The 144,179-nt window shown below is 49.1% G+C and overlaps 2 protein-coding genes, 2 non-coding genes and 2 pseudogenes across 4 annotated transcripts; all 6 read left to right on the top strand.

Annotated features, from left to right (window-relative positions):
- Window positions 1-55,474: 55,474 nt before the first annotated feature.
- On the top strand, window positions 55,475-57,232 carry LOC103642712 (glutathione S-transferase omega-like 2). The gene is made up of 6 exons (XM_020545463.2): window positions 55,475-55,684; window positions 55,801-55,974; window positions 56,091-56,371; window positions 56,519-56,599; window positions 56,717-56,817; window positions 57,192-57,232. Exons 1-6 carry the CDS (start codon window positions 55,475-55,477, stop codon window positions 57,230-57,232), a joined length of 888 nt encoding a protein of 295 aa, XP_020401052.2.
- A 1,198-nt stretch (window positions 57,233-58,430) lies between these two features.
- Window positions 58,431-59,745, top strand: LOC103642711 (mitochondrial-processing peptidase subunit alpha). Its single transcript, XM_008665919.3, has 5 exons — window positions 58,431-58,648; window positions 58,743-59,039; window positions 59,117-59,284; window positions 59,380-59,547; window positions 59,635-59,745. Exons 2-5 carry the CDS (start codon window positions 58,833-58,835, stop codon window positions 59,743-59,745), a joined length of 654 nt encoding a protein of 217 aa, XP_008664141.3. The 5' UTR covers window positions 58,431-58,648; window positions 58,743-58,832.
- A 443-nt stretch (window positions 59,746-60,188) lies between these two features.
- On the top strand, window positions 60,189-140,041 carry LOC103642710 (hydroxyacylglutathione hydrolase 2, mitochondrial-like; annotated as a pseudogene).
- LOC111590438 (uncharacterized) lies at window positions 62,321-62,448 on the top strand (annotated as a pseudogene).
- LOC111590373 (small nucleolar RNA Z43) lies at window positions 121,808-121,905 on the top strand. Its single transcript, XR_004853501.1, has one exon. It is a non-coding gene; the product is annotated as a small nucleolar RNA Z43 (small nucleolar RNA).
- On the top strand, window positions 122,130-122,208 carry LOC111590380 (small nucleolar RNA U83). Its single transcript, XR_004853508.1, has one exon. It is a non-coding gene; the product is annotated as a small nucleolar RNA U83 (small nucleolar RNA).
- Window positions 140,042-144,179: the final 4,138 nt, after the last annotated feature.

Here is a 144,179-nt window from a genome sequence, read left to right as displayed (position 1 = left end):
CTTCCTCCAAGGCAACCACCTCTCAGACGACGAAGCTTACAATAAGAGAATGGAGGCTAGAACAAGACCGTATGTAATAATTGAGGGGGATTTATACAAGTATGGAGTTTGTTCCCCATTACTTAAATGCCTCTCCAATAATGAAGGACATGAATTAATGAAGGAATTACATGCAGGATTGTGTGGAGCCCACATCATATCCAGGCCTCTACTGGGAAAGGTCTTTAGACAAGGTTTTTATTGGCTAAAGGCAGCTTCGGATGCAGTGGACTTAGTCCAGAAATGTGAAAATTGCCAAAAGTGCGCCAGAGACCAGAAACAACCTTCGTCTTTAACACAATTGATCCAACCTACTTGGCCATTGCAAAGATGGGGCCTCGATTTGTTAGGACCGCTCCCACCAGCACAAGGAAATTTAAAATATGTTGTAGTAGCGGTGGAATATTTCTCGAAGTGGATCAAAGCTAAACCTTTAGCTACCATAACTTCGGCCACAGTCCAGAAGTTTTTCTGGCAAAATATTGTTTGTCGCTTCGTTGTGCCGAAGGCTATTACAGTTGTCAATGGAACTCAATTTGATGCCGAAATGTTCAAAGTTTTTTGTGACCGAATTGGTACAAGAATACATTTTGCATTAGTAAGGCATCAAGAATCAAATGGGTTAGTAGACAGAGCAAATGGAATTATAATGACAGAAATAATGCAGTTAATCTTCAATCAGCCTAGAGGAAAGTGGCCAAATGAGTTGTTCAAAGTGGTGTGGAGCCACAACACTATCGTCTCAAGGTCAACAGGTTTTACTCCCTTGAAGCTCTTGTTCGGTGACGAAGCAATAACACTAGAAGAAGCAAGAACAGGACCAATAAGAACCACAGCTTCAGCAGAGGATGAAACTGATTCTCAAATAACAAAAGACACTATAGAAGGGACCATACTTCAGGCCATAGAGCACATCAATAAGTATCAGGCCGAAACAATAATGGCGTGATAGGAAAGTTCGATTGAAGAATATCACGCCAGGCCATTTGGTGCTTCGAAGGATAGCCAACCTAGATACAGTGGGCAAGCTATAGCTGAAATGGGAAGGTCATTTTCTGGTAGTATCTTCGTCAAGACCTGGTTCTTATAGATTAAAGGATATGGACGGCAACGACATACCCAGATCTTGGAATGCGGATGAGCTTCGGCGATATTATGTGTAATTGATGTAATTTTTTAATTTTTCCTATGGCCCCCTTTTCCTTTCAGGAGGGGAGAAAGGTTTTTAACTGGGCCATAGTTTGTAATTTTCATTTTTATTTTGCCCTATACAACAAGGGACAAAATCCCCCAAGAATGTAACATGTAATATCAGAATCTGCACCATCGAGTGCAAAAAGAGAGCAGGGAAAAGCTCAAAAGACGTCCCTAAGGGGATGCAGAGCTGTAATCACTCCAAGGGTGACGAAGCTACAAAAGTCATTCCTAAGGGAGCGCAGAGTATGTCCTGAAGCTCAAAAGTCGTTCCTTAGGGAATGCAGATCCAAATACCACCAAAATAGAAGGTGAAGAAGCTCCAAAGTCGTTCCTAAGGGGATGCAGAGCTTAAATGCCACCGAAATAGAAGGTGAAGAAGCTCCAAAGTCGTTCCTAAGGGAATGCGGAGCTTAAATGCCACCAAAATAGAAGGTCAAGAGACTCCAAAGTCGTTCCTAAGGGGATGCAGAGTCTGGGTATGGCTTCGTGTGCGTTTTGGTCATACATTTGCATATTACATTACATCATTCATTGCATTCATACAGACATTCATTAGACATTCGTAGGATCATCATCATCATGACATGAAGCACAAACGATAATATGAACAGAAATAGTCCGGCTTCGGCGACAAAGTGCTTCGTTGAACACGAAGAAGCTTCGTTTCAAACATGAATACATGCATCTTGTAATACCCAATCTGTAAACAATCTGAAAAGAGTAGATCCCACTATGTGTTTTTGCCCATACTCATTGCAACCCGGAAATAAACCATTGCATCATATTGGATCTTTGTTTGTGCATTTAAATAACCTAGTAAATGGGATAAAAATATAATAATAGGTTGAGAATTGGGATTTAACCCAAAAGTGCAAATTGGAAGAATTTGAAATAATATAGAAAGAGAAATACTATACAAAACCAAATAAAATTTAGAAATAAATAAATAATCACCATACCATGTTCAAGTTGAACATTTGAGGTGAAACAAATTATCATGAAACTTGAACTTTAAATAGAATTTGAATTTTGAATTTGAAAATAAAGAGGAAAGAAACAAAAAGAAAAGAAAAGAAATAGAAAAGAATAAAACAAAAACCGACCCAGCTGGGCCCTGATCTCGAATTCGGCCCACTATCCCTTTAACACCCGCGCGGCCCATCTTCCAATTTTCTCCGCACGTCAGCCGCTCATTCTTCACAACGCGTGTGCGTGTCTCCTACCCGAGCCACTGACCGGTGGGTCCACATCGTCAGCCGTCTTCCTCCTCAAATCGGACTCACTGCTAGCAACAAGATCCGCGGAAGCCGCGTGCGCGTGCGATTTGGTTGGGGATTTCCGATTCCGCCTTGGCTCTGATATCGCGCTGTCGTTTTACCCAATTTCCCCGATCGTAGCGCATCTGGGTGTATAAATCGTGGGTACTTGACCGCCTCATCCGCTCCTCAACCCAGCCACCAGGATCTGAGGTTTTCACGCCGCCCAGGAGAGCTCCGTCGTAGAGAGAGTGTCGGCCACCGTCAGGTTGCAAGCTTGTGAAGTCACGGTTCGTGCTTACTGGTGGATTTTGGGGGCATGGATGCTTGGGTCCATGGCGGATTGCTCACCGAGGTCCGCTTCGTCCGTCGCCGGGTGTACCCACACCATAGTCAACAGGCGCCAGCCATTTTTCACCGGTAAGCAAACCACCTCCGAGTTCGCCTCAACCCGCTCCACGTGTAGAACCCATCCATGCTCGATTCTGCCCCCTCGTTCGTCCAGCTCTCCTGCTCACCGTCGCGGTGCCGCGAGGCGCTGTGGACGGACTGTCACCGCATTCGTCACCAATGTGGAACCCTCCCGTAAGGTTCGCCTGGACCTCCTCTCCACCTTTTGCGAAGAAATAACTAGTATCGAGCCCGGCTCCCCAGATCGCCTGAACACCGGCAATGGTGCCGCCGCGTAGAGCTACCCCGGCGGCCGGTGTTGGGCATGTGCAGCTGGGTTAGCGCCTGGGCCATTGATCTATTGACGAACGGTTCTGATTAGATCGGGGATACCCCCTTCGTTCGGGCCGTCGATCTCAACTCGGACGGATCCAGGGCGACCGTGTGTATTTAAAATGTAAACCGTGGATCTCTGATCCAACGGCTTGGGTGGCATACCGGTTCACTTTATGTCTGGATCTGATATGGACCTTGGATTTCTAATCGGACGGCCTATATCACCCCGTACCCTTTCGCCATGCGCATTTTGCAGAACAGACTCAGTTTTATCAAAAACAACCCGCCATCCTATACACTGTTCCCTGAGTCATAGGCGTTTTACCCAGAACCCCCTGCAGTTTTCTGTAAATGAGCCCCAGTCCAGTACAGTCTGAAATTGAATAAATAAATTGGAAAATAGATTTTTAGTATGGAAATAAATGCTAGGGATTGTAAAATTCATAGAAAATTCAAATGAACTTCAAATTCCTCCATTCCAGTTCCTAAATTTTCATAATATTATTGTCTATCCATTTGTGCCACTGTTCTGACATGAAAGACTCATTAAAATTTATCTAGTACTTAATCTTGTTTTAATTGCATAAAACCTTCATAAATTCATAACTTAAAATATATAACCCCAAATCGATTCATTCCAGTGGAATTTATTTTGTTTAAATAGTGTTTATCACCCTGTATCTTTGTCTTACCATGAAACTTGATTTAAAATTATCCACATGAATAACTCTATTCTAGGCATTAAATAACTTCAGAAAATCGTAACTTAATAATCGTAACTCCGATCTTAGTGGTTCTCGTTCCCACGAGCTCGTAGCAGCGCGTAGATCATTATTACTCAGTTTGTTCTTATGTTTGGTGTGATGTTAATTTTATCTATACCATGTTTGCTTGTATTGCTACGACTAGCGCGAGGACACGTGTCATCTGAAAAGCAAGTTGGTACCTGGAATCTCAAGTGCCAGGCAAGTTGTGCCCTTGATCACTTCTTTTACCCACTCATGTTCTAATTAATCGTAATGATCTGCATAGGTTAATTTTGATGGGACCTAATAGGTTACCTAGTTTGTCTATCTTTATGCCTTGTTTACCACTGAACTTTTTGGGTAGTACTTGCTAGTGCTATATGTGGTTTTGGGCATTGAGATACACATTATTCATGATTATACTTTTGTTATCCGTTGTTATTTACTGTTCATGTCAAGATCATTAATGTTAATTGGAACATAGAGCTTAACTTGAGAAACACGTGCCACCACAAGGGTTTATGGATGCCCTTGGCTGATTAATTAGGAAGGCTAGTGGAGGACTACCTTACCCGAAAGGGGCAAGGGCAGTAGGGGAGTGGTCAGTGTAGGGAGGTCCTTGCTTGATTTTGCTGCGATGGCGGTCAGGCAAGAACCCTGCATTGGAGCTTCCTATAAACTGTAGCGGGTTTTCTGAAGCTAGTGGAACTTTGTAAAGGCCTCGTAGTGTTACCCTGCCTCGCCTCCTCGATAGAGGTGTATGGGAAGTCGCGATCCCTTGGCAGATGGGTAACATGACTTGTGGGTAAAGGGTACCACCTCTGCAGAGTGTAAAACTGGTATACTAGCCGAGCTCACGGTCATGAGCAGCTCAGGACTCTCTAATGATTAACTTATGGAACTAAATTCAATTTGTCATATGCATTGCATCGCAGGTGATGTTGTTACTTTTGTTCTACTACTTAATTGGGTTGGTATTTACTTATACTTAGTAATTGCTAATAAAATTTTGACCAACTTTAAAAGCAATGCTCAGCTCTCACCATCCTCTTTGGTAAGCCTTACACTTCACGTGAGCTCCCACCTTTGGCGAGTTCATGCACATTATTCCCCACAACTTGTTGAGCGATGAACGTATGTGAGCTCACTCTTGCTGTCTCACACCCCCCCACAGGTCAAGAATAGGTACCACAGGATGAGGCACATGGAGGATGCTGCGATGAGTTCGTGAGAGATCTAGGCCGTCGTCTCCCAGTCAACTTTGGGTTGCTGGACCGTTGTCTCCGTATAATGTAATTATTTATTTATTTTGTATAGAACTCCTGTTATGTAGTAAAGATGTGACATTCGATCATGTGCCATGATTCATCATATGTGTGAGACTTGGTCCCAGCACACCTGGTGATTATGTTCGCGCCCGGGTCTTGGTGCCATGAAACCCGGGTGTGACAGAAGTGGTATCAGAGGAATGTTGACTGTAGGACGAAACCTAGATAGAACTGGACAACCAATACTTACTTACCTTTGCTACTCTGATTCTTTTCTAAACTTAACTTAATCCTTTCTCATTTATTTCCACTTTACTCTGATTATTCTTACCTTTTCCTTCTAAAGACAAATGTGGATTTCACACTTTGAAATCCTGTACCTAAAGTGACCTTTAGGAATAGGAGCCTACTCTTAGGAACAAAATCAAAACTATTTTTTTAATATTTGTATGCTTGAATGTTTGTTCTTGTGATACATATCTGATTTGGATCTTTGATTGAGTGCGATGAGTTGTGGAGTAATGTCCACAATTACATATATATATATATATATATAGGCATAAATATAAATAAATAAAATTCATAAGATAACCAAACAACCTAGATTATTCTCCATTAAAGTGTATCTATTTTAAATAGATCCCTCTTAACTTAAAGAAATCCATCTTATCCTAATAGGTTCATCTTATGTTAAAAAATTATCTTATAAATTGTTTATAAGATAAACTAGACCAACTAAGAATATCCCTTATTAAAAAAATATGTAGCTTAATAGATCCATCTTATCTTAAAAAAAATTTCTCTTATCTTAATATATTCATCTCATCTTAAAAGATTCTATCTTATCTTATCCTTTCCTATCCTAACCACTTTGCTTATCTCGCACTAAGTGTAACAACCATGATCTATTCTAAAATAAGTAGATCTTATCTAGTCTAATCTAGATATATCAATTTAATCTAGATCCAATCTAAGTTAATGTGACTTAAGGGGACCTGATCTAATCTAAATAAGATAATTACCAAATTAGTTAATACTGATGAAATAAATGAGACCCTACTCCTATAGAACATGTTTTAACTTAGTTCACTCTGCACTAAATTAAGAACGATAGACCAACTTGACCTACATAATAGGTTACATGACCTATCCAACCAATCTAGAGGCAAACAACCAAACCAAATTTTGACCAATCTCATTTAACTTCTAAGCCACCCACTAAACTAGCTGCTCTACCTACTTGTCACCCACAAATCTATCTTAACCATAGGTCCCTAACTCTGGTGGCAACCCCAAGAATGAAGACACCAAGGTCTGAAAAGAACAGCTCAACCCCGACAAGGAAGGAGATGAGTCAAATCCAACTCCAAGAGGAATCAAGATCCACAGTTCAGGATGAAGTCTTTCCTTATTATACTCTTCCTTCCCACGACCATACTTGCTATAACCGTACCTCATCTGACCTAATAATATGGCTCGGCATACTATGTCCATGTTTTCCCAATCATCTACTAACTTTAAAGAACTTGGGACAAAACCTTTGGTCCCTAAACCATATGGGAAACTAAATTTTAAAACCAAACTTGTTACATCCCTGTTCTTACTAATCTCGAGGACGAGATTATTTTTAAGGGGGGTAGAATTTGTAATACCCAATCTGTAAACAATCTGAAAAGAGTAGATCCCACTATGTGTTTTTGCCCATACTCATTGCAACCCGGAAATAAACCATTGCATCATATTGGATCTTTGTTTGTGCATTTAAATAACCTAGTAAAAGGGATAAAAATATAATAATAGGTTGAGAATTGGGATTTAACCCAAAAGTGCAAATTGGAAGAATTTGAAATAATATAGAAAGAGAAATACTATACAAAACCAAATAAAATTTAGAAATAAATAAATAATCACCATACCATGTTCAAGTTGAACATTTGAGGTGAAACAAATTATCATGAAACTTGAACTTTAACTGGAATTTGAATTTTGAATTTGAAAATAAAGAGGAAAGAAACAAAAAGAAAAGAAAAGAAATAGAAAAGAAAAGAATAAAACAAAAACCGTCCCAGTTGGCCCTGATCTCGAATTCGGCCCACTATCCCTTTAACACCCGCGCGGCCCATCTTCCAATTTTCTCCGCGCGTCAGCCGCTCATTCTTCACAACGCGTGTGCGTGTCTCCTACCCGAGCCACTGACCGGTGGGTCCACATCGTCAGCCGTCTTCCTCCTCAAATCGGACTCACTGCTAGCAACAAGATCCGCGGAAGCCGTGTGCGCGTGCGATTTGGTTGGGGATTTCCGATTCCGCCTTGGCTCTGATATCGCGCTGTCGTTTTAACCGATTTCCCCGATCGTAGCGCATCTGGGTGTATAAATCGTTGGTACTTGACCGCCTCATCCGCTCCTCAACCCAGCCACCAGGATCTGAGGTTTTCACGCCGCCCAGGAGAGCTCCGTCGTAGAGAGAGTGTCGGCCACCGTCAGGTTGCAAGCTTGTGAAGTCACGGTTCGTGCTTACTGGTGGATTTTGGGGGCATGGATGCTTGGGTCCATGGCGGATTGCTCACCGAGGTCCGCTTCGTCCGCCGCCGGGTGTACCCACACCATAGTCAACAGGCGCCAGCCATTTTTCACCGGTAAGCAAACCTACTCCGAGTTCGCCTCAACCCGCTCCACGTGTAGAACCCATCCATGCTCGATTCCGCCCCCTGTTCGTCCAGTTCTCCTGCTCACCGTCGCGGTGCCGCGAGGCGCTGTGGACGGACTGTCACCGCATTCGTCACCAATGTGGAACCCTCCCGTAAGGTTCGCCTGGACCTCCTCTCCACCTTCTGCGAAGAAATAACTAGTATCGAGCCCGGCTCCCCGGATCGCCTGAACACCGACGATGGTGCCGCCGCGTAGAGCTACCCCGGCGGCCGGTGTTGGGCGTGTGTAGCTGGGTTAGCGCCTGGGCCATTGATCTATTGACGAACGGTTCTGATTAGATCGGGGATACCCCCTTCGTTCGGGCCGTCGATCTCAACTCGGACGGATCCAGGGCGACCGCGTGTATTTAAAATGTAAACCGTGGATCTCTGATCCAACGGCTTGGGTGGCGTACCGGTTCACTTATGTCTGGATCTGATCTGGACCTTGGATTTCTAATCGGACGGCCTATATCACCCTGTACCCTTTCGCCATGCGCATTTTGCAGAACAGACTCTGAGTTTTATCAAAAACAACCCGCCATCCTATACACTGTTCCCTGAGTCGTAGGCGTTTTACCCAGAACCCCCTGCAGTATTCTGTAAATGAGCCCCAGTCCAGTACAGTCTGAAATTGAATAAATAAATTGGAAAATAGATTTTTAGTATGGAAATAAATGCTAGGGATTGTAAAATTTATAGAAAATTCAAATGAACTTCAAATTCCTCCATTCCAGTTCCTAAATTTTCATAATATTATTGTCTATCCATTTGTGCCACTGTTCTGACATGAAAGACTCATTAAAATTTATCTAGTACTTAATCTTGTTTTAATTGCATAAAACCTTCATAAATTCATAACTTAAAATATATAACCCCAAATCGATTCATTCCAGTGGAATTTATTTTGTTTAAATATTGTTTATCACCCTGTATCTTTGTCTTACCATGAAACTTGATTTAAAATTATCCACATGAATAACTCTATTCTAGGCATTAAATAACTTCAGAAGATCGTAACTTAATAATCGTAACTTCGATCTTAGTGGTTCTCGTTCCCACGAGCTCGTAGCAGCGCGTCGATCATTATTACTCAGTTTGTTCTTATGTTTGGTGTGATGTTAATTTTATCTATACCATGTTTGCTTGTATTGCTACGACTAGCGCGAGGACACGTGTCATCTGAAAAGCAAGTTGGTACCTGGAATCTCAAGTGCCAGGCAAGTTGTGCCCTTGATCACTTCTTTTACCCACTCATGTTCTAATTAATCGTAATGATCTGCATAGGTTAATTTTGATGGGACCTAATAGGTTACCTAGTTTGTCTATCTTTATGCCTTGTTTACCACTGAACTTTTTGGGTAGTACTTGCTAGTGCTATATGTGGTTTTGGGCATTGAGATACACATTATTCATGATTATACTTTTGTTATCCGTTGTTATTTACTGTTCATGTCAAGATCATTAATGTTAATTGGAACATAGAGCTTAACTTGAGAAACACGTGCCACCACAAGGGTTTATGGACGCCCTTGGCTGATTAATTAGGAAAGCTAGTGGAGGACTACCTTACCCGAAAGGGGCAAGGGCAGTAGGGGAGTGGTCAGTGTAGGGAGGTCCTTGCTTGATTTTGCTGCGATGGCGGTCAGGCAAGAACCCTGCATTGGAGCTTCCTATAAACTGTAGCGGGTTTTCTGAAGCTAGTGGAACTTTGTAAAGGCCTCGTAGTGTTACCCTGCCTCGCCTCCTCGGTAGAGGTGTATGGGAAGTCGCGATCCCTTGGCAGATGGGTAACATGACTTGTGGGTAAAGGGTACCACCTCTGCAGAGTGTAAAACTGGTATACTAGCCAAGCTCACGGTCATGAGCAGCTCAGGACTCTCTGATGATTAACTTATGGAACTAAATTCAATTTGTCATATGCATTGCATCGCAGGTGATGTTGTTACTTTTGTTCTACTACTTAATTGGGTTGGTATTTACTTATACTTAGTAATTGCTAATAAAATTTTGACCAACTTTAAAAGCAATGCTCAGCTCTCACCATCCTCTTTGGTAAGCCTTACACTTCACGTGAGCTCCCACCTTTGGCGAGTTCATGCACATTATTCCCCACAACTTGTTGAGCGATGAACGTATGTGAGCTCACTCTTGTTGTCTCACACCCCCCACAGGTCAAGAACAGGTACCATAGGATGAGGCGCATGGAGGATGCTGCGATGAGTTCGTGAGAGATCTAGGCCGTCGTCTCCCAGTCAACTTTGGGTTGCTGGACCGTTGTCTCCGTATAAATTATTTATTTATTTTGTATAGAACTCCTGTTATGTAGTAAAGATGTGACATTCGATCCTGTGCCATGATTCATCATATGTGTGAGACTTGGTCCCAGCACACCTGGTGATTATGTTCGTGCCCGGGTCTTGGTGCCATGAAACCCGGGTGTGACACATCTTATGCAAGGAAATGCTTCGATGTGTACGAAAAGAAGGGAAGGTGTTTTTCACCTTTGGCTCAAAAGTCACATGGATTTCATCCACAGCAAAGCAATTCGCACTTGGATGGAAAGGTAAAATTATATTACAAGGTATGGACGAATATATACAGTATTGAGTTCAACTCTCGATTACAATTTTTTTGCAAAAATAATACAAATATATTCTAAGCTCTATACAGGAAGACATAAAAGGAAGCTTCAGCTCAGCAACCTTTGGAATGTGCTTTGGATTATCAACCTTCGGCACCGCTGCAGACAAATAATGGTATAAGGTAAAAGTGATGACAAAAATCAAGGCAAACAACAGGTACAAGTTTCGTACCGATTTAAGCAGATTTCGAGCTTCGTCTCCAGCCAACTCTCGTCCGCCTTTAGCACAAATTTGAGTAATGAATCTATTTCCGATACTTCGGGCCTCACCAGGCATATTAATCAAATCTGATGGCGACAAGCTGAAGTTTGGCTTGTTTACTGTTTTCGCATGCGTGCATCCGACCTTCAAGAATGCAGCAGCCGTGCCGCGAGAAGCTAACAGAGCACAGAAGTCACCATGTGCCAAGTTATTACTACATCGAGTGCATCAACTTCATCTTCAATGTGCTTGAAGGTATCTGATATATCTTTAGCCGAAGGGGCAATTTCTTCAGAACAGGCCCCAACCGAGTTGAAGACTCCTTTTAACCGTTGCACGCAACGGCTAGCAAATTCCAAGCATTTGTTCCGAAGATCCCTCAGAGATTCCTGCAGATTCGCGTTTTTATCAGCTTCGGCTTTATATTTCGCTTGTAGTTCCTTCTCTTGTTCAAAGCACTCTGATTTTTTCTTTAAAGTTGTTTGAGCTTGGAGAAGCTCCTTGTTTAACCTAGCATTTTCAGCTTGAAGCTCCACAAGGGAACCCTCCGTTGCTTGAAGCAAGAAGTCCTTCTTTTCAAGAGAAGCTTCACAATCTTTGATCTTGCTTTCCAAGCCCTCAATTATGATCTCATTTTTCTTATCTTCGAGGTCTTGTTGCATTCTTAATGCTTTGCTTAGCAGCATACTCTGTGAAAATAAGCTGACTTCAGAAAATTTTAATTCATCATAGAGATAGCAAAAATTTAGGCAAAAAAATTTTACCTTGAAATTGGAGTAGAAGAGGCTGCCGACGATATGTTGCCACCGGTAACCACTAATATCAGACTCTAGCTTCGGGAAACCGACACTCTTTGATAAAGTGCCGATTATTTTTGCCTCAGCTCGGTCGCGGATACACCCCAGGATTTCCTCATCAACTCCACCGAAGAGCATGGTTCCCGGCTGGTACCCGCAAGATTTTGCATATTCTTCCAGCTCCTCTTTCTCTGTCTCAGATAATTCTTGACCCCCCAGGTGACGAAGGTCAATTTTTTTCCTTTTGACGAAGCATCAACAACTTCTTTATCTTTGCCAGGCACCGCGGCCACAATTTCCTCTGCGGTCGCAACTGCCTCCTCTGCGACCATATCTGATATCAGCTTGTCAATTCCTGACATTGTGCTCATAAGATTAGCAGCTTCGACAACAGTTTCAGCTTCGGTAGTGGTCTCAGCCCTGGTACTTGCAACAGGCATTATTCTAGAAGCCGAGGCTAGAGGTGGTGTCCGCTCAATAGCGTGCATAACATTGACAATCCTTCGTCTCTTCTGACCTCCAGTCTTCTCCTTTATAGCCGAAGGTTGATCCTTCTTCTGTAAAAGTTTCGTCAGTTCTGGTCTCAGAGGACTTAGCAGCTGGATGGGCAAGGATTCAGTCATTACCTTTAGAATTTTTGCTACTTCAGCAGCAGAGGGCGTTGGAGTTTCTTCCCTTGCCTCAGCTACCTTCGGCTCCGGTACTTCAGGCTTCCTCTCAGGCTTCCTCTTTTTTTAGACGGCCGCCTTCGGCTCAGGAGCATATTTTGTCTTCTTTGAAATCTTCTCATCCTCCTTAACCAGTCTGGCAGCTTGTTTGTTTAAAATACTAACAATTCTCTTCCTTTTCAAACCTTCAGCACCCTTGTCAAATCTTTCATAGTCCGAATATTCAAAATCTAGCGCGTCCATCACGCGATTCAACCTTTGTTTTGGCCGGGTGCCGAAGGCAGCAGTCATTAGTTGGTCCTCCTTCTTGGTATAATTACCAAGGATTTCGTTGCACATAGTTTCAATCATTTCCAGCCACACTTGGCATGGCTTCTTGAACTCTTTCTCAAACTTGAACCGGTAGGGTAGCTGAACAAGTTCGTGTTTCTTGCCCGCATCCTTCTTGGGCATCCCCCAGCCACTAGAGGTCGGGAATATCCTGTTTGCCAAGAACTCTTGCACCAAATCCCTAGTACTGACCTTGGCCGCCACCACTCTAAACTCCACTTCGGCTACTTGGCATGGGGAGCCAAGCTGCATGTGGCACAAGGGCCTCGTCATTCCGAAGTTTAAAGTCAGTGGACTCATAACCATACTCATTAGCTTCTCCCTCTTTTTCTCGTCTGCTTTCATGTAAAACCATTCACTCTTCCAACCAATTGGCCACTTGGTGCGGTAGCTAAGAACTGGTGCCTTTGTATCCCTATGATACGCAAAATTGTAGCAGCCAAAATTTTCATGAAGGCCATCTGCCCTGGCCTTCGTCTGGTAATGCAGCTTGTGCACCTGGTAGAAAGCTTCAGCATTAGGACCCATCCCCTGGCTTCGGAGGGCCCAGATGTAGACACTAAGCCTAACAATTGCGTTAGGTGTCAATTGATGAAGGTATATTTCAAAATTCTTCAAAACCTCTCCTATCATATCATAGATAGGGAACCAAGGCCCCGCCCTGAAGAAGCTTTTAAACACAATAACTTCATCATCCTTCGGCTCTGGAACCACTTCTTCACCAGCAAAATGAACGAGCCTACTCTTGGCTTCTCCAAAGTAACCCAATTTTTTCATTATAACCATATCATCTGCCGTCACAGCAGATCTACCAAAGTCAAGGTGACTAGGTTTTTCTGGGATCAAGATGGTGTAATCTTCTTCGTCTTCATTACCACTTCCCTCTCCAACTGTGATTCCCTCAGCTTCAGCAGTCGGAGTACCTTCGGCAATAGGCTCTTTTGATACAACAAGACCCGACTGCCTCATCACCTCTGATGTTGGTGCTGTCTCAGTTACTTCGACATCGTCTCCCTCGCGAGACACTCTAGCAGTTGATCACACTCTGACCATTTCATTGTTTTCACTTTTTGATGAAGCTAATCTCAAATGATGAAGCGTTTGCTCGAAAGCGCAATGCAGAAAGCTTCGGCTATGGTTAAATTTTTTAACAACGCAACAGTGCAATGGCAATGAATGTTGTAGTAACTCCTCACCAACCTATCTATTTATATAGTGCTGCAGGGGGAAGGTGAACCGCCAGGCCACTCGCACTCGCTGAACGGTGGACCGTCCGGCGCCTGGAATATTATAATAGTTTCTCGGCAACGAGCTTAGGGAAGGTGTTTTTCAGACCTTCGACATTCCGAAGCCTTCGTGTTTTTCACGGATCGAGCTCGTTACGAAAAACGATCTAGCACCATGAAGGGACAACTGTTGGGGGCCTTCTTCTCCGTCGAAGGTCCTCTAAGCAAAAACACCTTCGGCAGGACAATACATAAGCAGGTGTAACATGAAGATATAAGCCGAAGCTACGATTGAAGGAGCTTCGGCATGGTGACATGCTAAAGACGAAGGACAATACTGACTTAAAGGGGAAAATATTGTGTAGTCCCTGATGATTTGCACTGCAAAAATAATTAGTTATCAAGGACATGGATGTAATTTTGTCCGGGATGTGTCCCGTGCTTATAAATAGATGAACAGTACCCCGTACTGTTCACGCTGAATTGTAATCACTCTTGCATCACTCCTGCTTTTTCACCTTCCGTCAAGTCGAAGGTACAAATGTAATATAAATACTATTGATGTTTATAAAATAAGAATATAAATACTATTGATGTTTATAATCTAATGATTTGGAATGATTGTTTATATTCTTTTTATGTTTTCATATGTCTCTGTTTACATCTTTGCTCACTGAAATGATGAAGGTATGCCCTTCATGACCTTCGTCCGAAGATCATTATATCCCAAGGGAGATAATGCTTCGAAGGACGAAGGTCACTAATCATTAACAATTGTGTTGCTTTGTTCTTGGTGTATAACATCCGAGAACAAGGACCAACAACAAATAATGCACATGTTTAGGGGGAGATGTGCTACAACTTGACTCCTTTGAGACTAATCTGTTTGTTTGAGTGCACTTGAAGTAGTCTCAAAGGAACATTGAAAGGGAAAGTGAACTTGGACAAGGAAAGAGCTTCCACTGCATTCCGGTAAAATGCATCTTGTCCTAAGTTCCCTTTTGTGTTCTCATTGCCTTTTCGCTTCAATTTGACATTTTGGTGAGGCAATGGGGTCAAAGGGCCAAAAGTTATCCCATTTTTATGCTTAATGCCAAAGGGGGAGAAAATTAAGGCCAAAGCAAATGGATCAGCCATCCACTTGTGAACTTTGCAAATAGTAGAGTTAGAATTTGTATTTTGTCCAAAATACTCTTATTGCAAAATTTGGTCTCTTATGGGGGAGAATTTTGATTATGGGAAAAGGGGGAGTTTTGCCACTTGATCAAAATTACTCTTGAAACATCTCTCTATTTGCCCGAACAAGTGGGTTTGACTTAGAGATAGGAAAAAGAATTTGATTTGCGAAAACAAACCAAGTGGTGGCAAAAGTGATCCAAATATGCCAAATCCTAAGTGAAGTGCTTTTTAATGTGTTGGCATAAATCACCAAAAAGGGAGAGATTGAAAGGGAAATGTGTCCTTGGTCCATTTCTAAAAATGTTTTGGTGATTAGATGCCCAACACAAAATACGTTGGTTCATAACTACTAAGATGCAAATCAAAGAACAAGGTATGTATCCAGCCTTTGTAAATTGTTTTTGGGTACTAATATATTTATCTAAGTGTCAAGTATCTTTCCAAGTCAAAAGAAACTAAATTGGAGAAAAATTGGCTGAGTTCAGCCAAACCAGCACCAGCCTGTGGTGCACCGGACTGTCCGGTGGTGCACCAGACAGTGTCCGGTGCCCAGGCTGGCCCGGCGACGAACTCGTCGCTCTCGGGAAAAAGCAATGGCGCCTCGACTAAAATTTATCGGACTGTCCGGTGTTTACCAGACTGTCCAGTGAGCCAAAGCCACCTGCGCCAACGATCGGTAGCGCAATCAGCAGGCGACGTGTGGCCCGCGCCAACGGTCGGTTGGTCACACCGGACTGTCCGGTGTGCACCAGACAGTGTCCAGTGCGCCAACAGGACCGGAGATCCAACAGTCGGCTGCGCCTAATAAGGAAGGAGATCGGGCAACGGACTGCTACAATTCGTGTTCGGTGGTGCACCGGACTGTCCGGTGCGCCACCCGACAGAAGGCGAGAATTGCCTTCCAATTGGAACATCAATGGCTCCTAGCTGCCTTGGGGATATAAAAGGGACCCCTAGGCGCATGGAGCACTACACCAAGCATTCACTAAACATCCTAAGACGCCTAGACTCCACAATCACGCAATTGGTTCATCGTGTTAGAGATTTGAGCATCATTTGAGTTGTAAACTCCCTGCGCAGTGTTTTTTGCTCACATCTTGGCTTGTGTGCGTGTGTTTGCTGCAAATTGAGTCTTGCGTGTGTTGCTTTCCCTCCCTTACTCTTGTGCTTCTCTTGTGATCAACATTGTAAGGGCGAGATGCTCCAACTTGTGGAGATTCCTCGCAAACGGGAAAAGAACTCTGAAGAAAAAGACTGTGGTATTCAAGTTGATCATTGGATCACTTGAAAGGGGTTGAGTGCAACCCTTGTCCATTGGGACACCACAACGTGGAAGTAGGCAAGTGTTACTTGGCCAAACTACGGGATAAAACACCGTGCCTCTTGTGTTGCTTTTCTCTGTGATTGATTTCTTCTCAAGAGCTCGCTCTATAGCAACTTGGTTTAATCTAACTAACATTTTATAAACCAAGTTTGTGCTATTAGTGTTGAATATTGTAGGATCACCTATTCACCCCCCTCTAGGTGCTCTCAGGATTGTCCATATCTCTCCATCATTCATTCGTCCTTCCTCCTTTGTTGCTAATCTTTGTGTTTGTGTGGTTGTATTGATAATGCACTCATCAAGGAGGAGATTGTGAACACAAGGTTAAGATGTGCCCTTCTGGTTTGATTTTGTGATGAGTGATTATCAACGGAGTAGCGTCTTAGGTTGAGTCGTGTGAACTAACCAGGGTGTGAATGTGTGTATGCAACTTGTCACTTAGCTTGTGTGGTGCACAGGTGTGGAGTCTGGAGACGGTGGTCAACGGTGAAGGTAAAGGTCATGCGGGTTCGTGTCGATGGACCGGGAGCAGTGAAGGACGAGCACTAGGTCTTGACTAAAGGACTGGAGAAGCTAGATGACTAGTCATGGTGGCTAACACCTAGGGACACTGACAAGTGCAAGTACATGGATGAGTGGTTCATGTTGATGATGCGGTTGAGGACCAGCAGAACACATGTACAATATATGGGGGCACGTATGGAGTATGCTACCTGCAAAAGTTTGGTGGTTGAGCCTCAAAACCACCGAGCGACAATTTCACGAGTTTCAATGAGTTTAGGCCTCAAAACCTAGTGACAAGGCTTTAGAGGGAATCAAAGGTGGCACGTGGCATCATTGTGGAGGGTATGTTAAGGCAAAGCAACTTTATGAAGAGAGTGTGTCCATCAGATCAATGTATCAAGAGTTGGTCCATTTTGCCCCGATTGAGTGGATAATATCTATGTATTTAGGGGTAGTTTAGGAAAGAGAAAAAAATCTATAATTAAGAGGAAAGAATCACATAACTAGCCATCTATCTAGCTATGTATTTCATTCCTCATTTTATCAATTGTTAGGAGATTGCTAGGAACTTTAACTTGATCCTTCTATTACACAAGATTTTGGAGAAATGTGGCCTTAACCACAAGGTGACCTCTGGGTTTTGAATTCATGTGCCAATTTGGTGGGTTCTTGTCACACCCAAAATTAAGGACAAATATGGGTGCATCTCATATGTGCGCCAAAGCAAGATCCACACATACAATGACTTAGTGTATAGAGACGAATGCCGTAAATTTTATTACATAACGATAATGTCTTACAAAATAACTAATAATAAATAAATCGAGCTTAGATAACTATCTCCACGGTGCATAGTTGACTAGGAGACGACGCCTAGATCTCATCAAACTCGTCGTAGTAGTCCTCCTCTTGTGATACTTGCTCTTCACCTGGTGTGATTATAGCAAGAGTGAGCTCACATACGGTCATCATTCATCAAGTGTGGGGAAAAGTTTAGTGTAAGGCTTACCAAGGAATTTGGTTAAGACCGAGCATCGCTTTTAATTTGTTTGTCAAAATGTTATTAGCAATTACTAAGTATAAGTTTATACCAACCCAATTAAATACTCGATCAATATAAAGTAACATATAGAAAAATCCCTCAAATACAATGCATGACAGGTTTAATGTTTAATTCCATAAATTACTCATGTGAGGGTTCGAGCTGTTCATGGCCGTGAGCACGACTGATATATTAGTTTTACACTGTACAGAGGTGGCACATCTTTATCCACAAGTCATGATTTCTTATTTGCCTCGGATTGCGCAGACCCTTAAACACTACCAAGGTATGTAGACAAGGGCTTACAACGAGGCTTTTACAAAGTTCCACTACCATGAGAAAACTCACTAAGGTTTCAGGACGAAGGAAGCATAGGCCTTTTTTCCATGGTCTATAACCCCATTGCAATAATTACAGCCAGCATTATACTCTGCAGCGACGCCTCCCCACTTGCCCATTTCGGGAAAGGATTATCCCACACTAGTTTTTCTAATTAATTGGCCAAGACCATAGCCATATAGTCCTTGTGGTTCCACTGTTGTGTCGGATGGTTCTCCATGTTCCAATTAACAAAACAATCTTGTCATGAACAATAATTAAGCCAATAGTAATGACAAAAGAATGATCATAATTCATATGTAATATTAATCCCAAAACCAGGTAGAACATAGCAAGACTACCAAATAATTCATTGTATGCAAGGTGTAGGGTAAAAAGAACTAGGTAACCTATTAGGTCCCATAAACTTAACCTAACAGTACCACAGTGATTAAGAATCATGAACATTATTAGGCAAAGAAAGTGATCAAGGACACAACTTGCCTTCTACGAGCTCCTGCTCAGAATCTTCAACCTGCGATGCTTCAGGTTCCTCGATCGCTTGCTCGTCTACTCGCAACAATACAAACAAACATTGTATAGGTAAAAATTAACATCACATCAAACAGGAAAACAAACTGCATAACAATATTCTATACATCGAGACAAAACTCTAGGTTCAAGAACCACTAAAATCAGAGTTAAAACGACGAAATTATAAATTTACTAAGCATTCGAGTCAATTGTTATACTACAAATTAATTTCTAGTTTGATTAATAAAGGCTCAAGGCGGGGTACTACTTTATCAAAGCTCAGGGTCAATTATACAACCTCGAGGATCTGGTTGCTATAATCTTTAAACTTCATAGGATGGCGGGTTGATTCCTAGGAAGAGCGTGGATTCTTAAAGAAAATTGCCACGACCGAGCAGCTAGATGCGTCCAGAGCCGACCGATCATGGTTTAGTGGCTTGGATCAAATGGTCAAAGTGGTATGTATCTAATCTAATCGCATCCGTTGATTCATGATTCAACGGCTCGCGCCTCCCATCACTCTCCTAGCATCGTAGTACGACACGCTATGCTGTCCCCGGCGGCAAACATTGTCGATACGCACGCCACGCACTCTGGTGCTCTGTTCTCCATGATGAATGATACTACATAGTGCGGGGATCAACCTAGTAGCATAGAAGCGATGTACCGGCGTTTTAGGCGACTCTGGTGCAAGCCTGCGGCACACAGAAGTCCGGCGACAGCGACCCAGTGCAGACCCAGCAATGGCGATTCACCGATGAAGTTCATACCTAAGTGAAAGTCTCCTAGAGGGGGGTGAATAGGCAAAATCTAAAATTTATAAACTTAAACACACACTAAGGCTAGAATTAGCGTTAGAATTAAATTCAAGTCCGAAAGATTGTTTCTCTTGCTAAGAGTTGCTCAAAGGATGCGGATGACGTATGGGAGCAAACTCAAATCAATGCTAGCAAGGAAACGTTAGAGAGAAGAAATAAAGAGGGCAAACAAATCAAGCGAGAATCAAAGCGAGTATACACGATGATTTGTTTTACTGAGGTTCGGTTCCAAAGAACCTAGTCCCCGTTGAGGAGGCCACAAAGGCCAGGTCTATTTCAACCCTTTCCCTCTCTCAAACGGTCACTTAGACCGAGTGAGCCTTCGCTTAATCACACGGGTCACTAAGACCCCGCAAGGACCACCACACACTTAGGTGTCTCTTGCTTAGCTTTACAAAGCACTCGAGAAAATGGAATGAGAAAGGAAGAAGGCAATCCAAGCGACAAGAGCAACAAAATAACACAAATGACCCTCTCAAAAGCCCTTAAGCACTAGAGTTGATTTTGGGAACTTGGAGTGGATTGATTGATTTGATTGTGTCTTGGAGTGTTGGACTTTGCTCTTGCAATGAATGAGAAACTCAGAATACTTGGATGGCTTTGAATGAGGTGGTTGGGGGATTTATAGCCCCCAACCACTTCCCAGCCGTTGCTGGCGATGGGCGCACCGGATAGTCCGGTGGCGCACCAGACAGTCACTGTTCACTGTCTAGTCCGTGCCACGTCAGCGCGTCTGTTAGGGTTTGGAGCCGTTGATCGTTGGAGCCGTTTGTCTTTTTGCTGCACCGGACAGTCCGGTGTGGCCGGACTGTCCAGTGACCTCTGACTTTTGCGCTCTAACTTCTGACGCGGCACTGTTCATCACTGTTCATCTAACGAACCGATCGTTGGCGCGCAGGAAGCCGTTGCTCCGCTGGCTCACCAGACAGACCGGTGAATTATAGCGGAGCGCGCATCTAAATTCCCGAGGGTGGCTGGTTTGAGTCTGTACGGGCCTGGTGCACCAGACAGTGTCCGGTGCGCCAATTCTCAGCACAATCTAAGTCCTTTGCTCCAAATTTGATTGTGTCACTAACTGAATTTCTTTATTGGTTTGTGTTGAACCTTATGCACTTGAGATAAATGATATCTAGACAAACTAGTTAGTCCATATGGTTTGTGTTGGACGTCAACCACCAAAATCGATTATAGGAAATGATTTGGTCCATTTCCTTTCAATCTCCCCCTTTTTGGTGATTGATGCCAACACTAACCAAAGCAAATATGAAGTATAGAAATGTAACTAGTTTGCAATTTGAGATAGATGTGCATAGGTTACTTAGAATTGAACCAAAGAAAGTCTTTATACATATGAATGGATTGCTTTTCTCTTATTTAACATTTTGGACCACATTTGCACCACTTGTTTGTTTTTGCAAATCTCTTGGAAAATCCTTTCAAAATCTTTTGCAAATAGTCAAAGGTATAGAAATAAGATTGCAAGAAGTATATTTAAGATTTGAAATTCCTCCCCCTGTTTCAAATGCTTTTCCTTTGACTAAATAAAAGCTCCCCCTGAATGAATTCTCCCCTTAGCTTTCAAGAGGGTTTTTTTTGAAATGGATACTAAGTGAATTTATACCAATTGAAATTTTTCATACTAATGTGAAGTTTTGAAGATACCAAATTGAAAAACAATTTTGTACCAAATGAGATACCAATTGAAAATTAGATACCACTTGAAAATTCATTTTGAGGCTAACTCAAATACCAATTGAAATAAACATTAGTGAAAATTTTGAAATGGTGGTGGTGCGGTCCTTTTGCTTTGGGCTTAATACTTTCTCCCCCTTTGGCATTAATCGCCAAAAACGGAGATCTTGAGATCCCTTTTGCATTTTTCTCCCTTTGGGGCCTGATACTTTCTCCCCATTGGTAAAAGAAATATGAGTGAAGGGTTATACCAATTGAGATATTGTGAGTAGCGGCAAAGGATAAATGATACCGTCAGAGTTGGAGTGGAAGCCTTGTCTTTGCCGAATACTCTATTTCCCTTTCAATCTAAAACTAGGTATAGAAATACACTTGAAAGCACATTAGTCTTAGCCTTGTCACAAGAAGAATAAGAAATATGTATTTGCACCACATGAAAGAGACATGATCAAAGGTATATAAATTGTCTATGTATGCAATGTTTCAATCGAAGTTTCGAGAATCAAGTATATTTAGCTCATTCCTAAGTTTGCTAAAGGTTTTCTCATCTAGTGGCTTGGTAAAGATATAGGATAATTGGTTGTGGGTGCTCATATAAGCAATTTCGATATCCCCCTTTTGTTGGTGATCTCTCAGAAAGTGATATCGGATGTCTATGTGCTTAGTGCGTCTGTGTTCAACGGGAATATATGTCATGCGAATTGCACTCTCATTATCACATAGGAGAGGGACTTTGCTCAATTTGTATCCATAGTCCCTAAGGGTTTGCCTCATCCAAAGTAATTGCGCACAACAATGACCTGCGACAATGTATTCGGCTTCGGCGGTGGAAAGAGCTACTGAGTTTTGTTTCTTTGAAGCCCAAGACACTAGGGATCTTCCCAGAAACTGGCAAGTCCCTAATGTGCTCTTCCTATCAATCTTACATCCGACATAGTCGGCATCGAAATACCCAATTCGATCAAAGGTAGATCCCTTGGGATACCAAAGCCCAAACTTAGGAGTATAAACTAAATATCTCATGATTCTTTTCACGGCCCTAAGGTGAACTTCCTTAGGATTTGCCTGGAACTTTGCACACATGCATACAGAAAGCATTATATCCGGTCGAGATGCACATAAGTAGAGTAAAGATCCTATCATTGACCGGTATACCTTTTGATCTACGGATTTACCTCCCGTGTCGAGGTCGAGATGCCCATTAGTTCACATGGGTGTCTTGATGGGTTGCCATTCTTAATTCCAAACTTCTTAAGTATGTCTTGAATATACTTAGTTTGGCTGATGAAGGTGCCCTCTTGGAGTTGCTTGATTTGAAATCCAAGGAAATACTTCAACTCCCCCATCATTGACATCTCAAATTTCTGTATCATGATTCTATTAAACTCTTCACAAGATGACTTGTTAGTAGACCCAAAAATAATATCATCAACATAAATTTGGCAAATAAACAAGTCCTTTGCAATAGTTTTATTGAAGATAGTAGGATCAGCTTTACCGACTTTAAAGCCATTAGTGATAAGGAAATCTCGCAGGCATTCATACCATGCTCTTGGGGCTTGCTTGAGCCCATAAAGCGCTTTTGAGAGTTTATATACATGGTTAGGGTACTCACTATCTTCAAAGCTGGGAGGTTGCTCAACATAGACCTCTTCCTTGATAGGGCCATTGAGGAAGGCACTTTTCATGTCCATTTGATAAAGCTTAAAGCCATGGTAAGTAGCATAGGCAAGTAATATACGCATTGACTCAAACCTAGCTACAGGTGCATAGGTTTCATCAAAATCCAAACCTTCGACTTGTGAATAACCTTTTGCTACAAGTCGGGCTTTGTTCCTTGTCACCACACCATGCTCATCTTGCTTGTTGCGGAATACCCATTTGGTACCTACAACATTTGGTTAGGACGTGGAACTAAATGCCATACCTTATTCCTCGTGAAGTTGTTGAGCTCCTCTTGCATTGCTACCACCCAGTTTGGATCTCTTAATGCATCCTCTATCCTGTATGGCTCAACAGAAGACACAAAAGAGTAATGTTCTTAGAAATGAGCAACTCGATATTCACCAAGTATGGAGTTGATGGGGTGATCTCTTTGTATTGCTTGGTGGACCCTTGGGTGTGGCGGTCTTTGATCCCTAATTTCTTGATCATCTTCCTTGTCTTGATCATCTTCATCTCCCCCTTGATCAATGTCCTCTTCTTGAGGTGGATCATTGTCTTGATCTTCATCCTCTTCTTCTTGAGCCTCGTCCTCATCTTGAGTTGGTGGAGTTGCTTGCGTGGAAGATGATGGTTGATCTTGTGCTTGTGTGGGCTCCTCGGATTCTTTTGGACACACGTCACCAATGGACATGTTCCTTAGCGCGATGCATGGAGCCTCTTCATCATCTAGTTCATCAAGATCAACTTGGTCCACTTGGGAGCCATTAGTCTCATCAAACACAATGTCACAAGAAACTTCAACTAGTCCAGTGGATTTGTTGAAGACTCCATATGCCCTTGTGTTTGAGCCATATCCTAGTAAAAAGCCTTCTACTGATTTAGGAGCAAATTTAGAACTTCTACCTTTTTTTAATAAGAATGAAACATTTACTCCCAAAGACTCTAAAATAAGAAACATTGGGCTTTTTACTAGTGAGGAGTTCATACGATGTTTTCTTGAGAATTCGGTGAAGATATAACCGGTTGATGGAGTAGCAGGCAGTGTTAATCGCCTCAGCCAAAACTGGTCTGGTGTCTTGTATTCATCAAGCATGGTTCTTGCCATGTCCAGTAGAGTTCTATTCTTCCTCTCCACTACCCCATTTTGTTGAGGTGTGTAGGGAGAAGAGAACTCATGCTTGATTCCCTCCTTCTCAAGAAATCCTTCTATTTGAGAATTCTTGAACTCCGTCCCATTGTTGCTTCTAATGTTTTTTATTCTTAATCCGAACACATTTTGAGCCCGTCTTAAGAATCTCTTTAAGGTCTCTTGGGTTTGAGATTTTTCCTGCAAAAAGAATACCCAAGTGAAGCGAGAATAATCATCCACAATTACTAGACAGTACTTACTCCCGCAAATGCTTATGTAAGCGATCGAGCCGAATAGGTCCATGTGGAGTAGCTCAAGCGGCATGTCCATCGTCATTATGTTCTTGTGTGGATGATGAACTCCAACTTGCATCCCTGCTTGACATGCTCTACAAATCCTGTCTTTCTCAAAATGAACATTGGTTAGTCCTAAAATGTGTTCTCCCTTTAGAAGTTTGTAAAGATTCTTCATCCCAACATGGGCAAGTCGGCGATGCCATAGCCAGTCCATATTAGTCTTAGCAATTAAGCAAGTGTCTAGTTCAGCTTGGTTATCATTAAAATCAACTAAGTATAGCTGACTATCTAACACTCCCTTAAATGCTATTGAACCATCATTTCTTCTAAAGATAGTAACACCTACATCAGTGAATAGACAGTTGTAGCCCATTTTGCATAATTGAGAAACAAAAAGCAAATTGTAATCTAGAGAATCTACGAGAAAACATTAGAAATGGAATGGTCAGGGGATATAGCAATTTTACCCAAACCTTTGACCAAACCTTGATTTCCATCCCCAAATGTGATAGCTCTTTGGGAATCTTCATTTTTCTCATATGAGGAGAACATCATTTTCTCCCCTGTCATGTGGTTTGTGCACCCGCTATCGATTATCCAACTTGAATCACCGGATGCATAACCCTACAAAACAAATTTAGGCCTTGTTCTTAGGTACCCAAACAGTCTTGGGTCCTTTGACATTACAAACAAGCACCTTGGGTACCCAAACACAAGTTTTTGGACTCTTGTGTTTGCCCGTAACATATTTGGCGACTACTTTGCCTGATTTGTTAGTGAGCACATAAGAAGCATCAAAAGTCTTGAAAGAAATGTTATGCTCATTTGATGCATTAGGAATTTTCTTTTTAGGCATTTTAACATGAGTGGAATGCCTAGAACTAGAAGCCTCATTTTTATACATAAAAGCATGGTGAGAAATAGTATGAGGTTTCCTAGCATGAATTTTCCTAATCTTATGCTCAGGATAGTTTGCAGGATATAAAATGTAACCCTCTCTATCCTGAACCATGGGAGCCTTACCCTTAACAAAATTAGACAATTTCTTGGGGGCATTAAGCTTGACATTGTTTTGGTTCCCTTGTTGGAAGCCAATGCCACCCTTAATGCCAGGACATCTCCCAATATAGAGAATGCTTCCAGCAAATTTGAATTTTTCATTTTCTAGTTCATGCTCGGTAATTTTATCATTTAATGTAGCTATGCGATCATTTTGATTTTTAATCATGGCAAGGTGATCATCAATAGCCTCAACATTTACATCTCTACATCTAGTACATATGGAAACATGCTCAACCATAGATGTAGATGGTTTGCAAACATTCAATTCTTCTATCTTAGCATTCAGACTAGCATTCTCATCTCTAAGACAAGAAATTGAATCATTGCAAATGCTAAGCTCCTTAGTTAAGTTTTCACATTTTTCTACTTCTAGAGCATAAGCATTTTTCAACTTAACAAATTTTTTGTTCTCCTTAACGAGCAAATCCTCTTGGCATTCCAAGAGATCGTCCTTCTCGTTAATGGTTCATTTAATTTTTTCTTTTGGTCCATGGTGAGGTTGGCAAAGAGTGAAACTAAATCGTCTTCATTATCACTAGAACTACCCTCGTCACTAGATGTAGTATATTTGGGGGTACTTCTAGAATGTACCTTCTTCTTTTTGCCATCCTTTGCCATAAGACACTTGTGGCCGATGTTGGGAAAGAGGAGGCCCTTGTTGACGGCGATGTTGGCGGCGTCCTCGTCGGAGGAGGAGTCGGTGGAGCTCTCGTCGGAGTCCCATTCCCGCCCCATGTGCGCCTCGCTGTCCTTTTTCTTGTAGTATCTCTTCTCCTTCTTCTTCCCCTTCTTGTCTTCGTCCTTGTCACTTTCACTAGAATATGGACATTTAGCGATAAAGTGACCGGACTTACCACACCGGTAGCACACCCTTTTGGAGAGGGGCTTGTAGTCCTTCCCCCTCCTTTGCTTGAGGATTTGACGAAAGCTCTTAATGATAAGAGCCATTTCCTCGTTGTCGAGCTTGGAGACATCAATTGGAAGCCTACTTGGTGTAGACTCCTCCTTCTTTTCTTCTGTTGCCTTGAATGCAACGGGTTGCACCTCGGGTGTACGCCTTACACCAAGTTGACACTATGTTTGGAGTCTTTGATCATAAGTTCAAAGCTCACAAACTTGTCAATCACCTCCTCGGGAGACATCTGTTTATATCAAGGGTCTCCACGGATTAGTTGCACTTGAGTGGGATTACGAAAAACAAGTGATCTAAGAATAACCTTGACCATCTCATGGTCATCCCACTTGGTGCTCCCGAGGTTGCGCACTTGGTTCGCCATTGACTTGAGCCGGTTGTACATAGCTTGCGGCTCTTCCCCTTTGTTGAGGACGAATCGACCGAGCTCTCCCTCGATCGTCTCGCGCTTGGTGATCTTGGTCACCTCGTCCCCTTTGTGCGCCGTTTTTAGGACGTCCCAAATTTATTTGGTGTTTTTCAACCCTTGCACCTTATTATACTCCTCTCGACACAAGGAGGCGAGGAGTATAGAAGTTGCTTGGGAGTTGAAGTGCTTAATTTGGGCGGCCTCGTCCGAGTCGTAATCCTCGTCCTCCACTTGAGGTGCATGCGCTCCAAACTCAACAATATCCCAAATACTTTCGTGGAGTGAGGTTATATGGTGCCTATTTTATCACTCCATATGCAATAATCTTCACCATCAAAATATGGTGATTTGCCTAGGGGTACGGAAAGTAATGGAGCGTGCTTTGAAATACGGGGATAGCGTAGGGGCATCTTACTATACTTCTTGCGCTCATGGCGCTTAGAAGTAGTGGACGACTCGGTGCTGGAGGTGGAGGGTGTTGAAGAGTCGGTCTCGTAGTAGACCACCTTCTTCATTTTCTTCTTCTTGTCACCCCTCCGGTGTGACTTGATGGAGGAAGAGGATTCCTCCTTGTACTTGTTGCCAAACTCTCTTGAGAGAGTCTTCCCCGAGCCCACAGGCTTGTCACCGGTCATGATCTCCCTCTTGGCGTGATCTCCATACATCACTTCGAGTTGGTTAGACTCTTAATGAAGCACTGCTCCGATACCAATTGAAAGTCGCCTAGAGGGGGGTGAATAGGCGAAATCTGAAATTTATAAACTTAAACACACACTAAGGCCGGGGTTAGCGATAGAATTAAATCCAAGTCCGAAAGATTGTTTCTCTTGCTAAGAGTTGCTCAAAGGATGCAGATGACGTATGGGAGCAAACTCAAATAATTTTAGCAAGGAAACGTTAGAGAGAGGAAAGAGGGCAAACAAATCAAGCGAGAATCAAAGCGAGTAGACACGGTGATTTGTTTTACCGAGGTTCGGTTCCTAAGAACCTAGTCCCCGTTGAGGAGGCCACAAAGGCTGGGTCTATTTCAACCCTTTCCCTCTCTCTCAAACTGTGGGGGACAGATATCCCCTGGGTCCACTAGAAGGTTAGAAGACCTCACGAAAGGCTTTGGGCCCGATATTTCGCAAGGCCATCCCTTCGTGGGCCCAGGGAGGAACGTCCGGCGAAGTGGACCAGCGCAAGATCAGATCAACTCGAGCCCAGATGGCCCAGCGGATTTGAGTGACATCCACAGCAGTGACCTGACTTTCCCGCGCTGCGTCCTCAGGCGTCGGAACTGAATAGAGATAAGTCGGCAGAATTATAGGAAGATAGGCTCAGTCGGTTCACTATTACTTAGGATCACGTTGTTATCATATCCGCATGTAACGCCCCACGGTCGAGTATATAAGGCCTAGGGGGCATCCCCTCAAAAACATCTCACTCCTTAGCCATCTACTCAGCTCTCTAGCATCTCTCGTACTAGAGAACTCCCTTGTAACCCACCACATAAAAGATCCACACCAGGATGTAGGGTATTACGCATCTCAAAGCAGCCCGAACCTGTACAAGATTGTCAACTGTCTCTCATGCATCTGGCACAAACCATCGAGCTACAGTCGGTAACACCGTCCTACTCCAAAAAGCACCTCGGGGGGCAACCCTGGGTGCGCGGTCGGACCCAAAACACCGACAGCTGGCGCGCCAGGTAAGGGGTGTGTCACTGATCCAAGCTAGCTCAATGGTCATCACTTTCCAGCACAAGATCATCCTCTGCCCGGGTCCATGTTCTGCTTCGGAACCATTTCATCCGTGGCAGACGAAGTGGGAACTCTACATCGCATCGCGGATCCGCCGGAGAGAAAACCTTCCTCGACGATCTCCGAGAAAGCCAGAGCGAAGCAAGGAAAAGCGCAACCTCTAGCGCTTCGGGCAAAGACTACCTCCTGCAAACCAGGAGCCGAGGATCTGTCTGCCCAGAGAACCCCGCTGTCCACCTCCTCTACAGAAAAATGGACACGGATCACAAGGAAAAGGGAAACAAACAAGGTGAAGGCTCATCAAGCTGCTCTTCTGGTGCCTTCGCCCTCAAAGGAGAACAGAAAGAAGCTTGTCACTACGACGGTTCCATTATACCCCGACGTCCTCTTCATCGGGGGAAGAGTGGAATCGACCCTTGTCTCCGACGATGAACCAACCGCGCCGGGGGAGGAACCTCTTCAGCGGGAATCTCACCGACGAAGGAACCGACGCCGAAATATCCGGCGGCATCACGAAGCCGGAGAGCGGGACCCGGCACAGCCTATGTTGCGAGATAAGATCTCGGAGGTAGGAGAAACTCCAGAAGAACGGGTCTTCAGGGAAAGAAGGAATTCCCGAAGACGTGATCATCGGCAAGCTCAAGAGCAGGCCGAACAGGAAGTGAGACAACACCGAGAGAACCCTCTCCTTAGACGGAACCTGAACCTCGACTTTGCCCAAGCCATGAACACACCGAGTGAGGTCGGTGGAGTGCTAGCTCGGATAGCCGATGGCCTCCCCTGGACTCCGGATGCCGAGGGCTATCGGCGGCTGCTCACTCGGGTAGCTAATCATCTTCTACCTCTCGCCCATCCACCGAGCGATCTATGACACGCCATCAACAGTCGACGGGACGCACGGAGCTCCATCAATGCTTCGCGCGAACGACGACATGAGAACGAGATTCGGCGCCGAGAAGAGTATGATCAGGATCATGGCATCCCTACGCGAAGTCAGGCCACCAGAGTTGAGTCAGCGATGGCTTCAACCGGTGGCACGACCCGAGGACGGTCGAGGCACCACGTCAACAACTCCCCTCCCCAGGACCGACATCATCATCGTCGACAGGAGGACACATGTGGAGTATCGGCGCTCACTCCACGTCTCAGGGCCATTCAGTGGTCCCCTAATTTTAAAGTCTCCAATGTCAACAAGTACGAGCCTAAGCAGGACCTGGGAGGCTGGTTGGCTGTCTACACCATCGCTGCCCGAGCCGCTGGGGCAACTGAAGATGTGATGACCGCGTACTTGCCCATCGTCCTTGGGCAGGATGCGCTGCAATGGCTATGACACCTACCCCGACACTGCATCGATGACTGGACCGACTTCAGTCGGTGCTTCATCGCCAACTTCCAATCTCTCTCTGACAAACCAGCGCAACCATGGGACCTCAAATCCATCAAGCGCCGAGGGGACGAAACTCTCTGGTCATACCTCAAGAGATTTCAGACCATGAGAAATCGTATCCCCGAGGTTGCAGAAGCAGCGGTAATCGAAGACTTCTACCAGGGATCTAATGACTCGGCCTTCGTCCGAGCCATACTGCAAAAGGCGCGGACTACCTCCGAGCAGCTATTTCGGGAAGCGGACCTCTACATCACCGCCGACGAACGAGCTCAGGACCTCATCGGAGGAGCAAAGCCTGCACCGGCGGCACCGCGACACGACACGAACCAACAACCCGACAAGCGTTGGGAGAAGAGGCCTCGTGAAGAAGTCCACGCCGCTGGACCACCCGCCTCTCGCGCCCGAGGAGCACCTCACGGAGGCGAACGTACATTGGACGACATCCTCGACGCCCAGTGCCCGTACCACAAGGACATGCGCCACACCCTCCGGAACTGCAGAGACTTCAAGCACTCCGTTGGGAATGGCCAACCCTTCCAACCCCTACCAGCTCCCCCACCTCGAGGAGGACCCGGAGAACCTCGACAGCCTCAACAACAGGAAGGGGGAGGAGGCGGAGCATTCCCGCGCGTCGACGGAGAAGTCAACATCATCTTCGGCGGACATGGGTCGCAAGAAAGTAAGAGGCAACAGAAGCTCAACGACCGTCAGATAGTGGTGGCGGCCACCGGTCCTCCCGCACCGTATCGATGGTCCGAACACCCGATCACCTTCACTCGGACGGATTAGTGGCTCAACTTCGATCACCTGGGCAAGTACCCACTCCTCGTCGATCCGGTGATCCGAGAGAGCAGGGTAAAGAAGGTGTTAGTGGACGGGGGAAGCAGCATCAACGTCACCTTCCCCCGGACACTTCAAGGCTTGGGAGCCACACTCAAAGAGCTCCACGAGTCAGACACTCCTTTCTTCGGCATCGTGCTGACTGAAGGAGAATATCCACTCAGACACATCTACATGCCGGTCACCCTCGGAACTCCGGAAAACTACAGAACCGAGTTCCTGAGGTTCGAGGTGGCAAGCTTCGACTGCGGCTACAACGCCATCATCGGTAGGCGTGCATTGGCAAAATTCATGGCCATTCCGCATTATACGTACATGGTATTGAAGATGCCTGGACCACAAGGAATCATCACTATGCGCGCTGACTTCCAAGGCGCCGCAGAGTGCTTCCGAGTGGCCATTCAGGCGGCCCTCACCACCAAACCATCAACAACTTCTTCTGCGCAGGCGAGCTCAAAGCCTAAGGAGGACCTCACAGTACCTACAAATGAAGCTCAAGTCGTGACCTCTATACGGCCAACTAAGGAAACCAAGAGAATCAACCTCGGGTTTGTTGATGAATGCATGACTGCCATCATCAGCTCCAGCCTGGATGACAAATAGGAAAGCACGCTCGTCCAGTTTTTGCAAGACAACCGAGACGTATTCGCGTGGCAACCTGCGGATATGCGGGAGTCCTGGATGAGCACAAACTAAAGGTCTATCCCTAGGCGAGGCCGATCCGACAAAAGTTGCATCGTTTCACGCCCGACAAGAGAGAAGCAATCTGTGCTGAGCTAGCTCGCCTAAACGCGGCAGGATTCATTAGAGAAGAACTGCATCCTGAGTGGTTGCAAATCCTGTTCTTGTACTAAAAAGAATAAAGTGGATTGGCGCATGTGCGTCGACTATACAGATCTCAACAAACACTGTCCGAAGGATCCCTTTGGACTTCCTAGAATAGACCAGGTGGTAGACTCGACCGCCGGGTGTTCTGTGTTGTCCTTCTTGGATTTCTACTCTGGGTATCATCAGATCAGCCTGGCAAAAGAAGACGAGGAAAAAACTGCATTCATTGAAGACGCTGGAGCGACTTACCAGAGAGCCATTCAGACATGCTTAGTCGATCACTGGGCAAGCGTGTAGAAGATTATGTGGATGACGTGGTGATCAAGATAGAAAACTCAGAAAACTTCATTGAAGATTTGCAGCTGGCCTTCAACAGTCTGCGGCGATATCAGTGGAAGCTTAATCCAGAAAAATGTGTCTTTAGAGTACCAGCAGGAAAATTGCTCGGATTCATTATCAGGCACCGAGGAATTGAAGCTAACCCAGAAAAGATCGAGGCTATCATGAGGATGGAAGCACTGCGGTCACAGAAGAAAGTGCAAAGACTTACTGGATGCATGGCAGCTTTAAGCAGGTTCATATCAAGGTTAGGAGAAAAAGGCCTATCGTTCTACAAGTTGCTCAAGAAGGTGGACAAGTTCCAGTGGACCTCAGAAGCTCAGGAAGCCCTTGATGCACTAAAGAAATTCCTGACAACACCGCCGGTATTAAAGCCGCCAAGCCAAGCCACACCGAGTCAACCGCCAGAAGATCTGTTGTTGTACATCTCTTGCACGACTCACGTGGTGAGCACCGCATTGGTAGTCGAGCGAGCAGAGGAAGGACATGCATATCCAGTACAGCATCCCGTCTATTTCATCAATGAAGCTCTGGGACCCTCAAAGAAGAAATATCCTCAAGTTCAAAAACTATTGTATGCAGTACTTCTAACTGCACGCAAGCTCCGTCACTACTTCGACGATCACAAAGTCATAGTAGTCACTGGATTTCCAATAGGGGATATTCTCCGCAACAAAGAAGCCATCGAAAGAATAGCCAAGTGGGCCTACGAGCTGGGAGCTCACGACATCGAGTTTCGACCTCGCACTGCAATAAAGACTCAAGCACTAGTTGACTTCGTATCAGAGTGGACCGAGCAACAAGTGCCAGATAAGCCAAAGACTGTGGAAGCATGGCGGATGTATTTCGATGGCTCGTTGAAGCTGCAGGAGGCAGGCAAAGGGATCCTATTCATTGCACCTGGAGGTGAACAACTCAAATATGCTCTTCAGTTGTTATTCTTAGCATCCAACAATGCAGCAGAATATGAAGCTTTGATTCACGGACTGAACATTGCCATATCACTGGGCATTAAGAGACTGATGGTATACGGAGATTCACTAGTGGTCATAAGTCAGATAAATAAAGAATGGGATTGCTCGAATGACTCTATGGGAAAGTACTGCACAGCCGTCCGAAAGCTGGAAGACAAATTTGAAGGGCTGGAATTTCATCATGTGGAGAGAGATCGCAACGCGGCAGTAGACGCGTTGTCGAAACTAGGATCCAGTCGGACCCAGGTCCCACCTAGGGTTTTCGTCCAAGAAGTACCACGCCCGAGTATTTCCTTAGATCGGGCAGAAGAGTGCAATGTTCTGAGCCAACTAGAGTCAGATTCTAATGACTGGAGGGAGCCAATCATCAGATATATAAGGAATGAAGAGGAACCGAATGATAAAACTGCAGCAGAACGCATCGCAAGGCAGTCAGCTCACTACACTCTCATTGGGGAGGCATTGTTCAGAAGATGCAACAGGAGTCCTCATGAAGTGCATTCTTTCGGCTATTGGGAAGCAACTACTAGATGAGATCCACGCCGGACAGTGTGGGATACACGCAGCATCCAGGACTCTGGTTGGGAAGGTCTTCAGGTCTGGTTTCTACTGGCCGACAGCAAAAAGTGATGCAGCCGGGTTAGTCTAGAGGTGCAAAGCTTGACAGTACTTATCAAAGCAGCAGCATTTACCCGCACAGCAACTGCAAACCATACCCATAACATGGCCATTTGCGTGCTGGGGACTGGACATGATTGGACCCTTCAAGAAAGCTCAGGGAGCATACACTCACGTGCTGGTTGCCATCAACAAATTCACTAAATGGATAGAGTACAAACCCATCGCTTCTCTGACTTCAGCTAAGGCAGTGGAATTCATACAAGATATAATATTTAGGTTCAGAATACCGAATAGCATTATAACTGACCTAGGATCCAATTTCACTAGCTCGGAATTCTTTGATTTCTGCGAACAAAGAAGCATCCAGATCAAATATGCGTGAGTAGCACACCCGAGAGCCAACGGTCAGGTGGAAAGGGCTAATGGAATGATATTGGAAGCACTCAGGAAGAAAGTCTTCGACAAGAATGAAAAATTCGCAGGAAAGTGGATCAGAGAGTTGCCGTATGTGGTTTGGATCCTAAGAACTCAACCTAGCCGAGCTTTGCATGGAAACACTCCCTTCTTCATGGTCTATGGTTCGGAGACAGTACTACCTACTGATCTCAGGTTTGGGGCACCAAGGCTGATCTTCGAAAACATAGCTGAGGCAGAAGCTACTAGACTGGAGGATATTAATATATTGGAAGAAGAACGATTGAATACAGTAATTTAGTCAGCTAGGTACCAGCAAACCCTGAGGCGCTATCATGATAAGGCCATACGACATCGATCCTTCGCAGTGGGAGACTTGGTCCTTCGCCGAATTCTAACGGGGGAAGGACGGCACAAATTGTCGCCACTATGGGAAGGGCCATTCATGGTAGCAGAGGTCACTCGGCCAGGATCATATCGACTTACTCAAATGGATGGCACCGAAATAGGGAATTCATGGAATATAGAGCATCTCAGGAAGTTTTACCCCTAGCTAGATTTCAAAAGCTATCGGGGCAGCATTATATCCTGTAATCGGAAAATACGTCATCAATAAAAAGACTTCATTCTCAAAGGCACTCGAACTATTTATTATCAATTTGCATGCTTACTCGACTTAGGGTGACCACTATACCCTACTAACGGAGCAATCGGCTTAAGTCAGTAGTGACTTAAGACGGTGCAACATGCTCATGCTTACTTAACTTAGGGTGACCACTATACCCTACTAACGGAGCAATCGACTTAAGTCGGCAGTGACTGAAGACGGTGCAACATGCTCATGCTTGCTTAACTTAGGGTGACCACTATACCCTACTAACGGAGCAATCGGCTTAAGTCGGCACTGACTTAAGACGGTGCAACATGCTCACGCTTACTTAACTTAGGGTGACCACTATACCCTACTAACGGAGCAATCGGCTTAAGTCGGTAGTGACTTAAGACGGTGCAACATGCTCACGCTTACTTAACTTAGGGCGACCACTATACCCTGCCAACGGAGCAATCGGCTTAAGTCAGCAATGACTTAAGACGATGCGACATGCTCACGTCTACTCAACCTAGTATAAACATGCTTACGATCACTCATCTTAGGGCGATCTCTATGCCTCGCAAAATAGGGAGAAGTTTCAAAACCAGCACACGCATTTACTTCTGCAATCGTAACAACTGTTGAATTCAAACAACAGAAAAACAAAAATAGCATTCACACGTTCTAACAGAGTATTCGGGCACATTGATCACATACACATATAGTTCATGAGTGTATTCAGTATTTCTACTTGGCAATGTTTTTCTCAGGAGCAACCGATGAAGAAGGGCAACTCGAGGAGTCAGGGACAACTTTGACATCGGCAACTATATCATCAGGAACAACCACACCCGGCCTTCTCATCAAGATCTGCCTCGCGCGAATGGCTTTATCCATAGCCTTGTTGTGTAGAGTCTTCAAAATGGTGGAATTGTCTTCGGCAACCTTGGTAGCCAGACGAGCAGCTTCTAGCTCCTGGACAACTGATCTCTTGGAGGCACATAGATCCTTGATGATGGAGTCTTTGCTCGACACCAACTACCTAAGACGAAGGACATCATCCTGGGATACTTGCAGCTCGTGACGGTGATGATCCAAATCTGCCATGGTAAAATGATGGCTCCTCTCCAAGATAGTCAGAGAATTGTTGGCATCACGATACAACCTATCAAGGTTATCGCGGGAGGCCGCAAGTACACGTTTTTCCTCCTACAGACAAGAATCAGCTCTCAAGCATCTAGTAAGCAGTAAAAATACAGCAGAAAAAGTCAAGTAAGCTTACCTCGTTAACCACCCTATCAGAGTCAAGCTGAGCACTAAGAGAGGAATTCAATGAATTGGCATCATCTAAGGAAGCAGAAACCCGAGCCAGATCGATCTAACCTTGGGAATACTTTTCCTCGAGTTTAGAGTACCACCGGGCCATATCTAACAAAAAACAGTTGAAGAAGGACACACAGTTAAAGACAGACTAATTAAGTAGCCAAGGAAGAAACAAAGACACTAACCAGCATTTGTCATTTTCAAATCAGATATCTATTTCTGAAGCAGCAACATATTCCATTGCGTCAGAGACAGAGCTCCTTCTGGGATAGAGGCACCTTGTGATCTCAATTGACCAGCCATCCCGTCGACCAAAGCCTAATATTAAAAACAAATGAGTACAAAGAGAGTAATTTGCCAAGAGTATTGCCAGAACAGGAAAATCCAAATTACCTAAAGATTAGAGAAGAATGTCGGAAATCCCAAATCATGAGAAGCTAGGTGGTGGCTCGATGAAGGAATATCAACCGAGGCAATCTGAAGAACATCACCAGGGATCAATTCAACACCACAAGCAGGCATCAGAACTCTAGCATCCGGTGCGCCAATCTCTAAGGTGACTTCCTCATTTGAAGCATGCGTTGTTACCATGCCCTCATAATGTGGAGGAGAAGACCCGACGTGGACATCCATGGAGGTATGAGAAGGGGAGCCCGCTCGGACACCCTCGGGGGCTGGGTTGCAGCCCGCACTGCCCATCGGAGCCGGATCACCACCGGCAACACCCTCGGGGGCTAGGTTGCAGCTTGCGCTACCCACCCGAGCCGGATCATTACCAGCAACACCCTCAGGGGCTGGGCAGCCGCTAGCACCGTCCTTGAGGACTGTGTTCTCTGCAACAGCCACCTCTAAGGCTGAAGGACTCTCAGTTACCTCCATGGGAGTTGAACAACCTTGACCAGCCTCTTGGCTCCGAAGACCGCCTTCCAAGGTCGACGATGCACGAGACGCTGCCCGGGATACCTCTAATCCCACATCTGGAATATCAGAGCAAACGTCCATCATATCACCATCAGTAGGCTCAGACAGCAGATCTTCAGGAACAACATCCTCGAGGGCCTGATCAAAATTTGCTATGGATAAATCTTGCAGACCAACTAGAGCAAACAGAGCTGGAGAAGGAATATCGCTACTCCCCCATTGACTCTGTAACATCGATTGTTCTTCCGAACTAATGGGACTTCTTCTTCTTCTTCGTCTTCGTCAACAATACGGACAATAAATGGCACAGGGTCACACCCATTGGGATCAGCTCTGGCAGGGTCACACCCATTAGGTTCAGCTCTGGCAGGGTCACACCCATCGGGTTCAGCTCTGGCAGGGTCACACCCATTGGGTTTAGCATCAGCAGGGTCACACCCATTGGGATCATCTCTAGTAAAGAGTTCCACTAGTACTTCTTCAGCAGCAGGAGCAGAAGGGCCAGCATCCTAATCCAAGCATGACACTCGCTGAAGCCATCTCTTTTTCTTTTTCTTCCCCTCGGCAGGTGCAGTTGGATGACTGACCTGGCGAAGACGTTTCAGGCGAGTACCCTCAGGCCTTCGAGTATCCACGGTTTTTTCAGGCTCTGGGATAGTTGCAACATCCATTGTTTCAGCAGGGACCGAGTCAGAAGAATCCCTAGCCAATATGTCCAGCATAGCACTTATCTCTGCATCACCCGGACTCATAGGCATCTCAAAGTGAACTTGCCTCTCATCATTGGGAAGATCACCAAGTGAAGTAACCAGAACCTCAACTTCTTCGAGAGAGGGTCGCACTCTAAGACCCAAACCACTGTCACTAGCAGGAGGATTGGACACAAAATTGAAAAAGGACTTGGAGGATGGCAGATTCTAGGCAGAATATGCAACAGGAGCACCAATATTTGATACTTTGCCTCTAAGGATCATTTCCAGCCGGCTCACCAAATCCACAGCAGGAATCCTCTTGTTGGTAACCCGGGTTGAGTCGGTGACACCACTATACAAATAAGCTGGGTATGCTCTGTCCTTTAGTGGCTAAATATTCTTAAAAACAAAGTCTGCAACCACAGCTTCAGCGGTCAGACCTCTCTCCTTCAACAAACAAATTTCAGCAAGCAGAACCTTGGCTTCTGTTATCTCCAAGTCTGTGGGGGACTCCATCCAACTTGGAGCACGAACATCCGGTTGTCTCCCTGACCGAGGGGGGAGGGACTTGCCATGGTTCTCCACAATGAACCACTCTAAGCGCCATCCTTTAATGCTATCCTTGAGTGGGATGTCAAGGTATTCCGTTTTCCTCCGACGGCGCATCTCTAGACTCGCACCACCCACGAGCTGGTGCTGCCCCCCCAGCCATCCCAGGGCGACAATGATACAAATACTTCCACAAACCGAAGTGAGGAAGAATTCCATGGTAGGCTTCACACAGATGAACAAAGACAGAAATTTGCAGAATAGAGTTTGGATTCAGGTGAGTCAGATTCAGATTGTAAAAGTCAAGGAGACCGCGAAAGAAGGGAGAAATGGGAAGAGCAAGGCCGCGGATAAGAAAAGGGATGTAGACAACGAACTCGTGGGTATCCTCTGTTGGGACAATAACCCCACGACAAATCCGCCAAGAGCAAAGCTCCTTCAGAGGAAGAACTCCAACAGAGACAAGGTGGAGAAGATCCGACTCGGAAACAATAGACATATGATTACCTGCGAAAGGCAATTGACTGTTGAAATCGATAGGAGGAATGATCACTGTAACATAATTCTGACTCTTCCGCTTGGGCGCCATCGCAATCTCATCGGCGGATTGAGCGGAAGCGAAATCAAAGGGAAACAGAGGAGGTTTGGAGGCAAAAAGTGAGGCTAGGGCTTATAATGCAGAGGCGTGCGGCGACGTGATGCAAATGGGGTTTTCCCGGGTCAGACACCGTTTCTAAAAAGTGCTTAGTCATCACTCGGTCGTTATTTCTAAAACACCGACGTGGCCCGATACGTCTCGGCTGTTACTTCTAAAACGCTGACGTCGCTAGTCATCACTCGGCCGTTATCTCTAATACGCCGACGTGGCTCGAAATGACTCGGTTGTTACCTCTAAAACACCAACGTCGCCAAGCACCACTCGGCTGTTACTTCTATAATGCCGACGTGGCTCAGCAGGACTCGGATAGTACAATCTAAAACACTGATGTCGCCAAGAACCATTCGGTTGTTACCTCTGAAGACACTGGCGGTAACTCAGTCGTTCCTTCTCCAAGTAAATGCAGGCATAATTAAAATGCGACACAACAATTACAAGTCGTTACTCGAGCGTTATCTCTGAGAACAACGGCTGCATTGGGCACAAATACAAACTGTCGATCGACTATAAAGGAACAATGGAAAGGCAAGAGATGTGCACAGAACAAGCCGAAGTTTTCTTCATTATATAAAGGGGGAAGTTCTTCCACAAACTTAAAAAACCGACTCATTATGAGCCGGTCTTCTTCCCACTTTTCGATACATTACATTACTACATTACATTACTACATTACATTACACTACGCTATACTACTAACTACTACTACATTATTCCACTAATACTACTTCTACTACTATTTATCTAAGCCAGTGGCGCTTTGCCACTGGCCTTGCTGCTGCCACTGCCGCCCTTGTCGTCGCCCTTGCCGCCGTCGCTGTCACCATCACCGTCGCCTCCATCGTCGCCGTCGCCCTCGCCGTCGCCGTCACCGCCGCTCCCCTCCTCGGACGAGCCAGAGGAGTTCTCCTCGTCCGAGGAGACCTCCTACTCATCCGAGCCCTCGAGCCTGGAGCGCTCGACGGCCCAGATGTATGTCCACACCTCAGCGACGATCCCCTGGGAATCATCCGAGTCATCGGACGATGCCGGGGGAGAGGTGTAGACTAGCGACCCCTCGGACTCGGAGGAAAACTCCTCCGAGTACTCGGAATCGCCGAAGTCCTCCGAGGGAGGGGTCGGCTCGCGCTTCCTCTTGTCGCCGGAATGGTGCGACGAACTTCCGCCTTTCTTGCTCTTGCCCATGGTGGAGTAGAAGAGAAGAGAAAAGAAGAGAGTAAGCAACAAGCGGCAGAGAGATGTGTGAAGACGCAAGTGAAGCAAGTGCTCTATTTATAGAGGAAGAAGGCAACCGCTCATCTCCTACCACGGTCACTGAACAGTCGCAAATATTCAATAAGCAATTCAAATCGTCTGGAAACAAGTCAGGTGGCTGACACCGTTTCACGTAACACGACACTCATTGGGACTCAAGTCAACTGCTTGGACGATATGATTACACCCGCGGTCACGTCAAGTTACTACTCAGGGGCAGTTTGCTAAACGCTCAGCGCACCAAGCCGTCCCTTGCCTACACCCATTGGGGGGACGTCTAGGAATTTTCAATAGATTTTCCCAAGCAGTCACATCCATATAGTATACACAATGAATGTATCAAGACAGAAGGAAGATATCGATGGATATCGGAGGAAAGCCAAAAATAGCTGATGAAGTACAAGTCTAATCAACAGGAGCATTGAAGCACGAAGCGAAATGAAGACCAACCAAGTGCCATCTACCGGATGTCCAATCTGTCGCAGATCAAATAAATTTCAAACCTAACAGGACATGGGGAGACCGCGTTGTTGATCTCAAAGGCAAAACCGTATGCTGATCTCTAAAGCATAAAGCTGATGATATAATGCTGAATTCTAAGGCATTCGACGAAGATAAAAGGATGATTTCTAAAAGCATGAGATGAAGACCTTTGAGTGGATTATTTTCAGTAATCCACTCAAAGCTCGGGGGCTACACCCATTGGGTGCACCTCCGGTGCACCCAATGAATCATTAGCTCCAAAAAGACAGAATGCTGATCTCTAAAGCATGAACTAATGATAAAATGCTGATTTCTAAAGCATGAGATGAAGACAAGACAATGCTGATTTCTAAAGCATGAGATGAAGACCTTCGAGCGGATTATTTTCAGTAATCCACTCGAAGCTCGGAGGCTACACCCAATGAATCCTGAACCCCAGAGAGCAGAATGTTGATCCCCAAGGCATAAACCCGAGACAGAACACCAATTTCTGAAGAATAAAGCGAAGATCGATGAATAATGACATGAGAGGATAACAGAAGATCGTTTTTACCAAGTTACTCAGAGTTCAGAAGCAACAACTTGATAGGCCCATTTTTAAAGTATTCCTTATCAAAATCAAAAACTGCAAGCTAGACCTAGAATCTTTGGGCCGATTATTTCAAAATCAACTCAAAGATTGGGGGCTTGTGGGGGACAGATATCCCTCGGGTCCACTAGAAGGTTAGAAGACCTCACGAAAGGCTTTGGGCCCGATATTTCGCAAGGCCATCCCTTCATGGGCCCAGGGAGGAACGTCCGGCGAAGTGGATCAGCGCAAGATTGGATCAACTCGAGCCCAGACGGCCCAGCGGATTTGAGCGACATCCACAACAGTGACCTGACTTTTCCACGCTGCGTCCTCAGGCGTCGGAACTGAATGGAGATAAGTCAATAGAATTATAGGAAGATAGGCTCAGTTGTTTCACTATTACTTAGGCTCACGTTGTTATCATATCCACATGTAACGCCCCACGATCGAGTATATAAGGCCTAGGGGGCATCCCCTCAAAAACATCTCACTCCTTAGCCATCTACTCAGCTCTCTAGCATCTCTCGTACTAGAGAACTCCCTTGTAACCCACCACATAAAAGATCCACACCAGGACGTAGGGTATTACACATCTCAAAGCAGCCCGAACATGTACAAGATTGTCTATTGTCTCTCGTGCATCTGGCATGAACCATCGAGCTACAGTCGATAACACCGTCCTACTCCAAAAAGTACCTCGGGGGGCAACCCTGGGTGCGCGGTCGGACCCAAAACACCGACACAAACGGTCACTTAGACCGAGTGAGCCTTCTCTTAATCACACGGATCACTAAGACCCCGCAAGGACCACCACACACTTAGGTGTCTCTTGCTTAGCTTTACAAAGCACTCAAGAAATGGAATGAGAAAGGAAGAAGGCAACCAAGCGAAAAGAGCAACAAAAGAACACAAATGACCCTCTCGCAAGCCCTTAAGCACTAGAGTTGATTTTGGGAACTTGGAGTGGATTGATTGCTTTGATTATGTCTTGGAGTGTTGGACTTTGCTCTTGCAATGAATGAGAAACTCAGAATACTTGGATGGCTTTGAATGATGTGGTTGGGGGGATTTATAGCCCCCAACCACTTCCTAGTCGTTGCTGGCGATGAGCGCACCGGACAGTCCAGTGGTGCACCGGACAGTCACTGTTCACTGTCCGGTGCGCGCCACATCAGTATGTTCGTTAGGGTTTGGAGTTGTTGACCGTTGAAGCCGTTTGTCCTTTTGCAGCATCGGACAGTCCAGTGCCGCACCGGACAGTCCGGTGACCTCTGACTTCTGCCACGGCACTGTTCATCTAACGAACCGACCGTTAGCGTGTAGGGAGCCGTTGCTCCACTGGCTCACCGGACAGTCCGGTGGCACACCGGACAGTCCGGTGAATTATAGTGGAGTGCACATCTGAATTCGCGAGAGTGGCTGGTTTGAGTCTGTACGGGCCTGGTGCACCGGACAGTGTCCGGTGCGCCAATTCTCAGCACACTCTAAGTGCTTTGCTCCAAATTTGATTGTGTCCCTAACTGAATTTCTTTCTTGGTTTGTGTTGAACCTTACGCACCTGAGATAAATGATATCTAGACAAACTAGTTAGTCCATATGGTTTGTGTTGGACGTCAGCCACCAAAATTGATTATAGGAAATGATTAGGTCCATTTCCTTTCACTAAGGCCGCAACTTCTACCATGATTGCAACCCGCACTACCGAACGCAGACATCCGAACGAACAGCGATGGGGCACTCACCTTCGATGGACGCTGATACGAGGACGGCCATGGTGCTTCAGTGCTCCGCGATGGTGTTCAAACGTCGAGAGGACAGCGACCCTTTCCTGGTTCCACGAGCGCGATGGTCCTCAATGTCGCGATCAACGTACCCTGCGGATTCCCGTTGGCCCTTCGCTTTGGCCTGGTCGACGATGAACCCTCCCTCGCTCAAATCTTCTCGGCTCGAATAGAGTATGGTGGCAGGGACGCTTCCAGATAGAGAAGGGAGATGACGAGACTACTTATGGGAGATGGCCAGATGGTGCCCAGCTGGCGCGACATATATATAGGGCATGGTGGTTATGGTTTGACTCAGTTCAACAATGATTGGATCGCTGTAGTGGCGGCGCGATGTTCGGTTGTTTGCGCATCCGCACCGAGCCAAGAGGGAGACGACGCCGGATTGGTCCCACTGTTAGCGGGATAAGGCAGCACGTGGATGACCTCATCCTTGACGTCAGCGCGGTGTCACCTTGATAGAAAAACCATAAAATAATCAAAGCAATTCTAGGGTCTCAGCAGGGGTTTCATGGCCCAACTGAGGCAGGCTTAGGCCGACATTTTAGGCTCGCGACCGACGTGGTTTGTGGTTCCTCCTTTTTTCTTTTTGTTTTCCAGTTCTTGTCTTTTGTTTTCTTTATTTCCTATTTGTGTTTTATCTTTACTTTCCACTTTTAAATTCAAATTCGTATTACAAGCCAAGGCATTGAGGATGCAACACTTTAAAGAAGACATTAGAAGACCTAAAGAAGACTTACAAATATTCAACTCAAGTCCAAGTCACAAGCCAAGAAGAGCCTAAGCAAATAAGATTGGAGAAAGAAGAAGTGGGTTGCTTCTGGGTGCACCGGACCAATTTGCCAGAGAGCAATATTCCGGGCACTCGGCCAACGGTCGACAACAACTAGTTCAAAGGTCACCTGGTCATCATACCAAGGGACCGTTGCACCGGACCTCTGCACTGTTGTAGAGATCTACTAGAAGACTAATGGCTAGCTGACGTGGAGGTCATCGGACCATGGTCCGGTGGTGCACCAAACTGGTCTGTTGCAACGTAGAAAAGTATCTTTCCTCCAACAACTAGTTTGGGGTTGTCGCTCAATATAAATCCCCTTCAACCGGCCATATGGATGTGTGGGATCCCAGGCAACATACCAAGTGAAGTGAGACACATCTCCATTGCTCCAAACACCCAAGTGCTAAATAGAATCACTAGGTGATTAGCGTCTAATTGCACCACCAGAATCTTACTGTTAAACTATTAGTATATACAAGAGTCTGAAACTCTTGAAATTTATATAAAACTTCTGACTTAAATTTTATGAGATGTATCAAAGTAAACTTATTATAATCACCGATAATTCTTACATAATATTTATTGACCTAATGATTCTGGTACTGAGCCCTAGACATCAAAATGCACATGCTGCAACGAAAATTTGGACACACTAGTAGACGACTTGGCAACTGATGGCTCATAGATTGTTGGCAAACATTGCAAACAGACTCACTCATAGACTCTTATGAACATAACAGATTTTTATTGCTAACAACTTGCTCGACAATACTAAAAGGTGTGTGCATGGACAATTATGCCACATGTTTATTGGCTATGCTAACAACTTGGCACGTGTTCATCATCTAGAGGTCGACCAACTCTTGTCATCTCATCACTCAGAGAATTTATCTTTATGAAGTATTAAAAAATAGATAGATTTTATGTTTTGGTAATTGCTAGAGCCAACCGTACATTGATGATTCTTCCTCTTGATTGAGAGGCAAAGGCATATTAAGGGCTAGTTTGGGAACTCTATTTTTTAAAGGAAAATGAACTAATTTTTCTTAGGAAAATGGAAATCCCTTGAAAAAATAGGGTTCCCAAACTAGCCCTGAATCTATGTCCAGACTTTGGCTACGGTTTTAACTAAAGAAACTTGAATTAGCATATCTTCTGATAGCGATGATAGGAGATAGCTCAATACTTGTTGATCTCTGGCTTCCAATCTTTATGCTTCGGATTGTCCACCTCAATCTCTTTTTTGTCGTCTCCATTCGAGGAGAATTTGGTCGGCACCACCTTGATGTTACCGGTCAAGAATCTGAGCAGATTTGTGTCATGGATAGCAGCCCTAACCTCTATATGCCATAGCACATGGATGGACTTTGTGAGCTTTCGATGATAGGTAGGCCGAGGAGAGGATTCACAAAGGTAGATGATGATGACTTGTCATGGCTCTAATTAACATGTAAAGATACATACATGATTGAAAGAATTGCCAACAGCCTAAACTCAGGTTTGTCTACGTTGCGTGTTGATCTATTGGCTGAGAAACATCCCCTCACAGATAGAAGTCGAATTTACGAGTGCAGATAAATACAATACGGATTTAAACTAGATTATAATGTATCCTAGAATCGAAACATCTATCTAACTATAATTTCTCATCCTATAGAGTATCTCTTAACGGTCACAAGGTTGATCCAATAGTTCTTGATGCTGAAAATGCATTTTTGTAAAATAAGGCCTGCCAAGCCTATCCTTATATGCTACCTTGAAAAGTTGCGCTTTGCTGTGATGATTAAAATGCATTATCCTAGAACTGTCAATGAGCGCAGTGATGAGATTTTTCCTCAGTCTGATTATTGCATTAGCATGAAAAACCTTGGTGGGTGCACCACCGATTGGACCCACTTAGGGTTGATTTGGATCCTCTCGTGATCCCTATCCACCAAAATCAGTTTTTAGGGTTTGTTCGGTTATGCTAATCCGGAACAGAATTAGAGGAAATTATCCCCTTATATTAAAAAATGACTAGGGGGATTTAATCCCCTCTAATACCCTTCTGGATTAGCCTAACCAAACAAGCCATTAGACTGTCTCCAGCGAGTAGTGTAAAATAGAGAACGTGAAACTGTAGATAATACTGTTTGACACTATTTGTCAAGTAAAGTTTAAAATAGTGGATGAAAAAAAAGGATTTGATAGGGGATCTGCTGAAGATAGCCTCATGGCCTATTCGATTGCACATGGATCAGAGAGGATTGGAGGGATAGAAGAAAATTAAATTTCTTTAATCCCCTCAATCCTTTAAACAAGGCTTTAATGGTTCACCTCTGTCTGCTGCTGATGTAAAAGAGATAAAAGCTTGTCGTTTAGGAGTTTCTTGAAATCCCACGGAGCGAAGGAGAGATCCCTGAATTCCTCGGATACTTCTAAAAATAAAATTATCAATTTGACATTTGCTATGTTAGCAGCAAGAATAGAAATTTGAGCTTTCCATGTTTTTTAAACACCTCCAATGATATTAAATTTGTCAGTTAACTTCTTTGCTGGATCTGAATGGTGAGAGGGGACCGACCAACCATGTGCTACCACAGGGGAAAAATCATCATGACACATACAAAAAGTTTTCAAAAACCTAGCCGCTTTTGGGGATATCTGTTGAAATGTCAATTAAGCATGAGGTGTGATCTGAAAGGTAGGTTCCATTCCCAAAGTCCAAAGTTGGGTGTTTGGATAAGAGAGAGTCCAAGCACTTGAGGTAAAGAACCAATCATGTCGTTCTAATAGAGGTGGATGAAGTTATTTGACCAAGTGTGTTTTTTTTGTTATGAAATGGGAGCTCTACAAGGCCAAGTGAAGTTATGGCTTCATGAAAGAGAAACATTTCAGTGACATCTCGGTCATTCATATTCCTGTCTTTGGGCTTTTGTGTGAGATTAAAATCTCCCACTATTTTACCAGTCTAGGCATTTGAATGTTCTTGAACCAATTAAGAAAGCTTTGTTTCCCACCTAGTTTACAAGGGGCTTAGATGTTTGTGAGCAGCCAACTATCACCACAGTGATTAGAGATAATCTCCAAAGACATGGCAAAATCATTTGAAAAGACCAAGTCGTATTGAAAGAAAGTAGAATTCCAAACTGCTAACATATTCCCCATGAGGCCCCAACTGAAGGCAAGAACAGAAAACTATTTAATTTTGGAAGGCAGAATTTTTTTGATGAAGTCTGTCAAAAGATACTCTCTTGGTTTCTTGAAGACAAAGAATATCACAATTACTTTTGGGGCCCGTTTGTTTCGTTGGAATTGAATTCCATTCTAATAATCATAATTTAGATATAGACTAATTAAGTTAATATATTTGTATATGTAGTATATTTATATATTATCCTAAATCATACGAGAGAGATAATTATACACTACACTTATGCTATAAAAAGCAAGTAGAAGAGTGTGCTATTAGTTGTAAATTAGAAAATAGCATGTAAATCTATAGAATCAATTTCCATCTCTCACCCTATAAATTTGAGATAGGCTTATGTATAAATTTTGAAAAGTTGTGGAATGTCACATTCTAAAAAATAGCCTACTACGTTAATTAGATTCCAATTTCTCAAATGAAGAAAAACAAACGGAGCGATCTTATCTCAGATAGCATTCCGTTTCCTATCGGAGTTTGACCGACGAGCATTCCAACTAAGTACTTTACACAAGCGTTTATTATCGTGTTGATTCATAATGGTTGGTAATAAAAAAACAAAGTGTTTATTATCGTGTTGATTCATAATGGTTGGTAATAAAAAAACAAAGCAACTCTCCATGATTAGCATAGTTGCGTAGGGACAAAACAGTCTAGTTAGGAACAACAAACTATGCATAAAAGAAATTGCAAACATCACTTGGAATAGATTAATTACCATTCTTCTTTTTGTTGGGGTTCTTCTGGGCCGAAACCTTAGTGGGCTTTATCTTTAGGCTCGATGGGCTTTTCTTTAGCTTCAGTTTGAACTTTTTATGACTTGAGCCTTTTCCCTCCAGGATCTGTGGGCATCTTTTTAGTAGTGCCTTGTTTGTAAGCTTTCCAGCACCAATTTTACAGAGTTTCACCAAGATTTCTAATCACCGACGGAGTAAATGTGGGAGCTTTAATAGTGCAGGCTTGACAATGACGTTCATAACAGGCTGAAGCTTTGCAACCCTTTACAGAGCTCTTCTTTTGCTGGCTTCAACAATGAAAGCATTATGTGGCTTGTGCTTTACAAATGACATCTTAAGCTGAAGCAATGCAAAGAAGTACAGAGCAAAAGCTGAGCCAAAGGAGGAGACAGGCAGATCAAACTTTCTCCAACTGCATCTTGAACAGACTAACCTGGCCAAAAAATCAAGGCCTAGGAGGTCCTCACCTTCCTCGAAAGGAGCAGCCCTTCCAAATCACCTTGATGCCAGCTCATTGATCTGAGATGGCCGCAGGGTTGGACCTGAGAGGGTGTCACTACCAGAATCGGGCTCTTTGCCAAGTGTTAGGCGCTTTGCCGAGTGCTTTTTATCGGGCACTCGGCTAAGACGTCGAGTGCCACGCTCAGCAAAGTCCTGCTCTCGATAACGACCACATTTACCGAGAGCAGGACTCTCGGCACACGCAGACACTCGACAAAGAGTTCTTTACCGAGTGCCAAACACTCGGCTAAGTATATTTTTAAATTAAGAAAAATCTTTGCCGAGTGCCAGATCGCGGGCACTCGACAAAGAAGGTTTAATGTAAACCTGATCGGGCCTCTCTCTCTTTCTCATTTCTTACCCAAAACCACACTCACCGCGTCGCCGCCGTCACCCATCACCCGCCGCCACCCGGCCCCGTCCGCCGCCACCACCCGGCCCGCCGCCGCGCCCACCCTCGGCTCGCCCACGCCCGGTCCTAGGGACGCTGCCGCCAACGCCGGCCCGCGCCACCACCACCGCGCGCTCCCCGGCCCCGGCACCGCCAACCGACGATCCCCTATTCGACGATCTCCACGGTAAATATCAATTTTTGTGAGAATTTGTACAAATGTATTATGTTGTTTGTTATGAGTATTAGTCTATGGGTATAAATGCTTGCATATGCATTTTGTTTTTGTTAGATTTGGTTTGATCTATATGTGTACAGAGGACGAGCCAGAGCCGATCGCAAGGGCGTTCTACAACATGTTTGACGTGGCACAGAAGCTCCTTCATGGCCAGACAAAGGTTTCTCAACTAGATGTCATTGGGCGTGTAATGGCGTTCTAGTCGCAGTATAGCATGAGTCGAGACACATTCGATGGCTTGTTGACGGTTATTGACAGCCTACTTCCGGAGGATCACGTTCTGCCAAAGAGCATGTACGAGGCACAGAAACTCCTTCGTGCACTCAAGATGACGTATGATCATATACATGTTTGTCTGAAGGGCTGCGTGCTATTTAGGAAAGAATACGCGGAGGCAAAGTATTGTCCGAAGTGTAAATCGTCTAGGTTCATGGAGGTATATAACATTGGATTCGATATTATTTCTAACTATCTCATTGGTTTTCTTGCAGTCCGCATTACATGGTGGCCAACCTTGCTCCATCTCCGCTTATGCTATGGCCCATAAGGGCAAGCCGACGTCCGACGTCACCTACAACCCGGATGACTGGCCTGAGGTGTATAGAAACCCCACCGTCTACAGTCGCCTTCATGAGCACATCGCCATGGCACAGGAGGTCCATGGGCCAGATTACGATCCGAGGACCGAGGACATCAATGGAGATGTCCTCATGAGGGTCAGAGGAGGCAAGAGACATGGGCGATACTGGATTGCCGACGGGGCAATCGACTCCTCGTTCACTCCCACTCTGGCTCAGGTGTGAGCAAGGAGCACGAGCTCGAGCCCAGCCATACGACCTCGGCAGGACAACTCACATAATCAGGTACAACAACTCCAGATTAGTGCTTCTATAACTCATCATTCCTTGAGTTATATACCTTCTCTTTGAGTTACTATAATATTGGGTTGGAATATTATAGACCCAGCTAGAAGAAGAGAGGAGGGAACGATAGGTGATGGAGGCGAGGATGGCGGAGATGTTCCAGTACATGCAGAGCCTTGACGCCGCACAAGGTTTTGCTCCACCACCTCCGTTGTTCCCTACAGTTGAACCTGCTCGGTTCCATACACATGTGAGTATCAAAATTCTAGTCCAACATGATATATATTTATCTGGTATAACACATGCAATCTCTTCTCTGTGCAGGGACAATCTGGGGCGGCATCCAACAACCCTCATGGATCGCCCAACCCATCGCCGCACCAGTCCAGCCACCCACCTCGCTGATGATCTCTTAGCTTAGTTGTGATTGTGAGACTTGTGTGATAAACTTGTCCTAAACTTATGTCCGAGAGTTGGTAATACTTATGTTGGTGAAACTTGGTATGAACAGAGACATATTTGTGAAAAACTTGTTAGATTTGTGAAATATGTGGTCTCTATTATGTATGTGATAATTATATGATATCTGTGATGTATGTGATATATCTTTTGTTTGTTTGGATGGAATAGCAAAAACAAATTAAAAGGGGTATACTTGTCACTTTGCCGAGTGTAACACTCGGTAAAGAGGTGCTTTGCGGAGTGTCCAGGTCATAGCACTCACAAAGATGGCACACCTGGACAGCGGTGAAGTTTCTTTGCCGAGCGTTATGTCCTCGGCACTCAGCAAAGAAGCAAACTTTGGCGAGTGCATCCTAAGGCACTTGCCAAAGGTGCTGACAAAGGGGCCCACTGGCGACCTCGTTGTCGAGTGCTAGTGTGGTGGACACTCGGCAAAGAGGGAAACTCTTTGTCGAGTGTCATCTAATACTCTCGGCAAAGGGGTACTCTTTGCCGAGTGCCAGCCAGCGCACTCGGAAAAGGCTCTGTCACCGTTACCAGCCGCCGTCACGGCGACTTTTCTTTGCCGAGTACCTGGTTACACTCGGCATAGTCTTTACTGAGTGCCCGATAAAAAGTACTCGGCAAAGAAGACATTGCCGATGTACAGTTCGCCGAGCTTTCTTTGCCGAGTGCATTCGCTGAGTGTTTTACTAGTTTTGCCGAGTGTTTTAGACACTCGACAAGGCAGATGATTCCGGTAGTGCGTCTGCTGGGCTGCTGGCCAGGGCCTCCAAAAGGTTAGGACCCCTACTTAGATCTCTACTGCTTATTAAGGTTGCAAGGGTTGTCTTTCATTCCGTGTTATGCTACATTCCCTGTTCTGCCATTCCCATTCCTTGTTCTGCCTTTCCCATTCCCCCCTCCCCGCACAGGTCATTCTCATGTTCTATCACCATTCCATGTTCTGCCATTCCGATTCCTTGTTCTGCCTTTCTCATCCCCCCATAAAAGCCCATTCCCATTCCCCCGTACAGCCCACGTCTAGCTAAAATTAAAAAACACAAATGTCCCCAAGGGGATTCAAACCCGCGACCCCTCAGGCAAATGCGAGCAGTAGCTACCACTACACCATATGTGTGTTTATATCCACATCTATGATGTTGGAGGCCTTTCTTTTCCGAAGGTCCTCAAAAACTTAACTAACATGTTTTTCAGTATAACATTGACTGTTACAGGAGGTTTCGGCTTTGAGATGAAGGTGTGCGTGATATGAAGGTGCGGTCTGAAGGCAGGACAAACGAGCTCCGAAGCTGCGGCTGAAGGAGCTTCGTCTTAGCACGATGATGATGGTGAAAGATGGAATTGACCTAAAGGAGAAAAAACTGCTTAGTCCTCGACGGCTTGCCTTATGGTTAATAGTAAAGGTCAGGGACATGAATGTAATTTTGCCCGGGCTGCGTCCCGTACCTATAAATAGATAAACAGTAACACCTTATTGTTCACGCTGAATTGTAATCGCTCATGCGTCACTCACATTTTCGCCCTCTATCAAGCCGAAGGTAGCAATGATATATAAATATTGGAAATATCTATTCATGTTTATGAAATAAAATAGGAGTGCAAATAATGTATTGCTTTATTGTAATTATTTACATTCTTCTTCTGTATTCCATGTTTCTTCATTTATATTTATTTATTCACCAAGATGATGAAGGTACGTCCTTCATGACCTTCGTCTGAAGATCATTATATCCAAAAGGAGATAATGTTTCAAAGGACGAAGGTCTTTAATCATTAACAATTGTATTGCTTTGTTTTTGATGTATAACATTCGAGAACAAGGACCAACATATGACATGAAAAATATCTACTACATCTCTCCCCAAGCCCACCTGCTACCCTTGCACAATGCGTAGTAGTATATAAGTACCACCGAGATTCTTGAATGATATTTTTGGATGGAGGGAGTAGTATTTAAAGAAGAGCCTTGAATGCAATTTGTTTTGTTTGAATAATGTTTTCAATTTAAATTCCTTTTTTTGAATGTGTGGCATGATTCTCTGTAATACTTTTTCCATGGATCTGACTTGTGAGTCATTTTCATAAACCAACGCCAAGGATGAATCCATGTTTCTTACTTGGAAACCCCAAACAAACACCACTAGCAGGATGCGCTCGCGTTGGCATCGCTCATCGACGACGAGAAGAAGCGTGGCGACTGCCAGTTCGACCTCTGGAAGCAGTCCTACGTGGCCGCATGGGCCACTGTGTATGACAAGCTCCGGCGTAGCCGCCGCTTGGACGCGGTCTAGAGCGACTACACCGTGCTGTCCATCATCAAGCAGGGGGACCTCATGGTCGTCGCCAATGTCGATGACTCTTCGGTTGTTCTGGGCACCGCATCCGACGATGGCGCCATCACGCCGTCCAGCTCATCGTCCACCTGAAGCCTAACCTGCCACATAAGTCCCTACTGATCGACCATGAATTCTTGTGCGCTGGGACAACGGTCGTTGCTGACGTTTTGTGAGTGTCCTCGAACATGATGTATGTAGAGGAGTAGCGCATCCGGTGGTGCAATGGACAGGTGTACTATCTCGCTGATGAGTCTGGGGTGCACTTCGTCTGGCAGCCCAGTCAAGAGTCATCGGTACTTGCCATGTCGCGCGCGTTCGACGACTACTATATTAAGGACTTTGGCGTCATCTCGGCGCCGGAGGTGACGTAGAGGAGGACCGACAACAATGACCAGTTCGTCATCCTCGCCACCGTCGGGGTAGCTTTTGTGCTGGCCTACCTTAAATTCTTTTCGCAAACACACACATGCCTTTTTGTTTAAGCAAGCACGTATGGTTGTGCGTGCCTGATGCCTAACGATGTACGAGGGAACTTCTTTCGGCAGCTGTGGGACGTGCTCTCTAATGATGAGACCATGCAAATCGTGGCAATATATCGAAGTCTGCATGATAATGATGGTTGCAATGTAGTGGTGCGTTGGGGGTCTGCTTCGTCGCCGAATGTCCTTTAAGAAGAAACACCTTCGGAAGATCAGCACAGAAGCAAACATAGCGCGAAGGTACACGCCGAAGCTACCTTTCAGGGAGCTTCGGCATAGCGACATGCCTTGATACGAAGGGTTGCACCGACTTAAAGAGGAAAAGACCAATCGGCCCATGGTAACTTGTGCCATGATTGTAACTAGTTGTAGATGACATAAATGTAATTTCGACCGGGCTGCGTCCTGTGCCTATAAATAGGTGACCCCTGTACTGTTCACGCTGACTTGAATTTGCTCGTGCGTCACGCTTGGATTTTTTACCTTCTGTCAAGCCGAAGGTACAAATGTAATTCGATATTGTTCTTATTTATTCATAATAATATAATGAAAATATATTAATAAAGTCATATGATTATTCATGTTATTTCTTATATTTCATATGCTTCGTCTTTCATTAACACATACTGAGCTGATGAAGGTACGTCCTTCATGACCTTCGTCCGAAGATCGTTATATCCGAATGCAAATAATGCTTCGAAGGACGAAGGACATTAACCATTAATCTCTTTTTTGTGTTGTCTTGTTCTTAATTCATAGCATTTGAGAACAAGTCCCCAACATGGTGAAATAACTAGATTAAAATAACAAAATTTATGTATGACCAAGATCACAAATGGATTATGAAACATTTTCTCATAACAGTATAACACACATTTTGTATATAAGTTATCATGTTATTAAATGTTGCCGTTATAACGCACGGTCACTCACCTAGTATATACTTATTTGTTTAATCAGCCCAATCAGAGTTGCTTGGTTGGCTTAATGCTACTGTAGCCCAGCGCCCTAACTCCTGCTATCATACGCACGTACGTAGCTGCTGGCCTGCTACATTCAGCCGATCGTATACGTACACCATCATAGAACCTAGGTATATGGCCAAACCGATCTCAATTCTCAAGTCGAGAAAAACCTAATTCCTGAATCCTGCCACCACCACATCACCGAAGTACTGACTATAGACATGTCGTCGACGATTGAACTTTGTACGTATGCATACGCCCAGTGACGGATCCAGGGATAAATCAAAGGAGGAGCTATTAAGATAAAACATGTTTGACGGAGACGCCATCAGACGCGACAAACGTCTTGAGGGCAGTGGGTTGAGGGTTAGCGCAACAACGATATCCTTATAGGCTTGGCATGTTGCAGTAGCTTGCAGGCATGTCGCGGTCCTGCTTGCAGGTTGTGCCTTGCGCTGGACCTCTGCTGCTAGCTGCTATACTTGCGTTGGTCCGTGCGCGCTGGCTCATGGTTGCATCCCGCGTAGCAGCGTGGGTACGCAATGCACATCGGGTCCTATGTAATGGTGCTGGCACGACTCCAGTGTTAAAGCACGGATAAGGTCTAACACGGATGCTCGCACTGCCATACTAGTGATGACATGCTGGTGCCATGGACGGAGGCCGAACGCAGGTGTTAAATGTTGTGGTCAGGAAGAAGGTTGTAGTCTATTTTAGTTAAACTTTGTTGATAGTTTTATGTTGTAATATAAATGTTATTAGAGTGCGACATAATATAGATATTATTGGGGGCGATCGGGGCTGTAGCCCCGGCCCCCGGTAGCCCCCTCCTAGATCCGCCTCTGCATACGCCTACAGCTAGGCATGGTAGGAGCTAGCAAATTGGCTTTTGGCCCGCCATTTGCTTCAGTATATTTAGGTTTGTGAATTCTAATTAAGTATTTTTTTTCTTACTCATTAAAAATATAGTACCGTTTGTTAAGTGTTCTAGTCTCTAGTGACTTTATGCATTGGAAAACAAATTATTAGACAAGATCGATATTAATAGTGTACTCGATGTCTTTATACCAAAAAAAATATAAAATGATGCAGTGTACCAACTAAATTTTTATCATTCTAGTTAATACTATTATTACCTTACAAAATCTCTACTACTATTAAGAAGGTAAGGGGTAGGCTGCCTCACCTTGTTCATGCCTTGCATCGATCTGAGCCGTTCGTTTCTACTCGGTCGATCTCCACCGTCCGTTCCACTGTTACCCCCACGCCCCGCCTTGGCAATTCCCCTCTGCCGCCATTAAAGCCGCCCGCCTCCCAATTCTCATCTCTCCCATCCTCCTCCGCTCGCCAGTCCGCCAAGAAAGCCATGTGCCCGGCAGTCCTCGTGTGTTGCCTCACGCTGCGCGGCTCCGCAGCCCCTCCATCCGAGCAATGGCTCCTCCATCCGTGCCTCGACTCTTCCCTTCGGCCGCATCTCCACTGTCCACCGCCATGTCTCTGCTATCCTCTGCGTCGTTCCTGAGGTTGCTTCGCACGCGACGGGCCCACGCTTTGGCGCCGCGTCGACATGCGCAGCCACCTAGACCTCGACCGCATCGTCAACCTCTACAGGATGGCATAGGTTGCCATCCGCCGCGCCATGGGGAGAAGCGAGTCACCGCCTTCGCACGCAAGATCGACCTCGCGCGGCGCTGGGATCCTCTCCCGAACCCTAGGCCACCCGAGTCCTCCGCGGGAGCAGCGGGGTCATGCGATCCGTGGCAAGGGACTTTTCTAGGCTCACGAGTCCATCGCCGTCGCTCTGCCCTCGTATCCCCTCCCACGACACCGAGATGCTGCCGTCATGGACTCTTGATTGACGCTTGCTCTGTTCATGGACTCATGCGCGCGCGTCAGATGACTGCGCGGTTGGCGCTGGACGAGGTCACCGACACGGGCGCCTTCGACCGGTCGCCATCCACCTTCCGGAGCTCCGTTTCTAGGGACGGGCGGTTCCCCGCCATGGCAGGGCGGTACCACCTCTACGTCTCGTACGCGTGCCCCTGGGCGTCCCGGTGCCTCGCCTTCCTCAAGCTCAAGGGCCTCGACCACGCCATCGACGTCATGGTACGTCGGTAACCCTAGCCTCGCCCTCGCCATCGTGAGCCGGCAAGCCGGATCGGGGGTTCGCTCGGCATTGGATTGATTCCAGTGCCCCGTGATGCGCTGCATCGGAACCGTAGGTCGTGAAGCCCATCTTCGAGCGGACCAAGGAGAGCGACGAGCATCTGGGCTGGGTGTTCCCCGCCGCCGACGAGGAGCCCGACGCCGAGCCCGACCCTCTCAACGGCGCTTGGAGCGTGAGGGAGCTCTACGAGATCGCCAGCTCCAACTACGCCGGGAAGCCAACCGTCCCCGTGAGCCTCCAATCCTGTCACTCCAAATCCACCAAACAAGCAACGGATCTGATTCCCCCCTCCTCCTTTCCAGCACACAGAAGTGCAGAACAACCCAACAGCTGAGCTGATTCCAGTGTTCCATTGCGTTTCGGGTGCTGTGGGACAAGCAGCTGAAGATGGTGGTGAACAACGAGAGCTCCGAGATCATCCGGATGCTCAACGCCGAGTTCAACGGCATCGCCAGGAACCCCAGGCTGGACCTCTATCCAGCCCACCTCCGGGCCTCCATCGACGAGGCCAACGAGCTGGTCTACGACGCCATCAACAACGGCGTCTACAAGTGCGGCTTCGCCAAGAAGAAGGACGGCTGCGTGCTCGTGCAGGATTTGGGGTCGCTCACCAGCATCCATGACAGGTGGGTGCTTTAACTTTTTCAATCGCCTTAATAGTAGATTATTATGTTTTTTATTATGATTTGGTATCTTCTCCGTGTCTATGAACAAGAAAGATTATGTTCCCCTGAATATAGATCGTTGAGAGTTTATTGTTCCTAGCGATGCAGTGCGCGTGAACTCTTCTACTACCTCAAGGGTGGACAGGTGGACTATGGCGAGGAGCACAGCAAGGCTTGCGGCCACAACAGGTTTGGGAGAATATATCACACAGGTAGGAGATTCCAAAGAACACAAATACATGGCCATGGCCTTTTAGAAATTTATTTATCCATTAGTTCTTACATGGCTGTTCTAATTTGGTGCAGGGCACTATTCTGTTTGTTAAGAGCACAACCCAGTGCATTTTGTGTGGCACTCTGCTGGCGCGTAGGTTGTGAGGGTGCTGCATCAGATGCTTGCCGACAAGGTACACAAACAAGAGATTTTTTGGTTTTACTCACAAGTGATAGCTGTTTATTGCTACTGGTGGAATTAGTCATGCCTATCATGTGCTTTCAGAGGGATGGTTCATGTGAGCTGGAGTACATGATTAGAGCACCCAAATTAGGATGACTTTAAGTCATTTTCTGTTAACTTGGGCCTCTGCTAACACACTTTTGTAGGGATAGTCCAAGAATCTATTTTTAGCAATGTTATCAAGTCGTATGACTAATCACGATTTGCAGGTTGATCGCTGCCATGGCAATCAACTATGCACTATGATTAGTCAGGTTGGTCGGTCTCATGGTCACTAGAATCGATTTAGATGATTTGATAACATTGGTTTTTACTCACGATTAGCTAGGCTGATCGCTGCCATGGCGATCAGCTATGAACTATGATTAGTCATGATTAATTGTGATTAGTCATGATTAGTCTTGGACTGACTGATGTCATCAGTGACTAGGAATGATTAGACGATTCGATAACATTGGTTTTTAGTATGGCCAAAGTTCATTCTTAGTTTAACTCTTCCCCTCACTTTATGTGAATTTGACGTGCGCTTTTGTCACTGAATTGAGCTTCTGTTTTTTTGCATGACACTCTATGGGCGCATGTGGCATGCTGGTGTTTCTTGTTGCATGTAGAGCCTGCAGCTTGCTGGCATGCTGTAGTGTTACGAAACATGTGAACTTTAGCACTGTGGATATACTATATATAATTCTAACACATATTGTGATACTGATCTCAGGCTTTCCCTGGTCATGATACTTCTGAAGATTGTGGTTGTTGTTATGGACGGTGGAAATGGTTGGTTCTGATGGTTTTGGTCTTTTGCGGATTGTTATTGTTTTTTTACAAGGGGCGGCGCGATCCTTTTCAATCTCGCATGCTGTATCGCAATATGTTTTCGTTTTTAATGTTGTCCATCAACTATTCTTATATGTGTGACACCAACATACTTATCTGTTGAATGCCATGTACAGGCAGAGGAAGTTGTGGTGGAAAAGACCAAAACAATGATAAAAAGCCTCTACATCTTGTCAAAGGTGCCTTTGGACAGGTATGTAATTTACTCAGTTACAATATTTGCTTTAGGTGTTCTTGAATAGTATACATATTCAAGTCAAATAGATGATGAAAGTTACCTGAGTGACTGATCAGTCAAATTAATTTTGGGCCAAATATGGTGAGGCACATATTTCAAAATTGGTTCACTTATGGTGTAACACATTTCATAGTTTTTCATTGCCTCATGTGTTCATTTGGGGCCTGTAGTATTAGGGTATGTACTTTTGAGTTGTTAGACTGGATAGATTGCCTGTGCATTCCATTTGATATTGGGATTTGAGAAGCTACATGTGACATTTGGAACTAATGAGAATACTATACCTTTGAGCATACCCTTATAAAACGAATCCCATGCGAAATAAATTCGGCAGGCAGCTTTGGTTGTTGTCGATTCTCAAATTTGTCTCGCAGTGATAGATTTCACATACCCTTTGAGTTGTGTTTCCCACTTATTTGATGCTAATTGTTGACGCATTGTCTAGCCTGAAAGACATATTCCATTCTTGTATTGTTTTCATTTTTAACATCATGGTGCCTCTAGGCTTGCCAGTACAAGCGTTGCGAAGCAGTCCTCAGGTGGTCTGTGCAGCTGGCTTCTTGGTGGAAAATCAAGCGAACTCCCTCCCCTTGATGTTCCACTCCCAGGCATTAGCATTCCCTCACCTCTACCAGATTTTGTAGAGCCATCTAAGACAAAAGTCACTACTCTTCCAAATGGCGTCAAGATCGCCTCAGAGACATCATCGGTACTGCCCTGCTGTCACATATGTTGAAGTTCTGGTTTTGTTTTGTTTCCGTTCTTTTCCATGACATCAATGTTTTCTTATGGACTTAACTCAGAGCCCAGCAGCATCTGTGGGTCTGTACATTGACTGTGGTTCCATTTGTGAAACACCTGCTTCATCTGGAGTATCACATCTGTTGGAGAGAATGGCCTTCAAGAGCACAGTGAATCGGACCCACTTACAGTTAGTTCGTGAGGTAGAAGCCATTGGAGGAAATGTCTCTGCATCAGCTTCCCGTGAACAAATGAGCTATACCTATGATGCATTGAAGAGCTATACACCAGAAATGGTTGAAGTTCTCATTGACAGTGTGAGGAATCCAGCATTCCTCGATTGGGAGGTCAAAGAGCAGGTACTTTATCACTAAAAATAAATTTAAGTTCTTTTTTTCATCCTTTTATGTACTAATGGTGTTCTTCATTTCTATAGCTCCAGAACATAAAATCTGAAATAGCTGATGTGTCTGCTAATCCTCAAGGTCTACTTCTAGAGGCCCTTCATTCGGTTGGATATTCCGGGGCACTGGCAAAACCTTTGATGGCTTCAGAATCTGCTGTAAACCGGTTGGATGTTAGCAGCTTGGAGGAATTTGTTGCTGTAAGATTCAGTGATTTATTTCCCAAGTCAATGCATAGTCATGAAAGCGTCTCTGTGACTTTTTTGTTTGTTATGATAAATTATGATAAATGTAGGAACATTACACTGCTCCCAGGATGGTTCTTGCAGCATCAGGAGTTGATCATGATGCGCTGATTTCAGTTGTAGAACCACTTCTGTCTGACCTTCCGTGCGTGAAACGTCCTGAAGAGCCAAAATATGTATACGTGGGAGGAGACTATCGCTGCCAAGCAGATTCTCCAGTGAGTTGTTGGCATTGCATTATTATTCTTGAGGGGTTATGAATGATTTACTTCAATTATGCTTAAAATTGGATTCATTGGAAACAGAACACATACATCGCACTTGCTTTTGAGGTGCCAGGTGGTTGGAATCAAGAGAAAACTGCAATGGTTGTGACAGTGCTTCAGGTATTCCTTACAACTGTTGAAATGATCTAACTATTTATGGATACTTGAGGCCATTTGTTCTATATTAGAATTGCTGATGCTTTCATTTTTGGAACTTATTTTTACATGTTATCTCATGTGCTCACCGGGTTCGATTCCTGGCTGGAATGAACTCATGTGCCTCACCAGGGATTTCCCCCTGAGGGAACCATGCGGGTGTGTGACAGTGTGAGTAGTGTGCGTGCATGTGTGCCCGGTAGACTTGTCCTGAGATTTCTTAGGCAGTCTCATTTGTACTTGAGCGTGTGGTGTATGCCATTGCTCCTGGCGGTGTTAAAAAAACAATCACATGTGATGTTGCATATGCTAATCTAATAGTGCTTCAAAGGTATGTTGATCAATTTGAGAATCGACAACAACCAAAGCTGCCTGCAATGGTTATGGCCGGAGCTTGCCCCTGGCATTAACCACTGCACCGCTGTCCAGCGATAGCCATGGCAGCCTGCACGACAGCGCGGCGTAGAAAGCACCACCAGCGCCCCCTGTCCATGAGGTCCGACAGCGGCGTGACTGAATGGCTTGTTTGCGTCGAGGTTAGCCCTAGGTCGTGCTGCCCGACTGTGGAATTTTCCAGGATCTGTTCTAAGCTGCCACCTGTGAATTTGCACTTCAATGTCTTATATGCCAAATTCAACATCTACAATACCGGCTCAAACGAATATATGCAGTGTCAAATACATTAAATCTTATTATGGAAATTGGGTATTTGTTGTCCTCATTTTCTCAGGTAGTCCACGACCTCTGTTCACGAACTCTCCAAAACAGAAGCACAATATTTCTCAGCTTAGTTCTGTATCATTGGACCCCTAAAGTAAATAAGAAAACAGCCACTATAAAACAGTTTGTCAGGTTCATCTCTTCTCTCCATGGTTGTGTTGCCAATCTTCTTCACCACACTATAGGAGCCGGAGGTTTGTTCAATTATATTATTGCATTGAATGGCTTCAAACTCGCCATTTTCTCTTCTCACGTGTGTATTGAACTGCCAAACTAAATGTTTGCACGTGACTTGGATGCGTAGCTTCCTATAAGTTACAACAGGAATAGTTTGTGGTCTCACCAATATATGTTATTTCTTGTAGTTGTTGATTACGCATTTTAGCGGGCAACACAACGTCAGTAAAACAATTGTTACTGGAACTGTACTCCACTGAACTTCAGCTATTCCAGGATCTGACCATGCAAAGTTCGTGCTGGTTGGTACAATATACATCCTAGAATCCTGGTCATGTATTTTTAGAAGTTTTCTTTGCTCTTTATTCTTTTCGAACATCTTATGAACAGTGGTAATAAGCTAGAGCTAAGCATATCTTTTGCAGTTTTTCACTTTGTTAGAATTATAGGGGGAATTAATGTCACTGTGATTACAAAACAGCCACAAGTGAGGTCGACTACTCATGGGACTACCCACACACAAAAGTTACAAACTGGCTGGCAGTAGAGGCACAAAGATAAATTAGTTCTAAGTCATAAGCGAAAGCAAAATAAAATAAGCAACCATGCATGTGCAGTAATGGGGCCGGTATACTCAAAGTCAATGTTTTCCTCATTGGTTAAATTAGGGCAGCATTCTCCTGGTCAGACTCAAAGTAAATGTTTTCCTCATTGGTTGGCTCTTGTTCAGGCTGAAATTCATCTTCACTAACATCTCTCATTTTGGGACAGCCTTGAACTCTTATGAAGTTTCTCATATTCCTCAACCCTACATGCCAAATCTTTTGGTTCTTTTTGGCTTTTTATTTTTTCCCATTCATCCTGTTATTGTATTGCACAAACACTTGTTAGCTTGTTTCTTTTCTTTGTATGATTCTATAAAAATACAAATGCAAATCTAAGCTTGTTGATACTTCACAAATGACAAACCTGAAATAACAAGTGATGTATATTAATAATATAACTTGGAGCTTGAATCTTAACCATACAAAATAGCTCCAAGTTCTTTCACAACCGGAATATATAGGCATTGAAGAGAGAATTCTTACAACCATTCTTTGCAAAATTGGAACTTGTGTCCCATAATTGTCCCACCATTTTCCTACCAGTGAAAAGCATAAACAATATATACAAAAACTAATTGTGGGCATCAAATGAATGCTATAGACATGAACACAACTACAAATCATGTAGGATTAGTACCTAGATCAAAATCATAACCCTTGCATTCAGCCTTTGCTATAGGTTTTCCAAATTGACCTTTATCTCTGAACTTGGGGAGCTCCCCATTGCAGATAAGGTAATCATATTGTATCCTGTGGTGTGCAATTTTATTTTCCCTGCCCTCTTCTATGAACCAAGTATCAATTTATCACATTGTAACCCATGTCTGTTTTGGTAGACCTCAGCCTTAGACGTTATTTGTCAACTTATCCCCCTTCTTACTCAAGGAGCATTAATTATATATGGAAATGAACCATCAAATGCTTCGGAGCTACCAAAGAACACAAAAGCTAAGAAGAAAAGTTTGAAAGAGCCACTTATCATTCGAATCATGCAGACAAGGGAAGGATTAAAGCTAGGAATCAGTTGCCTCAAGCATGGCAGTGCAAAGGTATCTCTATGCAGGTTCATATCTTTCTCATCCTTTTGGCTAAGATAAGGTGTAGTATACTAATATTTGTTCTTTTCGGTTTAATATCTGATATGTGGACCATATTCTCACTCTGATGTTAAATTTATTTTTTATGGGTATCAAATATAATATATGTACGGTACAAGTCATTGGAAAATAATGAACAAATACTTTTTTCACACAAACCGACAGGAGCGTGTGATTGCATTAGGAATAAACAAAGTTTTTTAAATTATATTTGTGACTGTTTTGGTGTGTAAAACAATTGAACACATAGGGCAATAACAGTAAGTCATGATATGTGTTTGGCTGTAGGGATATGATTTGCATTGGAAGTGTAAACGATGGGTGGATTGGAGTTCATGGACGAACGCTCCTTTGGTCCTTTGTTACATGTTATATATCACCTTCATTGTAGTCTTACTGCATGTTTTTGGTGTAACAAAATTCTTGTTATTCTCACCGTGTTTTGTGAGGAGGTGACTAACTGGCTGATGCTTTTGCCTCAAGAGTTGATTATTGTTGTGGCTCGCTGCTGGGATCACTGTGCCATCTAAAGATTATGCAGCACAGTTATTATTCCTTTTCAGGTACCCTGAAGATTTTGTTTCTGTTTTTAACGAACGATGAGTAGTTCACTGTGCCATCTGCACACGCTGTTTTGCTATAATTGTCGCATACTAGCTCCATGTTTTGGGATATTTTTAAAAAGTTCTTGCTATATATCAAGAATGTATTCGACAAGACTTGTTCTTTGAAAGACATTGTCCTTAACTAGATTGCCAAACTATGTGACATTCAGTAGACTCGCATTTGATTATTCTGACCTATGTTGCATTATCTACATTCAACTTAACATGTTATGTGAAAATTAATATCTATGAGACAATATTATTCTGGAAAGGTTTATTATCAACTTTTTAATGTTGTAGATAACTGTTATATTAACTGTGAACAGTCCATCCTATTATAATTTTTGTTACACCTTTTGTCAGGGACCATAATTAGGGGTACCCCCAAGGCTCCTAATCTCAGCTGGTAACCCCCATTAGCACAAAGCTGCAAAGGTCTAATGGGTGCGATTAAGTCAAGGCTCGGTCCACTCAAGGGACACGATCTCGCCTCGCCCGAGCCCAGCCTCGGGCAAGGGCAGCCGACCCCGGAGGATTTATGTCTCGCCCGAGGGCCCCCTCAAGCAACGGACACACCTTCGGCTCGCCCGAGGCCCAGCCTTCGCCAAGAAGCAACCTTGGCCAAATCGCCACGCCGACCGACCGTATCGCAGGAGCATTTAATGCAAGGATGGCCTGACACCTCATCCTGACGCGCGCCCTTCAGTCGACAGAGCCGAAGTGACCGCAGTCACTTCGCCGCTCCACTGACCGGCCTGACAAGAGGACAGCGCCGCCTGCGTCGCTCTGACTGCTGTGCCACTCGACAGAGTGAGGCTGACAGCAGCCAAGTCTGGCCTCGGGCGCCATAGGAAGCTCCGCCTCGCCCGACCCCAGGGCTCGGACTCGGCCTCGGCCCCGGAAGACGACGAACTCCGCCTCGCCCGACCCCAGGGCTCAGACTCGGCCTCGGCCCCGGAAGACGACAAACTCCGCCTCACCCGACCCTAGGGCTCGGACTCGGCCTCGGCCCCGGAAGACGACGAACTCCGCCTCGCCCGACCCTAGGGCTCGGACTCGGCCTCGGCCCCGGAAGACGACGAACTCCGCCTCGCCCGACCCCAGGGCTTGGACTCGGCCCTGGCCTCAGCCGACGGTCTCCGCCTCGCCCGACCCATGGGCTCGGACTCGACCTCGACCTCAGAAGACAGACTCGACCTCGGCCTCGGAGGAGCCTCCGCCTCGCCCGACCCAGGGCTCGGACCGACCACGTCACAGGAGGGGCCATCATTACCCTACCCCTAGCTAGCTCTGGCTACAGGGAACAAGACCGGCGTCCCATCTGGCTCGCCCCGGTAAAACAAATAATGATGGCGCCCCGCGTGCTCCATGACGACGGCGGCTCTCAGCCCCCTTACGGAAGCAAGGAGACGTCAGCAAGGACTCGACAGCCCCGACAGCTGTCCTTCTGCCAGGCTCCAGCGCTCCTCCGACGGCCACGACATCTCATGAACAGGGTGCCAAAACCTCTCCGGCTGCCACAACGGCATGTACTTAGGGCACTAGCTCCTCTCAGCTAGACACGTTAGCACACTGCTACATCTCCCATTGTACACCTGGACCCTCTCCTTACACCTATAAAAGGAAGGTCCAGGGCCCTCTTACAGAGGGTTGGCCGCGCGGGGAAGGACGGGACGGCACGTGCAGGCCTCTCGCTCCCTCCCACGCGGACGCTTGTAACCCCCTACTGCAAGCGCACCCGACCTGGGCGCGGGACAAACACAAAGGCCGCGGGTTTCCCCTTTTACGCCTGTCTCCCTCCGGCTTTTCCTCCCTTCGCGCTCCGTCTCGCGCCGACCCATCTAGGCTGGGGCACGCGGCGATAATTTACTCGTCGGTCCAGGGACCCCCCGGGGTCGAAACGCCGACAGTTGGCACGCCAGGTAGGGGCCTGCTGCGTGTTGACGAATAGCTTCCTGTCAAGCTCCAGATGGGTAGTCTCCAGCAACCTTTCCAGCCCGGAACGGTGCTCCGTTTCGGGAGTCTTGAGTTCATGTCCCTCGACGGCAGCTACGACATGATACTCCTTCCCCCGCCGCGCGACAGCGACAATGGCGGCCGACAACCCGCCCGCCGGCGGCGGAATCGACGACGTCTTCCCTACATGGCGAAAGAACAACGTTCGGGTTTGTCCTGTCGCCTCCCCCGCCGACGGAGGAGGAGGCGGGGCAACCAAGGCCAAGCAGGAGGCGGCACCTCGTCGGCTGTCGAGCGAGTCGACGGCGCCGGCGCCCCAACGGGGGACACGTCGGGCATCGACCTCGCGTCTGAGACGAAGACGAGCGTCGTTTCCCCGCAACACGCCAACTCCAAGCGGACGGACGACGCCCGCACGCTCGCAAAGGACTTGCTGGGCGTCACCCTCGTACCTGAGACGACGGTGTAGTCTGCCCCTGACATGACTTCGTCACCGCCCGTCGACCAAGAGGTACCGACCGATTCCCATCTCGTGCCTTTTGGATTCAGCCTCGACCCACCAAGCGACTTCGCTTCGGTGGACGCTTTCATAGAGGCGGGTCCAAACCCTCCGGGGTACGGTATGCGGTCACCCTAGGACCGGACGACAGCCGTCTCGACCTACAGGCCCTCGGGTTCCGAGGAAGATGACGAGCCCGACTTTTGTTGGGATTTCTCTGGACTTGGTAACCCCAGTGCCATGCGGGACTTCATGACCGCATGCGACTACTGCCTTTCCGATTGCTCCGACGATAGCCGCAGCTTCGGCGACGAGGACTGCGGCCCAAGTCGTGAATGTTTCCACGTCGATCTAGGGGGTCCCGGCAAAGGCAACCATCTTGGTATACCGGAAAACGGTGATCCCCCTAGGCCTGCACCTCGCGTTGACATCCTTCGGGAGCTAGCTGTGGTCCCAGTCCCTGCGGGGGGTCAGGACTCACAGCTCGAGCAAATCCGCGAGATGCAGGCCAGGCTCGACGAGGGAGCAGGAACACTTGAGCCGTTCCGCCGAGACATCAGGCAGGAATGGGCAGGCCAACCTCCGGCCGGAGAAGCACGTCATCTACCCCAGGGCATCCAGCACCGCATCGCCGACGATGTTAGGGCAAGGCCGCCACCGGTTTCCAGTGGGGTCGGCCAGAACCTGGCTGCAGCGGCAATACTTCTCCGCGCGATGCCGGAGCCATCAACCACCGAGGGGCGGCGTATCCAGGGAGAGCTCAAGAATCTCCTGGAGGATGTCGCGGTCCGACGGGCCGAAAGCTCTGCCTCCCGAAGGCAGGGCTACCCCTCGGAGCATCGCGCCGCAACTTCCTGATTCATGCGGGAAGCCTCGGTCCACACTGGGCGAACGCGCAACATAGCGCCTGCGGCCCCGGGTCGCCTCGGCAACGAGCACCATCACCGCAGCCTTCGAGCCCACCTCGACGAGAAGGTGCGCCGAGGTTACCACCCCAGGCGTGGGGGACGCTACGACAGCAAGGAGGATCGGAGTCCCTCGCCCGAACCACCCGGTCCACAGGCTTTCAGTCGGGCCATACGACGGGTGCCGTTCCCGACCCGGTTCCGAACCCCGACTACTATCACAAAGTACTCAGGGGAGACGAGGCCGGAACTGTGGCTCGCGGACTACCGGCTGGCCTGCCACCTGGGTGGAACGGACGATGACAACCTCATCATCCGCAACCTCCCCCTGTTCCTCTCTGACACCGCTCGAGCCTGGCTGGAGCATTTGCCTCCGGGGCAGATCTCCAACTGGGACGACCTGGTCCAAGCCTTCGCCGGCAACTTCCAGGGCACGTACGTGCGCCCTGGGAACTCCTGGGATCTCCGAAGCTGCCGCCAGCAGCCGGGAGAGTCTCTCCGGGACTACATCCGGCGATTCTCGAAGCAGCGCACCGAGCTGCCCAACGTCACCGACTCGGATGTCATCGGCGCGTTCCTCGCCAGCACCACCTGCCGCGACCTGGTGAGCAAGCTGGGTCGCAAGACCCCCACTAGGGCGAGCGAGCTGATGGACATCGCCACCAAGTTCGCCTCTGGCCAGGAGGCGGTTGAGGCCATCTTCCGGAAGGACAAGCAGCCCCAGGGCCGCCAGCCGGAAGATGTCCCCGAGGCATCCACTCAGCGCGGCACCAAGAAGAAAGGCAAGAAGAAATCGCAAGTGAAACGCGACGCCGCCGACGCGGACCTTGTCACCGCCGCTGAGTACAAGAACCCTCGGAAACCTCCCGGAGGCGCCAATCTCTTCGACAAGATGCTTAAGGAGCTGTGCCCCTATCATCAGGGGTCCGTCAAGCACACCCTTGAGGAATGCGCCATGCTTCGGTGCCACTTTCACAAGGTCAGGCCACCTGCGGAAGGTGGCAGGGCCCACGACGACGATAAGAAGGAGGATCGCAAGGCAGGAGAGTTCCCCAAGGTCCACAACGTGTTCATGATCTACGGTGGGCAAGTGGCGAACGCCTCGGCTCGGCACCGCAAGCAAGAGCGTCGGGAGGTCTGCTCGGTAAAGGTGGCGGCGGCAGTCTACCTAGACTGGTCCGACAAGCCCATCACCTTCGACCAGGGCGACCACCCCAACCGCGTGCCGAGTCCGGGGAAATACCAGCTCGTTGTCGACCCCGTCATCGGCAACGTTAGGCTCACCAAGGTCCTCATGGACGGAGGCAGCATCCTCAACATCATCTACGCCGAGACCCTCGGGCTCCTGCGGATCGATCTATCCTCGGTCCGGGCGGGCGCAGCGCCTTTTCACGGGATCATCCCCGGGAAACGCGTCCAGCCCCTCGGACAACTCGATCTACCCTTCTGCTTTGGGACTCCCTCCAACTTCCAAAGGGAAACCCTCACGTTCGAGGTGGTCGGTTTCCGAGGAACCTACCACGCGGTTTTGGAGAGGCCATGCTACGCCAAGTTCATGGCCGTCCCCAACTAAACCTACCTCAAGCTCAAGATGTCGGGCCCCAACAGGGTCATCACCATCGGCCCCACGTACCGACACGCGTACGAATGCGACGTGGAGTGCGTGGAGTACGCCGAGGCCCTTGCCGAATCTGAGGCCCTCATCGCCGACCTGGAGAGCCTCTCCAAGGAGGCGCCAGACGTGAAGCGCCATGCCGGCAACTTCGAGCCAGCGGAGACGGTTAAGTCCGTCCCTCTCGACCCCAGCAACGACGCCTCCAAGCAGATCCGGATCGGCTTCGAGCTCGATCCCAAATAGGAAGCAGTGCTCGTCGACTTTCTCCGCGCTAACGCCGATGTTTTCGCGTGGAGTCCCTCAGACATGCCCGACATACCGAGGGATGTCGCCGAGCACTCGCTGGATATCCGAGCTGGAGCCCGACCTGTGAAGCAGCCTTTGCGCCGATTCGACGAAGAAAAGCGCAGAGCCATAGGCGAGGAGATCCACAAGCTCATGGCGGCAGGGTTCATCAAAGAGGTATTCCATCCCGAATGGCTTGCCAACCCTGTGCTTGTGAGAAAGAAAGGAGGGAAATGGCGGATGTGTGTAGACTACACTGGTCTAAACAAAGCATGTCCAAAAGTTCCCTACCCTCTGCCTCGCATCGATCAAATCGTGGATTCCACTGCTGGGTGCGAAACCCTGTCTTTCCTCGATGCCTACTCAGGGTATCACCAAATCAGGATGAAAGAGTCCGACCAGCTCGCGACTTATTTCATCACACCTTTCGGCATGTACTGCTATGTTACCATGTCGTTTGGTTTGAGGAATGCGGGTGCGACATACCAAAGGTGCATGAACCACGTGTTTGGCGAACACATTGGTCGAACGGTCGAGGCTTACGTCGATGACATTGTAGTCAAGACGAGGAAAGCCTCCGACCTTTTTTCCGACCTTGAAGCGACATTCCAGTGTCTCAAGGCGAAAGGCGTAAAACTCAATCCTGAGAAGTGCGTCTTCGGAGTCCCCTGAGGCATGCTCTTAGGGTTCATCGTCTCCGAGCGGGGCATCGAGGCTAACCCGGAGAAAATCGCGGCCATTACCAACATAGGGCCCATCAAGGACTTGAAAGGCGTACAGAGGGTTACGGGATGCCTTGCGGCTCTGAGCCGTTTCATCTCGCGCCTCGGCGAAAGAGGCCTGCCTCTGTACCGCCTCTTAAGAAAGGCCGAGTGCTTCACTTGGACCCCTGAGGCCGAGGAAGCCCTCAGGAACCTGAAGGCGCTCCTCACGAACGCGCCTATCTTGGTGCCTCCCGCTGCTGGAGAAGCCCTCTTGATCTACGTCGCCGCTACCACTCAGGTGGTCAGCGGCGCGATCGTGGTTGAGAGACGAGAAGAGGGGCATGCATTTCCCGTCCAGAGGCTAGTCTACTTCATCAGTGAGGTACTGTCCGAGACCAAGATCCGCTACCCACAAATTCAGAAGCTGCTGTACGCGGTGATCCTGACGCGGCAGAAGTTGCGACACTACTTCGAGTCTCATCCTGTGACTGTGGTGTCATCCTTCCCCCTGGGGGAGATCATCCAGTGCCGAGAGGCCTCGGGTAGGATTGCAAAGTGGGCAGTGGAAATCATGGGCGAGACAATCTCGTTCGCCCCTCGGAAGGCCATCAAGTCCCAAGTCTTGGCGGACTTTATGGCTGAATGGGTCGATACCTAGCTCCCGACAGCTCCGATCCAACCGGAACTCTGGACCATGTTTTTCGACGGGTCGCTGATGAAGACAGGGGCAGGCGCAGGCCTGCTCTTCATCTCGCCCCTCGGGAAGCACCTACGCTACGTGCTACGCCTCCACTTCCCGGCGTCCAACAATGTGGCCGAGTACGAGGCTCTGGTCAACGGGTTGCGCATCGCCATCGAGCTAGGAGTCCGACGCCTCGACGCTCGTGGTGACTCGCAGCTCGTCATTGACCAAGTCATGAAGAACTCCCACTGCCGCGACCCGAAGATGGAAGCCTACTGCGATGAGGTTCGGCGCCTGGAGGACAAGTTGTACAGGCTCGAGCTCAACCACATCGCCCGACGATACAATGAGACTGCGGACGAGCTAGCTAAGATAGCCTCGGGGTGAACGACGGTTCCCCCGGACGTCTTCTCCCGAGACCTGCATCAACCCTCCATCAAGACTGACGACGCGCCTGAGCCCGAGAAGGCCTCGGCTCGGCCCGAGGCACCCTCGGCTCCCGAGGGTGAGGCACTGCGCATCGAGGAGGAGCGGAGCGGGGTCATGCCTAATCGAAACTGGCAGACCCCGTACCTGCAATATCTCCACCGAGGAGAGCTACCCCTCGACCGAGCCGAAGCTCGGCGGTTGGCGCGGCGCGCCAAGTCGTTCGTCTTGCTGGGGGACGGGAAGGAGCTCTACCACCGCAGCCCCTCAGGCATCCTCCAGCGATGCATATCCATCACCGAAGGCCAGGAGCTCTTACAAGAAATACACTCGGGGGCTTGCGGTCATCACGCGGCGCCCCGAGCCCTTGTTGGAAACGCCTTCCGACAAGGTTTCTTCTGGCCGACGCCACTAGAATTGTCCGCACCTGCCAGGGGTGTCAATTCTACGCAAGGCAGACCCACCTGCCCGCTCAGGCTCTACAGACGATACCCATCACCTGGCCGTTTGCTGTGTGGGGTCTGGACCTCGTTGGCCCCTTGCAGAAGGCACCCGGGGGCTACACGCACCTGCTGGTCGCCATCGACAAATTCTCCAAGTGGATCGAGGTCTGACCCCTAAACAGCATCAGGTCCGAACAGGCGGTGGCGTTCTTCACCAACATCATCCATCACTTTGGGGTCCCGAACTCCATCATCACCGACAACGGCACCCAGTTCACCGGCAGAAAGTTCCTGGACTTCTGCAAGGATCACCACATCCGGGTGGACTGGGCCGCCGTGGCTCACCCCATGACGAATAGGCAAGTAGAGCGTGCCAACGACATGATCCTGCAAGGACTCAAGCCGCGGATCTACAACAACCTCAACAAGTTCGGCAAGCGATGGATGAAGGAGCTCCCCTCAGTGGTCTAGAGTCTGAGGACAACGCCGAGCCGAGCCACGGGCTTCACACCGTTCTTTCTAGTCTATGGGGCCGAGGCCATCTTGCCCACAGACTTAGAATACGGCTCCCCGAGGACGAGGGCCTACGACGACCAAAGCAATCGAGCTAACTGAGAAGACTCACTGGACCAGCTGGAAGAGGCTCAGGACATGGCCTTACTACACTCGGCGCGGTATCAGCAGTCCCTGCGACGCTACCACGCCCGAGGGGTTCGGTCCCGAGACCTCCAGGTGGGTGACTTAGTGCTTCGGCTGCGACAAGACGCCCGAGGGCGGCACAAGCTCACGCCTCCCTGGGGAGGGCCGTTCGTCATCGCCAAGGTTCTGAAGCCCGGGACGTACAAGCTGGCCAACAGTCAAGGCGAGGTCTACAGCAACGCTTGGAACATCCGAAAGCTACGTCGCTTCTACCCTTAAGATGCTTTCAAGTCGTTCGTACACCTCGTTCACACACAAAGTCAAACCATCAAGGAAGGGTCAGCCTTGCCTCGGCAAAGCCCGACCCTCCCTCGGGGGCTAGAAGGGGGGAACCCCCTCTGCGTCAAAATTTTCCTCGGAAAAGATCTTTTCTGCCAGAACGTCTTTCGTGCTTTTCGACTACTTCGAAAGTGGGATCCTGAAAACGACGGAGTACACGTAAGCAGCCAAGGCTGACCGAGCCGAGGGACTCCTACGCCTCCGGGATACGGATACCTCACTCATCACCTTCTGCGATAAGTAACTCACGCTCGGATAAGTGATTCCGCGGACCGAACAAGTCTTCACGCTCGAAAACTCTTCTGCCGAAACGATTTTCCGGGCCTTCTCGACTATATCGATAGCAGAATCCTACAGACGAGTAAGAGTACACGTAAGCGGCAAGGCCGACCGAGCCGAGGGACTCCTACGCCTCCGGGATACGGATACCTCACTCATCACCTTCCGTGAAAAGTAGCTCTCGCTCGGACAAACAATTCTGTTACCGACAAATAAATCCAGATACTCGAAACAAGGGGAAAAAATGCAGCTTTACAACACGACGATAGTATGTTTGGGCCTCGGCGGCCGCAGAAAACATACGCACACTACAAGATAAACCGATCCTACAGGCTCGGACCTTGACGGAGGGGGAGCAGCTGCACCCTCGGCGTTAACCCCACCTTCGGCGAAGTCCGACCGAGCCTCGGACGGCAACACGGTCGGAGGATCTCCACTCCGAAGGACGACATCAGCACCACGCCCGGGCCATCGTCGCCAGGGTCTTCTCCAGGAATTCAGCCCGAGCAGACAGCTCGACCGGCCACCCCGAAGCCTCAGCCAGCTGTCCTCCGAGGACACCAGCCCGGCTCATGGCCTCGGCAACTCGACTTCGGCGTCGGTCCCGCCGGTGGACGGCCCGGCCAGGCTCCGGCCGACGAAGTCTTCTTTTCGAGCCAACTCTGCCTCTATCCATGCTGACACCGCTGCCTCCGGCTTTGGCTCATTGAAGAGCGGCCGAGAGTTCCTTTAACTAAGCAAGAGAAGCCCCGGGCGGCAAGGCCGACCGAGCCGAGGGACTCCTACGCCTCCGGGATACGGATACCTCACTCGTCACCTTCGCACGAGGCAACTCACACTTGGTTAAGCGGTTCAGTTAACCGACAGGCGAGTCCTAATGCTCGAAATGAGGAAAAAACACGGCTCCGTGCCAAAAATACATACATGTTCAGGCCCCGACAGCCACAATGAACAGACACCAGCACTCAAGGTGCCATTACAAACGGAACTCTGGTTCCGTCCCCGCGGGTATGAACCACCTCCACACCGGGGAGCCTGCGGGGCGACAAGCTCCGGGCGACTCGCCAGCGACCTCTGCAGCAGCAGCCATGGTCCTAGGACGGACGCAGCCACCGGAAGGCTCTCGTTCGCGTCCCCACTCAAGGGACGCGAACCAGACATTAAAGCCAAAGAGCCGGAGGTCGGTCCATAGGCGGCGCTGACGGCCTCGACGATAGGGAAGCTTTCTCCAGCTGCCACCACGTCAGCACCGACGACGGTGTCCGCCTGTCCACCAACGCCGCACCAGCGAGCACGGGCGCTACAAAGCGCACCGGCAGGTCCTCGCTCCCGTCCTCGCCATGAAAGCGAGGATAGAGGATGGAATGTTGCATCCTAGCTGGGCAGCAACAGTTCGCCTTCCCCGGCATGGCTGGAGGACGCCTCCTCCGCAGAGCTGGAGGATGGTTTCCACCACCAGAAGCTGGAAGAAGAGGTGGCCAGCCGACCCGTGCGGGAGGTAGAGCCCCGGCTCACCTCGCTCTCCGCCCCAGCAAGGATGATGAAGATCCTTGAAGCTGAGGGCGGGACCAAGATCGCAGCCCGACTCGCTTCTCCCCACCATCGAACTGGTGGTCACCGTCTTGGGTGACCACCGGTGAGGGGATGCGGCCGGGCTGCCTGATGAAAATCCTTGAAGCCAAACGATGGCTGAAAGGTACCAACTTCCGCAAAGTTGCGTTCCTCCAACGACAATGCGGAAGGACTGTGAGTGTTCCCCATCCGGGGGCTCGGAAGGTGGAAAGACGCGACGCATGAGGGGAACGCAAAGACATGGTTGCCTTTCGAGGGGGTCACCCTCCTTTTAAAGGCAACTCTCCCCACTTGCGTCCTCAGCCATTGCGGGCTGAGTCTTCTCCAACACGCTCCAAGGTCCTCCCCCTACGACACGGGGGCTGGGTCCCACGCGTCATGCAAGTTGGCCAGGGGCAGAAGAAGCCAAACCGTCGTGCGTGGTGCGCGCAACTGCCCAGCGGTTACGAGCATCCCTCCACTTTCGCCCAGACCAGTGGGTGAAAGGGCGGACCACCATGCAGGCGGCATGCGACCGCACCAAGGGGGCGCACCCTTTCGACTTCGACGCGTCCAGCATGGAGGCCCAGGCCCACACGTCATGTAACCGGCGCGCCGGTTGCTACGTGCAAGAAACTGCACCGCCATTCGCGCCACTACCGTGCCTCCTCGACTGCGGAACCAGTACTGCGACTCGAGGCAACCCTGCGCGTGACCCGACAGTGCCAACCAGGCACATCGGTCACGGGTCAGTCAGCCGTGGGAGAAGGCACAACGGTCGATACGGCCAGAAATGGGCCGGCAGTAATGGCGGTGGCAGGCGGGCGGAAGCAGCGGTCAAGTCGTCAGCCAAGCTCACGTCCCCTCTTGGGACAGCGAGAGAACCCTCTCCCACGGCGTGAAGACGACGCGCCCGTGTTCCGTTCCTTGAACGGCTCGCGCACGCGCAACGGCTGCCCCGCGAACCACTCGACCCGTCGCATTAACTCTGCGGCAGGACGGGCGGCACCTTTGGCGGGCGAAGCAGGCGACGCTTCACCTCCGCCATAATGACCGCGTCAAAAAAAAGGTGCGCCATGTCATTCAATTTCGTATCCTTTTCCTCTTCCTCTTTCTCTCTCTTACAACAGGGACCGAGAAAGGGGATACCCCGAAAGGGATCCTTCTCCACGAAGGAAACGGGCCCCGAGCCCCCTACTGATCAGAGGTTCGAAGGCTGTCCCCTCGGAGGAGTTCAACAGCCGCCTCAGAGCGCTCGGGCTCCGCGCCCACTACTGGTCAGAGGTTCGAAGGCCGGCCCCTCGGAAGGGTTCAACGGCCGCCTCAGGCCACTCGGGCTCCGCGCCCACTACTGATCAGGGGTTCGTAGGCTGGCCCTTGAAGGGTTCACAGCCGCCTCAGACGCAGAGCGAGGGATGACCCTGGGTACGTTCGATACATAACCAAGGCTCGGGTGTCACACCCGGGTTTCGGGGGTCCAAAGCTCGGGTGAGAACATAATCACCAGGTGTGCTGGGACCAAGTCTCACACATATGATGAATCATGACACAGGATCGAATGTCACAACTTTACTATATAATAGGAGTTCTATACAAAATAAATAAATAATTACATTATAAGGAGACAGCGGTCCAGCAACCCAAAGTTGACTGGGAGACGACGGCCTAGACCTCTCACGAACACATCATAGCATCCTTCAAGCGCCTCATCCTGTGGTACCTGTTCTTGACCTGTGGGGGGTGTGAGACAGCAAGAGTGAGCTCACATACGTTCATCGCTCAACAAGTTGTGGGGAATAATGTGCATGAACTCGCCAAAGGTGGGAGCTCACGTGAAGTGTAAGGCTTACCAAAGAGGATGGTTAGAGCTGAGCATTGCTTTTAAAGTTGGTCAAAATTTTATTAGCAGTTACTAAGTATAAGTAAATACCAACCCAATTAAGAAGAGTAATAACATCACCTGCGATGCAATGCGTATAACAAATTGAATTTAGTTCCATAAATTAATCATGTGAGGGTCCGAGCTGCTCATGACCGTGAGCACGACTAGTATACCAGTTTTACACTCTGCAGAGGTTGCGCATCTTTACCCACAAGTCATGTTACCCATCTGCCAAGGGATCGCGACTTCCCATACACCTCTACCGAGGAGGTGAGGCAGGGTAACACTACGAGGCCTTTACAAAGTTTCACTAGCTTTAGAAAACCCGCTACAGTTTATAGGAAGCTCCAATGCAGGGACCCCCCGCATGACCGCCATCGCAGCAAAATCACCCCAAGGGCCTCCCTACACTGACCACTCCCCTACTGCCCTTGCCCCTTTCGGGTAAGGTAGTCTTCCACTAGCTTTCCTAATTAATCATCCAAGGGCGTCCCATTAAACCCTTGTGGTAGCACTGTTTTCCCGGGTGGTCGCTCCATGTTCCAATTAACATAATGATCTTATCATGAACAGTAATAATAAATAGATAATAAAAGTGTGATCATGAATAATGTATCTTCATACCCAAAACCACATAAAGCACTAGCAAGTACTACCCAAAAAGTTCAGTGGTAAACAAGGTATAAAGATAATCAAACTAGGGTAACCTATTGGGTCCCATCAAAATTAACCTATGCAGATCATTATGATTAATCAGAACATGGCTGGGTAAAAAGAAGTGATCAAGGGCACAACTTGCCTGGCACTTGAGATTTCAGGTACCAACTTGCTCTTCAGATGACACGTGTCCTCACGCTAGTCGTAGCATTGCGAACAAACAGTGTATAGGCAAAATTAACATTACACCAAATATAAGGATAAACTGTATAATTATGATCTACGCGTTGCTACAAGGTCGTGGGTTCGCGAACCACTAAAATCGGAGTTAAAACGAAGAATTTATGGATAAAACAGTATTTTAGGCGCGATAAATCTAATAGATACGATCTAACAGATATTACGTTTAAAGTAAGCAGGTGTTAAATTAAAATAGTTGAGTTGGTATTTATCATTAACATTTTTTATAAAATGCGTAGGTTAGAACTATAAATTAGATTAACTAGATTATCTAGCTAATTAACATTAATTAAATAAGTAATTAATTAATTAAAACACGTGGCATAAAAAAACAATGTTATTAATACGAACGCAAAATTTAATATGAACCTAACAGAACTTAAATAGATTAAAACAAATTATTTGACCTAGAAGATATCACATTTTTAATAAATTATTAGGGCTGCACAGAAATATGTGACATGACGGTGCGAAAGATTTTTTTTACAAATGCATGACCTAGCTATTACAACCTTATTACCTACTGTTATATTCATGTTGCATGACAGTCTTGCATGTAAAAGGGCCTATGGTGGTAGTTATCTATTAGTCGGAAAGCGACAAGGCTATTTTATGGGAAAGACCTCAAATATACCACTAACTTACCTTCCGATCAATCTCCTGCGGCGAACTAGCGATGACTCAGGCGGCGCTGATGATCTCCCTCCCTTATCTATCTACGACTGCACTCGAGTTCTACCTATGCGAGTTATGCAGGGGGCGACGATGCTTTAGTTTTTATACCCTGACGTCCGAATCTATCTTACGCAAAAATCGTAAAAAAACCTAGAGCGGTTATGACTCAACGAACCTCGATTGGCGGCATTCTTGATCCCGTGACATTCAGGTGCGAGAAGTACGGGGATGGAGAGACCCGACGCTAGGGCCCATGGGAGCAGCGACACGAAAAATTCATGGATGACCACATAGCTGACGTTAAGTCCAGCAAGGGGAATAAATAAATACTAAACTAATCAATTCTGGTAGTCGGACCCCACATGTCATTTGGTCAAGGATGACATCAGTCACAATGTCATGGTGACATCATTGATTAAAAAAGTGATTTTTCTAGGGGCAGGAGAGAAGAAGGAAAAAAAAGAAATGTGGGCTACGCTTAACACCAAAGCTGGACCGAGCGGCAGCAACACAGGTATGTCTCCATTCCCTTTTTTTCTTTTTATTTTCTGTTTCTTTTTCTTTAGTTTTCTTTTTTTTAATTTCGGTTTGCAAAGTCCAATTTTAATTTCAACCAAGATTAAAAATATGGACAAGCAATAAACTCCAGCATAAAATGCATATTTTATTTTATGTATATTTATATTAATTATTATATTTTTTTAATTATGCAAATGTCTTTAAATGTGCGCTTTATTCATTTTTAGGAAAAAAAGTTGTTTTGAATGTGTGACAAGATCAATAGCTAATTCAAAATAAATACCCATTTTACTTGTTTAACTATTCCATTTCTTTGAATAAATACTAATACATAATCCATGAACAAAATAATTCATAATCAATTGAAAATCTTAACGTTTATTTATTTTATGGACTTCATAAGTCTAATTCTAGTTTCAAAATCTAATCTAGTTTAGACTAATCAAAGTAAAATATAATGTTATCATTTATTTATTTATTTTGAGAAAATGATTACAAAAATAAAATCCTTATTAAAATATATTTTTAATCCAAATACTTTGAAGAACTCTTCTAATCACCAAAACACGATTTTGGGGTTTTACATCGGGCTACGCTCCCGAGGTACCCTAGGACATTTCCGAGACCAACGGGAACGATTTTGTAACGGAATCCCATCAGAGGGAGGCATCGAGCCCTCGGACCCCGTCAAATGGGGACCGGGTCCGACAAATCACCCGCAGGTACTTTTGGAGCGCACCTCCGGGCCACTAGCCGACCCCTAACAAATGGGGCACGGGCGTCCACTCGGATTACCCGTTAGCAGCTCACTGGAAACACCATGTTCGGCGCCCTCCAAGGGCAACATGGCGCTTTTCCCCCCTCCTTGCGGAAAGGCGACGCAGGGGCGTATGTAAAAAAGTCGAGTCTGTCCTTGACCGTCCTCTCGCTCTGTGCGGAGGCTCGGGGGCTGCTCTCGCGAACCCGGCTCCGGCCAAACCGTTGACAGCGTCAACATACCAGCCCGAGAACTTGAGACCCGACCGTGCACCCGGGCTACGGTCAGCTCGCATGAGGGAACAACCAGACCGGTCGAAGCATCACGAAACGCATTAAGACCTCGAAGGAGTCAAACCACTCCTCCGAGGCCTCGGGGGCTACACCCGGCGGGTGCGCTCGCGCGCACCCGCCGGAACAAAACGCAACCGAGAAAGGCCGGTCCCCTTGCAAAAAAGTGCGACAAAAGCCTCCAAGCGAGTATTAACAATCCCTTCGAGGCTCGGGGGTTACTGTCGGGGACCATAATTAGGGGTACCCCCAAGGCTCCTAATCTCAGCTGGTAACCCCCATCAGCACAAAGCTGCCAAGGCCTGATGGGTGCGATTAAGTCAAGGCTCGGTCCACTCAAGGGACACGATCTCGCCTCGCCCGAGCCCAGCCTCGGGCAAGGGCAGCCGACCCCGGAGGATTTACGTCTCGCCCGAGGGCCCCCTCAAGCAACGGACACACCTTCGGCTCGCCCGAGGCCCAACCTTCGCCAAGAAGCAACCTTGGCCAAATCGCCACGCCGACCGACCGTATCGCAGGAGCATTTAATGCAAGGATGGCCTGACACCTCATCCTGACGCGCGCCCTTCAGTCGATAGAGCCGAAGTGACCGCAGTCACTTCGTCGCTCCACTGACCGGCCTGACAAGAGGACAGCGTCGCCTGCGCCGCTCTGACTGCTGTGCCACTCGACAGAGTGAGGCTGACAGCAGCCAAGTCCGGCCTCGGGCGCCATAGGAAGCTCTGCCTCGCCCGACCCCAGGGCTCGGACTCGGCCTCGGCCCCGGAAGACGACGAACTCCGCCTCGCCCGACCTCAGGGCTCGGACTCGGCCTCGGCCCCGGAAGACGACGAACTCCGCCTCGCCCGACCCCAGGGCTCGGACTCGGCCTCGGCTCCGGAAGACGACGAACTCCGCCTTGCCCGACCCCAGGGCTCGGACTCGGCCTCGACCCTGGAAGACGACGAACTCCGCCTCGCCCGACCCCAGGGCTCGGACTCGGCCTCGGCCCCGGAAGACGACGAACTCTGCCTCGCCCGACCCCAGGGCTCAGACTCGGCCCTGGCCTCAGCCGACGGTCTCCGCCTCGCCCGACCCAGGGGCTCGGACTCGACCTCGACCTTGGAAGACAGACTCGACCTCGGCCTCGGAGGAGCCTCCGCCTCGCCCGACCCAGGGCTCGGACCGACCACGTCACAGGAGGGGCCATCATTACCCTACCCCTAGCTAGCTCTGGTTACAGGGAACAAGACTGGCGTCCCATCTGGCTCGCCCCGGTAAAACAAATAATGATGGCGCCCCGCGTGCTCCATGACGACGGTGGCTCTCAGCCCCCTTACGGAAGCAAGGAGACGTCAGCAAGGACTCGACAGCCCCGACAGCTGTCCTTCCGCCAAGCTCCAGCGCTCCTCCGACGGCCACGACATCTCATGAACAGGGTGCCAAAACCTCTCCGGCTGCCACGACGGCATGTACTTAGGGCACTAGCTCCTCTCGGCTAGACACGTTAGCACACTGCTACATCTCCCATTGTACACCTGGACCCTCTCCTTACGCCTATAAAAGGAAGGTCCAGGGCCCTCTTACAGAGGGTTGGCCACGCGGGGAAGGACGGGACGGCGCGTGCAGGCCTCTCGCTCCCTCCCACGCGGACGCTTGTAACCCCCTACTGCAAGCGCACCCGACCTGGGCGCGGGACAAACACGAAGGCCGCGGGTTTCCCCTTTTACGCCTGTCTCCCTCCGGCTTTTCCTCCCTTCGCGCTCCGTCTCGCGCCGACCCGTCTGGGCTGGGGCACGCGGCGACAATTTACTCGTCGGTCCAGGGACCCCCCGAGGTCGAAACGCCGACACCTTTTACATGGCCATCAGGAATCACAGTTAAGGGTTGGATAAAGGCACTATGTAGTGTGGCCCTTCTAATTGTGTTGCTGAAGTTCTTATTGAGGTTATTAAGGTTTGCCAACTTTTTAGGTAGGTGTTCCAGAGCACGAAAGGCCCTTGAGCTAAGCCAACTTTTAGGAGTAAATATTTCTCCAACACGTACTTCTGCAGTAGTAATGAGTCATTGCTTATATGAAGTAAGGAGAGAAAATTATTGCTTCTCTTTTCTGATGCGTGACACTAGTACACACAGCCTCTATAGTGGCGGTTCTAGAGACGTTTTCACTGGCGCTTTTCAGTGCCGCCAGTGCTAGGGGCTAGTGGAAATCGTCATTTCCACTGGCGGTTATTCTAGAACTGCCAGTGGAAATGCTATTTTCACTGGCGGTTTTCTTAAGAACCGCCAGTGGAAATGCTATTTTCACTAGCGGTTTTCTTAAGCAACCGCCAGTGAAAATAGCATTTCCACTGGCGGTTTGTTTTATTTAGCCGCCAGTGGAAAGTTTTCCCGCCTTTTTTTAAATTTTCAATCAGTACTGAAATTTATATATATTTACACACACAAAACATATATATATATATATATATATTGATATTGATAAACATGTAGTATTGATATTAAAAGCAACATGGAATTAAATTCTATCATACATATATATACATCAAAGTCTTGTTTACAACAATGTATGCATCACACATTATATACATCAAAGTTTTCACTTAAGCTCTAATAACTATCTCGGCTAAGAGATAGTCTACTAATTTCTGTTAGTATTCTAAACTCTGGCAAAGCTAATGTTCCGGAAGCATCGTGATATTTCCCATCTGCGGGAATGACCTCTTTCAATATGAATGTGCACAGGTCCTCAACTATGCCATACAATGCACCTTCAGTCAAGTTCTCCGGGCTTCCTTGTTGAAATTGCTGTAAAGGAAGTTTATAAACATCATCTATTTATACTCAATAATGACACATTTGCATCTTTAATGACATAAATACATACGTGACTATTACTAATAATACCTTGTCAGGGTTCCTGATGTATCGTCTGTTCATTCTCATGAACTCGCACACGTAGAACCCACATAGGACCGATCCGGGTGGTTGCTTGTGGCACTACATAACGGGAGATTGGTTATTTAGTTGCAACATTGTCTTATGTACGTACATGTATGATATGTATTCATAAATTCACATACTTACCGGCCAGTTATAATGAATGTCTAGTGGCACGCCTTTTTTGGACGTGTCGTACTTTCCACCTTGTAGCTTATAAAACCTAAATGCCCTGTGATCTCAAATAGAATCACCATGTTATTCTACAATTCTCATCGATATAAGTATGCATGCATAGAAAAGGCTTACAGCTCTAAGATGCTGAGGAATTTTGAATAGGCCGAAGGCTCGGTGTGCAAGGAGTCGAGCACCAGCACCTTTCCAACCTTAGGATAAATGAAGAAGCATATCCAGTGGTCCCTGTACGAATCAAACTTGTGATACATGTGTATTGAAATTATTAATTTTATTTATGCAAAATCACACTTACTTAAAGTTGTACGGGGCCACTATGGATTCCCTGTCTTGAAATTGAAGCATTGTGTGTCCTATGTAGGTGGCGTATCTTGCTTCAAAATCCTTTTTCAGATCCTGGATACGCACCTCAATTTCTTCGTCTGTTAGCCCCTGTAATGCTTCGTTGCCTTTTCCGATTTTAAAAGTGTGGTTATCCTCGCATATCTTTATTGGGTTGAGATACCCAACCCTTTTACTGGCACTAGCATTGGGATTGGTACCATAAAGGATCTCCTGCTGATCATGTTGCATTCTGCAACGCACACGTGCATGTCAGATATTGAAAATTTATACAACTCACTAATAATAACACATATATGTGGAGTATGAGTGACACCTACAATGCAAATATGGTTACAAGTTGCACGTCGAGTCTCTGAAGGTTCATCATTAACCAAATGTCCTCGAATGTAACAACGGTTTTTTGATTTGAACCAATAAAAGCATGGGCTGGTATATTAACACCGATGGTGTCGATGCCAACTGAAGATGCCCGCATGTACCAATCATGCAACCTTTTAATATTAGCCGGGACCTTCCTTAGTTTCTCAAAAGTGAGTAGTGGTCTGCCCGGCACATATTTTTAGGCACGTTTTTATAATCTGCCTTAGTTGGCTTCTTTATCTTTGCGGCCATTGCCTCAGCCTTTTTTGCGGACTCCTCGAGATCGGCCAAATCAACATTGTCTGACGTGAGGCTCCGTCCAATCCCTTTCAAAAAACGAACAGTGCCAGCAGTGGATTTACTCTTCTTTTTCTTATCATACGGGGACACTACTTTTGGTATAGAAACTTTAGATTTCTTTGATGGTCGTATCTATCCTAGTGGTAGGAAAAGGGTCGCTAGGCGTTTCATATCCTTCACTGCTGGATTCTTCTTGAGCAACACTCTTGTCCATGTGGTCGGGCCCTAATCCTTGGTCCTTGGTTGGAGAACTCATTGAGCTACATATTAACATAAGCAATAATTAAATTCGTATTAACAAATACCCTAACCCTTATCGAGGAGGAGTCGTATAGGACGTATAGAGAGGGAGAGAGGGAGATGGAGAGTCGTATAGAACGTATAGAGAGAGAGAGAGGGAGAGAGGGAGAGAGGGAGATGGAGAGTCGTATAGAACGTATAGAGAGGGAGAGAGGGAGAGAGGAGGAGTCGTATAGGACGTATAGAGTCGTATAGAACGTATAGAGAGAGAGAGAGAGGAGGAGTCGTATAGAACGTATAGAGAGAGAGAGGGAGAGAGGAGTCGTATAGGACGTATAGAGAGGGAGAGAGGGAGATGGAGAGTCGTATAGAACGTATAGAGAGAGAGAGGGAGAGAGGTGATGAGAACTCGCTCTGGTCAAGTGGGGTTCTGATGAGTTGCTCTTAATCGAAACAACGCAAGTGTGTCGTACGTTGTCTTCTAATTTCACTAGCTAATAGTACTACAATGGAATATGTTGTTTACAATGGAATACGTTGTTTACAATAAAATACAATAGAATATGTTGTTCACTTCGTTGCTCTCTCCTCTCTCTCTCTAATCTCCCTCCCTTTCCTCTCTCTTCCCTCCCTCCCTCTCCCTCTCTTTCCTCTCTCTTCCCTTTTCCCCCTCTCTCCTCTCTCTCCCCCTCCACTCTCTTTCCTATATATACACTCCCTCTCCCTCCTCTCTCTTCTGTCTCTCCCTCCCTCCACTCTCTTTCCTCTCTCTTCCCTTTCCCTCTCTCTCCTCTCTCTCTCCCTCCACTCTCTTTCCTATATATACACTCCCTCTCCCTCCCTCCACTCTCTTTCCTCTCTCTTCCCTTTCCCTCTCTCTCCGAAGAGAGAGGGAAAGGGAAGAGAGAGGAAAGAGAGTGGAGGGAGGGAGAGAGAGAGAAGAGAGAGAGGAGGGAGAGGTCCTCTCCTCTCTCTTCCCTCTCCCTCCTCTATCTTCTCTCCCTCTCTCTCTCTCTCTCTCTGCAGAGACGCGCGCAGGGTCTCCCTCTCTTCCCTCTTCCTCCTCTCTCTTCCCTCTCACTCTTCCTAGGCTTAGGGTTTAGCCGCGGCGCGTGCACGGCAGCGCTTGCACGGCGGCGGCGGCGCGCATGCCCGAGCGATCATAGTCGAAGAAAGGGAGAGAGAGAAGAACTTACCTACGGCGCGGGGACGACGGCGTGGACGACGGCGGCGCACGGCGGAGAAAATCGCCGGGCGAATTTTTGGCAGCCTGACGGCGGGAAGATGGAAAGACAGGGCGCTAGAGACTTAGCGAAATTTTTCGGCCCCGCGCGTGCTCCTTTATATAGGAGATATTTCTACTGGCGATTGACAATGACAACCGCCAGTAGAAATCTACTGGCGGTTGTCATAGAGAACCGCCAGTAGAAATGCCATCCACAGACTATGGAGGCCATTTCTACTGGCGGTTTTCATCGACAACCGCCAGTAGAAATAATTTATACTGGCGGTTTTCGTTGTGAACCGCCAGTAGTAATGTTTTTAGTATATTATTTTTTATTGTATATTCATACATTAATTATATATATTTTTATACATATTAATTATATAAATATATATATTTAGTATACATAATATATATATTTATATATTACTTCTCTCTCCCTCCTCTCTCTCTCCTCTCTCTCTCCCCTCTCCCTCCTCTCTCTCTCCCCTCTCCCTCCTCTCTCTTCCCTCTCTCTCTCCTCTATCTCTCCTCTGTCTCCTCTATCTCTCCTCTATCTCTCCTCTCTCTCCTCTATCTCTTCCCTCTCTCTCTCTCCTCTCTCTCCTCTCCCTAGCTCCTCTCTCTCCCCTCTCCCTCTCCCTCTCTCCTCTCTCTCTATCCTCTCTCTCTCCTCTCTCTCCTCTCCTCTCTCTCCTCTATCTCTCTCTCTCTCCTCTCTCTCTCTCCTCTCTCTTCCCTCTCTCCCTCCTCTTGCAGTGTTTAAATACTACGTCGTCTCCTGGCTTCGCGTCTCTCATCACCATTGGTGTGAAGTTCTTTCACAAGTATCAGATCTGGTAAAAATCTTTCCAAGTTCTTTCACAACATGTTCTTTGAAGATGCTTGTTTCTTACTGCCTGATATGTATATTTTAGTCGAATAGTCCTCCCTGCTTTTATTTTGCCTCTTCCTCTGACGGCGGCACTCCAAAGAAAGCCAAGGTGGTGGTGGAGGATGAGGAAGAGGCGGGGTTGGAGGATGAGGAAGAGGCGACTGTGACACTATCCGTGGAGAAGGACGCTCTGGAGTGCGACATCTACTGCCTACCCTTACAGTCCGAAGTTTTCATGGCAAGTCAGATTACCATGCATGTATATATACAGTACATATTGATCGGTAGGCTCCAGCATAATGTTCTGCTCTGTGTAAAATCAGTGCAAGAACGGGCATTCTGGATGTGCAAAGTGATGCATCCACACGGACGGTAAGTGCTGGACCTGCTCCGAGCGCATTGGCAACAATAGCTCTCTCTCTCCCTTTCCCTCTCCTCTCTAGAAAGTCGTGTAAAATTACATGCTTCGGTTTGTCGCTAACAATAATCAATTACATGACATGTCCTAACAATAATCAATTACATGACAACTATATAATCTAGGGAGCTATTGTTCTGTCTTGTCCATCGTGGCGTACCCAGGGCATCGAATTGCGTGGGATGCTTCGCTCAACGTTCCTTATCTTGGTTGGATGGTCTATGAAAAGAGACATGTCGTTGAACTGGTTAAAATCCTCTAAATCAGATACACCATCAACTCCTATAGCTTGTTGTTTTCCAGGAAAAACTACATGCTTCGGTTTGTTGGTGCTTTTCTTCTCATTGTTAGAAATGATCTGTTCAGCATAGAAGACCTGTGCAGCACGATTAGCAAGGATCCATGGGTCATCTTTGTAACCTACCTTACTTAGATCAAGAACTCTGACACCATAGTTGTCTACCGTGACATGTTTGTCTTCAACCCATTGACATCGGAAAACCGAGATCTGAAATGTACCATAGTCTAGTTCCCATATGTCCTCAATAAAGCCAAAATATGTAATAATCTCACCAGTTTCATCATCTATGGCCTCGCATCGAACACCACTGTTTTGTGACATGCTCTTTTTGTCCTTGGACTTTGTACAAAATGTGAATCCACTAATGTCATAGGTTTGCCATGTTGTGACCTGGCGTGAAGGTCCAGATGCCAACCCCTTGATGGTTTTTTCTTCTATTGTTTCTCCACATGGAATGTCCTTCACCATTAGCCATGTGTTGAACCGCTGCTTATGTTGCTTCATTACCCAATCAGCCGTATGCCCAGGATTTTGCTCGTGAAGCTCATTGATGTGTTGTTGGATAAATGGCTCTATTATCACTAGCTGATGTAGGATGCTGTGATGTGCCTCAAGTACTGTATTGTAATCTGGTGGGATGAAAGATTTCCGTCCCATCCTCCCGCTTCCATACAATCTACCCTCGTGTCGTGACGGAGGCAGACCTATTGCAACCTGATATTTTAGGATACTATTGCAGAATGGACCTCCGGACTCAATGGCCTCTTCGGTACAGTACCCCTCTATCATGGATGCCTCGGGACGAGCACGGGTTGATACATAGCCATTCAGTATTGACATGAAACGCTCGTACGTCCACATTTCATGCAAGTACATAGGACCCAATGCCTCTATTTGTGGCACCAAGTGCACCACAAGGTGCACCATAATATCAAAGAACGATGGAGGGAAACACATCTCAAACTGTGCTATTGTCTCCACTGCAAATTCCTGAAGAGATGCCAACTCATCACGGTCAATTACCTTTTGTGAAATTCTGTTGAAAAAGTAGCACAACCGTGTGATTGCCATCTTTAAAAACAAAGGATTTATAGCCCTGATGGCAATAGGTAGGAATGTAGTCAGCATGACATGACAATCATGTGAGTTGTAGTTGGTGACTATCAGGTCTTTCATTGACACAATACTTCGTATGCTAGAGCAGAATCCGGATGGGACTTTCAAATTCTTAAGCCAAACACACATCGCATGTTTCTCATCTACATTGAGATTGTAGCTTGCTGCTGGGAGATGATACTTCCCATTTTCTTGAAGAACAGCATGTAGTTCCTTTTTTATGCCTAAATTTACCAAGTCCATGCGTGAATTGAGCCCTTCTTTTGTTTTGCCCTTTATGTCTAGCAAGGTGCCAATTATGATTTCAAACACGTTCTTCTGAACGTGCATACCATCGATCGCATGCCGCACATCTAACTCTTTCCAGTAAGGCAAGTACTCGAAGAAAATAGACTTTTTCTTGAATATAGCCCCCGGAGCTGGTTTGACATCTTTCCTTGTTTTTCCGTCTTTTGTCTTCTTCCCGAAAACAAACTTGATATTCTTGACTATTTCAAAAACTCTATGACCTTTATTGTTACCCGATGGAGCAGTAGAATGTAGTTCACCATTATTGTCAAAGTACTTATCCATCTTTCGCATGCGGTACCTGTGTCCTTCCAATAAAAAGCGTCTATGCCTCATGTACACTATCTTCTTAGATGCAGTAAGGGACACGTAAGCAGTTTCATCAATGCATACTGTGCAGCCAACCTTTCCCTTAAACTGGCCTGATAATGTGAAGAGTGCAGGGTAATCGTTGATCGTAACAAAAATAATTGCTCTCAGCGTGAATGAATCTTTACGATACTCATCCAACATTTGAACACCCGTTACCCACAATATTTTCATATCCTCCATTAAGGGCTCTAAAAATACATCCATATCAACTCCAGGTTGTGTAGGTCCAGAAATAAGCATGGTTAGCAAAATGTACTTCCGTTTCTGCATCAACCATGAAGGAAGGTTGTATATGGTGAGGATCACTGGCCATGTTCTATGCTTGCTGCTCCTTTCAGCAAATGGATTCATTCCATCAGTACTCAGTGCGAACCTAACATTTCTTGGTTCATCGGCAAAGTCTCGGTGGTTCTCATTGAAATCTTGCCACTGCTTCCCATCGGCTGGATGTCGAAGCTTCCCATCGTTTTTGTGCTCATTAGAAGCATGCCAGCTCATAAGTTTGGCATCCTTAGGGTTAGCGAACAAACACCTCAATCGATCGACGACGGGGAGGTACCACATCACCAAAGCAGGAATCTTTTTGAGCGCATAATAGTCTACTTCTTCTTTTTCTTTGCTCGTGGATTTTGAAGTCTTTTTTTGGCTTTCTTTCGCTTCTTCCCTTTAGACACAGATGCAACACACTCTTCCTCTCGATAGTCTTTATTCGTCTTGTACCTACTTGCACCACAGTTTGGGCAGCTCTCCAAGTCTTTATAATCATCACCTCGATAAAGGATACAGTGATTTCTACACGCGTGGATCTTCTCCACGCCCATAGTGAGTGGACTGATTAGTTTCTTTGCATAGTACGTGTTAGCAGGCACTTTGTTCTCCTTTGGAAGCATGTCTGCGACAATACTCAAGAACGCATCGAAGCCAGCATCAGACAGACCATATCTAGCTTTTAACATCAACAACTTTAACACAGACCGGAGCGTCGTGAACTCTTTGGTACAGCCTTTAGACTCGTCGTACAAAGGCTCTTCTGCTGCCTTCTTCAGGGACTCCATACCTTTCATGAAGAACATCGATGGATCTGTATGACGACACAACATTGCCTCTAACAACTCTGCATCTTCCTCGTCCATAACATTTGGTAGAACATGGGTTATTTCACGTTCATTTCCTCTGGCGTAACCATGATCAGTAACATTTGGCACTACATGTTCGCTCTGTGGAAGAGGTTGTTGTGTCTCGTGAACGAACTGAAAGCTGTCGTCGATGTTCGCAGGGTTTCCAGCTGTATAAGGCGAAGAGCTACCCTCTCCATGCTTTGTCCAAATTATGTAATCCTTCACAAATCCTCGGCATACCAGATGAGATATGATTTGTTCTATGTCATCAAATACAACAGCATTTTTGCAGTCCATGCATGGACAATATATGTGCTTTGTCTTTGTTCTCCAAGCATGGTTCTTAGCGACAACAATAAACTTATGGACCTCAGATATGAATGATGGATCTAGCCTTGATAAGTTATACATCCAGGATATCCTCTCCATCATCACCTGTAAAAAAGTAACATAAAACACATGGTGAAAAAAGTAACATAAAACACATGCCCGTACTTGCAGTGTTTAAATAGTATGTCGTCTCCTGGCTTCGCGTATCTCATCACCATTGGTGTGAAGTTCTTTCACAAGTATCAGATCTGGTAAACATCTTTCCAAGTTCTTTCACAACATGTTTTTTGAAGATGATGCTTGTTTCTTACTGCCTGATATGTATATATTAGTCGAATAGTCCTCCCTGCTTTTATTTTACCTCGCGTTCTAGGTGATAAACCATGACCGGGAAAAAGACCACGGCTTCTCTATGGAGGATGAGGAAGAGGCGGGCTTCTCTACGTACGGCGGCACTCCAAAGAAAGCCAAGGTGGTGGTGGAGGATGAGGAAGAGGCGGGGTTGGAGGATGAGGAAGAGGCGACTGTGACACTATCCATGGAGAAGGACGCGCTGGAGTGCGACATCTGCTGCCTACCCTTTCAGTCCGAAGTTTTTATGGCAAGTCAGATTACCATGCATGTATATATACAGTACATTCTGGATGTGCAAAGTCAGTGCAAAATCAGTGCAAGAACGGGCATTCTGGATGTGCAAAGTGCTGCATCCGCACGGACGGTAAGTCCTGGACCTGCTCCGAGCGCATTGGCAACAATAGCTCTCTCGCCCTCTCCCTCTCCTCTCTAGAAAGTCGTGTAAAATTACATGCTTCGGTTTGTCGCTAACAAAAATGTAGTTAGACTACTTTATCTCTTCCAATAAAAGTAGTTAGACTACTTTATCTCTAACACATGGTGAAACCCTATATCCAAAATGTGGCTAAAATGGAGGAAAAATGAACAAAATTTGGCAAAAGAAACATAAGCCAAACTTTCCTAGCAACTAATAAACAAAAAAATTTAATACCCAAACCTATCTCTAACACATGGTGAAAGCCTAGTTTCAAAATGTAGTTAAAATTGAGCAAAAATAAACAATAACTGACAATTGAAACATAATTAAACCAACCTTCCATACAACACATTCACCATTCATTAAGCAACTAAATATGTGTTATGGATAAACTTATTTGAGAACTAAACATGAAAAAGGAGAGGGAATTGACAAAAACTAACCATCTTAAGCAACCTCATTTGAAGAAATAGAGAAAATTACCTAGCTATACTCTTCTCTCTCACATGTAAAACCCTAGATCCAAAATGTGGCTAAAATTGAGCAAGAATGAACATAAACCAACCTTTCTTATCCACCTTCTTCCAAGAAATGAAGACCAAAACCTCCCCCCTTATATTTTTGTGAAATCTGGACCTCCAAAATCGCCTCCAATGGAAGCTGGCTGCGTGCATACAGTTCACTGTCGCGGGGAAGAAGAGGGGTATTTATAACAGAGAGTTCACTGGCGGTTGGCTTGAAAAACCGCCAGTGGAAACCAATTTCCACTGGCGGTTATCTTAACACAACCGCCAGTGGAAATAGGGTATTTCCACTGGCGGTTGGTGTAACAGAACCGCCAGTGGAACCGATTTCCACTGGCGGTTCTGTTACACCAACCGCCAGTGGAAATACCCTATTTCCACTGGCGGTTGTGTTAAGATAACCGCCAGTGGAAATAGGTTTCCACTGGTGGTTCCCAAGCCGGGCCCACCTTGTTTTTTTACTGGCGCGCGATAACTGAAACCGCCAGTGATAATTTATGGGTGCCGCAGGCTATGAGCTCTTTTCTACTAGTATGAGGTTGTACATGGACATTCTACAGAGAGATGGTGAAGCAGTGTGCCTTTCAAGTACTACATCACTGATTTCTTATTTCTTTATGGACTTGTAGCACCTGAATGGGACCCTTTTTGAACTCTGCATTTTTTAAGATGACATTATTGTCGTATTGTAATATAATTTGATCCGTATCAATTTAGTTATGTATTAATTGTTGCCAAAGAATTTATGAGATATTGAGATCGATAATATATGTGGTATTTTTTATGTAATTGTTGTACAATAACATTTTGCTGGATATTTTGTATACCGTTGCAACGTACGGGCACCTAACTAGTGTTTATATATATAGCTTAAATGGGACTCTATATAATCTCAGGCATGGTCCTGGATGGCGGTTGACGACCCTCGTGAAGTGTTGTGGAGGGAGAAGGTGAAGAAACCTGTCTCATGGTGTTATTGAATCAGAGGCCCGCTACTGACCTTCCATATGTCTTCTTTCTGAACTTTGGCAGCATCTTCTTCCTTAGCTCCGGCAGCACCGTATGTTGATCCAACAACCGCATCCGTCCCCTCACACCATCACTACCTGGCCAATCAGCTCGACCTTGTCGTGTGTACTGGTGTCAGCGCCATGGGGGCAGACACCGACACAATCGCCCTTCATCAAGCCTACCTCTCCGCCCGCCTCTGCAGTCTGCACCTAGCTTGGCTACGTCATGTCGACTAGATGACCGTCTAGGAGTCTGACGAGGGCAACCAAATAAACTTTGAAAACCGATTTTGTTCTGATTCAGTTTATCAAATCAATCACTACACCAGAACACGTAATCACTATTCGAATTATCCAATATTTATATCCGCTAATTTTTTAAAAATGGATATCCATATTCGTAACCGTTTATAATATCAACACTAAATAGGTATACTAAATTCGTTTTTCAATGTTTTTCTCTATCCAATTTTAGATCTGTGTGCTCGCAAAAAAAGAAATCATGAACCTATTTAACAATTTTATTTTCATAACATGTATCCAACTATTAAATTTTATTTACTAATGACTCGTTAAAACCATTTAATATTATATCTAGAGATAAATTTTAGCATTGATTTAAAATTATTAATAATAAGTATTAAGTTAATCTAGTATTTTTAGTTTAAACCTAATATTTTTGTGGGGGAGCCTTCTTCCTACGAAGGTCCTCGAAACACTAAGATGATGATCGTTTTCTGATATATTTCTAAGTATTACATGTACCCTCACCCGGAATACCTTCGGATGGATAAGTCAGAGGCAAAGAAGCATGCTTCGGAATATTACCGAGAAGGAGCAATGGACTAAATACGAAGTATGACGAAGCCAAAGTTCTCACAAAAGGAGCAATGGACTAAATACGAAGTATGACGAAGCCAAAGTTCTCACAAAAGTGATAAAGGAAAAAGACAGCTTCACCCTCGCTGTGCAGGATAGCTCAAATGTATAGGCTTGAGAGTGTAAATTGTAAATTCATGAAAGTTGTATCTCCCCTCTATAAATAGAGGAAAAGTGTCATGCATAGATCCACCTTTCTAGGGGGAGATCCAAAGCTTCGTCTAACTCAGACTGCTAAGTACCTTCGAGCTATCATTTGTATAAAGTCGAAGGTATATTTGTAATTATGTATTATGCAACAAAAGAATGAATGATAAATGCTAGGACATAAAAAAGGAGTAATGTGCTTTATTCCTTTGTTGGTACCGATTGACACGTCATCAAGCGGGCCCAAACACTAGGGAAAGAGGGTATTCATGTGCTCAACAAAATAGTAGGCACAGAACCGTAGGGTCTTGTTAAGCATGTTCCATTCTATATGGCTACATGGTTTTAGAATGTAGCAGAGTCACATTGCTGAAACCCATTCCTTCATTTCCAACAGTAGTTCATGAATTATAAATTGATCAACCTATTAGTAAAGTTGATCAAGTTTTGGGTTTCCCTATGTCGGCGTCTCGAGACCGGGGGGTCCCTAAGGCCGACGAGTGAGTGTGCCGCGTGCCCCAGCCCAGATGGGTCGAGCGCGTGGGCGAGCGCGAAGGGGGGAAGCGAGGTGGCCGGAGACGGGCGTGAGAGAGGTGGAAATCCCGCGGCCTTCGTGTTCGTCCCGCGCCCAGGTCGGATGCGCTTGCAGTAGGGGGTTACAAGCGTCCACACGGGTGAGGGAAGCGAACGACCCCAAGAGAGCGCCTGCCCCGTCCTCGTCCCCGCGCGGCCAACCTTCTCTAAGAAGGCCCTGGTCCTTCCTTTTATAGGCGTAAGGAGAGGATCCAGGTGTACAATGGGGGTGTAGCAGAGTGCTACGTGTCTAGCGGGGGAGAGCTAGCGCCCTAAGTACATGCCAATGTGGCAGCCGGAGAGATCTTGGCACCCTGCTGGTGTGATGTCGTGGCTGTCGGAGGAGCAATGGAGCCTGGCGGAGGGACAGCTGTCGGAGCGGTTGAGTCCTTGCTGACGTCCCCCTGCTTCCGTAAGGGAGCTGAGAGCCGCCGTCGTCACAGGGCTAGCGGGGCGCCATCATTGCCTATCTGGCGGAGCTAGCCAGATGGGACACCGGTCTTGTTCTCTGTGGCCCGAGTCGGCTCGGGGTAGAGTGATGATGGTGCTTCCTGTTGACGTGGCGGGCCTGTGCCCTAGGTCGGGCGACGTGGAGGCTCCTCCGAAGCCGAGGTCGAGTCTGTCTTCCATGGCCGAGGCCGAGCCCGAGCTCCTGGGTCGGGCGAGGCGGAGGTTGTTCGGCAGAGGCCAGGGCGGAGTCCGAGCCCTGGGGTCGGGCGAAGCGGAGTTCGTCGTCTTCTGGGGCTGAGCCCGAGTCCGAGCCCTGGGTCGGGCGGAGCGGAGTTCGCCATCTTCCGGGGCCTTAGCCCGTGTCCGAGCCCTGGGTCGGGCGGAGCGGAGTTCACCGTCTTCCGGGGCCTTAGCCCGAGTCCGAGCCCTGGGTCGGGTGGAGCGGAGTTCGCCGTCTTCCGGGGCTTTAGCCCGAGTCCGAGCCCTGGGTCGGGCGGAGCGGAGTTCGCCGTCTTCCGGGGCTTTAGCCCGAGTCCGAGCCCTGGGTCGGGCAGAGCGGAGTTCGCCATCTTCCGGGGCTTTAGCCCGAGTCCGAGCCCTGGGTCGGGCGGAGCGGAGTTCGCCGTCTTCCGGGGCTGAGCCCGAGTCCGAGCCCTGGGTCGGGCGGAGCGGAGTTCGCCGTCTTCCGGGGCTGAGCCCGAGTCCGAGCCCTGGGTCGGGCGGAGCTTCCTATGGCGCCTTTGGCAAGGCCTGACTGCCTGTCAGTCTCACTCTGTCAAGTGGCACTGCAGTCGGAGTGGCGCAGGCGGCGCTGTCCTTCTGTCAGACCAGTCAGTGGAGCGGCGAAGTGACGGCGGTCACTTCAGCTCTGCCGGAGGGCGCGTGTCAGGATAAAGGTGTCAGGCCACCTTTGCGTTAAATGCTCCTGCAACTCGGTCGGTCGGCGCGGCGATTTAGTCAGGGCTGCTTCTTAGCGAAGGCAAGGCCTCGGGCGAGCCGGAGATGTGTCCGCCGTTAAAAGGGGGGGCCTCGGACGAGACGGAAACCCCTCGGGGTCGGCTGCCCTTGCCCGAGGCTAGGCTCGGGCGAGGCGTGATCGAGTCGCTCGTATGGACTGATCCCTGACTTAATCGCACCCATCAGGCCTCTGCAGCTTTATGCTGATGGGGGTTACCAGCTGAGAATTAGGCGTCTTGAGGGTACCCCTAATTATGGTCCCCGACAGTAGCCCCCGAGCCTCGAAGGGAGTGTTAGCACTCGCTTGGAGGCTTTCGTCGCACTTTTTTGCAAGGGGACCAGCCTTTCTCGGTTGCATTTTGTTTCGGTGGGTGCGCGCGAGCGCACCCGCCGGGTGTAGCCCCCGAGGCCTCGGAGGAGTGGTTTCACTCCTTCGAGGTCTTAATGCCTTGCGTAATGCTTCGGCTGGTCTGGTTGTTCCCTCATGCGAGCAGGCCGTAGCCCGGGTGCACGGTCGGGGCCCAAGTTCTCGGGCTGGTATGTTGACGCTGTCAACGGTTTGGCCGGAGCCGGGTTTGCGAGAGCAGCCCCCGAGCCTCTGCACACAGCGAGAGGGCGATCAGGGACAGACTCGGCTTTTTTACATACGCCCCTACGTCGCCTTTCCGCAAGGAGGAGGGGGGAGAGCGCCATGTTACCCTCGATGGGCACTGAACATGGTGTCTCCGGTGAGCTGCAAGCGGGTAATCTGAGTGGACGTCCGTGCCTCGTTCGTTGGGGGTCGGCTAGGGGCCCAGAGGCATGCCCAAAAGTACCTGCGGGTGATCTGCCGGACCCGGTCCCCTGGCGACGGGGTCCGAGGGCTCGATGCCTCCCTCCGATGGGATTCCGTTACAAGATCGCTCCCGCTGGTCTCGGAAATGTCCTAGGGTACTGAAAGGGAAATGTGCCCTTGGGCCATTTCTAAGTATTTTGGTGATTGAGTGCCAACACAAGTGCTTAAATGTGAATTTATGCTCATGGATGGACAAAGTGCAAATCAAGAGTAAAGGTATGTTTCTAAGCCTTAGTACATTGGTTTTGTGTACTAATATACTTGTCTAAGTGTTAGAAACAGAAAGAAGAAGAAAAGAAAAGAGGTGAAAAAGGCTTGGCTGTGTACAGCCAAGACTCAGCTCAGTCTGGCACACCGGACTGTCCGGTGGTGCACCGGACAGTGTCCGGTGCGCCAGGCTGACTCGGCGTGAAGTGGCCGCTCTCGGGAATTCGCCGACGGCGTACGGCTAAAATTCACCGGACTGTCCGGTGTGCACCGGACTGTCCGGTGAGCCAACGGTCGGCCGGGCCAACGGTCGGCCGCGGAATCTGCGCGCGACACGTGGCCGGGCCAACGGTCGGGAGGGGGCACCGGACTGTCCGGTGTGCACCGGACATGTCCGGTGCGCCAACGGCTCCCAGATCTGCAACGGTCGGCCGCGCCATTTTAGGAAGGAAATCGGGCACCGGACAGTGTCCGGTGTGCACCGGACTGTCCGGTGCACCCGATGACAGAAGGCAAGAATGGCTTTCCAGATTTGTGCTCAACGGCTCCTAGCTGCCTTGGGGCTATAAAAGGGACCCCTAGGCGCATGGAGGAAACACCAAGCATCCCTTGAGCATTGTTGATCACTCACACTTCATTCTTGCGGACTTGTTCGACATTCTAGTGATTTGAGCTCCGTTCTAGTGTGCTAGTCTCTTGAGCTCAAGTCTGGGTTTTGTGTGTGCGTGTTCGCTGTGATCTTTGTGTCGTGTGTGAGTTGCTAATCCCTCCCTTGCTCCGTGATTCTTTGTGAACATCTTTTGTAAGGGCGAGAGGCTCCAGGCTGTGGAGATTCCTCGCAAGTGGGATTAAGAAAAGCAAAGCAACACCGTGGTATTCAAGTTGGTCTTTGGACCGCTTGAGAGGGGTTGATTGCAACCCTCGTCCGTTGGGACGCCACAACGTGGAGTAGGCAAGCGTTGGTCTTGGCCGAACCACGGGATAACCACCGTGCCATCTCTGTGATTGATATCTCTTGGTTATTGTGTTGTGTTGAGATCCTTCTTTAGCCACTTGGCGAATTACTGTGCTAACCGTTAATCAAGTTTTGTGGCTTAAGATTTTGAAGTATTACAGGATCACCTATTCACCCCCCCCTCTAGGTGCTCTCAATTGGTATCAGAGCCGTTCTCTTCAAGAAAGGGACTAACCGCCCGAAGAGATGGATCCTAAGGGCAAGGGGATGGTGATCAACGACAAGGAGAAGGAGACCTTCGTCAACGAGCCCAATGATGACAAGCTCACTGACTCAGGCTCGGGCCACAAAAGAAAAGACGGGAGGAAGAAGAAGACAAGGCGCACCAAGGAAATTGTCTACTACGATAGCGACGAATCTTCCTCCTCCCAAAAGGACGACGACGACCACGATAGACGAAAGACGGTTAACTCAAACTTTTCTTTCGATTATTCACGCATCCCGCATAGTTCAAATGCTCATTTGCTCCCCATTCCACTTGGCAAGCCCCCTCACTTTGATGGAGAGGACTACGGATTTTGGAGCCACAAAATGCGTACTCACCTGTTTTCTCTCCATCCAAGCATTTGGGAGATTGTGGAAAGTGGAATGAAATTTGATAGCTCGGATAGCCCTGTGTTTATTAATGAACAGATTCATAAAAATGCACAAGCTACTACTGTGTTGCTAGCCTCTTTGTGCAGGGACGAGTATCACAAGGTGAGCGGCTTGGACAATGCCAAGCAGATCTGGGACACCCTCAAGATCTCTCATGAGGGAAACTACGTCACCTTGCTCACCAAAATGGAGTTGGTGGAAGGCGAGCTTGGACGGTTCGCGATGATAAGGGGCGAGGAGCCGACACAAACATACAACCGGCTCAAGACCCTTATCAACAAAATAAGGAGCTACGGGAGCACGCGATGGACGGACCACGACGTCGTCCGCCTAATGCTAAGGTCATTTACCGTTCTTGATCCTCATTTGGTGAACAATATTCGTGAAAATCCCAGGTACACCAAGATGTCGCCCGAAGAAGTTCTTGGAAAATTTGTTAGCGGGCGAATGATGATCAAGGAGGCGAGGTACGTGGACGACGCCTTGAATGGTCCGGTCAACGAGCCGCAACCCCTTGCTCTCAAGGCAACACGAAGCAAGGAGGCGCTACCAAGCAAGGTGGCACAGATTGAGGCGGCCGGACTTAATGATGAAGAGATGGCTCTCATCATCAAAAGATTCAAGACGGTGCTTAAAGGTCGCAAGGGACAGCCAAGCAAGACCAAAGCCAAGGGGAAGCGCTCATGCTTCAAATGCGGTAAGCTTGGTCATTTTATTGCTAACTGTCCCGACAATGATAGTGATCAGGATCAAGGGAACAAGAGGGAGAAAAAGAAGAACTATAAGAAGGCAAAGGGCGAGGCTCATCTTGGCAAGGAGTGGGATTCGGACTGCTCCTCGTCCGACTCTGATAATGAGGGACTCGCCGCCACTGCCTTCAACAAGTCATCCCTCTTCCCCAACGAGCGTCACACTTGCCTCATGGCAAGGGAGAAGAAAGTAAGCACTCCTAATACTAGTACTTATGCTTCTTCAAGTGAGGATGAGTCTAGTGATGATGATGAGATAGATTACTCATGCTTATTCAAGGGATTAGATAGAACTAAGGTAGACAAAATTAATGAATTGATTGATGCCTTGAATGATAGGAATATACTGTTAGAAAAGCAAGAGGATTTGTTGTATGAAGAACATGATAAATTTGTAGAAGCTCATAAATCTCTTGCTCTAGAAATTAAGAGGAATGAAATGCTCTCTAGTGAATTATCTTCTTGTCATGAAACTATTGCTAAGTTAAAAAGTTTTAATGATGATTTAAATGCTAAACTAGAAGTAGCTAGTAAATCTAATTCTTGTGTAGAAATTATTGAAACTTGTAATAGGTGTAAAGATTTTGACATTGATGCTTGTAGTGATCATTTAGTTTCAATTTCTAAATTAAATGAGGAATTAGCTAGTCTTAATGCCCAACTTAAGACTAGCAAGAATGAATTTGACAAACTAAAATTTGCAAGGGATGCCTACACGATCGGTAGACACCCCTCAATTAAGGATGGACTTGGCTACAAGAGGGAAGCCAAGAACTTGACAAGCCATAAGGCCCCCATCTCCGCCAAGGAGAAAGGAAAGGCCCCTATGGCTAGTAGTGTGCAAAAGAACCATGCTTTTATGTACCATGATAGGAGACAATCTAGAAATGCTTATAGAAGTTGTAATGCATATAATGCCTTTGATTCTCATGCCATGTTTGCTTCTAGTTCTTCTTATGTGCATGATAGAAATGTTGGTAGGAGAAATGCTGTTCATAATTTGCCTAGGAGAAATGTTGTTAATGTTCCTAGGAAAGTAAATGAACCCTCTACAATATATCATGCTTTAAATGCTTCTTTTGCTATTTGTAGAAAGGATAGGAAGATAGTTGCTAGAAAATTAGGGGCAAGATGCAAGGGAGACAAAACTTGCATTTGGGTCCCTAAGGATATTTGTGCTAACCTTGCAGGACCCAACATGAGTTGGGTACCTAAGACCCAAGCCTAAATTTGCCTTCCAGGTTTATGAATCCGGGGGTTCAAGCTGGATTATTGACAGCGGATGCACAAACCATATGACGGGGGAGAAGAAGATGTTCACCTCCTACGTCAAAAACAAAGATTCCCAAGATTCAATAATATTCGGTGATGGGAATCAAGGCAAGGTAAAAGGGTTAGGTAAAATTGCAATCTCAAATGAGCACTCTATCTCTAATGTGTTTTTAGTAGAGTCTCTTGGATATAATTTGCTATCTGTTAGTCAATTATGCAATATGGGATATAACTGTTTGTTTACAAATATAGATGTGTCTGTCTTTAGAAGATGTGATGGTTCACTAGCTTTTAAGGGTGTACTAGACGGCAAGCTTTACCTAGTTGATTTTGCAAAAGAAGAGGCCGGTCTAGATGCATGCTTAATGGCTAAGACTTGCATGGGCTGGCTGTGGCATCGCCGCTTAGCACATGTGGGGATGAAGAACCTCCACAAGCTTCTAAAGGGAGAACATGTGATAGGTCTAACCAATGTTCATTTCGAAAAAGATAGACCTTGTGCAGCTTGTCAAGCAGGGAAACAAGTGGGAGGCTCTCATCACACCAAAAATGTGATGACAACATCAAGACCCCTGGAGCTGCTACATATGGACCTCTTCGGACCCGTCGCCTATCTGAGCATAGGGGGAAGTAAGTATGGTCTAGTTATTGTTGATGACTTTTCCCGCTCCACTTGGGTGTTCTTTTTGCAGGATAAGTCTGAAACCCAAGGGACCCTCAAGCGCTTCCTAAGGAGAGCTCAAAATGAGTTTGAGCTCAAGGTGAAGAAGATAAGGAGCGACAACGGGTCCGAGTTCAAGAACCTTCAAGTGGAGGAGTTCCTTGAGGAGGAAGGGATCAAGCACGAGTCCTCCGCTCCCTACACACCACAGCAAAATGGTGTGGTAGAGAGGAAGAACAGGACGTTAATCGATATGGCGAGGACGATGCTTGGAGAATTCAAGACCCCCGAGCGTTTTTGGTCGGAAGCCGTGAACACGGCTTGCCACGCCATCAACCGGGTCTACCTTCATCGTCTCCTCAAGAAGACTTCGTATGAGCTACTAACCGGTAACAAACCCAATGTATCTTACTTTCGTGTATTTGGGAGCAGGTGCTACATTCTAGTGAAGAAGGGTAGAAATTCTAAATTTGCTCCCAAAGCTGTAGAAGGGATTTTGTTAGGTTATGACTCAAATACAAAGGCGTATAGAGTCTTCAACAAATCATCGGGTTTGGTTGAAGTCTCTAGCGACGTTGTATTTGATGAGACTAATGGCTCTCCAAGAGAGCAAGTTGTTGATTGTGATGATGTAGATGAAGAAGATGTTCCGACGGCCGCTATACGAACCATGGCGATTGGAGAAGTGCGGCCACAGGAACAAGATGAACGAGATCAACCTTCTTCCTCAACAACGGTGCATCCCCCACCTCAAGACGATGAACAGGTTCATCAAAAGGAGGCGTGTGATCAAGGGGGAGCACAAGATGATCACGTGATGGAGGAAGAAGCGCAACCAGCACCTCCAACCCAAGTTCGAGCGGTGATTCAAAGGGATCATCCCGTCGACCAAATTTTGGGTGACATTAGCAAGGGAGTAACTACTCGATCTCGATTAGTTAATTTTTGTGAGCATTACTCCTTTGTCTCTTCTATTGAGCCTTTCAGGGTAGAGGAGGCCTTGCTAGATCTGGATTGGGTATTGGCCATGCAGGAGGAACTCAACAACTTCAAGCGCAATGAAGTTTGGACACTGGTGCCTCGTCCCAAGCAAAATGTTGTGGGAACCAAGTGGGTGTTCCGCAACAAACAGGACAAGCACGGGGTGGTGACGAGGAACAAGGCTCGACTTGTGGCAAAAGGTTATGCCCAAGTCGCAGGTTTGGACTTTGAGGAGACATTTGCTCCTGTGGCTAGGCTAGAATCAATTCGTATCTTGCTAGCATATGCCGCTCACCATTCTTTCAGGTTGTTCCAAATGGATGTGAAGAGCGCTTTCCTCAACGGGCCAATCAAGGAGGAGGTGTACGTGGAGCAACCCCCTGGCTTCGAGGATGAACGGTACCCCGACCACGTGTGTAAGCTCTCTAAGGCGCTCTATGGACTTAAGCAAGCCCCAAGAGCATGGTATGAATGCCTTAGAGACTTTTTAATTGCTAATGCTTTCAAGGTTGGGAAAGCCGATCCAACTCTTCTCACTAAGACTTGTGACGGTGATCTATTTGTGTGCCAAATTTATGTCGATGACATAATATTTGGTTCTACTAACCAAAAGTCTTGTGAAGAGTTCAGCAGGGTAATGACGCAGAAATTCGAGATGTCGATGATGGGCGAGTTGAACTACTTTCTTGGGTTCCAAGTGAAGCAACTCAAGGACGACATCTTCATCTCCCAAACGAAGTACACGCAAGATCTGCTAAAGCGGTTTGGGATGAAGGACGCCAAGCCCGCAAAGACTCCGATGGGAACCGACGGACACACCGATCTCAACAAAGGAGGTAAGTCCGTTGATCAAAAAGCATACCGGTCAATGATAGGGTCTTTACTTTATTTATGTGCTAGTAGATCGGATATCATGCTTAGCGTATGCATGTGTGCTAGATTTCAATCCGATCCTAAGGAGTGTCACTTAGTGGCGGTGAAGCGAATTCTTAGATATTTGGTTGCTACGCCTTGCTTCGGGCTCTGGTATCCAAAGGGGTCTACCTTTGACTTGGTTGGATACTCAGACTCCGACTATGCTGGATGTAAGGTCGATAGGAAGAGTACATCGGGGACGTGCCAATTCTTAGTAAGGTCCCTGGTGTCATGGAACTCTAAGAAACAAACCTCCATTGCCCTATCCACCGCTGAGGCCGAGTACGTTGCCGCAGGACAGTGTTGCGCGCAACTGCTTTGGATGAGGCAAACCCTCCAGGACTTTGGCTACAATCTGAGCAAAGTCCCACTCCTATGTGATAATGAGAGTGCTATCCGCATGGCGGAAAATCCTGTTGAGCACAGCCGCACAAAGCACATAGACATCCGGCATCACTTTTTGAGAGACCATCAGCAAAAGGGAGATATCGAAGTGTTTCATGTTAGCATCGAGAACCAGCTAGCCGATATCTTTACCAAGCCTCTAGATGAGAAGACCTTTTGCAGGTTGCGTAGTGAGCTAAATGTCTTAGATTCGCGGAACTTGGATTGATTTATAGCATACTTGTGTTTATGCCTTTGATCATGTTCCTTCTGCATTTTGTTGCTTATTGTGGTGCTCAAGTTGTACAAACACTCCCTGGACCTCATAAGTCCGTTGCAAAGTGATGCACATGTTTAGGGGGAGATGTGTTACAACTTGACCCTTTGAGACTAACCATGTGCTTGAGTTTGATGATTTAGTCTCGAAGGAGGATTGAAAGGGAAAAGGTGGACTTGGACCATGAATGACTTCCACTGCACTCCGATGAGAGGGTAACTTATTCCAAGTTCATCTCATGAACTCTTATTGCCATTTGCTCTTAATTGAAGATTTTGGTGAGGCAATGGGGTTATCGGGCCAAGATTGATCCCATTTTGGTGCTTGATGCCAAAGGGGGAGAAAATAAAGGCCAAAGCAATAAATGGATCAGCTACCACTTGAGAAATTTTGAAAATAGTAAAATAGAGCCTTTTGTTTTGTCAAAACTCTTGCATTGTCTCTTTTGTCAAAAGTTGGCCTCTTGTGGGGAGAAGTGTTGATTATGGGAAATAGGGGGAGTTTTTGAAATCTTTGATCAATCTCTTTTGGAATGACTCTATTTATGCTTCAACATGTGTGTTTGACTTAGAGATAGAGATTTGAGTTTGATTTGCAAAAACAAACCAAGTGGTGGCAAAGGATGATCCATATATGCCAAAATTGAATCAAAATAAATTTGAGTTTTATTTGAAGTGATATTGCACTTGTTCTAGTCGCTTTATGTTGTGTTGGCATAAATCACCAAAAAGGGGGAGATTGAAAGGGAAATTTGCCCTTGGGCCATTTCTAAGTATTTTGGTGATTGAGTGCCAACACAAGTGCTTAAATGTGAATTTATGCTCTGTTGGGGACCTTCGGCATCCGAAGGTCCTCAAAAACAGGATTTAACAGTATTTCTGGAGTATAATGTGTGAACAGGTATCTTCGGACTCAAGTCGGCACCACAGTAGACCAGAATAATACGAAGGTTGATACAGCGCCGAAGGTGTGAGCAGGAAAGCTTCGGCGCGACAGCAGAAAGTGAAACCGACTTAAAGATGAAAAGGCTATTTAGACCTCGACAGATTACTATAGAATTATTATCAACTGTAAAGGGCATGAATGTAATTTTGTATGGGTTGTGTCCCGCGCCTATAAATAGGTGAACAGTACTCCCGTACTGTTCACGCTGACTTGGCATTCGCTTTTTGCGTCACGTTTGTACTACCATCACCTTCCAATTGAAGGTATATTTGTAATACAATGATATTCCTGCTTATACCTAATAATAATAGATAATTGTTTATGTTGTCTTTTATATTCCTTACATTTCATCCTTCGTCACTGTATGATGAATTTATGGAAATACATCATTTATTACCTTCATCCAGAAACCATTATATCCTAAAGGAAATAATGCTTCGAAGGACGAAGGGCTTTAACGATTAACATTTTCTATGTTGCCTTGTTCTTAACTCATAGCATTTGAGAACAAGTCCCCAACATTGGCGCCCACCTCCGGTGAACCCACTTCCACTCTTCGAGTTTTTTTGAACACCTTCGGCGATCATAAACCTTCGTTATGGCGCCGAAGAAAGCTTCAGCGACTGGGGCTGCAGCTCTGCAACCACTGGATCATAATCAGGAGACAATCTCCCTTCGGGAGGCCCGAAGCCAGAAAAGGAAGGCTGTCAGCCCGACACCACCAGAGGACGAGATAGATCAAGAAATCAGAGATATGGAAATGCTTCATCAACAAGTACAGAGGAAGAAAGAAAAGATGGCCAGGCTAGCTGAGCTGCAGAGGCAGATCGACGAAGCCTCTGAAGAAGTTCGTCATCTTGCTCAGGATGAACAACACCGAAGGCCTCAGCACCAAGACCTTCATCAGGAGGGTTTTCCCAATGAAGATGACTGGTATGACAATTTCCATCATGGGAATTTTGTTTTTGATGATGCTTCTCCTCTGTCCGCTGAGCTGCAGGCTACACCTTGGCCTCCGTCCTACAAGCCGCCTCAGCTTCCCGTATTTGATGGCCACTCAGACCCGAAGCAGTTTTTGATGAGCTATGAAGCAACAGTATCTTCGTATGGTGGCAATGCTGCAGTCATGGCCAAATCTTTTGTTATGGCTGTCAGGAGTGTGGCTCAAACCTGGTATTCCTCCCTTCGACCAGGAACAATCACTTCATGGCAGAAGCTGAAGGATTTGCTGTTAACTAGCTTCCAAGGATTTCAGACGAAGCCGGTCACTGCTCAGGCTCTGTTCCAGTGCACCCAAGATCACGAAGAATACCTTCAGGCGTATGTCCGAAGGTTCTTGCGTTTGAGGGCACAGGCACCAACGGTGCCCAATGAAATTGTCATTGAGGCCATGATCAAGGGGCTTCGGCCAGGACCGGCAGCTCAGTACTTCGCTCGGAAGCCTCCTCAAACTTTGGAGAAGCTGCTCCAGAAGATGGACGAGTACATTCGGGCCGATAATGATTTTCGCCAAAGAAGGGAGGAGGCTTTCAGGTTCTCTGAAATAACCAGGGGCTTCGGAGGGAGGTTCTACCCGAGGCATGTGAGATCAATTCATAACTCTACACAAAATGATGATAGAGGAAGCCAACAGCAAAGGCCACAATGTTCCTCACAGGCTTCGGGGCAACAGCAAAGCTCCTTCAGACCACCAGCTCCAAGAGGCAGAGGCGCCAGGGGCTTTGGAGGAAGATTTGGCGATCAACCGAGAAGAATCTTTTGCTTATTCTGCGGTGAGAACAAAGGCCATACTACCAGGATGTGCCATGTTACTATTCAGAAGCAAAAGGAAATAGCTGAAGCAGCAGCACAACAAGCTCAGCCGAAGCAGGTCATGCATACAGCTTCGTATCATTCGCCCTACATTCCAGAATATGTGGGCAATCATCCTGCAGTTTCTGTTGCTTCGGCGAGCCAGCCTCAAGCTTCTTGGCAACAGCCTCCGCCTCCACCTCCGTTGCAACAAGGCCAGCAGCCAGAAGGGAGCCAGTATGCTCCACACCAGAGGGACTTCAGGGAGCAGTCCGAAGCTCGTACAGTCAATAGCACTGTGCCAGAATCAAAGCACATCTATTGACAAATATCCTACCTTAATAGCAATCTTTTTCATTCAGTTTTATTTCCTGTAATAAAGGACATTGTTTAGGTTTCATGTAATTAGTTTCGTTGATTTCTACAAGGAAAATATATTTTCTTCACAGGCTCATATTGATTAAAGATTAAAGACTTGTGATAACAAAGAGGACCTTCGAACTAACGCAAATTCTTCGAAGCAACAAAAAGTCGTTCTAAGGAACGCAGAGTAAGTTTGCCGAAGTCACAAAAAAGTCGTTCCAAAGGGAGCGCAGTGTAAGTTTTCTGCTCCAAAGTCGTTCCAAAGGGAATGCAGAGCATACAGCGAAAAGTCAACGCTGATACCGCCTAAGTAAAAGGCGAAGTGCGAAAAGTCAACGCGAATACCGCTGAAAGTAAAAGGCGAAGAAGCTCCTAAGGGAGGCTTACAGCGAAAAATAAACGATGATTCCGCTGAAGTAAAAGGCGAAGAAGCTCCTAAGGGAGGCTTATAAAAGATTGTGTTTTATTGCAGGGATGCGTATGTATCTTTGGAATAAACATCATCGCTCATAACATAACATCATCGCATCATTTCGCATAGCATAAGCATCATACATCATTTTGCACATGGCACAAGAGGTGGACACATTATCAATCTACAGAAGAACGCTTCCAAAAAAGGGAGAAATCATAGTCACAAAAAGATACATTATTGATCTTCGGAAGTGTAGCTTCGGAAAAAATTTTCACGAAGCCTGGATATTATTCATCAGAACATTGGATATTGTTGTGACAAAGATAAATTTTTCTTCACGAAGCATGAAAAGAAGGGAAGGTGTTTTTTCGTCAAAGACTCAAAAGCGGTACGTGTAAAGTTTCATGCATCATAAAGAATTGACTAACAAAAATAGGTATATTACATTTGGGGTTACAAAATGTTACAGTATATTACATTTCAGAAGTTTTCACAAAAATATTTAATCTTCTCTCAAAACGACTTCTGCAGCCTCGTTCAGGAGCCGATTGACGACTTCGTCCATAATATCTTCAGCCATCTTTTTAATTTCGTCGTCTCCTTTCGGCTGAGGGCCCGAAGACGTTTTAGCAGAATCTGAAGTAAGACAGGATACGGCTACATTGCTATTACAAATCGCAAACAAACCTTAAAGCCTAAAGATTACAGCACAATAAAAACTATTAGTTAATACCTAATTGACCTTCGGTCTCTGCGCTCTTTTCAGCAGCCTCAGCTACTTATCTAGCATCGTGAATGCCCTTTTCACTTCTTCGAATAATCTCTCCGGCCATTTCTCGGCCACCATTATCCCAGATATCGGTAAAAAACTTTCCACCAATTATACTAGCTTCGGCCGAAGGATCTCTTGCATCTTCAAAGGACAAAGCAGCTTCGGACTGTGCTAAAATTTTTACATGTTCGCAGCCCTTCTTCTCTAAGATGGTGGCAATCCCTCTGGCACCAAAGAAGGCACATATATCTCCTCGGCTATTTAAAATTTCTTCGAAGGCCTCAGCTTCGTGGTTGATCCATTCGATGGGACCTTCGGGATTGCCTCTCGTAAAGTTTTCTTCGCTTGAGAAGGCGCCAACCTTGGCGAAGCTAGCTTTTAACTTCTTAACACACTCTATAGATTTGTTATAGCATCTCTTTCTGGACGAACGAAGCTCTTCAACAGTTATTTCTAGGTGATCGGCCCATTGGTCGCTGAGTTCTCGCTTTGTTTCTTCAAGTATGCGTTCTTCCTTGGCTCTGGCCAGTTGTTTCCGAAGATCTTCAATTTCCCGCTTCTGAGTTTCAGCTTGACCTTTGAAAGCAGCTTCGTCCTCCTTTATTTTATTTATCAATGAGTGCAAAATTTTATCTTTTTCGAGACCTTCGTTCCTCAGTTCAATAACTTCGGAACGAAGGTTGCTCAGGGCTATAGAACACCCTTCGTCTTCAGCATCTTTCTGTGCCCTGAGGGCATTGCTAAGTATCAGGCCCTGCAAAGAGAAATATGTCTACGTCAATAGGTTTAAACAAACGAAAAATGTTGGAATCAACAAAAAATACAAGGATTTCATTTGTCGCACCTTTAAGCTATTGTAAGCTAGGTTGTCGGCCAGATCATTCTTCGACAGCACCGAAAGCCCATCTTCTAAAGTTGGGAATCCGAAGCTTCTGCTCATCTCCCGACAGACAGAAATTTCCTTGCTGTCAGGGAGACAATACAAGAAGTCTTCTTCTCCACTGCCATTGAATATTAACGCCCCCTTTGGATATTTCAGTTTTTGGGCGTAGTGCTGCGCCTCTTGCTCTTCTTTTTCTGATAATTTTTTCCCCGAAGCATGACGAACAATATAATCACGAACTTTGGGGGATGCTTCGGGGGCAATGACACCGGTTTCTTCAACAAAAGTTGGCTTTGTTATTTTTTCTGCCTCACTTTCCAAGGATTTTATCCTTGCAGGCTCTGAGGGCCCAGCTTCGGTTTCAGTCTCTTGCCCTGGAGCTTTAGAATCAGAAATTTCAGTTGTTGTTTCAGGAGTGACAGCAGCCCTCTTCGGAGGTGTGCTTGAAGATTTGATCGTTTCCAGTACATCTAGCACGTTAGCCATTCTCTTTCTTTTTGGAGTCACTGCTGGCACTTTTTGATTTTTTACTGTCTCAATGTTTGCTGCAGGACTCAAAACTTCTGATGTTTTGGATCCCTCAGTTGCTTCTTTTACCTCTTCCATTTTTTCTGTGGACGGCGCTTCGGCCTTCTCTTTCGTTTCTGATAATAAAATCTTTGATTGCTCCAATTCTATCTTTGTTGGCACTTCGGCCGTTTCTGCGACTTCTGGCAGCAAGGTTGGCTCGGCTGGTTTTTCAGCTTCGGTGGCCGAAGTAGTTTCTCCGGTAAACTCAGGCACCGAAGGTGGTTCAATATAGCGCGGCCGATGTGTAAGGACCTTTATCTTCTTTCTTTTCGGTTCTGGCTCGCTAGGAGCAGTTGCAGCTTCTTCTTTTGCAGAGGTTGTGTTTTTTCTTTTCTGCCTTCGAATGGGATAGCAATAGTCAGGGTAGACAAACCCGATTGCATCAAATACCCGATTCAGCCTCTTCTTCTTTCGGCCTCCGAAGGCTGCTGACATTGTAGTGTCTTCGGCCTTCGAATAAGCCCCAAGCAGTTCATCACTTAAATTTTCAATACTTTTTAACCAGTCATCATCTGGCTCAACAAATTTATCTCCAAATTTAAAAGTGTACTTCAACCTGATAAGTCCACCTTCGTCGGCCTCTTTTACGGTTTCTTGTGGCATTTTCCATTTCTCCGCAAGCGGCCATACCCTGAAGGCAATATGCTCTTGTACTAAGTCTCTCGTTCCAATGAAAGAGCAGACTGCGCCGAAGGCCCTCTGGCATTCTTCGGCAGCTTCATTCATTTCAACCTTCGGCCTCCGAAGGCCGAAGCTTTGCCAGATAGGGCGCATAATTATACCTTTGATATCTTCTCGTATTGTCAGATCATTCTTCACATAAAACCATTCTGTCATCCAGTCGCCGGGCCATCTCTTCCGAAAGGTTGGCACGGGACAGCTTGACCCGGACCGAGAAACGAAACTATAGCAGCCAAAATTATTGTGATACTGTTCCTTACCCCAAGGTTTTGTTTCGTATGATAATTCGTGTATATTGCAGAAGCTTTTTGCATCAGGCTTCAGACCTTGGCTTCTCACGGCCCACACAAAGATATTCAGCCTTATGATTGCTTCGGGGGTAAGTTGGTGAAGATAGACTTCGAAGATTTTCAATACCTCCACGACGAAGCTGCTCAAGGGAAATCGCAGTCCAGCTTTCAAAAAGCTTCGGTACACTACGACTTCATTCTCTTCAGGGTGTGGGCACGTTTTTTCCCCTTTGTCGGCCCTCACAATGGATAAATCCCGGAAATACCTTCCTCTCATGTTGACAAGATGATTCTCTTTGATAGTTGATTTACCATAAACTGAATGGCTTGGTCGCCAGGGACGATCTTCGGAGTCTTCACCACCACTGTCCACATCATAGCTGTCACTGTCACCAGTATCTTCAGACAAACCTTCCAGAATCTCCTTAGTGATTTTTTCTGTATTGGTCTTTGACATCGCTATAAGAAACCCCAAGTTTTTCTCTTCGTCCAGGCTCAGCTTCATCTCAGCAGCAGTCTTCTTATCCTCAGACATCTTCGGAGACACTAAAAACTATTTTCAAAGCCGAAGCTTCAAAACTAAAGGCTTAACAAATCTTAGTGCACAAGAGCTAAAAATCGAGTGAGCGGGAGCAGTTGGCCAGAGAGCGTGTCAAATGAGTTTGCGGTATGACCGTATTTATACGCCAAGTGCGTTGAAAATTGAAAGACCCCGCTTGTCAGTGAATGTTGCTATTCTAGCAAAGGGAAGGTGTTTTTTCGGACCTTCGGCGTAAAGCCTTCGTCCATGTCGCAATCTAAATTTATTATTTTAAACAAATTAATATTGCGAGGGGCTACTGTTGGGGACCTTCGGCATCCGAAGGTCCTCAAAAACAGGATTTAACAGTATTTCTGGAGTATAATGTGTGAACAGGTATCTTCGGACTCAAGTCGGCACCACAGTAGACCAGAATAATACGAAGGTTGATACAGCGCCGAAGGTGTGAGCAGGAAAGCTTCGGCGCGACAGCAGAAAGTGAAACCGACTTAAAGATGAAAAGGCTATTTAGACCTCGACAGATTACTATAGAATTATTATCAACTGTAAAGGGCATGAATGTAATTTTGTATGGGTTGTGTCCCGCGCCTATAAATAGGTGAACAGTACTCCCGTACTGTTCACGCTGACTTGGCATTCGCTTTTTGCGTCACGTTTGTACTACCATCACCTTCCAATTGAAGGTATATTTGTAATTCAATGATATTCCTAATAATAATAGATAATTGTTTATGTTGTCTTTTATATTCCTTACATTTCATCCTTCGTCACTGTATGATGAATTTATGGAAATACATCATTTATTACCTTCGTCCAGAAACCATTATATCCTAAAGGAAATAATGCTTCGAAGGATGAAGGGCTTTAACGATTAACATTTTCTATGTTGCCTTGTTCTTAACTCATAGCATTTGAGAACAAGTCCCCAACATGCTCATGGATGGACAAAGTGCAAATCAAGAGTAAAGGTATGTTTCTAAGCCTTAGTACATTGGTTTTGTGTACTAATATACTTGTCTAAGTGTTAGAAACAGAAAGAAGAAGAAAAGAAAAGAGGTGAAAAAGGCTTGGCTGTGTACAGCCAAGACTCAGCTCAGTCTGGCACACCGGACTGTCCGGTGGTGCACCGGACAGTGTCCGGTGCGCCAGGCTGACTCGGCGTGAAGTGGCCGCTCTCGGGAATTCGCCGACGGCGTACGGCTAAAATTCACCGGACTGTCCGGTGTGCACCGGACTGTCAGGTGAGCCAACGGTCGGCCGGGCCAACGGTCGGCCGCGGAATCTGCGCGCGACACGTGGCCGGGCCAACGGTCGGGAGGGGGCACCGGACTGTCCGGTGTGCACCGGACATGTCCGGTGCGCCAACGGCTCCCAGATCTACAACGGTCGGCCGCACCATTTTAGGAAGGAAATCGGGCACCGGACAGTGTCCGGTGTGCACCGGACTGTCCGGTGCACCCGATGACAGAAGGCAAGAATGGCTTTCCAGATTTGTGCTCAACGGCTCCTAGCTGCCTTGGGGCTATAAAAGGGACCCCTAGGCGCATGGAGGAAACACCAAGCATCCCTTGAGCATTATTGATCACTCACACTTCATTCTTGCGCACTTGTTCGACATTCTAGTGATTTGAGCTCCGTTCTAGTGTGCTAGTCTCTTGAGCTCAAGTCTGGGTTTTGTGTGTGCGTGTTCGCTGTGATCTTTGTGTCGTGTGTGAGTTGTTAATCCCTCCCTTGCTCCGTGATTCTTTGTGAACATCTTTTGTAAGGGCGAGAGGCTCCAAGCTGTGGAGATTCCTCGCAAGTGGGATTAAGAAAAGCAAAGCAACACTGTGGTATTCAAGTTGGTCTTTGGACCGCTTGAGAGGGGTTGATTGCAACCCTCGTCCGTTGGGACGCCACAACGTGGAGTAGGCAAGCGTTGGTCTTGGCCGAACCACGGGATAACCACCGTGCCATCTCTGTGATTGATATCTCTTGGTTATTGTGTTGTGTTGAGATCCTTCTTTAGCCACTTGGCGAATTACTGTGCTAACCGTTAATCAAGTTTTGTGGCTTAAGATTTTGAAGTATTACAGGATCACCTATTCACCCCCCCTCTAGGTGCTCTCAGGTACCTCGGGAGCGCAACCCGAGCCTTGGTTATGTATCGAACGTACCCCTGGTCATCCCTCGCTCGGCGTCTGAGGCGACTGTGAACCCTTCGGGGGCCAGCCTTCGAACCCCTGATCAGTAATGGGCGCGGAGCCCGAGTAGCCTGAGGTAGCCGTGGAACCCTTCGGGGGGCCGGCCTTCGAACCTCTAACCAGTAGTGGGTGTAGGGCCCACGCGATCTGAGGCGGCTGTTGAACCCTTCGGGGGGCCAGCCTTCGAACCTCTGATCAGTAAGGAGGCTCGGAGCCTGGTTCCTTCACGGGGAAGGATCCCTTTCGGGGTATCCCCCTTTCCCGGTCCCTGTTGCAAGAGATAGAGAAAAGAGGAAAAAGGGAAAAGGATACGAAACCGAACGACGCGGCGTACCTTTTTTGGCGCGGTTGTTTCGGCGAAGGCGAAGCGTCGCCCGTTGCTCCTGCCAGAAGTGCCGCCTGTCCAGTCGTGGAGTTAATGCGACGGGGCGAGTAGTCGGCGGGGCTGCCGTTGCGCGTGCGCGAGCCGTTCGAGGAGCGGCCGTTTCGCTTCGCGTTTTTGAATCCCGCGTCCGGTCCGGGCGGAACGTTGGAACCGTCTTCGCCTTGGTTTTTATATACCCCGGAGAGGGTCCGGTGACGGTTCTTTGCTCCGCTTCCTGCCTGCCCCTTAGGTTTTCGCAACCCGAGAGATCTAGCTAGAGAAGAGAGAACCGCCCTTCCTGCCCTTCGCGCCGCCATCCCCTTTAGCTTGGTGATGGCTGAGCGGGTGACCATCATTCCGCCGTGTGATCCATGGCCCCTTTCCACGGTGACGGCGAGCGACCTAGAAGATTTGGTCGGCGAGGGTTTGCTCCGTCCCCTCACCGATAAGCAGCGACCGGAATGGATTCCTCCCGCGGGTGAAGCCGCTCCGTCCCCACCGCCGGGGTACATCGTGAGCTTTGTCTCCTTCCACGAGCGGGGATTCGGCGTGCCGGCGGGCCGCTTCATGCGGGCGATCCTGTACCACTATGGGGTGGAGTTGCATAACCTCACCCCCAACTCCATCTCGCAGGCCGCCATCTTCGTTGCGGTGTGTGAGGGGTACTTGGGGATCGCCCCCCATTGGGATTTGTGGACCCATTTCTTTTGCGCGGAGCTTTTCGCCTCGCCGACGGGGGAGAGGAAAGTCCGTGCAGCGGTGCGGGCCGGCGGCTGTACCCTTCTGCTGAGGCAGTCGCGGGCGTCGCTGTATATTCCTGCCATCCTTGCGTCCTCGAACAAGGGGTGGCAGCGCCGGTGGTTCTACCTCCGGAACGACGGCGAGTTGCTCCCGCCGTTCTCCCAGCGAGTAATCTCCGCTGCCACCGACGCCTGGCGCCACGGGACCCCGCACGAGAGGCAGAAGAACCTCGAGCCACTCCTCCAGGCCCTAGAGGCGTTGCGGGAAGGGGGACTCACCGCTGCGGGAGTGATTGCCGCCATCCACCGTCGGAGGGTGCTTCCCTTGGCGGAGCGGCGGCTGTCGCTTTGGGAGATGACCCCGGAGGCCGACTGGGAGGGCTCGCGGATGTCCCCTGATCCTCTTCCCTTCGACGCCCTCCAATGGCGGGTGTCGGCTGCGATGGGGAAGCCGGACTCCCACGCCTTCTCCCAGCTTCGGATGCGCCCCGACCAGGGGTGCGTAACTCTGGTGAGTGTTCGCTCCTTCCTTCTTCATACATCGGGTTGCTCCTGGCTCTTACGATTGGGTTTCTTTCCCCCCTTCTTTAGGAGGTGGGGTGGCACAAGCCCTCCCTGCCACGGGTCCCGGAGGACGCGGTGGACCGAGCAGCGCGGCGGGTCGCCGCGGAGGAGAAGAAGAAGAAGAAGGACGCGGAGAAGGCCCGGGCCCGCGAGCGGAGGCGGGCTCGGGACGCCTTGGAGAAGCGCCGTCGCCAGCAGGAGAGGGAAGGACTCCCAAGGGAGCCGTCGCCGGAGACACCCGACGACGATGATGACGACGATGATGAGGAGGAGGACGACATGGCCGCCCGTCTCGGCCTCAGCCCCGGCTTGGGGTGTGGCCAGGAGCCGTCGAGCCAGCCCCCGAGCGGGCCGACACCGTCAGTCCCCGGAGTTGGGGCGTCGGGGTCCCGGCCCGAGGCACGGGGACGACCCGAGAGGTCACCTGACCCCTCGGCTGGAGGAGCTGAGGTGGCTGCGGAGGGCCAGGTCAGGGCGTCTGCTCCCCAGGGGCCGCCGCTCGTACCGGCAGCGCATGGGGGTGACCTTCGAGTCATCGCGACCGTGCCCGGGCCATCTGCTCCCCGGGCGTCCAAAGCAAAGGTGGCGCCGAAGTTGCCGGCGAAGCGGACCTCGGCGGCTGTTTCGGGAGCCGGGATCCAAGAAACCTCCCCCCAGGCGCGGTGGATCATGGCCCGAAGTGGGTAAGTACCTCGGAATGTCTTCGTCTTGGCTTCCCATTCATAGGTCTCGGCCGTGATTTTTCTTTTCTCCTCAGCAAGCGAAGCCATGGGCTAACCGACCTGGCACCCCGGAAGGCACTTAAGAAGACGCCGGCTTGTGCGGCCAGCGCCGCTTCGGGCCTTTCCATTCAACCGACCCTCTCGCACGGCGTTCCACCTCAGGGGGCTCAGACGGCGCCGGTCGCCGTGGAGCAGGTTCCCGAGGCCGGCTCCTCTGCCGAGGCGGCCATTGCGATAGGAGAGGCGGCTGACGCCGACGTGGTCCTGAGCCCACCGGTGGTGCCGGCCATGCCGGCGCCTGTCGCTACCGAAGTCGCCGCCGTCCCGGTTGAGGAGCGTCCGGTGGCTGTCGACGCCGAGTCGGTTGATGTGTCGGCTCCTGGTGCCTCGGAAGAGGCGGGTGGGGAGGCTCGATTCGTCCTGCCGGGCGACGGCCTCGTCGCCGTGCGGCGGAGCCCCGAGGTCCGGCGCTAGTTGCTCCGGTTCCGGACCCGTGAGGCCTCGGACCCCGTCTTCGTTCTCGATGATGAACGGGAGGACCAGTCCTGGGACGAGCTCCGCGAGCGTGCCGAAGCAACGGTGGGGTCGCTCCGGTCGTTGCTGGAGGTTTTCTGCGGGGACGTCCCCAAACTCCTCCAGGTAACGGTTTCAGGCATACCTTTGTTTTTCTTCTGTGACCGAGGCTTTTTTCGTGACGCCCTGCTTCCTTCCCTCAGGATCTGTCGGGTCGGAGCGCCGCCAAGTCGTCGTTCATCTGCCGCGAAGTCGATGTCTGGGGCTCGCTGCGGTCCCTGAGGACCTCGCTTGCCAGGGCCACTGCGCGCCTTTCCCAGCAGGGTGCCGAGGTAGCGGACCTCCAGTTGCTCTGTGCTGACCTGAGAGCCGAGGCGGCAGCGGCGCGCACGGAGGCGACCACGGCGCGCGCAGAGGTGCAACGGCAGCGGTCGGAGCTCGTCCAGGTCGTCGAGGAGCGGGACCGATCTCGGGGCCGGGCTGCCGAGGCCGAAAGCCGGGCTGACGCCCTCGCGGCCGACTTAGCCGCGGCCCAGGCCGCGACCTCGGAGCAGCGCGCCCGGGCCGGGGGTAAGCCTTGACCATCCTTGGTTCTTGCTCTTGTTTGTTTCCTCTGCTTGTGTTTGAGGTTTTTCTTCTGGTTGTTCGCAGAGCTCGAGTCCGCCCTCGAGGAGTCCGCCAAGGCGCTTGCCGAGGCGCTTGCCGGGGCGGCCGAGCAGAGGGAAGCCGACTTCACGGCCATGTCCGAAGCCATCTCGGACGTTTATCGGGTCCTTGGCTCCGGCGACGTCCCCTCAGGAAGCTCCCCTCAAAGCCGCCTTCAAGCCTTGGGCGATCACGCGCGCGGCAGGCTCCGCGAGGCGCTACACCACGGCGTCAGGCGGGCCTTCGCCGTGCTCGCTTCCCACTACGTTGTGGACCTGGAGCGGGTTAGCGAGGGGTATTGTCTTCCTGACGAAGACGAAGCTGCCCTAGCGGAAATCCAGCGACTCGACGCGGTCGCCGCGGGTCCGAGCGCAGTGCTGGCGACCACCTTTGAGGCGGAAATCCTCCCCCCTGCGCCATCGCCGGAAGCCGAGATGGACCTCGCCGAAGGCGGAGACGGAGCTGAAGGCGCGGCTCCTTCCCAAGGCGACGCCTAACTCTTGTTGGACCAGTTTCTGTTGGATGTGCGCGCGTCCTCCTGTGGCCGCCGAGGCCTGAACACTTTGCTTCTATTGCATGAAGTCGTACTCTTCCTTTTATTTTGCGTGTCCGACTTTGTTCGTCAATAACAGGGTGGCTTCCCGAGCAGGGGTCATTCTTCGTGGCGGGTGACGAGTGATGGTGTCCTTAACCCGGAGGTATAGGAATCCCTCGGCCCAGTCGGCCTTGCCACTTACATGCACCCACGTTTGCTCCTTGGGGCCCTGCTTCTGATATAGCCGGGAGAACGCAAAAAGCCTTTTTTGATCGAAAATTTTGGACGCGGAGAGGTACACCCAGTCTTGACGCAGGGAGGTTCCCCCTTTTTAGCCCCCGAGGGAGGGTCGGGCTCTGCCGAGGCGAGGCCGGCCCTTCCTTGATGACTGAGACTTGCGCGGGAGCGAGGTGTACGAACAGCTTGAAAACGTCTTAAAGGTAGAAGCGACGTAGCTGTCGGACGTTCCGAGCGTTGCTGTAGACCTCGCCTTGACCGCCGGCCAACTTGTGCGTTCCGGGCTCCAGAACGTCGACGATGACAAGCGGCCTTTCCCGGGGGTGTGCGCAGCCCCCGGGTGTCATCCGCGCAGAGGCCATTTGACGGGTCGGGCTCCTGCCCGAATATCCGGCGAGTGCTCGGCAACATCCCTCCGTAAGCCGGGCATGCCCGAGGGACTCCTCGCGAAAACGTCGGCGTTCGCACGGAGAAAGTTGCCGAGCACTGCTTCTTACTTGGGGTCGAGCTCGGAACCGATCCGGATCTGCTTAGAGGTGTCGCCACCAGGGTCGAGGGGGACGACCTTAACCGTCTCCGCTGGCTCGAAGTTGCCGGCATGTCGCTTCACGTCCGGCACCTCTTTGGAGAGGTTCTCCAGGTCGGCAATGAGGGTCTCGGACTCGGCGAGGGCCTCGGCGTACTCCACGCACTCCACGTCGCATTCGAACGCGTGTTTGTACGTGGGGCCGACGGTGATGACCCCGTTGGGGCCCGACATCTTGAACTTCAGGTAGGTGTAGTTGGGGACGGCCATGAACTTCGCGTAGCATGGCCTCCCCAGCACCGCGAGGTAGGTTCCTCGGAACCCGACCACCTCGAACGTCAAAATCTCCCTTCGGAAGTTGGAGGGCGTTCCGAAGCAGACGGGAAGGTCGAGCTGTCCGAGGGGCTGGACGCGCTTCCCAGGAATGATCCCGTGGAAGGGCGCAGCGCCTGCTCGGACGGAGGACAGATCGACGCGCAGGGGCCTGAGGGTCTCGGTGTAGATGATGTTGAGGCAGCTGCCCCCATCCATCAGGACCTTGGTGAGCCTGACGTCGCCGACGATGGGGTCGACGACGAGCGGGTATTTCCCCGGGCTCGGCGCGTGGTCAGGGTGGTCAGCTTGGTCGAAGGTGATGGGCTTGTCGGACCAGTCCAGGTAGACTGGCGCCGCCACCTTCACTGAGCAGACCTCCCGGCGCTCTTGCTTGCGATGCCGAGCTGAGGCATTCGCCGCATGCCCTCCGTAGATCATGAAGCAGTCGCGGACCTCAAGGAACTCTCCTGCTTGGTGGTCTTCCCTTTTGTCGTCGTCGCGGGCCCTGCCACCCTCTGCGGGTGGCCCGGCCTTGTGGAAGTGGCGCCGAAGCATGACGCACTCCTCGAGGGTGTGCTTGACGGGCCCCTGATGGTAGGGGCACGGCTCCTTGACCATCTTGTCGAAGAGGTTAGCACCTCCGGGGGGCTTCCGAGAATTCTTGTACTCGGCGGCGGCGACAAGGTCCGCTCGGCGGCGTCGCGTTTCGCTTGCGACTTCTTCTTGCCTTTCTTTTTGGCGCCGCGCGGAGTAGACGCCTCGGGGGCCTCTTCCGACGGGCGGCCCTAGGGCTGCTTGTCCTTTCGGAAGATGGCCTCGACCGCCTCCTGGCCAGAGGCGAACTTGGTGGCGATGTCCATCAGCTCGCTCGCCCTGGTGGGGGTCTTGCGACCCAACTTGCTCACCAGGTCGCGGCAGGTGGTGCCGGCAAGGAACGCGCCGATGACATCTGAGTCGGTGATGTTGGGCAGCTCGGTGCACTGCTTCGAGAATCGCCGGATGTAGTCCCGAAGAGACTCTCCTGGCTGTTGCCGGCAGCTTCGGAGGTCCCAGGAATTCCCGGGGCGCACGTACGTGCCCTGGAAATTGCCGGCGAAGGCTTGGACCAAATCATCCCAGTTGGAGATCTGCCCCGGTGGCAGGTGCTCCAACCAGGCGCGAGCAGTGTCGGAGAGGAACAGGGGGAGGTTGCGGATGATGAGGTTGTCGTCGTCCGTTCCACCCAGTTGGCAGGCCAGGCGGTAGTCTGCGAGCCACAGTTCCGGTCTCGTTTCCCCCGAGTACTTCGTGATAGTAGTCGGGGGTCGGAACCGGGCCGGGAACGACGCCCGTCGGATGGCCCGACTGAAGGCCTGCGGACCGGGTGGTTCGGGCGAGGGACTCCGATCCTCCTCGCTGTCGTAGCGTCCCCCACGCCTGGGGTGGTAGCCTCGGCGCACCCTTTCGTCGAGGTGAGCCCGACGGTCGCGACGATGGTGCTCGTTGCCGAGGTGGCCCGGGGCCGCAGGCGCGGTGTTGCGCGTGCGCCCGGTGTAGACCGAGGCTTCCCGCATGAATCGGGAAGTCGCGGCATGAGGTTCCGAGGGGTATCCCTGCCTTCGGGAGGCAGAGCTCTCGGCCCGTCAGGCCGCAGCGCCTTCCAGAAGATTCTTGAGCTCTCCCTGGATTCACCGACCCTCGGTGGTTGATGGCTCCGGCATCGCGCGGAGGAGCATCGCCGCGGCTGCCAGGTTCTGACCGACCTCGCTGGATGCGGGTGGCAGCCTGACCCTGACGTCGTTGGCGACGCGGTGCTGGAAACCCTGGGGCAGGTGACGTATTTCTCCGGCTGGGGGCTGGCCCGCCCATACCTGCCCGACGTCCCGGCGGATCGACTCGAGCGCTCCTGCTCCCTCGTCGAGCCTGGCCTGCGCCCCGCGAACTTGCTCGAGCTGTGGGTCGTGACCCCCCGCCGGAACGGGGACCACAGCTAGCTCTCGCGGGATGTCGGTGCGAGGCACCGGCCTAGGGAGATCACCGTCCTCCGGCATGCCGAGGTGGTTGCCTTTGGAGGGATCCCCTAGCTCGACGTGGAAACATTCGCGGCTCGGGCCGCAGTCCTCGTCGTCAAGGCTGCGGCTACCGTCGGAACAGTCGGAGAGGCAGTAGTCACATGCGGTCATAAAGTCCCGCATGGCACTAGGGTTGCCAAACCCAGAGAAATCCCGACAGATGATGGGATCGTCATCTTCCTCGGACCCAGAGGGTCCGTAGGTCGAGACGTCTGTCAATCGGTCCCAAGGCGACCGCATACGAAACCCCAGAGGGGTTGCACTCGCCTCAACGAGAGCGCCCGCCAAAGCGAGGTCGCTAGGCGGGTTGAGACCGAGTCGAAATGACGTAGGATGGGAATCAGTCAGTACCTTTTGGTCGACGAGGAGCGACATAGTCACGTCGGGGACTGATTGCGCCGTCGTCTTAGGTACGAGGGCGACGTCCTACAGGCCCTCCGCGAGCGCGCTGGCGTCGTCCACTTGCTCGGGATTGGCGTGTCACGGGGGGACGGCTCTCGCCTTCGTCTCAAACGCGAAGTCGACGCCCGACGCGCCCCCCGTTGGGGCGCTGGGGACGTCGATTCGCTCGACAGCCGACGAAGCGTGGCCTCCCGCTTGGCCTTGGTTGCCCCGCCTCCTCCTCCGTTGGCGGGGGAGAGGACGGGGCGAGCTCGAATGTCGTTCTTCCACCATGCGGGGAAGATGTCGTCGATTCCGCCGCCGGCGGGCGGGTTGTCGGCCGCCATTGTCGTCGTCGCGCGGCGGTGGAAGGAGTATCATGTCGTAGCTGCCGTCGAGGGACATGAACTCAAGACTCCCGAAACGGAGCACCGTCCCGGGTTGGAGAGGTTGTTGGAGACTGCCCATCTGGAGCTTGACGGGAAACTGCTCGTCAACACGCAGCAGGCCCCTACCTGGCGCGCCAACTGTCGGCGTCTCGAGACCGGGGGGTCCCTAAGGCCGACGAGTGAGTGTGCCGCGTGCCCCAGCCCAGATGGGTCGAGCGCGTGGGCGAGCGCGAAGGGGGGAAGCGAGGTGGCCGGAGACGGGCGTGAGAGAGGTGGAAATCCCGCGGCCTTCGTGTTCGTCCCGCGCCCAGGTCGGGTGCTCTTGCAGTAGGGGGTTACAAGCGTCCACGCGGGTGAGGGAAGCGAGCGGCCCCAAGAGAGCGCCTGCCCCGACCTCGTCCCCGCGCGGCCAATCTTCTCTAAGAAGGCCCTGGTCCTTCCTTTTATAGGCGTAAGGAGAGGATCTAGGTGTACAATGGGGGTGTAGCAGAGTGCTACGTGTCTAGCGGGGGAGAGCTAGCGCCCTAAGTACATGCCAATGTGGCAGCCGGAGAGATCTTGGCACCCTGCTGGTGTGATGTCGTGGCTGTCGGAGGAGCAATGGAGCCTGGCGGAGGGACAGCTGTCGGAGCGGTTGAGTCCTTGCTGACGTCCCCCTGCTTCCGTAAGGGAGCTGAGAGCCGCCGTCATCATAGGGCTAGCGGGGCGCCATCATTGCCTATCTGGCGGAGCTAGCCAGATGGGACATCGGTCTTGTTCTCTGTGGCCCGAGTCGGCTCGGGGTAGAGTGATGATGGTGCTTCCTGTTGACGTGGCGGGCCTGTGCCCTAGGTCGGGCGACGTGGAGGCTCCTCCGAAGCCGAGGTCGAGTCTGTCTTCCATGGCCGAGGCCGAGCCCGAGCTCCTGGGTCGGGCGAGGCGGAGGTTGTTCGGCAGAGGCCAGGGCGGAGTCCGAGCCCTGGGGTCGGGCGAAGCGGAGTTCGTCGTCTTCTGGGGCCGAGCCCGTGTCCGAGCCCTGGGTCGGGCGGAGCGGAGTTCGCCGTCTTCCGGGGCCTTAGCCCGTGTCCGAGCCCTGGGTCGGGCGGAGCGGAGTTCGCCGTCTTCCGGGGCCTTAGCCCGAGTCCGAGCCCTGGGTCGGGCGGAGCGGAGTTCGCCATCTTCCGGGGCTTTAGCCCGAGTTCGAGCCCTGGGTCGGGCGGAGCGGAGTTCGCCGTCTCTTCCGGGGCTTTAGCCCGAGTCCGAGCCCTGGGTCGGGCAGAGCGGAGTTCGCCATCTTCCGGGGCTTTAGCCCGAGTCCGAGCCCTGGGTCGGGCGGAGCGGAGTTCGCCGTCTTCCGGGGCTGAGCCCGAGTCCGAGCCCTGGGTCGGGCAGAGCGGAGTTCGCCATCTTCCTGGGCTGAGCCCGAGTCCGAGCCCTGGGTCGGGCGGAGCTTCCTATGGCGCCTTTGGCAAGGCCTGACTGCCTGTCAGTCTCACTCTGTCAAGTGGCACTGCAGTCGGAGTGGCGCAGGCGGCGCTGTCCTTCTGTCAGACCAGTCAGTGGAGCGGCGAAGTGACGGCGGTCACTTCGGCTCTGCCGGAGGGCGCGTGTCAGGATAAAGGTGTCAGGCCACCTTTGCGTTAAATGCTCCTGCGACTCGGTCGGTCAGCGCGGCGATTTAGTCAGGGCTGCTTCTTAGCGAAGGCAAGGCCTCGGGCGAGCCGGAGATGTGTCCGCCGTTAAAAGGGGGGGCCTCGGGCGAGACGGAAACCCCTCGGGGTCGGCTGCCCTTGCCCGAGGCTAGGCTCGGGCGAGGCGTGATCGAGTCGCTCGTATGGACTGATCCCTGACTTAATCGCACCCATCAGGCCTCTGCAGCTTTATGCTGATGGGGGTTACCAGCTGAGAATTAGGCGTCTTGAGGGTACCCCTAATTATGGTCCCCGACACCCTAGGACACATTTCATCATTTAGTAAAGTTTAGTGAGAAGTATCTAGGAAATTACCATGCCAGTTCAGTTTCACATGTGTTCATTGAAAATAGTGCTAGTCCTATAAGGATGTACAACCTTGTTTCCTTGTAGTTTAGTAGTTGTTATGGTGGATATCATTATTTCTATTCATTGATTGTACTATAATTTTTGGCATAGTGTAACACACATAAAGTCTCCAAAGACATGTTATGCATATAGCCTACTCAGTAGACACATGCAAACCTCTTTCTCCTCAACAAAAGATTGCGGGTCATTGCTTGCTACCCTATATGTTTTCCTTTTGAACTTCTCTAGGCTTCAATGGGTGTCTACCAACAAATGCTCCTCTTTGGCCATTATGCTCGAGATGTATGAGATTGTCAATGGCCTTATAATGATTCTTGGGAATCTGCTCCGACAATTTGATGTGATCTTCTTATTACAGGAGAAGAATGTTCGGCTATTCAATTCATTCATAAGTTTTGATTTGAGGACAATGTTCGGCCATTGGGGTTCGAGCTCCGTCTTTGGGTGAGGACAATTAAAATTATATCTATTGGTCTTGCTCGTCGTAACTAGGATCTGATTCCCTTGCTAACCATCTTGATATATCACCACCCATATTTTGAGTCTGTAGCCTACAAGCATCAGTCCCTGTCATGGTTTTCATATCTTAGCCATTGCTGCTTGATTTATTATTATGTTTTTGGCTGATGATTAAATCAAAAATAGACAAGCATATGTTCAATGCAAAACCACCTAATATTCTCTATGGGGTCGACCACATCTTCTAGCTTTGCCGTTGACACATATTTTCATTTTCCTCGGGCCTGCGAGTATATTTTGATTCATTTGAGGGCCAACAATGAAATATAAGGATGATGTTTTTGTATGATATCTTTGATTACAGAACCATTTTGCCTTCCTTCTGAGGCCCCTCTTCATTTGGATCTTGTTACTTTGTGTGTTACAAGTTCGTTTTTTGATCTATTGGTGGTCTATGGCTTCACCTAAGGTCCGGTTATGAGTACAAGTGCATATAGTAAAGTCATGATTTATTTTCGACATTTGGTAAATATTAAGTATATATTTCCTAAAAAAAGGTAGTTTGCTCATGATTATTCAGATTGAAGTGATTTATTTGCTTTGGAGCATGAAACAACTTGGCTCCTAGCCTAAATCATCATATCAGATATCGTAAAGAAATAATAGAGATTCTTATGAATAGTCGATACAAAAAATATGCCTTTTTAATGAATTATATTATCAATTGTCACCACAAATTTGTTGCTCTTTACATAATTACCCCCTATTTGTAGATATTTGATGTCATTTAATCACATTACCCGCCTAGTTTAATGTAGGTACCATGCCTTCGAGATAACTAGGCATATATCTTGCACGGTGTCAATACATGAACAGTTGGAGTTGTGGATCCTTCTACTACTATGCCTATTATAAATGCATTTTAAAAGAGAAATCATAACTTGATTTATATACTCAACACCCATCATCACTACGATCATACTAGTGGAAACTTGGAATTGAAGGCAAAATATGGTGTAAAGGTGTAGCTTTGGGCTATTTTCATTGTTCTTTATTTTCCTTTATCGTGCAGTGACTCTAATACAGTACGTGATAGTGACGCAATCAAAATGTGTATTGTTATGAGCTATAGTGAAGCTAATAGTGTTATACCCAAGGATGGACTTATTATGAGTGTTATTCTTATCAATAAAGTATTTGTTCAATTCAACAATACTTATAGTTTTCAAGATTGAATTCTATAAATGAAGTTTAAAACAAAGCAGATACTATCAAATCTAATGTTTGATGCGAATCTTTTTTCTTTACTTTTCATTGTTTCTACACTGAATTGCTCCTCCTACCTGAAACACTTAATGTTAATTATATATAGATGAAGGTTGGTGTGTATAATTTAGTCTTCTGATGATCATATACATTTTAGTTTATTGTTTTTGAGAAGGATAACGATAGAATACCATCATCAACATCACTCTTATGGAGGGTGACACATGGATGTTTGGTAACCATTTAATTCTTGTATTGCAAACTCCTAGGCATACATCATGTGTTTGATTGAAAATTTCTTATGACTCGTCTTATATTCGTTATTGCATTTTGTCGGCGTTTCGAGACCGGGGGGTCCCTGGGCCGACGAGTGAAATGTCGCCGCGTGCCCCAGCCCAGATGGGTCGGCGCGAGGTCGAGCGCGAAGGGGGAAGTGAGGTGGCCGGAGATGGGCGTGAGAGAGGTGGAAATCCCGCGGCCTTCGTGTTCGTCCCGCGCCCAGGTCGGGTGCGCTTGCAGTAGGGGGTTACAAGCGTCCACGCGGGAGAGGGAGCGAGCGGCCTCACGCGAGCGCCTGTCTCGTCCTCCTCCCCGCGCGGCCAACCCTCTGTAAGAGGGCCCTGGTCCTTCCTTTTATAGGCGTAAGGAGAGGATCCAGGTGTACAATGGGGGTGTAGCAGAGTGCTACGTGTCTAGCGGAGGAGAGCTAGCGCCCTAAGTACACGCCGTCGTGGCAGCCGGAGAGGTTTTGGCACCCGGTTCGTGTGATGTCGTGGCCGTCGGAGGAACGCTGGAGCCTGGCGGAAGGACAGCTGTCGGGGTTGTCGAGTCCTTGCTGACGTCCTCTTGCTTCCGTAAGGGGGCGGAGAGCTGCCGTCGTCAGGGAGCGTGCGGGGCGCCATCATTGCCTATCTGGCGGAGCGAGCCAGATGGGACGCCGGTCTTGTTCCCCGTAGCCCGAGTCAACTTGGGGTAGGGTAATGATGGCGCCTCCTGTCGACGTGGTCGGTCTGCGCCCTAGGCTAGGCGATGTGGAGGCTCCTCCGAGGTCGAGGTCGAGTCTGTCTTCTGTGGTCGTGGTCGAGTCCGAGCCCCTGGGTCGGGCGAGGCGGAGATCGTCGGCCGAGGCCAGGGCTGAGTCCGAGCCCTGGGGTCAGGCGAAGCGGAGTTCGTCGTCTTCTGAGGCTGAGCCCAAGTCCGAGCCCTGGGTCGGGCGGAGCGGAGTTCGCCGTCTTCCGGGGCTTAGCCCAAGTCCGAGCCCTGGGTCGGGCGGAGCGGAGTTCGCCGTCTTCCGGGGCTTAGCCCAAGTCCGAGCCCTGGGTCGGGTGGAGCGGAGTTCGCCGTCTTCCGGGGCTTAGCCCAAGTCCGAGCCCTGGGTCGGGCGGAGCGGAGTTTGCCGTCTTCTGGGGCTTAGCCCAAGTCCGAGCCCTGGGTCGGGCGGAGCGGAGTTCGCTGTCTTCCGGGGCTTAGCCCGAGTCCGAGCCCTGGGTCAGGCAGTGCGGAGCTTCCTATGGTGCCTGAGGTCGGGCCTGATTGCCTGTCAGCCTCACTCTGTCAAGTGGCACTGCAGTCGGTGCGGCGCAGGCGGCGCTGTACTTCTGTCAGGTCGGTCAGTGGAGCGGCGAAGTGACTGCGGTCACTTCGGCTTTGTCGACTGAAGGGCGCGCGTCAGGATAAAGGTGTCAGGCCACCTTTGCATTAAATGCTCCTGCGATTTGGTCGGTCGGCGCGGCGATTTGGTCAGGGTTGCTTCTTGGCGAAGACAGGGCCTCGGGCAAGCCAGAAGTATGTTCGTCGCTGGAGGGGGGCCTCGGGCGAGGCGGAGATCCTCCGGGGTCGGCTGCCCTTGCCCGAGGCTAGGCTCGGGCGAGGCGTGATCGAGTCCCTCGAATGGACCGATCCCTGACTTAATCGCACCCATCAGGCCTTTGCAGCTTTGTGCTGATGGGGGTTACTAGCTGAGAATTAGGAGCCTTGAGGGTACCCCTAATTATGGTCCCCGACAGTAGCCCCCGAGCCTCGAAGGGAGTGTTAACACTCGCTTGGAGGCTTTTGTCGCACTTTTTTGCAAGGGGACCAGCCTTTCTCGGTTGCGTTTTGTTCCGGTGGGTGCGAGCGAGCGCACCCGCCGAGTGTAGCCCCCGAGGCCTCGGAGGAGTGGTTTGACTCCTCTGAGGTCTTAATGCCTCGCATAATGCTTCGGCTGGTCTGGTCGTTCCCTCATGCGAGCTGGCCGTAGCCCGGGTGCACAGTCGGGTTCCAAGTTCTCGGGCTAGTATGTTGACGCTGTCAACGGTTTGGCCGGAGCCGGGTTTGCGAGAGCAGCCCCCGAGCCTCTGCACAGGGCGAGAGGACGATCAGGGACAGACTCGACTTTTTTACATACGCCCCTGCGTCGCCTTTCCGCAAGGAGGAGGGGGGAAAGCGCCATGTTGCCCTCGGTGGGCGCCGAACATGGTGTCTCCGGTGAGCTGCTGGCGGGTAATCCGAGCGAACGTCCGTGCCCAATTTGCTAGGGGTCGGCTAGAGGCCCAGAGGCACGCCCAAAAGTACCTGTGGGTGATCTGCCGGACCCGGTCCCCTGTCGACGGGGTCCGAGGGCTCGATGCCTCCCTCTAATGGGATTCCGTTACAAGATCGTTCCCGCTGGTCTCGGAAATGTCCTAGGGTACCTCGGGAGCGCAGCCCGAGCCTTGGTTATGTATCGAACGTACCCATGGTCATCCCTCGCTCTGTGTCTGAGGCGGCTGTGAACCCTTCGAGGGCCAGCCTTCGAACCCCTGATCAGTAGTGGGCGCGGAGCCCGAGTAGCCTGAGGCGGTCGTTGAACCCTTCCGAGGGGCCGGCCTTCGAACCTCTGACCAGTAGTGGGTGTGGAGCCCACTCGCTCTGAGGCGGCTGTTGAACCCTTCCGAGGGGCCAGCCTTCGAACCTCTAATCAGTAGGGAGGCTCGGAGCCTGGTTCCTTCACGGAGAAGGATCCTTTTCGGGGTATCCCCCTTTCCCGGTCCCTGTTGTAAGAAAGAGAAAGAGGAAAAAAGGAAAAGGATTCGAAATTGAATGATGTGGCGTACCTTTTTTGACGCGGTCGTTATGGCGAAGGCGAAGCGCCGCTCGCTTCCCTTGCTAGAGGCGCCGCCTTTCCTGCCGCGGAGTTAATGCGACGGGGCATGCGGTTCGCGGGGCGGCCGTTGCACGTGCGCGAGCCATTCGAGGAATGGAACACGGGCACGTCGTCTTCACGCCGTGAGAGAGGGTTCTCTCGCTGCCCCCGGATGGGACCTAAGCCTGGCTGACGACGTGACCGCTGCTCCTGCCCGCCTGCCACCGCCATTACTGTCGGCCCATTTTTGGCCGCATTGACCGTCGCGCCAGGCTGGCGCTGCTGGGTCGTGCGTAGGGTTGCCTCGAGTCGCGGTACTGGTTCCGCAGTCGAGGAGGCGTGGCAGTGGTGCGGGTGGCGGTGCAGTTGCTCGCACGCAGCATCCGGTGCGCCGGTTGCATGACGCGTGGGCCTAGGCCTCCATGCTGGGCGTGTTGGAAGTCGGAGAAGTGCGCCCACTTGGCGCGGTTGTATGCCGCCTGCATGGCTGCCCTCCATTTCGCCCACTGATCTGGGCAAAAGTGGAGGGCCGCTTGTAACCGCTGGGCGGTTGCATGCACCGCGCGCGGCGGTTCGGCTTCTTCTGCTCTGGGCCGGCTTGCATGACGTGTGGGACCCAGCCCCCACGCCGTAGGGGGAGGACCTTGGAGCGTGTTGGAGAAGACTCAGCCCACGACGGCTGGGGACGCAAGTAGGGAGAGTCGCCTTTAAAAGGTGGGTGACCCCCTTGAAAGGCGACCATGTCTTCGTGCTCCCTTATGCATCGTGTCTTTCCACCTTCCGAGCCCCCGGATGGAGGATGCCCGCAGCCCTTCCGCCTTGTCGTTGGGGGAACGCAACTCCGTGGGAGTTGGTACCTTTCAGCCATCGTTCGGCTTCAAGGATTTTCATCACGCAGCCCGGTTGCACCCCTCCGCCGGCGGTCACCCAAGATGGTGACCTCCAGTTCGATGGCGGGGGAAAGCAAGCCGGGCTGCGGCCTCTGCCCCTCCCTCAGCCTCAAGGATTTTCATCACCAGGGCTGGGGAGGGGAGTGTGCCGAGTTTGGGTCGGCCCCTGCGTGGGTGGTGGCCCGCTCCTTCCCTCAGTGATCGGGGGGAAGGGCGGTTGCCGTCCGTGGCGCTGGCAGCTGCCGTGTGCCTGGCTCTCGGACCCGAGCGGCTTCGGAGCCGCTCTCAGCGCCGGCTCCCGTCACGGCAGCTGGAAGAGGTTCTTCCGCCGACGAGATAGCCGGGGCCGCCTACGGACCGACCTCCAACTCTACGGCCTTCTGCTCGTCCTTGCCTCACGAGTTTGGGCATGGGCGGGGGCCTCCTGGCAGCAGCATCCGCCCTGAGGTCATCGCTGCCGCTGTTCGGCCCCCCGGAGCAGAAGTCGTCGTCGTTGCCGCTGCTGGAGCGGGTGACGGCGCGCCGTTCGTTGGTCTTCTGTTGCTCCGCAGGCCCCCCCCATCGAGTGGGGTTGTTCGTACCTGCGGAGGTGGAACCGGAGTTCCGTTTGTAATGGCACTTTGAATGCCAGTGTTTTTGTTCATTGTGGCTGTCGAGGCCTGAACATGTATGTAATTTTGGGCACGGAGCCGTGTTTTTCCTTATTTTCGAGCACTAAGACTCGCCTGTTGGTTGTCTGAACCGCTTCACCAAGCGTGAGTCGCCCCGTGCAAAGGCGACGAGTGAGGTATCCGTATCCCGGAGGCGTAGGAGTCCCTCGGCTCGGTCGGCCTTGCTGTCCGTGGCTTCTCTTGCTTAGTTAAAGGAACCCCTCGGCCGCTCTTCGATGAGCCGAGGCCAGGGGTAGCGGTGTCAGCACGGGCAGAGGCAGAGTTGGCTCGAAAAGAAGACTTGGTCGGCCGGAGCCTGGCCGGGTCGTCCGTTAGCGGGACCGACGCCGGAGTTGATCTGCCGAGGCCTCGGGTCGGGCTGATGTCTTCGGGGGACTGCTGGCCGAGGCCTCGGGGTGACCAGCCGAGCCGCCTGCTCGGGCCGGATTCTCGGAGAAGACCTGGGCGGCGATGGCCTGGGCGTGATGACGAAGTCGTCCTTCAGAGTGGAGACCCTCGGACCGCGTCGCCGTCCGAGGCCAGGTTGGACCTCGCCGAAGGTGTAGTTGACGTCGAGGGTGCTGCTGCTCCCTTCAACCGTCAAGATCCGAGCCTACAGGATCGGATCATCTTGTAGCGTGTGTTTTCTGCGGCCGCCGAGGCCCAAACACACCCTCGCCGTGTTGTAAAGCTGTGTTTCTTTTCCTCTTGTTTCGAGTATCTGGACTTTTTCGCCGGCAATAGAATTGTCTGTGTGAGCGAGAGTTGCTTCTCGCGGAAGGTGATGAGTGAGGTATCCGTATCCCGGAGGCGTAGGAGTCCCTCGGCTCGGTCGGCCTTGCCGCTTACGCGCACTCTTACCCGTCCATAGGGTTCTGTCACCGACGCAGTCGAGAAGGCTCGAAGAATCGCTTCGACAGAGGAGCTTTCGAACGTGAAGACTTGTTCGGTCCGCGGAATCACTTATCCGAACGTGAGTTACTTATCGCAGAAGGTGATGAGTGAGGTATCCGTATCCTAGAGGCGTAGGAGTCCCTCGGCTCGGTCAGCCTTGGCTGCTTACGTGTACTCCGTCGTTTTCAGGATCCACTTTCGAAGTAGTCGAAAAGCACAAAAGACATTCTGGCAGAAAAGATCTTTTTTCGAGGAAAATTTCGACGCAGAGGGGGTTCCCCCCTTTTAGCCCCCGAGGGAGGGTCGGGCCTTGCCGAGGCAAGGCTGACCCTTCCTTGATGACTAAACTTTGCGTGGAAGCGAGGTATATGAACAATTTGAAAGCATCTTAAGGGTAGAAGCGACGTAGCTGTTGGATGTTCCAAGCGTTGTTGTAGACCTCGCCTTGACTATTGGCCAGCTTGTACGTTCCGGGCTTCAGAACTTTGGCGATGACGAACGGCCCCTCCCAGGGGGGCGTGAGCTTGTGCCGCCCTCGGGCGTCTTGTCGCAGCCGAAGCACCAGGTCGCCCACCTAGAGGTCTCGGGACCAGACCCCTCGGGCGTGGTAGCGTTGCAGGGACTGCTGGTACCGTGCCGAGTGTAGCAAGGCCTTGTCTCGAGCCTCTTCCAGCTGGTCCAGCGAGTCTTCTCGACTAGCTTGGTTGCTTTGGTCGGCGTAGGCCTTCGTCCTCGGGGAACCGTATTCTAAGTCTGTGGGCAAGATGGCCTCGGCCCCATAGACTAGAAAGAACGGTGTGAAGCCCGTAGCTCGGCTCGGCGTTGTCCTCAGGCTCCAGACCACCGAGGGGAGTTCCTTCATCCATCGCTTGCCGAACTTGTTGAGGTCATTGTAGATCCGAGGCTTGAGTCCTTGTAGAATCATGTCGTTGGCACGCTCTACTTGCCCATTCATCATGGGGTGAGCCACGGTGGCCCAGTCCACCCGGATGTGGTGATCCTCGCAGAAGTCCAGGAACTTTCTGCCGGTGAACTGGGTGCCGTTGTCGGTGGTGATGGAGTTCGGGACCCCGAAACGATGGATGATGTTGGTGAAGAACGCCACCGCCTACTCGGACCTGATGCTGTTTAGGGGTCGGACCTCAATCCACTTGGAGAATTTGTCGATGGCGACCAACAGGTGCGTGTAGCCCCCGGGTGCCTTCTGCAAGGGGCCGACGAGGTCCAGACCCCACACGGAAAAAGGCCAGGTGATGGGTATGGTCTGCAGAGCCTGAGCAGGCAGGTGGGTCTGCCTTGCGTAGAACTGACACCCTTCGCAGGTGCGGACAATTCTAGTGGCGTCGGCCACCGCCGTCGGCCAGTAGAAACCTTGCCGGAAAGCGTTTCCAACAAGGGCTCGAGGCGCTGCGTGATGGCCGCAAGCCCCCAAGTGTATCTCTCGTAGGAGTTCCTGACCTTCGGCGATGGAAATGCGTCGCTGGAGGATACCTGAGGGGCTGCGGTGGTAGAGCTCCTTCCCATCTCCTAGCAAGACAAACGACTTGGCGCGCCGCGCCAACCGCCGAGCTTCGGCTCGGTCGAGGGGTAGCTCTCCTCGGTGGAGATATTGCAGGTACGGGGTTTGCCAGTTTTGATCAGGCGTGACCCTGCTTCGCTCCTCCTCGACGTGCAGCGTCTCGCCCTCGGGGGCCGAGGGTACCTCGGGCTGAACCGAGGGTGCCTCGGGCCGAGCCGAGGGTGCCTCGGACTGAGTCGAGGGTACCTCGGGCTGGGGCGTGTCGTCGATCTTGACGGAGGGTTGATGCAGGTCTCGGGAGAAGACGTCCGGGGGAACCGTTGTCCGCCCCGAGGCTATTTTAGCCAGCTCGTCCGCAGTCTCGTTGTAGCGCCGGACGATGTGGTTGAGCTCGAGCCCGTAGAACTTGTCTTCCAGGCGCCGAACCTCATCGCAGTAGGCCTCCATCTTCGGGTCGCGGCAGTGGGAGTTCTTCATGACTTGGTCGATGATGAGCTGCGAGTCACCGCGAGCGTCGAGGCGTCGTACCCCTAGCTCGATGGCGATCCGCAACCCGTTGACCAGAGCCTCGTACTCAGCCACATTGTTGGACGTCGGGAAATGGAGGCGCAGCACGTAGCGTAGGTGCTTCCCGAGGGGCGAGATGAAGAGTAGGCCTGCGCCGGCTCCTGTCTTCATCAGCGACCCGTCGAAGAACATGGTCCAGAGCTCCGGTTGGATCGGAGCTGTTGGGAGCTGGGTGTCGACCCATTCAGCCACGAAGTCTGCCAAGACCTGGGACTTGATGGCCTTCCGAGGGGCGAACGAGATTGTTTCGCCCATAATTTCCACCGCCCACTTTGCAATTCTACCCGAGGCCTCTCGGCACTGGATGATCTCCCTCAGGGGGAAGGATGACACCACAGTTACCAGATGAGACTCGAAGTAGTGTCACAGCTTCTGCCGCGTCAGGATCACCGCGTACAGCAGCTTCTGAACTTGTGGGTAGCGGATCTTGGTTTCGGACAGTACCTCGCTGACGAAGTAGACTAGCCTCTGAACGGGCAATGCATGCCCCTCTTCTCGTCTCTCAACCACAATCGCGGCGCTAACCACCTGAGTGGTCGCGGCGACGTAGATCAAGAGGGCTTCTCCGGCAGCTGGGGGCACCAAGATAGGCGCATTCGTGAGGAGCGCCTTCAGGTTCCCGAGGGCTTCCTCGGCCTCAGGGGTCCAAGTGAAGCACTCGGCCTTCCTTAAGAGGCGGTACAGAGGCAGACCTCTTTCGCCGAGGCGTGAGATGAAGCAGCTCAGAGCCGCGAGACATCCCATGACCCTCTGTACGCCCTTCACGTCCTTGATGGGCCCCATGCTGGTGATGGCTGCGATCTTCTCCGGGTTGGCTTCGATGCCCCGCTCGGAGACGATGAACCCCAAGAGCATGCCTCGGGGTACCCTGAAGACACACTTTTCGGGATTAAGCTTCACGCCTTTCGCCTTGAGACATCGGAATGTCACTTCAAGGTCGGAAAGGAGGTCGGAGGCCTTCCTCGTCTTGACTACGATGTTATCGACGTAGGCCTCGACCGTCCGGCCAATGTGTTCGCCGAACACATGGTTCATGCACCGCTGGTACGTCGCGCCCGCATTCCTCAAGCCGAACGGCATGGTGACATAGCAGTACATGTCGAAGGGTGTGATGAAAGAAGTCGCGAGCTGGTCGGACTCTTTCATCCTGATTTGGTGATACCCTGAGTAGGCATCGAGGAAAGATAGGGTTTCGCACCCAGCAATGGAATCCACAATTTGATCGATGCGAGGCAGAGGGTAGGGAACCTTCGGACATGCTTTGTTTAGACCAGTGTAGTCTACACACATCCGCCATTTCCCTCCTTTCTTTCTCACAAGCACAGGGTTGGCAAGCCATTCGGGATGGAATACCTCTTTGATGAACCCTGCCGCCATTAGCTTGTGGATCTCCTCGCCTATGGCCCTGCGATTTTCTTCGTCGAATCGGCGCAGAGGCTGCTTGACGGGTCGGGCTCCGGCTCGGATGTCCAGCGAGTGCTCGGCAACATCCCTCGGTATGTCGGGCATGTCCGAGGGACTCCACGAGAAGACGTCGGCGTTCGCGCGGAGAAAGTCGACGAGCACTGCTTCCTATTTGGGATCGAGCTCAGAGCCGATCCGGACTTGCTTGGAGGCATCGCTGCTAGGGTCGAGGGGGACGGACTTAACCGTCTCCGCTGGCTCGAAGTTGCCGGCATGACGCTTCACGTCTGGCACCTCCTTAGAGAGGCTCTCCAGGTCGGCGATGAGGGCCTCGGACTCGGCGAGGGCCTCAGCGTACTCCACGCACTCCACGTCGCATTCGAACGCGTGTTTGTACGTGGGGCCGACGGTGATGACCCCGTTGGGGCCCGACATCTTGAGCTTGAGGTAGGTGTAGTTGGGGACGGCCATGAACTTCGCGTAGCATGGCCTTCCCAGTACCGCGTGGTAGGTTCCTCGGAACCCGACCACCTCGAACGTCAGGGTCTCCCTTCGGAAGTTGGAGGGTGTTCCGAAGCAGACGGGAAGGTCGAGTTGTCCGATGGGCTGGACGCGCTTCCCAGGGATGATCCCATGGAAAGGCGCAGCGCCTGCCCGGACCGAGGACAGATCGACACGCAGAAGCCTGAGGGTCTCGGCGTAGATTATGTTGAGGCTGCTGCCTCCGTCCATGGGGACCTTGGTGAGCCTGATGTCACCGACGACGGGGTCGACAACGAGCGGGTATTTTCCCGGGCTCGGCACGTGGTCGGGGTGGTCGGCTTGGTCGAAGGTGATGGGCTTGTCGGACCAGTCTAGGTAGACTGGCACCGCCACCTTCACCGGACAGACCTCCCGACGCTCTTGCTTGCGGTGCCGAGCCGAGGCGTTCGCCGCTTGCCCACCGTAGATCATGAAGCAGTCACGGACCTCGGGGAACTCTCCTGCCTGGTGATCTTCCTTCTTGTCATCGTCGCGAGCCCTGCCACCCTCCGTGGGTGGCCTGGCCCTGTGGAAGTGGCGCCGAAGCATGGCGCACTCCTCAAGGGTGTGCTTGACGGGCCCCTGGTGATAGGGGCACGGCTCCTTGAGCATCTTGTCGAAGAGGTTGGCACCTCCGGGGGGTTTCCGAGGGTTCTTGTACTCGGCGGCGGCGATAAGGTCCGCGTCGGCGGCGTCGCGTTTCGCTTGCGACTTCTTCTTGCCCTTCTTCTTGGTTCCGCGCCGAGTTGACACCTCGGGGGCATCTTCCGGTGGGTGGCCCTAGGGCTGCTTGTCCTTCCGGAAGATAGCCTCGACCGCCTCCTGGCCAGAGGCGAAGTTGGTGGCGATGTCCATCAGCTCGCTCGCCCTGGTGGGGGTCTTGCGACCCAGCTTGCTCACCAGGTCGCGGCAGGTGGTGCCGGCGAGGAACGCGCCGATGACATCCGAGTCGGTGATGTTGGGCAGCTCGGTGCGCTGCTTCGAGAATCACCATATGTAGTCCCGGAGAGACTCTCCCGGCTGCTGTCGGCAGCTTCGGAGGTCCCAGGAATTCCCAGGGCGCACGTACGTGCCCTGGAAATTGCCGGCGAAGGCTTGGACCAGGTCGTCCCAGTTGGAGATCTGCCCCGGAGGCAGGTGCTCCAACCAGGCGCGAGCGGTGTCGGAGAGGAACAGGGGGAGGTTGCGGATGATGAGGTTGTCATCGTCCGTTCCACCCAGGTGGCAGGCTAGCCGGTAGTCCGCGAGCCACAGCTCCGGTCTCGTCTCCCCCAAGTACTTTGTGATAGTAGTCGGGGGTCGGAACCGGGTCGGGAACGGCGCCCGTCGTATGGCCCGGCTGAAGGCCTATGGACCGGGTGGTTCGGGCGAGGGACTCCGATCCTCCCCGCTGTCATAGCGTCCTCCACGCCTGGGGTGGTAGCCTCGGCGCACTCTCTCGTCGAGGTGGGCCTGACGGTCGCGGTGATGGTGCTCGTTGCCGAGGCGACCCGGGGCCGCAGGCGCTGTGTTGCGCGTGCGCCCGGTGTGGACCGAGGCTTCCCGCATGAATCGGGAAGTCACGGCATGATGTTCCGAGGGGTACCTCTGCCTTCGGGAGGCGGAGCTCTCGGCCCGTCGGACCGCGGCGCCTTCCAGGAGATTCCTGAGCTCTCCCTAGATTCGCCGCCCCTCGGTGGTTGATGGCTCTGGCATCGCACGGAGAAGCATTGCTGCTGCAGCCAGGTTCTGGCCGACCCCACTGGAAGCGGGTGGCGGCCTCATCCTGACATCGTCGGCAATGCGGTGCTGGAAGCCCTGGGGTAGATGACGCATTTCTCCGGCCGGAGGTTGGCCCGCCCATTCCTGCCCGACGTCCCGGCGGATCGGCTCAAGCGCTCCTGCTCCCTCGTCGAGCCCGGCCTGCACCCCGTGGATTTGCTCGAGCTATGGGTCATGGCCCCCCGCCTGAACGGGGACCACAGCTAGCTCCCGTAGGATGTCAACGCGAGGCACCAGCCTAGGGAGATCACCGTCCTCCGGCATACCGAGATGGTTGCCTTCGGAGGGACCCCCTAGATCGATGTGGAAACATTCGCGGCTTGGGCCGCAGTCCTCGTTGCCGAGGCTGCGGCTACCGTCAGAACAGTCGGAAAGGCAGTAGTCGCATGCGGTCATGAAGTCCCGCATGGCACTGGGGTCGCCAAGTCCAGAGAAATCCCAACAGAAGTCGGGCTCGTCATCTTCCTCGGACCCCGAGGGCCCGTAGGTCGAGACATCCGTCAGCCGGTCCCAGGGTGACCGCACACGAAACCCCAGAGGGTTTGGACTCGCCTCTACGAGAGCGTCCGCCAAAGCGAAGCCGCTTGGCGAGTCGAGGCTGAATCCGAAAGGCGTGAGATGGGAATCGGTCGGTACCTCTTAGTCGACGGGCGGTGATGAAGTCACGTCGGGGACTGACTGCACCGTCGTCTCAGGTACGAGGGTGATGTCCAGCAAGCCTTTCGCGAGCGTGCTGGCGTCGTCCGTTTGCTCGGAATTGGCGTGTCGCGGGGAAACGGCGCTCGTCTTCGTCTCAAACGCGAGGTCGATGCCCGACGCGCCCCCCGTTGGGGCGCTGGCGCCGTCGACTCGCTCGACAGCCGACGAGGCGCTGCCTCCTGCTTGGCCTTGGTTGCCCCGCCTCCTCCTCCGTCGGCGGGGGAGAGGACGGGGTGAGCTCGAATGTTGTTCTTCCACCACGCGGGGAAGACGTTGTCGATTCCGCCGCCGGCGGGCGGGCTGTCGGCCGCCATTGTCGCTGTCGCACGGCGGTGGAAGGAGTATCATGTCGTAGCTGCCGTCGAGGGACATGAACTCAAGACTACCGAAACGGAGCACCGTCCCGGGCCGGAGAGGTTGCTGGAGACTGCCCATCTGGAGCTTGACGGGAAGCTGTTCGTCAACACGCAGCAGGCCCCTACCTGGCGCGCCAACTGTCAGCGTTTTGAGACCGGGGGGTCCCTGGGCCGACGAGTGAAATGTCGCCACGTGCCCCAGCCCAGATGGGTCGGCGCGAGGCCGAGCGCAAAGGGGGAAGTGAGGTGGCCGGAGATGGGCGTGAGAGAGGTGGAAATCCCGCGGCCTTCGTGTTCGTCCCGCGCCCAGGTCGGGTGCGCTTGCAGTAGGGGGTTACAAGCATCCACGCGGGAGAGGGAGCGAGCGGCCTCACGCGAGCGCCTATCTCGTCCTCGTCCCCGCGCGGCCAACCCTCTGTAAGAGGGCCCTGGTCCTTCCTTTTATAGGCGTAAGGAGAGGATCCAGGTGTACAATGGGGGGTGTAGCAGAGTGCTACGTGTCTAGCGGAGGAGAGATAGCGCCCTAAGTACTCGCTGTCGTGGCAGCCGGAGAGGTTTTGGCACCCGATTTGTGTGATGTCGTGGTCGTCGGAGGAGCGCTGGAGCCTGGCGGAAGGACAGCTGTCGGGGCTATCGAGTCCTTGCTGACGTCCTCTTGCTTCCGTAAGGGGGCGGAGAGCTGCCATCGTCAGGGAGCATGCGGGGCGCCATCATTGCCTATCTGGCGGAGCGAGCCAGATGGGACGCCGGTCTTGTTCCCCGTAGCCCGAGTCAGCTTGGGGTAGGGTAATGATGGCGCCTCCTGTCGACGTGGTCGGTCTGCGCCCTAGGCTGGGCGATGTGGAGGCTCCTCCGAGGTTGAGGTCGAGTCTGTCTTCCGTGGCCGTGGTCGAGTCCGAGCCCCTGGGTCGGGCGAGGTGGAGACCGTCGGCCGAGGCTAGGGCTGAGTCCGAGCCCTGGGGTCGGGCGAAGCGGAGTTCGTCGTCTTCTGAGGCTGAGCCCAAGTCCGAGCCCTGGGTCGGGCGGAGCGGAGTTCGCCGTCTTCCGGGGCTTAGCCCAAGTCCGAGCCCTGGGTCGGGCGGAGCGGAGTTCGCCGTCTTCCGGGGCTTAGCCCAAGTCCGAGCCCTGGGTCGGGCGGAGCGGAGTTCACCGTCTTCCGGGGCTTAGCCCAAGTCCGAGCCCTGGGTCGGGCGGAGCGGAGTTCGCCGTCTTCCGGGGCTTAGCCCGAGTCCGAGCCCTGGGTCGGGCGGTGCGGAGCTTCCTATGGTGCCTGAGGTCGGGCCTGACTGCCTGTCAGCCTCACTCTGTCAAGTGGCACTGCAGTCGATGCGGCGCAGGCGGCGCTGTCCTTCTGTCAGGTCGGTCAGTGGAGCGGCGAAGTGACTGCGGTCACTTCGGCTTTGTCGACTGAAGGGCGCGCGTCAGGATAAAGGTGTCAGGCCACCTTTGCATTAAATGCTCCTGCGATTTGGTCGGTCGGCGCAGCAATTTGGTCAGGGTTGCTTCTTGGCGAAGACAGGGCCTCGGGCAAGCCGGAAGTATGTTCGTCGCTGGAGGGGGGCCTCGGGCGAGGCGGAGATCCTCTGGGGTCGGCTGCCTTTGCCCGAGGCTAGGCTCGGGCGAGGCGTGATCGAGTCCCTCGAATGGACCGATCCCTGACTTAATCGCACCCATCAGGCCTTTGCAGCTTTGTGCTGATGGGGGTTACCAGCTGAAAATTAGGAGCCTTGAGGGTACCCCTAATTATGGTCCCCGACACATTTAAAGTTGAACAATTATCTCCTGCGGAGCGCACAAAGGCTTTTCGTTCACTTTCCATGTCTTTCTACTATGTCATGTTTGCTATTATTTTGTTGGTTCTAGAGTTATATTTACATGTGACGCATTGTTCAATCTATCATAGGGAAAGCTTTTCGAAGGGACTCCACAGTAGGTTTTTTTACTTGCTTGCAAGCTAGTATGTTCATATACTTATATGTTGGGTGAAGGTGCTACTTGACTTCGAAGACAAGATACTTCTTTATAGTGCTTTTATTTTGCCAAAGAAGTCTTTTGATTGTGAACAAGAAACATTTTTGTTCGGGTTTCTGAATTTTTAATCAAGCTTGAATTATTTCTCAATTGCAACTATTAGAACGTGTATGCATGAGTAAACAAGTAGGTATATAAAAGGTTAAAAATGTTCTATGAACTTGAATGATTGAGTTTGTTCTACATTATGTCAGTATTTGTACTCTCATTTGTTTGAACATGAGGGTAATTGTAAGTAAATCTAACTATTGGTATGATGGACTTTAATCATTTGAGAAATCTAGAAGCGTGTGAACTCTTGGTAGTTCTATTTGTCATCTATGGCTCAATGGCCTCTCCTTTTCATAAAACGTATGGAAAATATTATTCTATGTATCTTTGAGATTACATGACCATTTTAGTCCATCTCATTGCAGATGTATTCCTCACGCTAGAAAATTACAGCTCTACCTCATGATACGAAAGTATATTGTGGGTATGAATATACCTCGGTAAGTATTTTTTTTCATTTCATTTCAATTTTCCTGTATCGATATGTTATTTCTCTACTATATAAAGCACCAGTTTTCATGGCCCCACGATTGTCGTGCGTCACCCTTCCCCTTTCCGTTTTATGAAAAAAAAATAAGTTAAAATTGTGCATAAATAGGGGCTCAAACCTTGGTTGTTTGCTCCACATTTACACCCACATAACCATTAGAACACATATCACTACCGGAAACAGGCTCTTTGCCGAGTGCCACGAGATTTGCCGAGTGTAATATATCGGGCACTCGGCAAAATAGTCTTTGCCGAGTGCCACTCTCGGCGAAAAACGACACTCGACACAGATATCTTTTGCCGAGTGCGAAACACTCGGCACATAATGACCTTTGGCAAAGAAATCTTTGCCGAGTGTCAAACTCTCGGCGAAATGAGGCGCACGACAAAGAGCCGTCAGCAGCCATCAATAGGTGACGGTCGTTATCTATACCGAGTGTCCAGAGACAACACTCGGCAAACTTACCTCTTTGCCGAGTGTTCCCTGTTGAGCACTCGGCAAACCTATATTTTGCCGAGTGTCTTTTCTGACACTCGGCAAAGTATATTTTTATTTTTTTTCTTTTTCCCACCAAATTTTTTGTGGTGTGTTCCTACAGTATGTAGACCTACATATTCAATTTTGGCACAATTATCAAAATGTTTGCTATACCTGTTAGATTTAGTTCGTTTAATTGAATTTCTTCGGATAATTCAGATTTGAACTGCAAGTCACTCGAAAAATGGAAAACGGTGAATGCAAAAATTATATTCATGTTATATAGCACAAGTTACAGCCTATTTCAGGAACTGACTGGAATTTTCGAGCACCATGCTCACGAAACATGACCGTGAACTTGCGATCCAGTTGTTTTAAAATTGTAAACACAAACAAAATCAGAAAATCATGAAACTTGTTGACATGTCATGATATCATATGTAGAGCCTATGATAAAAATTTGAGACTGTTTCGTGAAACTTATCACGCACTATGTGTAGAAACCTAGCCGACCCTCACATGAAATCATAAAACTTATATGGAGGTCGGCTAGGTTTCTACACATAGTGTGTGACAACTTTCACGAAACAGGCTCAAATTTTTATCATAGGCTCTACATATGATATCAAGACATGTCGATAAGTTTCATGATTTTCTGACTTTGTTTGTGTTTTATACAATTTTAAAATAACTGGATCGCAAGTTCACGGTCATGTTTCGTGAGCATGGTGCTCGAAAATTCCAGTCTGTTCCTGGAATAGGTCGTAACTTGTGCTAAACAACATGAATATCATTTTTGCATTCACTGTTTATTATTTCTTGAGTGACTTGCAGTTCAAATCTGAATTATCCGAAGAAATTCAATTAAACGAACTAAATCTAATAGTTATAGCAAACTCTTTGATAATTGTGCCAAAATGGAACATGTAGGTCTATATAGTGTAGGAACATAGTAGAAAAAGTTTGGTGAAAAAAGAAAGAAAAATAAAATACACTTTGCCGAGTGTCAGGGAAAGACACTCGGCAAATAAGTAACTTTGTCGAGTGTCAGAGAAAGACACTCGACAAAGAAGTAACTTTGCCAAGTGTCCCAAGGACACTCGGCAAATAATTTTTTAAAAAAATAAAAAGATTTTTGCCGAGTGTCACCCGGTGGACACTCGGCGAAGTTGATAAAAACTTCTTTGCCGAGTGCCAGATCACGGGCACTCGGCAAAGAAGTTTTACATATCTCCACCAGCGGCTGTTTCTGTCTCTCTCTCTCTCACTCGCTCACTCGCTCTGCCCGGCCCGACGCACGCCGCGCCGCCGCCGCCACCACGCCCGCCGCATCCCCGCCGCCCCGCCGTGCCGCATCACCCCCACCGCGTCCCCGCCACCACGCCCGCCGCGTCCCCGCCGCCCCGCCGTGCCGCATCACCGCCGCCGGTCCGCCTCGAGCACACCGCCGCCGGCCCGAGCACACCTCCGCCTCTCGATCTCGGTTGCTCCCTCCCCCTCGATCCCCTCCGATCCCACTGCTACTATAAGAATTTTAGATTGATTTTAGATTGATATAGTCACATTGTATCTCTTGATTTTTCATGAATTTTAGATGATTTTATAAGAATTTTAGATGATTTTAGATTGATATAGTCACATTGTATCTCTTGATTTTTCATGTATTTTTATTTCATGTATTTTATTTTTCATGTATTTTATTTTTCATGTGTTTTTATTTCATGTATTTTTATTTCATGTATTTGATATTCCATGTATTTGATATGTATTCCATATTTCATGTTTCCATGTATTTGCTTCTCCATGTTCATTCTTTGTTTTTCATGTATTTGAATTTTCACAATGTTAGATTAATTCGCCTTCTTGAAAAATGGATAAGTCACCGAAAGAAAAAAAACTCATTTACATACCAAGAGGATAACTCTTTTCTTGTTAAGGTTCTTCCATCTATTTTTAAGTCCAAGTTAGTACCCTTGTGGGTTATTTTGTCTTCACAAGGTTGATCTTTCGGTAGATTGTATCCTCTTATAGCATGAAATGTGTGTGCGTGTCAGCCATCGTGTTGTTTTGTTTTATTTGCAGGTTTTGGAAACCTCCCCTGTTGGGACTATGCTTCGTCGCCGAAGGTCTTGTAGGAAGAAGCAGCTTCGGCTGAAGCTGTCCGCATGAGATGACCGAAGGTTCCTCTTCATGAAGCTTCGGAATTGCAAACCGACTTAAAAGTAGAATGACCTTTTAGTCCATAAATGTTTGGGTCGCTGTTGTAATCCCTTATGAGGGACATAATTGTAATTCCTCACAGGCTGTGTCCCGTGCCTATAAATAGTGAACAGTACTCCTTTACTGTTCACGCATTCCGGTATTTGCAATCGCATTTTTTCGGGATCCGATCTTTGCCAAGGCAGAGGTATAACTGTATTCAATGCTTAAATATATTGAATGGATATAATATGGTTCGTTTATAATTCATTTATCTTTGATACTCTATATTTTATATTGTCATATACAATCTGTTAGAATTTAATTACGAAGATTTAACCTTCGTAATCGTATTGTCATCAACCTTCGTCCAAGGTCCATTAATCCCCAAGGGAATAATGCTTCGCTGGACGAAGGGCATTAAAATTTAACATTTTATGTTGCCTTGTTCTTAATTCATAGCATTTGAGAACAAGTCCCCAACATTGGCGCCCACCTCCGGTGAACTCACTTCCACTTTTTTGAGCTGATGGCTTCGTTCAACGATCAAGCTGGAGCTGCTTCGGCCCCGAAGCTGGTGCTCCCGATAACAGGTGGTTCGTGCTCAGAACCAGCCAACAAAAAGCAGAAGAAAGAGGCGCAGAGAAGGGTACAGCATGTTGGAGTGCAGGGACCCTTCATCAAGTCAAGGTGGTCCCACATTCCAATCACCTTCTCCCAGGAGGATCTTCAGCTCAAGGATTTTCCTCATAACGATGCTATGGTTATTTCTTGCGTTATCAAAGGGTTTCTGGTCCACAATGTCTTGGTTGATACAGGCAGTGCAGCTGATATTATATTTGCTAAAGCCTTCAGACAAATGCAAGAGCCAGAAGATAAGATTCATGATGCTACGCACCCTCTCTGTGGCTTCGGAGGAAGACAGATTGTAGCACTGGGCAAGATCACCATGCCAGTGACCTTCGGATTCATCAACAACACCAGAACTGAGCAAGTTGTGTTTGACATTGTTGACATGGAATACCCTTACAATGCAATTATTGGTCGTGGCACCCTCAATGCTTTCGAAGCAATTCTTCATCCTGCTTACCTTTGCATGAAGATACCTTCGGATCAAGGACCCATTGCTATTCATGGAAGTCAGGAAGCTGCCAGAAGGGCCGAGGGAAACTGGACTGACTCAAAAGCAATCCATAACATAGATGGAGCTGAAGCTTGTGAACAGTACAAATTCAGAAGGGAGAAAGCAGCTTTAGCAGATCAGCCGAAGCCCATGCTTTTATGTGAGGACATAGCAGAGCAGAAGGTGCTGTTGGGCTCTCAATTATCCGAAGAGCAGGAGAAAACCTTGATAAGGTTTTTGTTCAACAACAAAGATGTTTTTGCATGGTCAGCCAATGATCTTTGCGGAGTTAACAGGGATGTTATTGAACACTCGCTCAATGTTGACCCATCCTTCAGACCCAGAAAGCAGAGGCTTCGGAAAATGTCTGATGACAAGGCCGAAGGTGCTCGGAATGAAGTCAAAAGACTCCTCAGTGCAGGAGTTATCAGAGAAGTAAAGTACCCAGAATGGCTAGCTAACACTGTTATGGTAAAAAAGGCCAATGGCAAATGGCGAATGTGTATCGATTTTACGGATCTCAACAAGGCATGTCCGAAGGACGAATTCCCATTGCCAAGGATAGACTCCTTAGTTGATGCAGCAGCTTCGTCAGAGCTTATGAGTCTTCTCGATTGTTATTCAGGCTATCATCAAATTTGGATGAAGAAGGAGGATGAGCCGAAGACCAGTTTCATAACCCCTAGTGGAACATATTGTTACCTTCGGATGCCTGAGGGGCTCAAGAACGCTGGAGGAAGTTTCAGCAGAATGACTGCGAAGGTTCTCCAGTCTCAGATAGGCAGAAATGTGCTAACTTATGTTGATGATATCATTGTAAAAAGCACGAAACAGGAAAATCACATTGCTGATTTGCAGGAGACCTTCGCCAGTTTTAGACAAGCTGGTCTAAAGTTGAATCCAGAAAAATGTGTCTTCGGAGTAAAGAAGGGGAAATTTCTTGGATGCCTGGTTTCAACAAAGGGAATTGAAGCTAATCCAAGTAAAATTGAAGCTATACTTCGAATGGAGCCACCAACTACAAAAAAGGGGGCCCAAAGATTGACAGGGAGGCTGGCATCTCTCAATAGATTCATATCCAGATCAGCAGAGAGAAATTTACCATTCTTCGAAGTGCTGAAAACAGCCAAAGTCTTTCAATGGGGACCAAGCCAACAAAAAGCCTTCGAGGAACTGAAGCAATATTTGATAGATTTAACAACATTAACTCCACCAACGCCAGGGGCTCCTTTGTTATTATATGTGGCAGCTTCGCACTCAGCGGTAAGTGCAGCACTTGTTCAGGAGAAGCTTGATGGCCAAGTCAAGAAGTAGGTCCCAGTGTATTTTGTATCTGAAGTTCTTAGTATATCAAAGAAAAACTATACAGAATTGGAGAAGGTGTTATATGCTGTTTTGATGGCATCCAGGAAGCTTCGGCATTACTTTCAAGCATACAATATTGTTGTTCCTTCTTCGCAGCCATTGAAGGATATTATGAGAAATAGGGAAGCTACTGGACGGATTGGAAAATGGGCTTCAGAGCTCAATGAATTTTGCATTGATTATGTGCATAGATCTTCGACCCAGTCTCAAGCGTTGGCAGATTTCATTGCCGATTGGACGCCAGGGGCTCAGGATGAAGAAACAAATAAAAATGCCGAAGTATGGACAGTGTTTTGCGATGGGTCTTGGGGAACCTTCGGAGCAGGAGCAGCCGCTGTGTTGGTCTCACCATCTAAAGTTAAAACTTGTTATGCGGCAAGACTCGATTTTAGTTGTACAAACAATATTACTGAGTACGAAGCCCTGCTTTTGGGCCTTCGGAAGTTATAAGCAATGGGAATCAGAAGGGACATTCTTAAAACTGATTCCCAGGTTGTTTCGGGTCATATCGACAAGAGTTGCAAGGCTAAAGATCCGAAGCTTGAAAAATATCTAGACACGGTCCGAAGAGTTGAAGCTTCCTTCGAAGGATTTTCTGTCAAAAATATCCCTCGAGGACAAAATGAGCATGCTGATTTGCTAGCTAAGTCAGCAGCACAGGGGCTGCCCTTACCTTCGGATGTGTTCTTCGAAACAATAAAAGCACCTTCAGTGGAACTTCTTGAAAGAGCAGTCCTCAATATATCTCCTGTTTATAGTGAAGACTGGAGAACTGAGATCATCTCTTACCTTCAGGGTAATTTCCTTTCAGATGACGAAACTTATAACAGGAGGATAGAGGCAAGAGCTCGTCCATATGTCATGATAGAAGGGGAGTTGTACAAGCATGGAGTTTGTGCTCCATTACTCAAGTGTTTATCCAGAGCCGAAGGCATAGAGTTGATGAAAGAAATACATGCAGGCCTGTGTGGATCTCACATTGGATCTAGGCCGT

Source organism: Zea mays, chromosome 10, assembly GCF_902167145.1.
Source record: "Zea mays cultivar B73 chromosome 10, Zm-B73-REFERENCE-NAM-5.0, whole genome shotgun sequence".
Lineage (NCBI taxonomy): Eukaryota > Viridiplantae > Streptophyta > Magnoliopsida > Poales > Poaceae > Zea > Zea mays.
This window is presented reverse-complemented; position numbering and strand designations above follow the sequence as displayed.

Coding starts and splice junctions, on each gene's coding strand:
- LOC103642711 (XM_008665919.3), top strand. CDS start 58,833: ATGGCCTTCAAGAGCACAGTGAATCGGACCCACTTACAGTTAGTTCGT. Junction 59,040..59,116: donor ATTGGGAGGTCAAAGAGCAG/GTACTTTATCAC, acceptor TCATTTCTATAG/CTCCAGAACATAAAATCTGA. Junction 59,285..59,379: donor GCTTGGAGGAATTTGTTGCT/GTAAGATTCAGT, acceptor TGATAAATGTAG/GAACATTACACTGCTCCCAG.
- LOC103642712 (XM_020545463.2), top strand. CDS start 55,475: ATGACTGCGCGGTTGGCGCTGGACGAGGTCACCGACACGGGCGCCTTC. Junction 55,685..55,800: donor ACCACGCCATCGACGTCATG/GTACGTCGGTAA, acceptor TCGGAACCGTAG/GTCGTGAAGCCCATCTTCGA. Junction 56,372..56,518: donor CTCACCAGCATCCATGACAG/GTGGGTGCTTTA, acceptor CTAGCGATGCAG/TGCGCGTGAACTCTTCTACT.